Raw genomic sequence first — 109795 nt, 5'->3', positions numbered from 1 at the left:
TCTTTTAACAGGCATGGCACCCAGAGACCAACAGTCCACAAAAGAGAAACAAATGAGCTCATTAAACTGAAACAGTCAAGGTCTTAAAACTAGATTTGGAGTCACTAGTTTTGTGTCTCCTTTTTGTCATTTTGTGTCTTTTTTGGTCTTTGTTTCTTTTTACAACTTTGTTTGACAAAGGACTAGACACATTGATATTCATACAAAAGAAGAAAATATAATAATGAAGATTATTAGGAGGAAAAATTGAAGGATTCTAAACTATTGTTTAATGAAGACAGTTCTTTTGACAGAAACCTTATTATAATACTCCCAAGAATGATTTGACAAGTTGTAATGTTGTAACATCATATCTTGTTTATTTGTTTTATGGAAAATATAGACACCTCTCTGACTCCTCAAGAGGTTTTAAGCTGTGCAAAGCAATTATATCTCCATGTCTGCATCATGGTGTGTGCTGAAACTCATATTACCACAGAATGCACAAAATTAAAACACTTTTCACAAAGTGATTGAACACCCAGATAAACCAAGTGTCGCACATTTATGAATGTGTGAAAATGTCAGACTGAGCAGGAAAAAACACAACTGCAACTTCCCTCATCACAAGGTGAAACCACACAGCAGTTCATATCTGTACCTTTCAAGATCATAAAAGGCGCTTCATTAAATTATGCCCAAAACTGATTATTGATGAAGGAGTGCATTTTGCCACAAAAAGCAGCTTAGCGCAGAACGTACAGTAACAGAATAGATGAGTGTGATCAGTGAACAAAATCATATTTCCTTTGGAGTGTTTCAGTTGATTCTTTTTTACAGCTGAGTACAGTTTCAAATAGCAAACTGTGAGCTTGGAATAACAAGGATCTATCTTGTTTTTAAAATGAGCTGTGAACCTGTGAACAGTATATGTCAGACATGATACGGATGCTCGTAGACACAAACTCGCAACTCCAAGATCACAGAACCTCATAACCCGAAGTCCAATTCAATTTCCCCCTCACCATTTACCCACTGTCTTCAAAAAACAACACATTTAAAAATGATAATAAATCCCTTTACATTATTTTCCATTAGTGCAAGGCATGCAGAATCGAATGACAGTGCAGGGGTGATGTGTGTCAGACAATCAGAGCTCTCTTTTTGTTGGCGAGGAACTCGTGCCAGTTGTACCAGTGAAGCCTGGTGTTCTGGATGCAGGCGCCAGCTTCAGTGCAGGTGTAGCCGGTGGGACAGCAGTGCATCATGTCGCTGCAGCACACCGCCTGCGGAGAGAACAGAGGGAGGGAGGTATGCAACAACTGTCAGCTGCTGGTGGAGGAAGTAATCAAGGGCTTCAGTTGAGTATAAGTTGCAATATGATGATATAAAAATACTCTACTACAAGTAAAAAACTGCCTTTTATTTTTCTTAAGCAGTACTATAAGCACTAAGATGTATTTAAAGTATCAAAAGTACTCATTATGGCTCCTCTCAGAGTGTTAAATCATAGCGTTACACTACTGGACTATTAAATGATGCATTAACATGTAAGCAGCATTTTATTGTTGTAGTTGGTCTACGTGGAGCTAAAAACCTAAATATCACAAAATTTGTGATTCGGTACCTCAATATTAAAGTTCCTACAGTATGTATAGGATTTGAACATATGAACAGCTTAATCAATTTCTCTGCTATTCATTTCCATTGAAGACTGATCATATTATTATATTACTGGTGCCTTAACATAAAAGCAGCATACTAATGATGCAGCTGGTTGAGGCGTTGTTGGGTAGTTCTATAAAACTCTAGAGAAATATATTATTTTAGACGATTTGTATGTAAAAATTCTATCTGCAAAATAAAGTTAGATTTTATCTTGCCTTAGTTTGTATTTATCTTTGTTTTATTAGAGATGTCATGATTCTTTGCTTTTATGAAAAGCACTTTGTGTTTACGGCTGAAACTAACGATCATTTTCATTGCAGATGAATCTGTAGATTATTTTCTTACTTAAGCAACTAATCACATGATCTATAAAACATAAGAAAACTACAAAAAAATGCCCATTGATATGTCCTAGAGAACAAAGTGACATTGTTAAATGTCTTGTTTTGTCTGAACAAAAGTCAAAAATCAAAAATATTAAATGTGATACAAAGCAAGACGAACCAAAAATGTTTGCAATTTCTGCTTTAAAAAGTGACTTATATTGCTTCCTTAAGACTGTCCTCAATAGTATCAGCTCTGCCTGATTGTTTAAGTGCAGCAGGATGGAAGTTATTACTGTAACTCATACATTAGGAGAAGGACAGCAGCCCCATGTAGTGGCGAATGTCTTGCAGCAGGTCTCTCCATCCTTGCAGCTGGTCTGCTCATCACACTTGACGTTGCTGTGCTTTAAGGGCCTGGGCTGGGGCCGGTGCTCAGGCAGATACACCGGTGTAAGTGGGATGGTCTCCAACTGCAGCATGATGACCTTCTGACAGGAGTTAGAGGCGATGTTACAGGTGTAGCCCTCTGGGCAGCAGTGCTCCATATCTGGGCAGCACACAGCCTGCAGACACAGCATGCAGAAGGTGAGCGTAAATTACATCCATTATTTTACATAAGCAAAACCTGACAATGCTAATGTATACTGATAGTGCCTTTTATATTTTCATGTCAAAGTAGCTGCCCTTCTTCCACTAATCTCTCTCTCCACACACACACACACACACACACACACACACACACACACACACACACACACACAGACACACACACTGAGTGCTCACATTTTGCAGTGGGCAGCAGCCCCACTCTCCCGTGAAGAGCCGGCAGCAGGTGGTGTGCTCTGGACACTGAGTCAGACCGTCGCACTTCACAGCGCTGGGATCAGCCTGAACGTTGGTGGTGGCTGGAAGCTTGGTGTACCACGGGATCACCACTTCTCCTTTGACGCAGGAGGTCTGGTGCTCATTGCACTTGTAGTGGGTGGGGCAACAATGGTTCCCATCAGCGCAGCACACCGCCTTGAGAGAAGTGAGAGAGGAAGTGCTACTTTCACATCATAGACCTTGATTTTCAGTTCTTCTTTCATCTGCAGTGAAATGAATAAACTTAAGACATGAGCAACACAATTGCTGCAATAACACATCTCCTCAAGTAAAACTGTAACATTTAGTTAGAGTTTCACTGTCAAACCTTTTATTTACTTTCAGCTTTTTGACTGATGTTAGAAGTTGACTGTTTGTTCTTTAGACTCAACTGTCTATGGTTAGTGCTTATTTGGTGATATTTCTTCATGTCGGAGACAATGAACTCCTGTCTTCATCCTGTAGAAAGGTTGATGGACTGTGATAAAACCAGGGACAACGATGGACATGAGTTCAGGACTTTATCGTTCTATCTTTGACAAAATCTGATACGTTGTATTTTAAAACATAATGGGGTGATGTCAATAAAAGTGAAACAGTAACTGAAAGGTCAGATGATTCCACCGCAGAAAAGGAAGCACATTATCATGCAAAATAAGGATAACATTGATGGCACATGCCATTCTGGTATTTCTAGTAACATCCCCTCCTGCTGAACATTCGAAAGTGTGAGCAGGTTTGTGGTGTGGGAAGGGAACCATTAAAAAGAGCACAGACCTCTTTCAAGGCCAATGTAGGGGTGGGCGATATGGCAAAAATATCACATCACGATTTTTTAAAAATAAAATCACGATTTCGATTTTATCACGATCTTAAATTGGAAAAAGAAAAACAGACAATTTAGACCAAAGAACCTTTCTTAACAGATTTTATTTCAAATAGTCGCAGTTTTGCCTGCATGTGCAAACAACGTAAAGTTTAAGGTAAATAACAACAACATTCTGGTTCGTCGTGTTACCACCCGACGTGCGAACGGTTTCTGTGCAAACTTTGCAAATTACATTTGCTTGCGCTTGATCAGTTGCGGAAAATCCAAACCAATTCCATATAATGGAGGTGGAATTTTTTTTAGCGCTTTAGCTTTTTCGCTCTCCATGTGCTACCGCTACACACACAAACAAGGAGGCGGATAGGAAGGTGCGTCACTGCCCGTAATTCGCTATGATTGGTCGGTCAGGTTGACGACGTCAATACGTCTGGTGCGTCGGTGCATCAGCATAGAACTGCAATTTATAGAATGTGCCCTAGACGATCCCACGATCTCTGCAGTTTGAAAGATCGTCTTCACGTTGTAATCCTTCACGATCTAATATCGTCATATCACCCACCCCTAGGCCAATGTCAAACCACACTTCAAAGAAAAAAATTCAAATTCATAGTAAATGATCCAGATCTGCCTCCAGGGTAATGGGTTCTTCCCTGGCTCATGCCCCATCCCTCCACCAAGTTTGGTGCAAATCAGTTCAGTGCATTTCACGTAATTCTGCTGACAAACAAACAAACTAACAAAGAAACGGACACAGGTGAAAACATAACTTCGTTGGGAGAGGTAATAAATCACATTGGGTTTTTTAGCTGTTGTTTAGACAAAATATGCAGCTGGAAGATGACACCTTTATCTCAGTCACTGCTGATGTGAAAATACTTGGCTCACCTCTGGCAGCGGGCAACAGCCCCACTTTTGAGACGAGACCATGAAGCAGCAGGTGGTGTACTGAGGGCAGCTGGTGTGGGCGTCGCACTGAATCGCGCCCATATTCTCCTCCTCTGTCTTCGGTGCTTGAGTCGCCTCGACCTCCTCAGGCTCCTCCTCAGCCTCCTCCTCCTCCGTTTGCATTGTGGTTGATACCTGACTTTCGGTTGTAGTGGCCACTGTGGTGGGAGCCGGCGTGGTGAATGCAGGAGTCTTCTGTTTCATGGGTGTTGAGCCTGATGGGCTCAGACAGCTGGAGGAGGTCGTGTCACAGGTGGTGCCGTTAGGACAGCAGCTTTCATGGTTGTCACAGCAGACTGCCTTTTATACACAATGACAACACTTTAAGACAACACACTAAGTGACAGTTGGATGTATGAATTTGGAAGAGAAATGCAGACAAAATCAGAGCTAAAGAGAAGGACAATGCTCGGGTGAAAGGTTGTACAGAATAGAAAAGAGGTCAAATATATCATATAACTTATATATAACTTATTTTCATGTGCTACATTATTGTTGTTGTTCTAAATACACAGAGTCTGGAGCAGTGGTTCTCAAACACTGGCCCCTTTCAGAAGTTCACACTCAATCAACTTAGATTCACTCCATATTTTCCCCTGGTTGAGAGCCAGTGGTCTAGTAGGTGTTTCAAGGAGACAATCATTAGAAAAAGTTTTTCACATTTCCAACAGCTGAATAAAGAGCAGAACTGCGCATTTATTTAAATGGAGATTGGCAAGTTATTTTGGGAAATGCACTCTAAAAACTGATGCATTAAAAAGTGGTTACAAATCATAGGTGTGCATGTGTGTTTACCTCAGGTAGAGGACAGCAGGCCCAGAGACCTGCTTTGTTTTTACAGCATGTGTTGCCATCTGGACAGCTGGCGGTGGGGTCACATGCAACATTCCCCACCTGTACGCCTTGTTTTGGGATTGCAGGAACTTTATCAACCCACGGCATGGAGCTTGTGTCATCATCACACGTCTGGGCAGCCAGGTTGCACGTCTTACCTTTTGGGCAGCAGTGTATAAAATCCTCACAGCAGACAGCCTAGGAAGAAGATCAAAGATACAGAAAATCATTAATGCATCCGTAATACCTCTTAGAACAAAGTTTTATACATTTCAGGAGGGAGTTTAAAGAAAAATGACAGATATAATTGCACCTCTGGTAGAGGACAGCAGGCCCAGCCCCCCTCTTCGGTTTTACAGCATGTGGTTCCATCTTCACAGCTGGTGGTGGAGTCACATGGAACATCCTTCGACTGTACGCCCTGTTTGGGGATCGCAGGGACCTTCTCAACCCACGGCATGGAGCTTGTGTCGCCATCACACGTCTGGGCAGCCAGGTTGCACGTCTTACCTTTTGGGCAGCAGTGTATAAAATCCTCACAACAGACAGCCTGGGGATGATATGATCAAACAGACAGAAAACCGTTGATGCAATGATAACATCTCACACATCAAATTTTTATACATTTCAGGAGGGACTTTTTAAGAAAAATGACAGAAGTAATTGCACCTCTGGTAGAGGACAGCAGGCCCAGCCCCCCTCTTCGGTTTTACAGCATGTGGTTCCATCTTCACAGCTGGTGGTGGAGTCACATGGAACATCCCCCACCTGTGCGCCCTGTTTGGGGATGGTGGGCATCTTCTTGACCCAGGGCATGGAGCATGTGTCATCCTCACAGGTCTGGGCAGCCTGGTTACATTTCTTACCTTTTGGGCAGCAGTGTACAAGATCGTCACAACAAACAGCCTGGGGATGAAACCATCAGACAGAGGGAAAATCATGAATGCATCTGTAACACCTTTCACATCAAAGTTTTATACATTTAAATAGGGACTTTTGTTGTACCTCTGGTAGGGGACAGCAAGCCCAGCCACCGTCTTTGGTTTTACAGCATGTGGTTTCATCCAGACAGCCTGCTGTGTCATTGCAGGGGATAACATTACCTGAAAAAAAAAATCCAAACCTGTTTCCTGCTTATCTGTAATTTGCCCTCATGTTCACTCAAAGAAAATGAACAACAAAAGCCTCAGTTGGCTGAAGCTAGCAAGAAATGCAGCAAAAAGTAGCTAGCAAATGTGCATGTAAACAAAGCAGTATTAAAAGGATGAGACTGGTGATTTTCTACATTTTTCTTATTGTCAACAATTCTCATGAAGAGACCAAAACAACAAGGAATGTATCCTCCTAACAAGTGTTGTCTTTGTATGCAAAACCTGAACAGTAGTTCATCTATAAACAGCTCCAAAGACTAACTCTTACAGTCAAGTGTAGTTCCTGTGACGCAGAGCTCACTGCACAGATACTGTGAAGGTGGTCGTCGTTATAAGTCTGCATTTTTTAATTTTTTTTTATGAAGAGACATGTCACCCATTGCAACAGAGTGGCTCACAGGAAAACAATGGAGATATGTGAAACAGTGTAATAAGCTAAATCAGGTTTTGGATACACGGACAATACTTGTCTAGGAAACATTTGTTGTTTTGAGGTTTTCATGTTTTTTTTTTTGACAATAATCAAAATAATAAATAAATCGCCAGAAGCTTTATCCTTTAAAATATTATAAAAACTCGACTTTGTAAACACAATACTTTGTGGGGAAGAAAATGCACTCAATGCACCTCTCAGAACTTAAGGACACACACAATGTGTTCTAGTGGGAAAAACTAAATACAATCTTACATAATAATAATAATAATAATAATAATAATAATAATAATAATAATAATAATCTTACATTAAATGTTAAAACTAAGTCTGTCAGCATTGTAGCATGTTGATAGGAAGAAACGCAATCTGGACAAACTTTTAAAAAGTTGTTTTTGGAAAAGCTCTTGCGTCAGATTATCAAAATATGATACATTACTGAGACAAATACTGAGACTGATGCTAAGCAGTCAGTGGTAATGGTACAATATTACTATCATACAAACTGAATGCTGTAAGAACTGAACTTAATTTTAGCCTTGATAGATCTTCTGCACAATTTTGTCTTTTCAAAGCAGGAAATGCTGTAACTTATAACATTAACATTTAGCTGTGCCAGTAAGCCATGCACTCACTGACACACCTGCATCCCGCCAGTATTAATGTCATTAAACCAAAATATCTGTTGGTGAATTTGTACTTTTGAGGTGGATGAAAACATACGCATCTGGCCTCATTATGTACATTTTTTGATACATCCGTGAAGCTCCTCTACTTTTTGTAAAAGGAGCTGGATAATTTGATGCCTGAAACCTCACCTCCAGCTCCCTTAGTGACAGATGACACAGTTACTTCAGGCTCTGTTGGAGGAACTGTATTCGCTGTGGTGACTTCTGGGGCTTTTTCTGTTACACCATCATTAACTGTCTCTGCAGTCACTGGTTCAGCTTCTGAAAGTGGAAACACGCACAGATGAAGCTGCGTGAACACGCACACACAGATTTAGACAATGAGTAATTAGAATGAGGAAGTAAGTTGGGTTTTTTTTTTTTCACAAACTAATCTGACCTTTCTTGTTCTCCCACTCTGCTCTTATCCTGGCAGGCAGTTTGGCCCACATTGGCATCTCTTTCTTTGTGGATAAGGAAATGCATTTGGAGTGCTCCACATCACATGTGCTCTCTTCAGGGCAGCAGTGCAACTTGTCCTCGCAGCACACGGCCTGTTCAGACAATTAAGACACACATGGAGTATCACCTTCGAACCTTCGATAAGACACCATAAAGTCACGATAACTGGTCATGGCAGCACATGCAAATCCATCATTTGACTTTTTACTCATTCATGATCTCACTCATGCTATGGAGGAACAATAGTATTTTAAAGCTGTCACAATGTGAATGCCCATAAAGGAAAGATTATTTCGCACCTTTGGTATGGGGCAGCATCCCCAATTGCCTTCTGGGTTTTCACAGCAGGTGGTTTGATCTGGACACTCTGACACTCCATCACTGCACAGAACCGTAGTCACAAGCTCTGCAGCAACATAACAGGAACATCCAAAACTTTTAAAATAGTGTACAATAACTTTAGGGACCTGGAGATGAAAGTAACCCCCTTAGAAACACATGGAAACATAAAAAATATGTTGTGCAGAAAGGCTGCTTTAGTTGTGACTCTGGAAACAGTAAGCAGACCTGTCCTAGGACACTGGATGTTTCATAACAGTAATGTGGTGGATACTCTGGTGAAGCACTAGACACAAACACAGAAATGAAAACACAGACATTGACTGACTGGAGATTAATTAAAAAAAAAAGACTATTATAATATTGCTTTCACGGTATTTTGAAATCAGTTCTCAGGAAGCCAGTGCAGCATTTTGAGAACTGAACTGATGTTATCCACTTTTTGGTCTTTCTGGTCTTAGCGAGGACTCTCACATGCTTTATGGCTGTTTTTGTCTAACTTTTGACAATTGTTTCCTGAACTGTGTGTGAGTACAATGAGGGCAACAAAAAACAAGACTCAAATTCAAACCCTGAGCTTCAGCTGTATACGTATATGTTTTAGAGAGAACTGCGAAGACCCCCATCACAGTAGTCGAGCAACTGAAATGGGCAACTTTTTCTAAACCCTGCTCAGATGTCAGTCCTTTTATTCTTGATATATATAGAAGGGTTTCTGAGCCAGCTTCAGCTTCATCACTGATACGTGTACACAGACCGGAGGCAGAAAACGGCCCAAATTGACAGAGAGCTTATGAGAAGATCAACGTGAAAAGTTGAACAAATTGCAAAAGTAAGAGGAGTACCTCAAGAAGGAAACCTGCCTGTTAGCTCAGAGATTAGAATTAGCTATTAGCATCAGTGATCTGGTCAGGGCTCTGGATTTTATGACGGCTGTGGATGGTTTTACACTGAAACTGAAGTAATAGACTCCAGTTTGAAGGTCAGGAAGCTCACACTGTGACTGTGTGTTTATGGCTAGTTAATATATATTGCTGAGGCTCTGTGTTTGACATGGGTTTATAGCTTCAGTTTGGGAATCTGTGACAGCTGATAGAGGAACTTTGGATGGAAAATGTGTCACGTTACTATGCTTATAATTTTTCAACAAGTATTCAGAGTCCGTTTTCACGAACCTGTGTGGCTGATCAGTAATACTGATTAAATCTCGCATCGACAGTTTGTCACAAGTGAAGCTCGCAGTCATCTCTAATATGAGTTTTTGTATTAATATAGCAAATCTGGCATTTGTCCAGTGTCTTCTACATGATGAGGAAAGAGCAGTGTTTTCCTCCATGCTAATGTTACGAATACGTATAATAACAGCAACAAACAGCATGACAACATTAGTTTTGAAAGCCAACATTTTGCTTTTAACTTTAACTCCTGCTGTCGGTTGATTTCTTTCTACCTGTGGATATAACTTGGAGTTATCGTGTAGTATTATCACTGCTAGTAGCTGCTGTTTCTCACAGGACTATGTATCATGTTAGCAGAGCTGACAGGTGTCTGTTAAATGTGGTGTGCGATTAAAAAATGCAAGGATATGACTCACATACAGTTCACCCTATGACAGAAAGTCTCAGACCGCTTTCCAGTCTGTCGAGTAATATGTTGTGGTTGTAAGTAGAAGAGATTCACCTTGTCTGATGCAGGACCGGCTGTCTGCACTGCACTGATGGCTCTCTGGACAGCAGTGTTTGCCATCAGAGCAGGGGACTCCCTGTCAGTGGTCAGGAAATCAAGAACACTTCACTTCACAAATACAATACAAACTGAATAGAATGACTTTTGCACTCCCTCCTGAAATCTGTTTTACTCTATGATTCATTAATGAATAGTTTTAGGACCAGGGAATTTAGAATCAGGGTTTCAACTCCAAAATTGGCAATTAGAAATGTGAAATCTTCCTTAACCTGTCTCTGCGTTGCATTGTTTATTGCTGTTGTAAATCAATCAAGCAGATAACTTTACAACCAAAAGCAGGAAACTGCTGCCTGTTCTTTCAGTGCAAACAGAGCTACAGCTTCTCTGTTAAATTTCACACAATGACAGAAATCATTTCCAACATATGTATTGTCTTCCGTAAAGTAAAACATCTTAGCTAGTAAATCAAAGAGCTTAAGATCGTCTTTGTGACAGGAAGGAACTGCGTTTTTGAAAGGCAAACAATTTTTCATAACATACAGTAAGCACTAATACCACTAATACCACAACCAGTATCACTCTACCCGTGGAGTCCATCATAGACTTGGTTTTGATCTATATTTTCTGTTTTTTCATCTATTTTTTTACTAAACGTTTCTTTTCTGTTTCTCCAGTTTGTCACTTGAAAGACCTTTAGAAATTATTTTGAAAGAACCCCCCCACCCAAATAAAAATTTAATTTATCAACACAACCTTTGCAGTTATTGTCGATTTTTCCCCCAATACTTCTGCTGAAGTATCAACATTATTTCAAAATGTCATACTGATAATTGAACATGCTACAGGTTGCATGTTTTCTGTTGGACAACGTTTGAGTACCTGAGCTAGGGGACAGCAGCCAAACTTTGTCAAGGCCTTCAGACAGGAAAACTCAGGTGGGCACCGTGATTGATCAGGACAGATGTTGTCATCATCCTCCCCCATGTACGCCTTGATCATCCTGAAGGACTGCAGTGGCAGGGTGGGGAAGAGGGACAGCCTTACTGAGGGTATTCACTTTAAATATGTCAAATTGTGACCTAGTGTTTCATCTGTCTGTTATTCTTACTTTGGAGAGTCTAGGTTGAGCAGCAGAAGCTCTTTCCGCCCAGGGGATGGACACAGTAGCGTTCACACAGCTGGATTTGGCTGCATCGCAGATTGTGCCAGCAGGACAGCAATGGGTGTGATCCGAACAGCACTCAGCCTATGGAGACAGCAGTAGTAGAAACACTTTGACTACCAAAGTTCTAAAATTGCTATCGGCTTTTATCTGGCTCATAAAGTAGTAAAACACCCCTGAGGATGAATAGTACCAGTGTACAGCCTTAATTCTTTTAATTTTAGAGTATATAGGAATGGTTATCTCATGTATACATTTAACTATATGATGTACAAAAGGGTCAAAGTATATTACTGAAGCCGAAGTGCTTTGACTATGCTATCTCTTTACAAGGTTAGCTCAACTGTGAGAAAACCAGGGTTTAAAGTTTTCAGGCTGGTGGCTTTAACTGGATTTGGTGCTGTTGCTTTAGCTTTGTAGCTGCCCGTTTGATTTTTAGTTGTGTTTTGTTGTTAATGCATATTTAATATGCTATTTCCTTTGAAATTATACATTTCTATGGCTTTAAAAAAAGTATATATGGCTAAATAAAGGTCAAGAAGTCAAATTGCTGGCCTCAACTAAATTTTGGTTAAATATTGTTACTACATTTTGGCTTTGTAGGACAGTGTCAGTGTAACTTTTTAACTTAGATACTAAATATGGATTAGGTTAAAGAGAACTGTGCAAAAAAATTATGCACAAAGTACACTCATCACTAAAACACATGGCATCTTCACTTGGGAATATTTCTGCTAAATGATTAACAACATAAATGTATTCACGCAATCCAAAAAGTAGTGTTTCTACAAAAGAGGAACTGTTGTGTCTACTCAAATTCAGTGCTTGGCAGAAGTGTCCTGCTCAAATGATATCAGGTGATACAACAATCTCTACCTGATCAAATGGGCAGCACTCATAGCCCTCTGCCGGGTCGTTGCAGCAGGTTTGACCTTCTTCACATCTCCCTCCATCCGGACACTCTTCAGCAGCAACCAGGGCCAGGAGAGCCCAACTGACCACAACCCACTTCTGCATCTGCACACAGGGGGAAACACACACACACACACACACACACACACACACACATACACACACAGTGCATCAATAAAAGGAAAGAGGAAAGTGAAAAATGCGCATGTGGAATCCCCCTCTTCACTCAACATCAGAAATAATGTTTTTGCATTAAATGCTGCAGACACTGGTGTCACAGAGAGTATAATAAGCACGCTCACATCATTGTACATGCCCATATGTCCGTAAAAACCTAATATTGCCTATCTGATGATTAAAACCTCTTTTTTTTATAATTTACTGGAACTGAAACACACTAAAAGAGAATTTCGTTTATTTCCTGAACTCTGTAAGACATTAGAGGTTTGTTCCTTTTTCTTTAATTCGCAATGATTAAGCAAGTCAGACAAGATAGAGGTAGGCTATGGATGAAATGAATCAACTCACTTTCAGTTTCGTTACCTTGTTTACAAGAAACGCGTTTGATTGAAAAAATGAATAAACTGGACATTTTACAAAAGAGGATGACAGTCTACAACGCATTTAAAGATTAAAAAAATTGATCTAAGCAATCTAAAGCGTAAAGTAGTTGTTTAAATGTGAATCACTTTCTTCGCAATTCACTCAAAGAAAGTATAATATCAGATTCTCCAGGCCAAAAGAAGTGTTTTATTTTGCCCTTACCTTGTTAAAAGATTGGAGCGCTGTTGTGCACAGTCAGGTGTTTCACAAGTGTCTCACCACAAAGTAACACAAATGATATAGACATGCACTGTCTTGAACACGCCCCCAAAGAGAGAGAGAAAGAGAGAGAGAAAAGGGAGGTGGTCCACAATTTCCCTAAACACTTCGCAGCGCCTCTCCTGGTCTCATCTACTTAATCCGATATTTTTTTTAAAATATATAAGACTGATAAGGTTTAGTTAAACTTATCCTGTTTGTTCGTAAACTTCGTTGTAAAGGCTGCAGTTCACCGACGGACAAACATGTTTACATGCAACAGCTGCAGTGCACCACAGTGTTGCTGACGCTGAAGTTAGATTCCGATTCGACGTTAAGGGGAAAGTTAAGGGCCACTTAAGCAATTGCATTGCTGTTAAACGGTATTAGGGGTCCTGGTTAAAGCATTCACGCTGTTTAGAATCTACATGTGTACTTATCAACCTGGACTTGATTAACAAGGCGACTCCGGTAACTTTTGACAACAGGGTTTCATATTTGTGAAAACCTGTGAAAATATGAGGGCAGGTTCAGTGCTTTCTCACATCCAGACCACATCAGACCAGGTCTATGTCAAAAACCACTATACTTCTGAAAATCTGGACTAGATTAACAGGAAGAGTGTAAAGACAGTTTAAAACTCAATTTCAAATTTGTGAAACTTATTCTATTTGTGCAACAAAAAAAAAAGTCAGTTTCAGTATTTTTCTTCCTTTCTAGAGCACATCACATCAGGTCTAGATCAAGACCTGATCGCAAAGAAGTCAAAGACTGTTTTTCATTTTTATGAAACCTTTATTCTATACGTGAAAACATGTTTGACCGCATCAGACCAGGTCAAAAACACCCCTCTGGGACCTGTCAGATCTGGAATATATTAACAGTGAGGATGTAAAGACAGTTAAAAACAAAACAAAACAATGTTTCAGGTTTGTGAAACTTATTCTCTCAGCAAAAACACAAAAAGAGAGATTTCACTGTTTTTCTGTTTTCCACTCATACCACATCACACCAGGTCTGTATGAAAAAACCCTAAACTAGGCTACTAGGCTTGTCAATTATGGACTAGATTAATAGAGAGGGTGTCATGACAGTTTAATAGTTTCAGATGTGAAACTTGTAAAAACGTTTATTTTATTTGTAAAAACACACAATTTCCCTTTTTTCCCCCTTCCATCCAGACCACATCAAACCAGTCCTGGTAGGCTTCACAGATCTTCACTTACTGGAGTCTATCAAGGACTGATCCGACAAGTGTAAATATGCTTTGTTGCTTTTTATACCAGACCTGGTTTGATGATGTTATCTGGACAGAGAAAATACAGTAAAAACCGCCATTTTTTATTTTTTATTTTTTTTTATTTCATCAATCAAATAAAAGTTTCACAGATCTGAAAGTTGGTTTTGTCTTAAACTATGATGTCAAACACATTTTCACAATAATGCATGGATGAAAAAAGAATAAGTGGTTCATCATTATTTTCCCATGTCCTTAACTGTCGAATCGGAAACCAACGTCATGGATGCTGACGTTGTACCACTGATCTTCAAAACATACGCACCGGGCTCTCTCGGCCAGTCAGACACGACCATCGCTGGATGTAGTGTTGTACAGATCTATGAAGTCTGTGTGCAGCCTGGGCACATATTGTGACTTGTACCTATAAACAACCCTGACCAGCTCGGTCCAAAAACATGTTTACGGCTTATCTACCCACTATGGAGGAACCGAGCGAGCTGCGTCGCGGCAGAGAGGCTTAACGTTAGCTCCTAAATGTAGCAACGTAATGCTAATTTAGCTGAAATGGGTGAAGACGCCTGCATTTCACGACACTGGCAGCTAAAGTAAAGGTGAGTAACGTTAGTGAGTTCGTGATCTTAAAAAACGCAGTGCCTGAAAAGCTAAGCTAGCTACCCATCTAACTGCACTCATTCTGACAGTTACATGAAAATATGTCTCGACACGTTTGACTCAGTGTAGCTGATAAATGAATTGAATACAACCTTTACTGCTCTTCTCGAGTGTGGGCTAAGATATATTAATTTTGTCTGTCAAACGAAGTTAGCTAGCTAATGGTTGGTTCAGAGTACATGATGTGACAACACTGAATTTCACACAGTGTCCTTTAGGTTGTGGCAGGGCATCTACGGGTATTGAAAACCCTTAAAAAGGGTCTTAGAAGATATATGTCGTTTGTGAAATTCTTGAGTATGTTTTCTTCTGTTCCTTATGAAAAATCAATGTGTAGGCATGTAATTGATTAATCCATATTTTTTGTGCTTCTCATCCAGTTCGTGTGAAATGACTAGAAGTTATTAGAAATTACATACTTCTGGGAAGTGTTTACAAAATATATATATATAAAATAAAAATAGATAACTTTATGCACGTGGTAAGTAGTATTACTCACTAAGTGCATGATGATATTTTTCATACTTTAATGAATCAAGTATTACATTGCATTCAGTTTTTCATAAGTGTTGAGTTTAACTTGGTGAACCCTGTTTTTGAGTTGCAGGATTCAGTGAAACGTTAATCTCATGTAATTTCAAGTTAGTTAATGTGTCCCTTATTTTTTCTCATTAACTTGTGTCCTGTCAGTGTAATGTGGGTGTAAAATATACAGCATGAGATTACATGATGAACCTGCTTACACTGTTGAGTAATTTAGGTGAAGGTGACAGAAAGAGTCCCAAACATCAAACTCTCATTTTAGGACTCTCATTTAACTTGAAAACGTGATTGTTTTGGGCTCTCCTGTAGTAAGTTAGAAGGGCACTTATTTGGCAAAGCAGCTTGTTGGCCAGATCAACCTTGAGGGCCAAGTGCCTATAACTGTCACACTAAAGTGTCATTAACTCTTGAAATAGGATGAGCCAGGAGAAAACTACAGGCAACCACGCAGGTAGGGAAACAGGAAACTTTGAGATGGTTCAAATGCCAAAAATCCTCCACAAAGAACATTTCCTTTAATAATATCCAGCCAAACCATATTGGCTGGCAATGATAGATTTGTTGTTGTTATTGATCTTCCCTGAGGGAATGTCTTGATTTACCATCATTAGTTATTGTTCCATGTCACTACTGGCTGATTAAATCTTTATTTATCTGCTACTACCCACTTTCTCATTCAGGAATGGGTCAGGAGGCGAGACTCTCACTGGCTGTCTGGTGAGATTAGAGACATGCACATCATAGATAAGCTATCATAATGTTTCAACGACCCCATTATAACAACTCCACCTACACTCACCCAGCTCACTTAAATGAGCAACGTCTGCTCTGACTTTTAGGGCTGCAGCTAAATATTATTTTCATTATTTATTAATCTGCATATTATTATCTCCATTCATCTAAACCTATAAAATGGCAAAAATGAATGAATGGCCATCACATTTCCCAGAGCTCCGGGTCACACTTTACATGTCTTGCTGTGTCTGAAAAACAGACCCCAAAGATATGCAGTTTAAAGTGATATATACAAAGAGAAAAACAAAGTCCTAGTACCTTGCTTGAGAATTGACTCAAATGATTAGTTAAGTAATCATAATGGTTGCAGAGTCGTTTTCAGTCTAATTGAGTAATAGTTTAATAATATTTACAGTAATGATCAGTCTGCTCTTTCAGTGTTTTAGCCTTTTTCCTTCTAGTTTGTGTTGTCATGACACTGAGGTGGAAGCAGGTGTCACACACTCAGGGTTCTGACATAACAGGACACTGACCCAGCCACAAACTTTTGGTGTAAGGTTGCCAATCCCGTGGGACACGAACAATCCGTCTTTAGTTGTTTTACATAACAGGGAGACATAGACACCTGGCTGCAGCAAACAGGGCTGACCTGCAGTGTTTAACAGGGTCAGAAAACACCCCAGTGAAGTTTAGTTACAGTACATAGTGTTCTCAGTCTGACGTGGTGTGGTGTTTCTCTTGGTGGGACAGGTGGGCAGGATGGGGGAGCGGGCCGTCAGTGGCCCCGTGGCTACGATCTCTCCAGTGCAGCAGATGCTGGCCTCTGGCACCGGAGCCCTCCTCACATCTATATTTGGTGAGATATGGAAACAAAGTCTTGCTATTTACACTAGCTAATGATTATTTTCTTTTTTCAGTGGATTGATAGTTTATAAAATGCCAGAAAATAATTAGCAATGTCCGTCTCGGCCCACAGTGACATCTTCAAATGTCTCTTTTTGTTTGACCAACAGACCAAACCCCAAAGATATTCAACTTAATCTCATTTAAAAAAGAAAAATGCTTCAAATTAAAAAAAAAAAAAAAATCTTCAAATTTGAGAAGCTGAAACTGCTGTTTTTTTCTATTAAGTTACTTTATTGATTTGAGTGTTTATCAAAATAGTTGCAGATATTTTCAGTTGGTTCACTAATTAATTAATCAACTTATTGTAACAGCTCTAATTTTTACCCACTTCACTTTATTGTTACCAAAGTCTTACGTCATAAACATGTTTGAATCAGTCAGTTTATTTGTTTGCAGTCACACCGTTGGACGTTGTGAAGATCAGGCTGCAGGCTCAGCAAACGCCGTTCCACCAAGGTAGGACGAGGTCTTCAACTGTTGTTGAACATTAGCATTGATACTGAAACACTGACTTTCGTTTTACCAGCTGCTTGTGGATGCCATTTTTATCCTGATGCTTTTCTAACCTCACTACACCTGTCCTTTGTGCTTTTTGTGCTGCCCTCATCTCTGGATTATTGTGCTCTGTCTCTTTCTTTTATCTGTCCTGCCTTTTGGTTTGTTTCACAGCTTTAGCTTGTGAGTCTGCTCCGTGGGGCGGCGTCATCCGCCCTTCCAAGTGTGAGTATCTGACCTGCCGTCGCTGCATGCTAAAACTTAAAAACACACTGTTGTTCAGCACAGCTTCGTGTGCATGGCCACGTGCTCGACTAACAAACATTTCTTGCCAATAAAAACAAACAAACAAACAAAAAAAAGCTTGTTGCCTTTACGTCCACGTAATTGATGAAAGTTGAAATGTGCATGTTTTTGTTTCACTGCTTGGTACTGTGTCTTATTCATTAGTTGATGTGTGGCCTAAAAGCTACAAAAGTAATTACAAAAACTAAACCAAAGCCAATTCATTAATTTTTTAATTAAACTAAAATGAAAAGTCCATATTTTAGAATCAACTACAACAAAAGTCAGTACGACCTTCATTAGTGAGATGTTAATGTTAAAATTTTAATGTTTTGTATGTCCACCTTTATGTCCACTTCATACCAAATTTATTTAGCTTTCATCTGAACAAACAATGTGCTGCCAGCGTTCATCAGGTCTCTTTTTCTTCTTCAGGTTCTTTTGCAAAGTGTAATCTTGCAGTTTTATGAGCAGTGGTTTTCTTCTTGAACACAGTCCATAGAGGTGGAGGTGTAATATCCTTCACACGTATTAATGATGTTGCACAGGGTTGTACTCAGGTTTGTTGTAAACTTTGTATCCTGCTGCTCAAAAATCAACCTTTCTAGAAGATCTTGCTCACCCGTGACACCCTTGCATGATGGATATTATATTTTTGTTTGCTGTGATATTTCCATGGGTTAAAATCTGTAGTAGGAGTTGGTTGTGAAATTATGCTTTTTTTTTTTAGAGTTTCTTTGAAAGTTTTGTCAATAGTCTATATTTAAACCAGCCCTAAATAAACAGGCAGAGTAAGCAGTGACAAGGACAGCCTTGATCTTATCTGAGTGGCTCTGCTGTCATTGCCTCCACGTGTGTCATTAGTCACTCTCGTCTGTTCAGGATTGTTTAGCTCAGTTTAGAAAACATGAAAACCCAATAGGTTCACACTAATCTCACTAATGTGAGATACCTGTTTCATTAATGGGTTTGTTTTTAGATTCTGGACTTTGCTGGGGTCAGGCAGTTGCTGTCTGCTTTTGTTGATGTTTTTAACTCTCCTGGCTGCTCTGTCTCTCACAGGGAAGTGTTTCCTGTATTGTAATGGACTGATGGATCACATCTACGTCTGTCAGAATGGAACCAGCTGCACCAGCTGGTACAAAGCACCAACACATTTCAGCGGCACGCTTGTGAGTTTTAGTGCAGTGGCTGGAACCACTGGCAGCTTTACTTTACATTTTTGTCCCCTTTAAAGTTTATAAGAAGTATTATAAGAAATATTTCTTTGTTTGCTTGTTTGTTTGTTTGTTTGTGCCACAGGATGCTTTTGTGAAAATCAGTCGACATGAAGGACTGAGGTCTTTGTGGAGTGGGCTCCCACCGACACTGTGAGCCTCTAAACTCTGATCAAGAAAATGTTTAAAATACTTGAATTGAATATCAGGTTGTGGTTTTAAAGATAATGTATCTTCAATCCATAACAAACTGATGTGATTGGCCAACTAGGGTTTACTTCTCATATTTATTATTTTAGCAGTTTTTACTTGCTGTGTGATAATCACTAGGATCAATCATCAGCTCTGTAAATATTTTTTGAATGTAAACTTTAGACACATTCATTTTTTAGCGTTAGATGACCCACCACACATTACCCACATTATAGATTAATTAATTATCAATTAATTTGGCAACTATTTTTTCCATTCATCTTTTAGCCTGTGAAAAATGTAAAAAAGAAAATGTGAAGAAATGCCCCTCAGACTTGTGTTATCATGTGCTAGGGAGCAGTTGTTTTTTATGCCATGGAAATGACTCATCAATTAACAAAATGTCTTTAACAAATGATTACAGATAATGTCCCAATAATTTAATGTTACTCATAGACAGAGTGTTGTTAGGCAGCTGCAGTTATGCAAACCTTCATCTTAGCAGTAAACAACACTGAATATCAAGTGGTGAGTTATTTCATGAAAGGCAGTGTATCTAACCGACCTGCAAACTTCTCAGTCTCAGTCTCTAGTGACACATTTACATGTTTTTTGTTTTTATATGAAAATGTTCCACTGATATGGCATACAGTGTTTGAAATGTGTGTGTGTGTGGTGTGTGTGGTGTGTTTGGTGTGTGTGGTGTGTGTGTGTGTGTGTGTGCGCGTGCGCTCAGTGTTATGGCGGTACCTGCCACTGTCATCTACTTCACCTGCTACGACCAGCTGCGAGACTTCCTGAGATACGGTCTGGGTTTTCAGGGCAGCCACGTCCCTCTTGTTGCTGGGGGTCTGGCGAGATGTAAGAGCATGGAAACACAAACATCTACAGTGTAACATGTTAACAGTGTTCAGGCTACCTGCAGTGTTCACTGAAGTACATTTAAGACTTTATTAATGCTGCTTAGAATGTAATTCAATACCTTTTTCATGGTCATACAAACGGTAGAAAACAAACGATAACAATATATATATATTTATATATATATATATATATATATATATATATATTTTTTTTTTTATAACAATAAATAACAACAATTGACGTAATGTAATTAATTAATTAATGTGACCTGGACCCATCTGTGGTTTACAGACCCCCTGACTCCCTTGGGCCCCCCTGTGCCAGAGCCTCAGTATGAAATGAGAGAGCTCAGTTAAAAGACTACAATGACAAAGAGTTGCAAAAAGACTACAAAGACACACAAAATGTTTTTCATTTTCTGTCTTTCAGTCTGGGGGTTCTACAGAAAGGCTGGGGGTCTTTTTACTTGTCGATGCCTCATAAGTCTTTGCTAAAATCAACAATAACTTAGCTTCCTGACCACTGTCTCCTGTCAGCCAAAGATAATAACTAATGTTACTGTCTACAGCAGGAGAGAAAAATATTCAAGACCTTTTGTTGATGAAATTTAAGACTTTTTAAAGCTTCTCAGTCCCTTTTCTTAAAGGAAGTTGAATTCAATGCTTTTTAAGACTTTTCAGGCTGTCTTTTCTTGACTTGAAGCGTGTGTGTTTGTGTGTTGTAGTGGGGGCTGTGACAGTGATCAGTCCTCTGGAGCTGGTCAGGACTAAGATGCAGTCCCGTCGGCTGCCTTACAGCGAGCTGCGAGAATGTATCCGCTCTGCTGTGGCCCAGGACGGCCTGCTCTCTCTGTGGAGGGGCTGGGCACCCACTGTTCTCAGAGACGTTCCCTTCTCTGGTAAGAGCAGCACCACAGAATATAGTACAATATAATATAACGTGGGAATCCTACAGAGCATTGAGTTGAAATATGGGCGTATAAAAATCTCATCTGTGGGTTTATCTTGACTTCATGTTGGTTCCAGTGAAGGTGGAAAAAATGTTTCCAATCCTCCATAGAAACTTGTCAAACCACTCCTGCAGCATATTTCATTGTTTCATCAGAACATGGCTGTAACAGATTTTCAGGATGCAGACAGCACAACATGGAAACAGAGGAGGAATCTTTTTGTCACAGTGCTCGTTACTTGAAAAGTCTAAGATGACTGACTGTAAGCAAAGCAACAAAATGGTAAATGAACCCTCGCTGTTTATGTGTCCTTGCAGCTTTGTACTGGTTCAACTATGAGCTGGTGAAGGCCCAGTTATGTGAACAGTCCCGAGTGCCTCAGGCCAATTTCTCCATCAGCTTTACTGCAGGAGCTGTGTCTGGAGCTGTGAGTACTCAGCATTTATGTTAACACACACCTGCCCTCTGCTGTAATAATTAAACATGTTTTAATTATTGTTTGGTAACACTGACTGTAGCACTGACATGACCAGTAGAAGGTGGGACGTTATAATTGTTAGTCTAGCATCCTGATACGATCATATCAATGACTGGATGTAATCAAAGCGATTTTCTGCTTCAAATCTAGTAAAATAAAATGAAGCCTTGAGAGACGTCGACGCTTTATTTGACACACTGACTACTGTTACCTGTACTTGTGTAAATATATCCGAATCACTTCACGACATTCAAATATTTGATAACACGGACTGACAATAAGTGCATTGTCAGAGGTACGTTCAGAGAGTCAGGCCAGTGTTTGACCCACATTTCAAATTGCCCTGTTTCTTGAGCAATAATTAAGCAAACTCCCTTCCTGATATGAGTGGTTATTCTTCACACATTGACAATATCTAAGATCTTGACGTGTAACCACTGGCTGAACCTGTCCAGGATGTGACTGTTGGTGTTTTTCATGGTGTTTAGATTGCTGCAATCCTGACGCTGCCTTTTGACGTGGTGAAGACTCGGAGACAGATCCAGCTGGGAGAGATGGATACTCTGGGAGGTCTGTGCTTATCCATGGTGATGTGGGCAGCGTGTCAATGTATTTACTTACTTCTTATACAATATGGAATATTCTAACTAGTATCTTATGCCAATTCCTCCTAGTTTCCTTTAAGAGAACCACATCTACATGGCACATAATGAAGGAAATATGGGCTGAGCTGGGCTACAAGGGCCTTTTTGCAGGTAAACACTTATGCCGTCTTAGGTGAAATAAAAATAGTGTGTAAGATTTACTCAGAAGTGAAAACATGTGAATTTTCCCCAGGTTTCATGCCGAGGGTGATCAAAGTGGCTCCAGCTTGTGCTGTTATGATAAGCACATATGAGTTTGGAAAGGCCTTCTTCCAGAAGATGAACCTTGATCGAGAGTGACTGGCATCCTGAGGGCTGTTTGTGTGGCGCTGGGTGTTTCTCAGAAGCACATGCAGACATTATCATCAGGAGACTTTGTCCCAAATGCCTGTTTTCAGCTTGAGGAACAGGCGGGTTTGGATTTGGTTTTGAATGAACAAAAAAAGATGAGGATTCCTGCACATTTCAGGGATGTCACTCCCTGAAAATCTGTTCTCTTGAAATGTTCACAGACTGATAAGACTGAAATATATCTACTATAAGGAGCTTTGACAACAAGCCTGGATAGTGAAGGATACACTGGGGCCACAGACTTCATGCGTTGATGATTCGAGTAATCTTTTTGCATTGTGCAGGAAAGTTGTAAAAGGTTTAATGCTTAATGGGAAAATTCCAACCCTCTTAAAGACTTTAACTGCATCAACACTGTAGTGTGAGGAAAATGTTCTCATACCAATACGTTGCATTGCCTGACAAACTGCATGGTGTGTACATCCCCATTCAATACAGACGCTAGATAATAAGCTGCATTGGCGTTACTGCATCATCCTGCATTCCCGTAGCAGTAAAGCATGACATTTTTGACATTTATCTGCCGAGTAGATGACTGACAAATCTGTTTTGTATGCTGGATAGATTTGACCATTTGTAGCACTTTACATTTGCAACACAACTGTGAAATGAAACCATAAAAAATAATTACAGGTAGGTTTTATGTTGAATGTACTCCTCTTTTCTGTTGTCATAACTGGAGGAAAGCCATAGTATAAGAGACACAGAAAGTCTAATGGCTAGATTGGTGCATGATTTAATTTTTTTCGTTACAAGAGTTAACTACAGGGGCACTCAGAGGACACAGACCTCTGCCATGGCCAATGTCAAACGACATACACCAGAGTTCAGAGAAAATAATTCAAATTCATGGTAAATGATCTGGAATTTAATAGTTTCTTCCCTTCAGTGGAAATCGGTTCAGTACTTTTTGCATAATCCTGCTGACAAATAAACAGACACGGGTGAAAACGTGACCTCCTTGATAGAGTTAATGACTATTTGACTTTTCATCATATGTGAAAACCACTGCAGCCAGCTTCCCAAAAATCCTACAGGTGTCCTTACGTTTTGCCAAGTCTTATTACTTCTACCTGCTGGCTTTGTCATTATGAAATACTTGTTAAGTCCTCATTAGACATAACATCAAAACTTGTTACAACACTGGGACATAAAACAAAATATTGCTGCCTTAACCTAAAAGGTGTAAATGTATGTACTTGTCTTTTCTTTCTCTTTTTTTTTAAAGAATGAAGTGGTAATAAATGTTATGACAACTTGATTTGATGCTATGTGTGATTTATTTTTGAAGGAGTTCTTTGATGGACCACCATTATTTAAAAGAAAAAAACTATACTTTGGAATGGGTATTTATTATAGGACATTAACAATAATGAAAAATAAGAAAAATACACTACAAAAAAATTGACATTTAGTTGCATACATTCATTTAAAGACAATCTTCTGTTTGAGTGGAAAATAAAATCGTACTCTATTTTAAATTGAAACTGAACTGTGACATTGGAAGAACTAAAATGCATATTATTTCCATTAGTCACAAATATAACTAAACTGTACAGTCATCTTTTCACTGCTGCTGTATTAAAAGACATACAATAGATAAGATTTACAGTACCTGAATTATATAGATATTTGGCCATAGACTGTTTGTTTTAAATCAAAGGTAAACACTGAAAAAAGGTTTTAATAACTGTAACTCATTATTACGCTGTAATGTTTTAATTGTAAACAGCGGCATCTAGTGGCTGCTGTGTTTAATACATGTGCAGGGTGAAATTCCGGGGGCGGGTCCTATCTGAGGATAGTCCCGCGATATTTGCTTGGGTATAAATTGGTGGTTTGCCCCTCAGTAGGCCTCTTTGAAATCGGACTGGCGACAAAATGGTGAGTGAACAAATCGAGCAGCAGAAACTCCAGACTTCAATCAGTGTGTTATCTAAGCAATCAGTTACATTTCACTGACGTCAGACACTACGATTGCTTTTATAGACATTTTTTACTTAAGTGTAATGTTTATTTGTATGATATTCAGTCTGAAGCGCAACCTTTAGTGCCACTGACAGACCAAAATGGCTGCTTGATGTTGATTGCTTCTTACACGCTATTTTAAGTTAATTGTCTTGTTAACACCTGTTTTTACAAATGTGGTATATGAGTAAACGTGCTGACTACTTAAAGTCAAAAGTTAAAGCTGAGGGTTTGCGTCGTTAGCTTCAACCTCGACATGCGTGACCATACACGCTGGAGGCGGCTAACCACGCTAACATCGTGGTGAACTCGAGGCCTGCTTGCAGTCTGAATTAACTATAATTCACAAAGAATTGCATTAACTCTTCAAAGAAAAGTCTTATTTTACTCTGCATAAGCATGGTCCAGCTGACAGTGTCTTCCTTCCACAGTCCCACCGTAAGTTTTCGGCTCCGCGCCACGGATCCCTGGGCTTCCTGCCCCGCAAGAGGAGCCGTCGTCACCGCGGTAAGGCCAAGAGCTTCCCCAAGGATGACCCCAGCAAGCCCGTGCACCTGACTGCCTTCCTGGGCTACAAGGCCGGCATGACCCACATCGTCCGCGAGGTCGACAGACCCGGCTCAAGTGAGTAAAGTCAGACTTGAACATTTTAGTTTGAATGATTATAAAATGTAGACATGTTGTGAGCATGAGTGAGAAGACTCCTTTTTCACAGCAGATGTTTTGGTTTGTCAGAAGAACGTGTTTCCATTTCGATTGAGTAAAATGTCTGCTGTGAAAGGTCATCTTTTCAGTATGGTGTTCTGCCTGTGATGAGACACTCGACGGGCGGACAGAATGGGTTTAAACCCCTTGCTGAATGTCGAGCACTGAGCGCAGTCTATACCATAAAATGGTCACTGAGTGCATTAAGCTAGAGTTGAGATTATAGGTGTTAAACTTAATTTCTTTCTTTCCCCCTTCAGAGGTGAACAAGAAGGAAGTGGTTGAGGCCGTGACCATTGTGGAGACACCTCCCATGATTGTTGTTGGAGTTGTGGGCTACGTCAACACTCCCCGCGGCCTGCGTTCCTTCAAGACCATCTTCGCCGAGCACGTCAGTGACGAGTGCAAGCGTCGGTTCTACAAGAACTGGTGAGCATTACACAAAACGATAGACTAAACCATAGTGTATCGAGTATTTGAAGCAGATGTTAGTTGCCCAGTGGAAATAAAATGAGTCCTATGTTTTCACTGAGTGAGTCTAACATTACGGTGGCCCCCTGTGGCAGCTCCGCTCAGGTGCCATGTGCCCTGATGAGCTCCGGGCTCCTCTGGCCAGTGGAAAGTGCTTCTTAGAAACTGCGCCATGAGCCGAAATCTTCATTAGCTGATAGAGCCCACCCACATGGAGGGAAGGGCGAGCAGCTATGCACTGTGTTCTTCCGCTGGCCCTCCGGGGTTATGAAGGACCTGTGCCAACCTATGTGTCCTCTCTCCTGCTGCCACGCTGCATGCGCTCAGGTACAAGTCCAAGAAGAAGGCTTTCACCAAATACTGCAAGAAATGGCAGGATGAGGAGGGCAAGAAGCAGCTGGAGAAGGACTTTGCCGCCATGAAGAAGTACTGCCAGGTCGTCCGCATCATTGCCCACACACAGGTTAGTATGTTTGATTTACGGTGAGGTCTTGATTTAGTTTCTTATTTGCTTGTCTGTCGGTGATGAGACCACGGAACTTGCGTCAGGCATGGCGCCCGACACGTATGAGGATATCTTCCATGCTGCCTTCCTTCTGAGACTACACAGCTATCATTATTCCACGTTTTAAAGTCTTTATATGTTTTGTATTGACTTATTTTCTGTTTCTGTGCAGATGCGTCTGCTGCCCGTGAGGCAGAAGAAGTCTCACCTCATGGAGGTGCAGCTGAACGGAGGCACCATCTCCGATAAGGTGGACTGGGCCCGTGAGAAGCTGGAGCAGGCCGTTCCCGTCAACACCGTCTTCACTCAGGACGAGATGATCGATGTCATTGGTGTAACCAAGGGTCACGGATACAAGGGTAAGAGCAGTTGCAGTTTAGGCCTGTTGGAATTCAATCTTACTACATTTAAGCCATTTTTTTTTTTTTTTTTTTTTTTTTTTAAATGGCGTATTAGGAGTTAATTACCTGGAGCCTTTCCTCAAAGCAGCACACGTTATATGTATAAATCAGAACTTTATCTTGACTCTTACCAATGTGTTGTCTCCTAGGTGTCACCAGCCGTTGGCACACAAAGAAGCTTCCTCGCAAGACCCATCGTGGTCTGCGTAAGGTGGCCTGTATCGGTGCCTGGCATCCTGCCCGTGTGGCCTTCTCTGTGGCCCGTGCCGGTCAGAAGGGCTACCACCATCGTACAGAGATCAACAAGAAGATCTACAAAATCGGCCAGGGCTACCACACCAAGGATGGAAAGGTGGTGAAGAACAACGCCTCCACTGAGTACGATCTGTCCAACAAGAGCATCAACCCCCTGGTAAGTGATGTTCATGCGCCCTGTAAATGAGTCTATTGGATGCCCTCCTGTCTTGACACAGATGTAACTCAATGATTTTTTTATTTTTATTTTTTTTTTCTTAAAAGGGTGGATTTGTCCACTACGGAGAGGTGACCAATGACTTCGTCATGGTGAAGGGCTGTGTTGTGGGAACCAAGAAGAGGGTGCTGACTCTGCGCAAGGTGAGGGCGAAGTTCAACGCCTTTTGTTATGTTAGTTTTTGAATTTGTAGGAATTGCTCTGTCAAACTGATCTAGTACAGCATGGGATAATGTCAGTGTAGGTGTTAACCATATCTGAAGAACCGGCTGGGAATATTCTACATTTTTCCAGGAAGATCATATTATTTTACACACGTAGACTTGAATATCTAATCGTTCTCACTTAAATGTTTACTTTGTGTTCCTTCAGTCTCTGCTGGTGCAGACCAGCCGTCGTGCCTTGGAGAAGATTGACCTCAAGTTCATCGACACCACTTCCAAGTTTGGGCATGGCCGCTTCCAGACTGTGGAGGAGAAGAAGGCGTTTATGGTAAGACTTTGTACTAATAGTTTTGTATCTGATCTGAAAATTGGAATGCAACTTGTACATCGGTTAAAGTCACAGAAACTTTGTCGCTTACTAACGGTTACTGTTGCCCCGCACTGTTCGTAACCTGGTTCAGTCTTCAGTGTGAATTTGGGTTCCATTCCAGTGCCATAGTGAACTCCAGTGAGGCAGGGGAGCAGTGCCTGTTTGTGCTGGCTCCCTGTTCACTCTCTGGGAACACTGGCTGCCCTGAGCCAACACAGACTGCAGGTCGCAGCCTGTTAAGTATTGACATAACTGACTTGTCTTATTTCTGTTTTCCACAGGGACCACTCAAGAAGGACCGCATTGCCAAGGAAGAGACCGCCTAAAGTCCCTGTCGACAAACGCTGTCTCTGCTGCATTTACTGTCACCATCACTATTGTTCTGCAGTTATTTAATAAAAAAAAAATAAAACAAATGTGTTTGTGCTGAGAATTTTGGCTGTTAATGCAGAGATGGGAGGAAAGCTGGTTAGTTGCTGTTAAACCTGTAGTTTGACTTGAGTCGGCATTGTTGAAGATGCAGATGACGGCTTGGTCAATAGTTTATTCAGCACAGGTTAGTAATTGGTAAATTACAGAAGGCATTTGAGGCACATTTCAAATGTCATGAAATGCACAAGATACTTTATTGTGCTACCTACTGTGCTTATGTTATAAACAAAAGCCACAATACTAGTGAGGTTTTTAATATACAGGTGGGGTAGAAGCCAGATCCTTTTAAAAACAATGTAAAAGTTCTGCATGATACAGTTCAAAGTACCAAGTTCTCAATGCAGCAAAAAGACCTCTGAATCTGAGGCTAAAATTAAGATATAACAGATCAGTTTAAGAAAATATTCCTGACTAAGGGCATAAGTGTGGCCTTCAGTTTTTTAGTTTTTTGGCTCAACAGCTGTCAGTTGAGTTTATTGACAAGAACAAGCAGGTGCCTGAGCCATGATATTTTTTTTGCATGAAGAGACATTACAATTTTTTCTTTTATTTAACCAAGAAAAATCAGTTTTACTTTTCAAGAGGATGGCACTCATTATTGCAACAAATTGAGTAGAGATTGCTGTCACACACTATAAAGGGTGAGCACACTTCAGCAGAAATGTGAGGATGAAATGAGAGTAAAGGCAAAATCCTGTTATGGAGCAGAAACGGACAGTTATCAAAACAGTCTGAAATAAAGTATAAATGCATTTGCAAGCTCAAATCAGTAACTTACCAGTTTTAATTTTCCATACATCCGATGATTTCTGCTCTTAACTTTATATGGTGTTTTGTAAAACTAGTTCGACCTATAACAGCGTGTCCTTGTATATAAGCTTGTCACATGTTTGTCTGAAGTAAAGTATCTAAAGTTGAGCTCGGCTGTAGCAGAGTAAACAGTACATTCCCTCTGAGATGTAGTGGAGTGTGAAATGAAAATACTCAACAGCAGTACTATTACCTCAGATACCCGGTGTGAGTGTAGATATATACATTCCAGCACGGAGCTTGTTGAACGTGATTGGCCTCCGAGCCCGGCCTCCTGTCTCGCAGCTGAAAAGGTCGGCGTCAGCTATGATGAGAGCAGCCACCTATGCAGAACTGATGGACAGCCGCTCAGTTTAGCTAACATTGCATGTTTCAACAGGCTACATGTGTCCTTGAGCTGTAAGGCCTGTATTCGGCTGACATCAGAACTCCAGCAGTCACAGCACAGTAATTAAGCCCCAACATCATCCATTCTGACTCATCACTGCCAAAACTAAAACCTCCACTTCAGCAGGTAATGAGGAAGACCCTGAGAGGGCTCTACAGGCCATTTAGATGTCCCGCAGAACGCCTCTCCGAGACATCTCTGCATAATATTCAGCACTCTTAGCAGAAATGTGGATTTCCTGTAAGGATTTTCAAGGTCCCTCCTACCTCCTATTAACCTGCAGTCCAGGGAGTTGAAGGACAATTGTTCTCTGTAGAGCCACACTTCAACAATTTGACATTTTCTCTACCAAAGCAGTTCTACAGCGAAGAGAAAATATCCTCTAAAGGACACTTACGGTAAACTGAGCCTTAAAAAAGAAAGGCCTGCTGTACACCGAGGCAGCGGGAGGAGGAGGAGGAGGCAGGGTGAAGCCTCGTGTCACTGTGGCGTGATTTCATTTTTTGGTCAGTTTGCTGTCATTTGTCGTCATTTTGCATCACTTTGTGTTTATTTTGCAACATTTTGTGGTTTTGTTTCTCCTGTCTTTTTGCATCGTGTCATCTTTTTTTGTGTCAGTTTGTGATTGTTTTACATCATCTTGTGGTCATTTTGCATCAGTTTTATCCAGTTTTTGTCTCTTTGTGGTTGTTTTGTGTCTTTTGTGATCATGTTTACACCACTCTATGGTCATTTTCTTTGTCTCTTTGGTTGTTTTGTGTCTTTTGTGATCATATTGCGGTTGTTTTACACCACTGTGGTCATTTTTGCATCAATTTATTCAGTTTTTTTGTCTCTTTGTGGTTGTTTTATGTTTGTGGTCATTTTGTGGTCGGTTTTGTCTCACTTTGTGGTGGTCTGGTGTCTCTTGTGTCAGTGTGGAAAGTAGAAGCGTGGGGTGGAGGAAGCAGGGTGAAGCCCTGTGTCACTGTGGCCAGAGGACAGTCATGGAGATGGCCCTGCTGTTACGTAATAACCTCCAGAGGCTCTGACCCCTGCCCCGCTGCAGCACAAGCAGAGCTGCAGTTCAAAGCTCCCACAGAGCTCTGTTTTACATAATGCCCCCTGCCTGCTAAATGTGACAGTTAACGGTCCAAAATTATGCCATTAATTGCTCCCTCTGTCCCATTCAGGTGAGGTTGGGTGTCCCAGCAGGTGCTCTCTTTATGACCCGGTGCATCTGCTCAAACAGCATCTCTGTGCACTTTTCATAAAGGCCTGTCCACATCATTCCACCCTATTAGTTTAGTCCTCCATCATCTCAAATGAGCTCCTCACAGCCAGGGACAAATGAAGCAGGGGCGGGTTCAGAAACCCTCGACTGAGGGCTCAGATTTAAAGAGAGGGGGCACGATGCTAAAATAAGAAGAAATGTGTTAAGACTCAGACTTAAAACGTTGATTCTTGGCAATAATAAACTGCACATTATTAATCGTTACATTATTTATTCAGTGTAATAAATCAGCCCCAAATAATCAACTTTAAATATTCTAATGTGAAAGAGAGAGACACACAATTTTGCATCATTTTCATGGTCAGTTTGGGTCTTTGAGTTGTTTTGCATCATTTTTTCACATTTCTTTGTGGTTGTTTTGCATCACTGTGATCATTTCACATCATTTTATGGTTGTTTTATGCGTCTTAAGTTGTGTCATTTTGTGGTTTTGTGTCTCTTTTTAGTTGCTTTGCATGACTTTGTGCTTCTCTTTGTGGCCATTTTGCATCTCTGATCTTTTTGTGTCTCTTTGTTGATTTGTTTGATTGACTTTCCAACCAGAAATGTTTAACAGTCACTTAATACAGAGGTTTGGTCGGAGGGCCCCTGGTCCTGCACCCAGTCATCCATCCATGATGCTAACAAGCCAACTACCTACCAACTACCTCTGGCCCCGCCCCTGATCGGTTCAGTCCTCCATCATCTAAAATGAGCTCCTCAGGGCCAGGGACGAAAGAGGCCAGTGCTGTTTATGACTCGACTTTATATGACTGCGTGTGTGTGTGTGTGTGTGTGTGTGTGTGCGCGTGTGCGTGCGTGCTGTCATGCAATGGAACCTCCAGTCCTGAGGTAGCAGCTGTTGCTAGTGGGACAGCAGCCAGGTAACCAGGGTGCATGCTGGGACAGCAGAAAGGAGGGCCAAGCATTTGATTTATGTGAGAGTGTGCGTGCAGTTGCTTGTACATGTAAGTAGGTGTGTGCATCTGTGTGTTGGTGTGTGTCCTGGCATCGTTGTTGGCCGGCTGGCACGGACTCAGCGGCAGGCTGTCTTGCAGAGCGAGGGAAGTGGCTGGGTGGTGCTGCGGCGTGGCGTCTGACAGGAGGACAGACTGTGGGGGGGGGGGGCGACCACACACTTAGGACCATTATTAACAGGACGGAGGCCACAGGCTGCTGCTGCTCCTGCAGTGACTATCTGACTGCTCGACCACTGTTAGGACCTGTTATTCTGCCTGGACTGGGTGGAATTTAAATCTGAGATGATCACATTCTGTTAATCAGTCGCTCATTTAAAGTTCCCACCATCTCCTTCCTCTGAGCAAAAGGCTCCTACATGAGCGCTAAAAAGAGATTTCTGTGTTTGTGTTTTTGTCTTTGCTTTTGTCACTGATTTGACAAAGGTCCCCGGCACCAATCAGGATTTAGCAACATCTGAATGTTAATTGATTAACTGATTTATCCAAAATACAATCAGCAGATTCAGTGACGAACCTGTGATGAAAATAATGACTATGTGGAGCCCCAGTGGAGGTCTTTTATTTTTACAAGGTGATATCAAATGCACCGCAGGTTGCTGCAGGGTGGAGGAGCTGTGGAGGACGCTTGATTTATATATTTTCTATGCTAGGTGGATGAATGGCTTTAACGTCAGGGCCTGTTTTGCGGCTTGTGTTATTGATCACAACTCTTTTGGCTGGATTCCCAACAAGAGGGTTTGGAAGAGTGTTTATATTTCACGCTTTTTATAATGAGAACTGAGCAGGAGTCAAGATGTAAACAGGTGAAAATCATATTTTTTTTAATCCTCCTGTCAGACATCAAATGGGGTAGATGCAGTTTTGGGGTATTTCTGCGTGACTCATATGTCATATACACTACTAACGAAAGCTATATGGTCTCACAGACGAGTCAGTAGTCCTCCCGAGTCCGTCTCTGTGTAGAGGACAGTGAATCTGAGCGTTTCTCTTGGGCCTGCCAGACTGCAGCTCCTGCACCCCTGCACTGTGGCATCAGTATTCCAGGCCCGTTTATGGACACAGCGTTCCCTGAGCTGACGGAGGCAACAGCCCTGCACCCGGTCTCCCATCACGCCACCAGAGGGCAGAGCACGGCGCTCCATTCGCTTCACGCATCCCAGAGCACTTTGTGTGCTGTAGCCCACTTTGGTTCCTCCTCTTTATCTCTCTTTTTTTGAAAACTGCCCTCTATTCAGAGCTGGATTTAAAAGCTTCAGATGATTTGTAAACCAGCAGCGACACAGCTCGGACTGCTCTTAGGTCCATATGTTATTTTATGCAGGAAATGATGAAGTTTCACACTGCTTGTATCAGCAGTGGGGGTGATGTGAACGTGTCATTTCAGACTATGTTTGCTCCAATGATTTTTTCTTTTTTTCTTTTTCAGTTGGTTGACCGTGCTTATAGCTCTGTGTTGCCACTCAACTCTGCATGACCCAAAAAATAACCCGGGGTGAGCGCAGTCAGCAACTGTTCTCTGGTCAGCATAAACAACAGGCCTCAACTCTCTCAGACACACACACACACACACACACACACACACACACACACACACACATATATAGGCTTGCACATGCAGATTCAGTGTTTGCATGCACAGGAGCAAGATAAACATTCCTCTGCACAGAAATCCTCGCACACATTTCAGGTTGCATTTTGTTTCCACAGCAGTAATCCTCAGAGAATGAACGTCGAACGCTGCAGCTTCTTCTCAGTGACTTAAAAGTTTTGCTTTGGAGGCTTCGGGTGACGTGCCCCCACACAGCTCCCATGGGTGCTCACTTTTCTGTCCCAGAACGTTGTCCAGTAAAGTCAGAGAAAGGTCATTAGTCGGTTTGATGTGAGGTTATGTAACCTCACAGCCTGCCAGAGACACAAAGCCAGGCTCAGGCAGAGAGAGAGAGAGAGAGAGAGAGAGTCTGTGTGTTTCCTCTTAATATTCCCAGCCAGGAGGGGACAGTGTGTTCCTCAGGCCTCATCTCCTCACCCTGCCATCCACCCTGATACCTCACCCCCAACAACTTTCACCACCACCACAACCACCAGGCTGCCACCCCCCCCCCCCCCCCCCCCCCCCCCCCCCACCCCCCTGGCCCCCCCCCCCCCCCCCCATACACACACACACACACACACACACACAGAGCTTCTTCTGTATTGAACAGCACTGCAGACACACTGATCACGACAGCAGGAGCGAGAGAGAGAGGGAGGTAGAGAAGGCACCAGGTGATGAAGTTTGACTTTTCTCAACATCAAAATGCAGACGTCACAGCTGACTTTAACTTACTTGGAGAACAAATTTAAGAATGTCAGTTACCCCCAATGTCCTGTTTGTGGAGATGCAAGGACTCAAAGTTAGCATGATTTCATTATAAATTGTTTCATGTCATGTTTCATGTGTGGTCTCGCACAGTCAAACATTATGATAAATCATCCATTTTCAAAATCCTCCTCTGTGTCTGAAGCACTGACCCTTGGATGAAGAGATGGTGCAGAGCGCCGTGGGACAGTGTGTGGATGAATTTTGGATCAATATCACAATTAAATAAAACAAGTAAAGGATGATTCTGGTTTATTAAACCATCATTTCTATCAGTTAGGAGAAAAAATAGTTTATCCTTGTTATTTGGATGTAAACCTGAGAGAGAGAGGTAATGCAAGTTTATAGGTTGAACCAGAAAGAAACATTAATGATGGACAGTTTGGGTTTCTCCTCCAGGTAAGTTTGACCCAGCCAGAAGTGTTTAAAGCAGCTATAATCAATATTTTTACTTTCAGTCTTTCAGTTCATTGTTTCGGTTCACTCCCACTGCTCTCGTTGCTTCATTTTCGGTCAGATGAAGCAGCTGTTTCCAGAGAACAAGCTCTTAAAAGTGACTGTACACTCAGCAGCAAACACAAGATAGGCACAGTCAGAGACCAGCTGGTGAACATGGCCAGATATTTCCCTCAGGAGTTGGTAGAGACCAAAAACAGAACTAAAAGAGAGTGAATTTTGCAAATTATTTATCAGCATGACTGCAAATAAATGCTAATTTTGCAATGTTGTGTTAGTGGTAATGTGCAACTGTTTCCTGACTATATCAACTCATATCAACAGTTTGTTTGCACTGCTTCAGGGGACAAAAAAAATCAGTTTTAAAACCTATTAAATCCTATGAAAACTTGTGTGAAATGCCTTATCGCTTTTCTTTTTTAGCAAAGTCGCTGCGTTCCCAGATCCTCGCAGCAGTTAAGTCACGGTAGGTGAGTAAAATGTTATTATAATTGATAGAAACAGCAGCCAAACGGGTCGAAATAAGATCCAAGTTAATCACTTATGCTTTAAGGGGACATCTGTATATTTTCAAAAACATTCAAAACACAAATGACATGGATTGTCAAGACTGAGAAGTGAAGGAAGGGAGAACTGGGTGCAGCGAGGGACGCACAAACACATCCAAACATGTAATCTCTATTTCTTTTTGCCCTATTTCCAATAAATTACTCTTTGTGCCCTCCAGCAAACAGAGCATGGAAATCTGGCCTCTGAGCATCATGGGGCCCCGCTCTGGCTGCACGACGCTGTAGCTGTGGGTGGAGCTATCATTAGCATTAGCTCTGGAGCTCTTGCCCTGACCCTCCCTGACATCTCTGTGCAGTGTCCAACTCTGTTATCCTGCCAAAAAAAAAAAAAAAAAATCTAGCATTGACTCTTCAAGGGCATGTCTCGCCTCCCCTCGGTTCCAGCTCCTCTGTGTGAGGAGCCAGAGGAAGAGGGGGAGGAGGAGGAGGCGGAGGAAGTGGAGGGTAAGTTTCTTCATCCTACACCTGCACAGTGAATCAACCTGTCAGGAGCTGGATGTAACATAACACAGATTAATGTCACTTGCAAGAAACACCTTTTAGTCTAGAGACTGTTGTATAGTGTTTTGTTTTTTCACCATTTCACAGTTGTCACTCTAAACCACGTGGGCTTCAAACTAAGATGCCAGTAAAACGAACAGTTTTATATCACCATATGTACTGTAGGCACAGGAGATCTGTCAGGCTTTAGATTATCAGAGCTGCGTCGTCCGCAGGGTGATAAGAGCAATATTTGGTCTCGAGAGAGTTTAGTTCAGAGTTTAAAGGGTGTTTTCTGTGTTCACCTTTCCAAAACAAAAAAAAAAAACACAAGAATAAAAGTGTAAGGAACAATGTGTTTATCTGCTCTAATGTGAGCTGCAAATTTTAGCATTAGCTGCTTTATTTCCAAAGGTAAGGGGCATGTCACTTATTATCATGTGGAGTTACAGGTGGGCTTTATTTGGCTTCATTTGGTCCTTACATACTTTTTTCTTCAAAAAGTGTATTTGAGAATACAGATATTACAAGTATAAATCTAACGACTTGTTCTGTTTTTCTATAATAAGCTTTTCCAAGGGATTAATTAGAACAACATTACAAACGATGCTGCTCCTATCAGCTGGCTACAAGGCCATGTAGCTTTAGCCTCACTCTTTTAGTATCATATCATGTATGTGGCCATCACACACATATTTAAGATGCTTTTATAGGCAAAATCAATCAGCTGAAAACACCAGAGGGTCAGATATAGAGATTGGGTTTTCAAGCAACATTAGCTAACGTCAGCATCAACATCTCAGACGACAAAAAACACAATCATTGAGGCCAGAATTGATGAACTGCTTTTGTTTAGACCAACTGTCTCAAAATGAAATCTGCCACTGTTCTCGCTGTAAACTGCAGTAACACTTTAGATTACAGTGTTAGTATTAATAAGTAATAATTAAATAAAAATAAATAAGTAATCAGTGTTTAAAAACCCAGAATGTGTTTTATTGATACCAATATATACTAAATAATTAGGCTGTAATTTTCAGGCTGTAATCTAAACTTCATTATGTGCTGTGTGAGACCGGAAAGCTTGATAACCCTTAGAGCTGATTAGAGGAATTTCTAAGTGACTATGTTTCAGTCTGACTGTATGAGTTCTCCAGGGGAGGTCAGTCACTTCAAAACAAAATCAACAGTTTAATCTCATGAATGGGTATTAGTGGGAAAATATTTTATGAACAAGTGAATTCAAAAGCTGTGCAGGGGCCTGGGAGTGCCTAATCTTAAATATTAGACTTTGATTTAAAAGGTTGACAACTCAGCCTCTCCCCACATTAGAAATAAGGGCTGAACTTGTCCTCACCCTCCCAGTCTGTGATACCACGGATGATGTATTGTTCCACAGACGTTTACGGCCCTCCGTCTGCCCGCTGCCGGGCAGGTCCAACTCGCAGCGAAAGACGTGACAAGACAGCATGTTGAAAAAGTTATGAGAGGAGACAGAGAGACAAAATGGGAAGGATACGCCTAGGAGGAGACGAGGAGAGAGACGGACAGAAAAACGTATTCATTCCTAAAACATATTAAAAATGTGACATTCAGACAGCTGCGCTGGGGCCAGGTGCTGCTTTATGAGAAAGCCAGTATCACTAAGCCTCCTCCACACCCACACATACACACACACACACACATACACACACACACACACACACACACACATACACACACACACACACACACACACACACAAACACACACACACACACACACACACACACACACACACACACACACACACACACACACACACACACACACACACACACACACACACACACACACACACACACACAAACGCACACATACACACACACATTTTCTCTTTAATGTAATACAGGCTTGTAAAATGACTGCTGCTTATGAATTCTGAATAAAGATGGCTATACATAAAAAAAAGGCCCTATTCATTTAGACTGCTACGTTGACATATTTTCCCCTCAAATTCATGGAGAGCGGCTTGTGTCAGAGAGCTCAGATAATGGCAAATCAGGATCTCAGCACTTTTCTAATAGAAACTTTTTTTTTTTTCCTCTCCCCCCTTATTTGATGAATCCGCTGGCCTCTAAACTTGTCCAGAGCTCGGGGAACAAGTTTAGCGAAGCACATGCTGTGCATACTATCATGCAGAACTCTATTTATACAGTGAATCCATTTATTTTATTTTTATTATTTATTCTTGGAAGACCTCTCTTTGTACTGCGCTCCCCTTCAACCACACATACATAAAACACGCCACCGTCCTGAGGAATGGACCCCCTCTTTGTCTCACAAATAGATTTGCTTTGTATATCTGCTTCAACACCGTATACGAGCAGCTTCTTTACACACACATATACACAGTCGCAGGAGCATGTTAGGCCCTGGAAGCAATGCTTTTAGGGCAGTGGTGTAGAAAGGTGTTGGATGTTGTTTAAACCTGCAGTAGACTGAAGCTGGCGGTGTTATTGCAAACCTGTGTTTCTTTCTCAGGAATACTTCGTCCTAGAAAGATGCTCAGACTGCCTGTGCTTTACAAGCTGCCTTCTGCGAGGCTTTTTAGCTCAAAGAGGGAGAGAAAATGTGTTTACTGGTGTATAAAGAGCTGTAGCTGTACAGCAGAAGCCCAAAGTACCATGCAGTGTGCTCTGAGGTCTGATAAATTGTCGGTTTGAGCTGCTTTCTATTAAGAAGCAAGGCAGATATTCTCTTTCTGTACGCGCAGTAAACTTGGTCTCGTGTCTGTGTAACTGGCAAGAGCATGATGTGTGTGTTTTCTGGGCTTTATTAATCCACTTACAAGCACACACTCATGTAGACACTGGGGTTCTGATACAGGCATTCAAGAGCCAGCGCTGATATTTTTGGATTGCGGCTCCCAGTGGTCGATTACAGCGTGTTATCACCATTTTACAACAGCAGGCAGAGGCTGTGGTTTTAGCAGAGCACACAGGGTTTATATATCTGACAACTCAGCTTTTAGTTTTTATGGTTGTGTGAAGGCTGAGGCCAATATATAATATTCTGTGTCGATATTCAAGAGTCTGAAAATGTTTTCAAGCCTAAAATTGTTTTCTTTCAGGTCCGTTCGTCTTTGTGGTTCTCACTAAGATAGAAGTACAAAAACACACACACGAGCACACATTCATGCTGCAACACTTGTGAGGACACTTACTGGCGAAATGACTTCCCCACCCGTGACCTTAAAGGCGAGGATGTGCTTCAAAACACTAGTTAGTTTGATGCACACCCTGTACGCTCGAAAACGCCTGCGACACGTGTTGTCCAACCACTTTGGAGGGCAAAATTGTTATGACCGCACTCGGGGTTAAAAGATGGCCGTCACAGAGACGTGAGACAAACTGGATAATTAAAATATGTGGAGACACTTTCATTCTCTCCTGGAACTGTTCATAGTCTTTGTACTTGCAAAAAGTGACAGAAGTAATTGTGAAAATTAAAAAAAAAAAAAAGAGAGAGCTAGAGAGAGAGAAGTTCAAACCCTGCCTACTTTAACATCTGTACACAGCCATGTGTTCAGGAAAGTTACGTGTGTGTGTGTGTGTGTGTGTGTGTGTGTGTGTGTGTGTGTGTGTGTGTGTTTGTGTGTCTACAGCTAATTCCATCCTTAATCCTAAAAACCATATTTTAACTTTCAAATGTGTTCTCACTCTTAAAATCTGGAAGTTCAAAAAACTTGATCCTCACACAGACGGAAGTAGTGCTCGCTAAATTCTCCTCCTCAAAAATGAGCTTGTTGTTTATTGGTGTTGTTCCTGATGCTTAACGAGCTTCAGTCTTAACCCTAAATAAAACTGTTAGGATGGTCAACAGGATAAGAACGAAATACATAATTACACACACTGAAGTTTTGAGGGTCAAAGTTCATTCCTGACTTTGGAGACAGAAGTTTCACATAACTCTCCTAACTCAATGTCAAGTTACTGGCTTTTTGCTGAACTATCAACCACGTCTCATGGTCTTCATCTGGTAGTTTGTCACGGAGTTGGCTGACATGTGATCACGTGATCTAACTGTAGAACTAAAAGCAAACAGCAGAAAGCTCTGAAAACAGTGAGTAAGTGAAAACTGAGTTCAGATTATTTTGTCAAAATAATGAATATTATTTTTATTATAAATCATTTTTTCTGACTCTGAGATTTGCTCTTTTTTATGAAATACTGGATTAGCTCATCTCTCTCGGGCCTCTGAGAAACCCTGAAATGAAAAAAAAAAAAAATCTGTGTTTTAGTTGAACTGCTGTAAACAGAAGCCAAAGAGGTTGGGGACTACTGCTCTGTTCCACAGCTCACCATGAGGCAAATAGTTTACTTTCAAGTCCATTTTTTTTTGCATTGCAGATACGATGATGTGACAGACAGACAAGTGTTAGTACTGAAAACTGTTAAACAAAAAGGTGTTACAGGATAAAGTGTGTGTTAGAGACACGCAGTGAAACATGGTGATTTGTTCCCCCTAGGGTTCGTATTTTATTCATCAGGACTTGATGCATCCAAGTATAGGATCATTCGGTTTTGGCACCTTTAAAGATTTCATTTTCAAATTGAACAACACATTAAAAATCAAAAGAAACAAAGAAATGACTAAGGCTGTGTGAGTTTTAAAAATAAAATACATACATACATATATTTATATATTTATAAAGAAATCAACCAAACCATTTAAAAAAGCAGTTTTGTTCAATGTAGATTGTTTGGTTTGTCTCACAAAAGCAATAAGATAAAATGAACTAAATAAATAAAAAAGAAAACATAAGAAAAATACACATGAAAACATTAATACTTTAAACTTTAGCGTCTTTGCTTTTTTTCCCCTTATAATTATTAACCTTTAAAACTTAAGTTTCTCAAGAGCAGATTTGCTGTAATTTTATAGCATGCATTTAATTTCTGAAATTGTGAGTCACTTAGCTTCTCTTGTACTATTTCATATTTAACTTGTTTTTATTTTTGTGTTTGGCGTCCTCTTCTTTTCCTTCCCCTCTGCTCCTTCCTTTTTTATTTTGTAGAAGTCGTGTTTGGAGTCTTTGCTTTGTGAACTTTGACCCCTTTTGTTGGCTCTTTCTGTTAAGGGGTTCAACTCTCCCGTTACGACCCCCCCAAAAAAGAAAGCGAACAGGGACTGAGAAAAAGACGAGAAGGTTCTGTTAAAAGAATAGATATTATTCTACTGCTGACTGTCTGTATCTGCCTCTGGCGGCATCAGTCGCTGTGCACTGCTGCTACCTAAAGGACCTTTGCTTGTTCTCGACCTTCAAATGAACAGATACTAAAAGAGTCTTTTTCTCATGTTACCAACAGCACTTGGTTTAGTTAACTTGTTTTTTTTTTTTCTTTTTTGCTTCGGTAAAGTCTGTAACTCTTGATTATTAACGTAATAATTTATTTATAAAAGTAATACATATATATATAGTACCTTTGTTAGAGATTACAGATTGGGCTAATTCTTACTGAATCCCAAGCTGTAACAATTCACAGTTTTAATGCAAAAAATGAACAAATGAGTCAGTAAATAAAAGAGGTGTATGTCCGAGCGGTGGGCTGGCTGAGGGGGAGCCTGACCTGTTGCTCCAACCAAACTGTGGGGCAAAACTGTCAAACCAAAGGGCAATGAAATCATGAAATCAATTCTTTATCTCATAAATGCCCACTCCCTCCCACCCTCCCTTTCAGTGCCCCGAACCTCACAAACCTCGTAATGACAGACCTCACTCTCTCGGTACAACCTGACCCATTCTCACTCTTCTGCCATTCAATCCAGGAACACAGCAGACTTGTTGAAACTCTCTCAACAATGGTAATGGAAAAGTCATGCAGCTGAACAAAAAGAACAAATGTCTATAAACATGGAAATCCATCTTCACCAGGGGCGTACCGCACCCACAGGGGTTCCCGTGTCTCCTGGTCTCCGCTCTCCACCGGACCAGCCTGGCCTGTGTCGACTCCCTCATACCGGCGTGGTGCGGCGGTTCGCTGTGTTGGTGTGGCTCGAGTCTTTCAGGTCCTTCTGGATGCAGTTGTGGACTTGCAGGAAGTTGTGGTCCCTCTCAGAGTTGTAGGTGGCGGTGGGCGTGCCGGAGGACTTGAGGGTGTCCCGGGGCAGCGTGTACATGGAGATCTCTGTGGATGGCAGCGCGCTGAAGCCCTTGAGGCCCACCGGCGAGGCGTCACGGGAGTGTGATGGGTCTGTGGAGCGGGAGGAGGAGCGCGAGCGGCGTCTGTAGCGGTAGCGGTAGCTGGGGATCCGCGTTATGGCCGAGCCTTGGAGGTAGTCGGCTGCGCGCGCCCCTATTCGGAGCTGTCGATGACGGTCGATGAACATGTGCACGGCCAAGACGCCCACCATCTCAGCCATGATGAAGGAGAGGGCACCGAAGTAGAAGGACCAGCCGTACGAGTAGCTGTTCTTCTTCGAGTCGCTTTTTGAAGGGTCCCCTGCGTTGGCTGATATGTACACGATGATCCCGATGATGTTGCTCAGGCCTAAGAGGTTGTGAGATGCAGGATGGGCGCCATACAACGGGAGAGGGGTGGGTTACGGGTAATGAGTTCATGGAGAAACGGGCAAAGAGAGGAAAACGACAAAAATTGCATCATTCAGGATGAGCTCATAGAGTTATTCTTGGTGCATGGTTAACTTAATATGCAGTATCATGCCAAATATGTTTAGAGCGCTGATTCATGCACTGTACACAGTGTACTAATCCTGTCCATGCCGGAGTGACTGATATTAGACTCCTAATCTTTGCCCTTGCAGCAAGAAACAGGGCGGCTCCAGGTCTTGATGCAGATCATTTGGGACAGAGTACAAGATAATCCACATTGGAGCTGTGTTCTGCATTAGAGCCCATCATATATCCACATACCTATACTTTGACTTGTTAGTTTAGTCACACACGGAGAAATGTTTGACATGGTATATCTGGGAAGATGGATCGTAGGGAAAGTGTGTCAGGGACACCATATTTTTAGAGATGAGTCCCAATGGGTGGCTTTTAGCCTAGCAACAGGACTGAGAGAAAGGAAAGGAAGACAAAAGAAGAAGGGACTTGTATCTGCAGTACAACCAACAGCCTGAGACAAAACGGTGCGTACACGGCCTTTTGATTTCATGCTGTGGTGCAATGTTAATTACAACAGAAGTGTGTAATGACAGCTATTTATAGAAATAGTTTTACATTTTGGGACATACGTTTTGTGCAGGGGAATAAGATGATAAGATCGATACCACTCCCATATCTGTAGAGTAAATATGATTAGCCTGATTAGCCTAGCTTAGCATAAAACTTGGAAGCTAGCCTCAACCACCCCTTCTAAATTTACGTTTTTGAATGTATAAAATAAACAATATAAAGTTTGTAAATTAGTTTGGTTCAGAGGTGCTGATAGGTGGGCAGGTTTTTTTTTTTTAACTTTTACAGATGTTTTCCTCAGTTGCCAAATGTTGTGCTAAGCTAAGCTAAGCAACTGCTTGCTGTAAATACATGAGATCATTGAATGATCATATTTCGCAGAAATGTCAAACTATTCCTTTAAAGGAAAAAGCCACCATACAACTACATTTTTAAAAGTCTGGATTATAAAGTTGCTAAATTCACTGTTAATAAAGTCATTAGATAATTAAACTTTCAAACCACGTCCAGTCTTACTCTGGGAAATATTGTTGATACTAGGACTCCAGAGATGTCCCTAAACAGAGCTTAACACTGCTAAAGTTAGTGTTCAAATCTACAAGCAGAAACACAAAAAGGCATCCATGAGCTTGTCTCTGGGTAAAAGGAATAAACAGTAAAATTCCCTAAAAACCAAACTATGTATTGGATTATTCCTGCCAAAAACTGGTCAAACATGAGGGTAAGGCTGCAGAAGAGCTTGAAAACATGAAACCTAAAATTCATCTAAAAGTACTGCTGAAATTTTTTATTTTGGCAGTGACTTTTTTAAGCTACTCTTCATGAACCACTGAAAGGCTTTTATTGTGAAACAGCTGCAGGAGGCACTCATGGAGTGTAGTGGCAGTAGTTCCAATAAAAACTGCTCTAATTCAAATACACAATTACAAAACAAAGTTTGTGCCCATTGAATGGACGCCTGCCCCTTTGTATTATTTTGACGGGGTCTGACTCACCTGCAGACACAAAGAAGATCCCTGCGCTGAGGATGATGTTGTGGCGTGACTTGTAGAACTCACTGGCAGCTATACACAGGCCTCCCATGAAGAGCAGGATGACGCTGAGGATGGGGAAGATGCTCGAGGCTCGCACCGCACCTGGAAATCAGCGGAGGACAGCAGTGAAGAGAAAAAGGGGTTTGGGGGGGAGGGTTGGGGATTGGGGTGTGATTTGGTGTTCACACAGAGAGGAGGACAGCCAAGGGGGCAACAAAGAAAGAGGGGGAAATGGCAGGGATGAAAGGAGTGATGAGTAGAAATCAGAGGGAGCGAGAAACAAAGAGAGAAAAGCACATTAGAATCCATTTCAGCATCTGCTCCTTGTGTGTGAGCACATCCTAATCAACACCCCATCAGGCCTGTGAAAGACTCCATCAACACTGTCTAGTGAGTGTGTATCCCCACAGTGAGCCTGTTATCCAACCTTATGTAATCACACCGCTTGACTCTCCCTCTGCCCCCCCCCCTCTCTCAGCACACTGCTCCGCAGACCACAGAGCGAACTGGCTGCTTTATGTAGCATCATGTGAATGGCAGTCAACAAAAGTGCTACGGGGCTCTGGCATGTATATGAGCCGGGCCGCAGTGCAGAGGGACGCCCTTGAAACGAAAACAGCGTCCTTGCAGCTAATTACGAAGAAGCAAAAACTGTAAACTGGAAAACTGGAATTTTTGAGGTCAAGCCAGGGTCAAAAACAGGAGCTGTGCTGCACCCTGAGGTGTCGGGTGAAATTAGACTCACAGAGTCTTGGAGAACAGACAGTTGCTGTTTGCAGGGGAAACAATGAGGAAGTGTCCCACCTCCTGCCTCCTGTTTAACATGCACGCTTAAACTTTCATCATGCTGGTAAAATTTTCACCACTTCACCTCATCTCCCCACGTGCCTGCCGACTCAGCACTTTTCCCAGTTTCTCCCCCAAAGTGCTGACGCCGGGCCGGGTGGCTCTGTGCTGAACTGGGCCACCTGCACCTCCACGGGGACCCGCCGGGGCTCCTGGCGGCCCATCTGCCTGCCTACCTGCTGCCATTCATCGCGCCCTGCTCCCTGTCAGGAATTCGCTTATCCTCAGCTCCCCCCCAGCCTCCACCCCCCAGCACCCTCAGTCGTCAGTGGGTAAGCCACCCTGAGCCCACAGGTGGGCTGATAGGTTGAAGTGAACAGCTGCAGTGTAGGAGAGCGCTGAGCGGTGGTCATGGCTGTGGCTGGACGCTCATCAATCACTTGTGCTCTCAACAGTAACTAAAGGAAAGAACACGGTGCTGAGGCTCCTTCATATGTGCTGTTACTGCAAAGATCCGTTATTTGCCAAATAATGTGCCAAACGTTTTCAGAGTGCCAGACCCAGCTCTGATGAAACAAGCTGTTTAAGCTTCATTAACAAAACACTGGCATTATTCATGACCCACCACACCAGTGCTTCCCAATCCTTTTGCTCTCTCCTACCTTAAAATGAAGTCATGACTACTCGGATCACCTGGTCAGATATTAAACTCATCAATGAGTTTTAGGCTCATTAAACCACCATAAATAGTTTTTTCTTTCTCAGGTTTTTAGACCCCTGAAGATGTCAAACTATCCAGTCCTTCATTATATGAATATAAAAAGGAAAAATAGGTGAAAGAGAAATGAGAAAAAAAAGTAAACACAATATCTATGTTATATATGAAATCGCACAAACAAGAAAGACACAAAGAAATAAATTGATTCCATCCTAATGACCCCATGGCCGTTTCCTCTGGCAAGAAACCTTTATGACTTTACATTTTTGGCCCCAACCCTGATGAAGTGTGTAGAGAAAAGTCATCAAATGTTCCAATGTCAAATGTTCCTATTCAAATGAAATATGATGTGGTTGTAATCCATTCTGTAAATGAGCTAGTGTATGATTTTTGTCTATAAAACCTTTAAACTTGACTCAGCCAATCAAAACAGAAGTGATCTGTTTTATGATAATAGGATTGAAAATGACTGAAGCTGTTGAGCCGGAGTTTAAGACCGCCGCGCATCACTAGCTAGCACCTTTATGAATGTGCTTTTGACCCGACACTGTAATGTCTCTGCTCCCCGTCCCACCTGTATCCATCATGTCATCACTCAACATCATGATGTGCTTATCGCTTTCTTTAACCTTGCCTGAAACAGCCTGGCCACTGGCCTCCAATCTGTGTGATGGAGAAGACTTAAATGCTGTTATTCACCACCTTCCATTTTTCTTCCATCTGTCTGTCTCTGTCTGCTGCACACGGTCATCTCACCGTCTTTGTCACCCGGCAAACGTCCCCTGTCTCATCTTGTCTTTCTCTCTCCTTCCATCTCTCTCTCACTTAATTCTCACTCAGTCAAAGCACAAGACAATTTGAAAGATAAAGTGTCGTCTCGCCCTCCCCCCTCGTCTTTCTCTGTTTCTACTCCCCCCTCTCCCACTTGTCTCCTTGCTTGACCAGGGGGGGATTGTGGGGTTTAGGGTTACCGGTGAGGTGGGTTGATTAAATATTAAGTTGTCCTGAGAGTTGACCCTGCTCCTGTGTCCTGCTCTAAATGCATCATTCTTCCTAAATCCGCCCCCCTGCTCTGCCTCCACCCCTCTACCCCGTTAACCCTGAAGGTATTGACATGGTCGTTCACAGCACATTACCTGGGAGAGGGCACCGGGGCTCTTTTTCATCCATCAGCTTCATTTGCAGAGACAAAAGAAGGATAGAGGGCCAGCCAAATTTATTGATTGTTGACAGTGGGGCTGTTTAATAGTGTGGGATCTCAAGGTGACACTAAAGTTGGAGAAACCTCAGAGAGGCTCGGCTGCAGACAAGTGTAGAGAGAAAAGGGGAACATGTCCCTGCATCTAGATTTTAGCAAACAAACTGTATGGCTTTAAACTGAGGTGACTTTGCCTTTCTGTTTCACCATCCTGATGTGCATCGTTTCATTCACAAATCTGATCTCATTGTGTTCATCACACAAAAAATATCAGTGTGAACATCCTAAAGCTGTTACTGCAAGTCTGTAAAATGTAAACAGCCTCATGCTCTGCAGCCTCCTTCATGTAAAATACTCGCGGCTGTGATTAACATTGCAGTGCTGGAGACTGTCTCATATACAAGCAAATGTTTGAATCGAATACACACACACACACACACACACATATAGATATACATACATATGTACACACACACACACACACACATACACACACACATACACACATACATATATAAACATATATATACAAACACACATATATACATGTATATATATATATATATATATATATATATAGATATATACATATATGTATGTATATGTATTTTTTTTCTTTTCCGTAGCTTGCGAATTTTTAGAGGTACGGACATCTGATGATCTTTAAGGATATGATGCATTTCTGCAGATGTACCCAACAGTACAAAAAGAAGTTAAAATATTCAACATTAAACATCAGCAGTAAAATCCAACACACACATTAATGCACCAATAACATTAATCCAAAAACATAATATTTAATAGTAAAACCACAGTAAAATACTTTATAAAAATGCTTTACTTCAAGTAAAATTGCTGATAATACTGCTTAAGAAACTTTTCGAAACGTCTGCAGAAACACTTGATAGTTTTTTGTAAAAGGTAGTAATGTTTTAAAAAAGAGTAAAATATTTGCTCTTTATTACAACTATATCAACAGTATTAGTAAGTAACAGTAAGACCTCTATGGCAGCTAGTCGTGTCTCAGATTTGAAAGCTTCAGAGAAATCTTGAAAGCAATGACAGGGTTTGTGATGTTGGAGCTTTCCAGGATCCTAAAGGATCCAACTCATTTGCATGGCTTCGAAGGATCGGCTGGCCTGCAGTGCTTCTCCAGTCCTATGCATTCTCTGTATTAACATCCATGTTTAGCAGCGCGCTGAAAAGTGCAGTGACCTTCACAGTGACCTCCCAGCATGCACTGTGCCTTCCCTGGGATCAGGCAGCAGTTTGCTGCGCCAACATGCCCCTGGGTTTGGCTGACCATGCTGTACCTCGGAAGAAAAGGCTGAAGTCCCTGCAGATTTTTCATGCCAGGATGCACTCTGTTCTCCTGCATAATACTGAGTGTGCCAGTGGTCACATAGCGTACGTATGAAGCTGTGTCTCCGAGCAGCTTGTTGCCTGCAGTGAGGGCCGATGATGGGGGCTGCTGGAGGAAGATGGGGCATTAACTATTTCCCAAGGTGGTGAAGCTGCTTCTTTCTGAGAAGTCACCTATTTAAAGTCCTTCCTCACCACATTCTGGAGGTTTCACATCTTCACGTTCCATCTTTTAAGGATCGGCTGAGCCCCTGTCAGAGTTTTGAATCCTGCCTGGAGGGATGTTTAAACACGGCCCCCGGGGGCGAGGCAGGCAGAGAGACTGACAGGCTGACAGATAGACAGGTCTGCTGTGGATGGGTTAGTGCAGAATAAAGGGCAGGTCCATGATACACCATGTTTAGTAGTGCTGCACAGGGCCAGACAAATATATTGATTTGTTGATATATTGAGCTCATGTTGACCTTCGATTAAACTTTAGCTCTTGGCTAACAATGTCAGCCACCTCTCACATAGTGATGGTTTCTTACTGAACAGAGATGTGCACAAAGCTGCAATGAAATGTGATTTTTCTGTTCATTCATTATTCCAGCAGATATGATAGATAATGCCAATTAAAGACTTCAAACACTTAATTTAGTCTTGAAGAGAGGGATAATTTGTTTACATTTGGTAGAGGACTGAATCACAATTGTAGTGTTATCAGTATTATCTCAAACTGAAGAAAAGAAAACTGTGATGATATTTGACAAATGCTGATAATCTTAACCAGGGGGACTGCATTTTGGCATCCTAGAACAAAATTACAAAACCTAAATCATTAGCATGAAGTATATAAAATTAGACACAGTCAATGTGAATAATGTAAATAAATAAATTATAGTGGGTCACATTTGCACCCATTTTTGGCATACTATAGCTTTTGCCACCATGGTGGACAAAGCATTTAGATCCTTTAAGTAAAATCAACAACAATGTGCTCAATTGCAAGTAAGAGTCCTACATTCAAAACCTTATTGAAAGTAAAAAGTATTAGGGGCAAAATGTACTAAAAGTATCAAACGTTAAAGTAGTCATTCTGCAGAAAATGGCCCCAGCAACTGATATTATATATATATTATTAGATTATTACTGATGCATCATGAATACATAGTATTTTACATTTGGTTAATATGAATAAATAAATCAAGGATTATTAGGCGTATTTATTTACTTAAAGTTGGGACTGACAAATTCAAAACCTTTATTTGTGGTCCAACTCTAGTTTCTCTGCATGTGATTGTTTGTGCACGTTTGGTTGCAGACTGAATTGCTGCTGTCATCACATCATCATCTTCTCAAACCAACTGTGATACTCATTAACTGCGCATCTGTTACAACTTCACAGTGCATCAAGGAGGCCCGGTGAATGGAGATTATCTCAGCCAGGGTGACATTATTCTGACAGAGGGCTGTTGGGATGGCTACAGTCCTGAGAGAGCGAGCCGCGGTGACTCTCCTGTGTGGTAAAACGCTGTCAATCTCCGGCTGCTGGAAAACAGCGACCCCGTCCAAATGAAAGCTATGACCTCCGCGCTAATAGCCAATGACAGCGGCGACCTCGGTGGCGTCTTGTGTTTCTGAAGCTCTCGACTCGGCCCACATGAAAGGATGCTCTCAGGAGCCCTGTGATTAGCCCTGAGGTCGCCGTTTTGATTTGGGTCGAGGTCACGATCACAGAGAGTGGCGAATCTTCTGTTTCCTCCCAAGTGACACCCACATTAATGTGACACCCAGTTAAGGACAGTTTCTGGTGCTGAGCACCCATTGTACCTCTCCTCACTGCTACCCATCTCTGTACTCCCTCTAACATGTTACATCATTTTTTCTGGTAATGAATTTTGAATTAAATTACAGCTGCTGTAAATAATTTTGATTATGACTGACTGTTTGCTATACCCCTCCACGAATACTAACAGCTAAGCAAACATCACTGGGCACGGCAGCCTTAGATTTCTGTTAGTGTTAAGTTTGCCAAATGTATCGATAATTCCTCATCTTCAAATGCTTTTCTATTGTAAAAATGAAAATACAAACACGAAGTATAAATCTAACCACTGCGTTGCTTCTCCGAGGATGTACGCACAGTATGTATGGGAACACACAACCCATTCAAGGGTCACACTAAAATTTGAATTACATTGCATGTTAAAAATCCTTATCAGGGTTCTTGTTTTAAAACAAGTCAACTGGAAACATTAAAAAGTCAACCAGAGACTTTTTCAGCATTAGCTAAAGATAGCTGCCTACAGCTGATAAGACTTATTAGCAAAAGTTGTACTTTCAGGTGGCAAAATTCACAGTCATTGGCTAGAAAATAGAAGCCTATTCTTGTTGAATATGCTAGAACAGAACGATTCACAGACAATAACTAAGGGGTGGGGGATACAAAATGGTCAGACTTTTCTGAATTTACATTAAATTTTCACCAACAGAATCATGTTTGTCCACAATTTCATCCTAACTGAAGTCCCAGTGAGATATATGTATAGTATAAATCACTGCAAGTTGCACCAAAACAATGTTAGCCCTATTCAAATGAAACAAAAATGATGCTTTTCTCAACTCTGATTTCTATTTATTCTGGTTGCTGGTTGTTTGCCTCATGATGATTGGCACTTTTCTATTTACCACCACTATCACTGGTTGTTTTCCTGTCAGTAGCCGAAATGAGAATTGGCACATAAGTTTACTTACTCCAGATGGAGGAAATCTCATCTACTTTGTTTTTATTGAGCAAGAACTCTGAACATTGTCTCTATTTGGTTTGGTCTGATCCTTCGTATACACATGTTGGAAGAAGCAAAGTGAAGAATAATGAGCCACACATTCATTTTCCCAGTGATTGAGTTACACTGGCTGCATTTAGCCCTTTCTCCAGGTCTGCACAGTATGAGGGCATGTACCCAAAGGCAGCGCCGCACTCTGCCCGTCCTGTTGGTGGCTGCACCAGGACGGGAGTTGTAGTAATGGGTGATGGAGGCCGGTTAGCCCCGCCTGGCCCTACCGTCCTGCCAGCATGCGTGCCAACCTGCTCACAGACACACAGGCTGAAAGCAGATACTGTGTGTACTGTATTGATTGGCACGGCTGCAGCTCAGGCTGGTGTCCGAGCGCTGGCACTCTTCAGTGCTGGCTGACAAACAACTTAATGAGACTATCATCCATGCAGGCCCACGGTTGCTGGGTTTCTATAGCAGCTAGTCCTCCTCATCACTGCGGTGGCTTCATTCATGCAACCAAATGGTAAATAACCTGAATTTTTAGAGGCATCTGAGCAGCTCTGTGTCAGATCTGAGGATGCAGCTGATCAGCTTCATACTCTGCAACTGAAACTCACACTGACTGGCAGTTGCTTTAATTTAGTTAGCTTTATAGAGTATCAGAAAACAAACGCATGAAGGAGACAATCCACTAAACTCTAATCTACGACATCTACCTTTCAATTCATATTCATCTTGAAGTATGGACTCACATCAAATGCAGAATCTTTATAGAGATATTGCTTTTTTTAAATTTCATTGCTTACTGTAGCTACATTTCTGGGCACAAAATTATATGAAATGTACATGTAACTAATTATGTGTCTTCTGCATCAGTGATAATTTAGTTGTGTCTCATTAAAGAGAATGGTATTTAGTATTTGATATTTTGTAATTAATTTATCATTTTGTAAAGATCTGTTTTTACTTCGACATTACAGAGCCTTTTCCTGTACTTGTACTATAGTCACCAGTTAACTTTAAGATAAAGATTTTACTTAATAACATATAATATTCTAAAACACCATTCATTTTTAAAGATTAAACCAACCTTTTTAGTTTATGGCTCATTACAAAATAAAACAAATTGTGGCCCTTTGTGCTCCCTTAAAAAATATGTGATAAACCATCGTTTATCAGAACTTTTATTTTTTCTAACATTTTTAAACTAGCTCCACCTCGAGCAGCTACAACAGTAACATGCTGCTTACGCACGGAAGAATGGAGATGCATAAATTACTAAATCATGCCCTTGAATACCAGACTATAAAATTTTCCATTGCAAATTATGCATTCAAAAATTAGTGTAAAGTATAGAAGCATGCAAATAAAATGTACTAATAGTGCCAGTGTCATATTACTATATTATTGGATCATTACTGTTGGTTTATTAATATAGAAGTGGCACTAAATGGTACAGTAAGTCAAGGTAGAGCTAATTTGAACTATTTTATATACAGTTGGGTTCTTTATAAGGCATCATAGTTTACAAACCGGTCATTGTGTTTGAAAATTTTAATCTGAAAAATAACTAACTAGTGGCCTAACGAGCTCTCTGATAGTGAAAAGAACAATATCTCCCTCTGAAACGTGGTGGAGTAAAAGTATAAAGCAGCTTAAAATGGAAATACTTGAGTGAAGTACAAATACCTTAAAGTCATATCTGAGTAAATGTACTTAGTTACTTTTCACTAGTGCTGTTAGAATACAAGAATCGTGGGGTGTACCCATTTTTTGGCAAATTGTATCTTGTGCCCCATCTCTCTAAACACAACTGACATCTGTTAAACTGCATACAAATAACATGGTACATGTGTACAAACAGTACACCCACTGACACTCCACACACGTGCTGTACATGTGAACATACATGTGAACTAACATGCACATCGTCCTCTTTACAAAGGCATCTCTTTGCACCTTCTATCCGTTCTCTCTTTCTCTCTCTCTTTCATTGACAGGGTTGAGAGGAAATTAGCATTGGCTCTTAATCAGCCTCCCCCAGCCCTGAATGTGCTGATGTGCAGGACAGGGTCATGCTAATCAGGTGCCTCAGCTCCCAGGCACATTGATTTAATACTACAAACGCTTATTAATCCCCTCTACACTGCCTCCTCCTCCTCTTCTTCCTCAATACTGAGCCCTTGCACCGTCCTCGTCCTGACCAAGAGGCTTGTTGCCCCCATCAACCCCGGCATCAAACATCCACAAACATCTTTGAAACAGAAAAGTGGTGGTGTTGGCCACAGACTGTTAAAATACACAGTGTGAAACAATGTGTATCAAGACTGGAAATTAGCTTTGGTGGCTAAAATCAAAATTTGCAACAATGCTTGCGCAGCTCGCAGCCTGTATCTAAGAGCTTATGTGCCTCGATAATACATCTTGCAGGCAGAATGCAATGTGACTTGAATGGATTAGTTAATAAAGGCAGATTTCACTCACTGGCATTTATAAATGAGCACAAGAGTAAAAGCTGAGAGGTTCAGATGTGACATTTAAGACACCTCTGGGAACTTAATTAGTTATTTTGTGTCCCATTGCTTGTGTTTGTACTAGTTGTGTTATCTAGGTTGTTTCCTTTTTGGCAATTTCAATCTATTTTTTTTCCTCCCTCATCTTCATCTTCATGATAATGTTGGGATTCGTTCTTTAAACAAGAATAAATGATTTCAGCTGCACAATTATTCAGTGCTGAGAGTAAAGCTGAAATGATGAGATGAATAATTGATTAGTCATTTGACAGATTTTGGGGAATCCATTAAACATTAAAGTAATTTTTTTAAGCAAAAGCATAAGAAAATTAAGTAGTTGTGACTTCTGTGTGAATATTTGCTGGTTTTCTTAGTCCTGTGTTACAGTATTTTGAATACTTGGATTGTTGGATGGACAAAACAAGCGATTTGAAGACATCACATCGGTCCCTGGTGAACTGGGTATGCTTCACTATTTTCACATTTTATAGACTAAACAATTAACGGAGAGCAGAAATGACAGATTAATTAATAATGTAAATAACTGTTACTTGAGCCCTAGTTGAGAATGAGAGAGCAAATATCTAATATATCTGCAAAAGCTTGTGGCTGTTAATCTGTAAAATGACAACTGTTTTAAACTAAAACAGTTTCAGCCTCCTGGAGAAATTCATTTCTACGCAGGTTCATACATTTCTGATCGGGTCTATCCACTAAGTATTTCCAGCACTAAGTTCAGGTCCCTTTAAATATAAAAAAAGTCCCACTCAGAACCTTCCCAGCAGAAATGTATTAACGTGTAATCTGTAATTGTCTGTACTGGCTGCAAAGAGGTCTGCAGGATGCCCTCAAACAAACAAAACTAATATGCTCCAAACTTTCTAATCACACATTTTAAATCTCTTGATTTAACACACACACACACACACACACACACACACACACACACACACACACACACACTTCCTGCAGAACACAGTCACAAACATCAGAATGATGTAAATCAGGGTTTCTGCAGGCTTCACAAAGTTAAATTTTTGACTGTTTATTACTACATAGAATCCCATAGCACTTTAACACTGTATCCATGAGTATATAACAATAATCACCTCTGCCACGTTACATTTGTTTGTTAATTTGTCAGCAAGATAACCCGAGAAGTACCGAACCAATTTGCACCAAACTTGCTGGAGAAGAACCTTTTAAATTTTAGTGCTGATCTGGGTAAAGGGGAGGATCCGTCACTTTCTTTAGCACTGTAAGAATTTTTGAGATTTTCATCAATTTCTCAAGAGATAATTTTTGGATGTTGATGTAAAAAATCAGATATACTCATGGTGCTGACATCGATGTACAATATGGTGCAGATCCAGAAAATAATCTGTATTTGACATACATGTGTACGACACGGCTGTATGCCCTCTACTGAGTTAAATTCTAGTACCCAATGATATCATTCAATTAACATGACCTGGACCTGGATAAGCAGCAGAAAATGGATGTACGGATTAATCAATGCAAAATGATTCATTCATTGAAGATTATTTAAGTTTATGCTACAGGTGTTATGGTGTTGACTGCTCCCAAAAAATAATCCTCCTGCAGCACAATCCACTGTCACAACAATCCCATTTCTGTGGGTAACGTCTCCCAACAGTTAATAATCTGACACAAAATCATTTTAGAAATAACACTGCTCCTACAGCAGGCAAGAGAAATTATTTATGACTTTTTTTTTTTAATTAAATTGAGCTTTTTCTGACTTCTCAAGACCAGTAGATACACTAGTGAATGTGTAGGTGTACATGGATTATCTCTGCACATACAAACCCAGTAGTCCACTGAATACTGCTCTGTCATTTTAACATCACACACACACACACACACACACACACTCGGGTCAGTGGAACACTGTAAAAGAACTCCCTCACACTGAAATCACTTCACATGACAGGCCCGCTCAGACAATTAAAGTTCCCTCCACACAACACATTTCAATTACTGTAATTACCCTCCACTCCACTGCTGATGTCCCCACAGATCACGCTGGAACGTCTGCATGACAGCACTCGCTGCCAGAGCTTAGCATGGCCAACATCACACATCAGAGGGGAAGTAAACGCCACACTGAACTGCTTTAACAAAACTACACTGACGTGAGTTATTAAGATAAAAGGATGACGTGATTATGAAACAAACAGGATCATGTTGCTCAACAATGACCGTAAATATCTATTTTTCACATGAAATCGGTATGTCCTCTTGGAATATAGTCCATTAAATTGCACTAATGGAGGTGCGATATGGACCAAAAGTTATTTGTGATGATGTCTAGAGCATGATATTGTGCAATTTAATGTCTATATTATTATCACCTCACATAGTATTAAGTCAGTTATCCTAGTGAATCAATTTTTATCTGTGATTTACAAAACAAAACTGGATAATTTTCAAATAGTTAATAATTAATAATAAATAATTTTCTCAAACTTTAAAGACTATTAAAACTAAAACCAAACATTTTTTTGATTATTGTCCAGCCCTGGAGAGAAGTGTTTGTTTGCAAAGGATTTTTTTTTCCTTTTACATAATTTATAATTAATGTTTCCTGCAAATAATCATTTGAAAAGTAAACACATGAATCTTTAGTTTAAATTCGAAGGGAAAAGGGGGCGTTTTGAGCAATGCTCTTAAAAACTAATTTTTTTCAGCTCTGCCTCAGTGCAATGTGCAGTAGTAGGTGGTAGAGCCCCTAATAATTTAATGAGTTAGTCTTTTTTGCTGGTTTTACTTTGCATTTCACAATCTGTCATTGTGGCGAATTATTTTGTTCATCCAGCTTACACAATCTCCAGCCTGTCCAGGACATCTAGTCCTCAGTTTTCCTAACAGGAAGAGGAACCAATGGGGTGTTTGAGCCACGAGCGTGAGACTGATGGTTGCTTCAGTTCCACCGTCAGCAGCAGCTTCTGGTACTTTCATCGGTCACAGGCCCATCATGGATTCAGCTCGACTGTGCACCGCAAGTCTTGTTTTCTGACCTTTATTAACTTCCACATTAGTCAGCATAGTGATTTATATAATAAGAAGCAACGTGTGTTAAGTATTTGTTGTTGTGAGGCAGTGTATCTATCCTGTAGAGCCCACCAGGTTTTGGGAGATAGATGAACCTGCTGCTGCTGCTGCTGCAGTGTTTATAGACCCATGTTGTGTCCCACCCTTGGAGAAGAGTTGCTTGCAGAAGGAACAATCCATTTTCTTGATATCTGGTATATTGATAAAAGTTTGTATCCTGATGTTAGTTTTGTTTATGTTGGCTGTTTCATTTTAAACATTTTGTTTCTGTTCTGAAACAGATTAAACCATAGTGAGTGATGTTCAGGACACTCAGGAACACGGCACTCCTGCATGTCCCTGCTGTGCACATCCACTTGTGGAGGGAGTAGCACTGCAACAAGGAGTGGCTGGAACCAGGTACAACATACCATGTACAGCATGTGGCTGGTCCAGTGCAGTTTACATCCATGTCTGTCCAGACATACATTATCTCAAGGGTTAAGTCAAGACCTTACAATATAATAGAAAAACCCAACATTTCCCACAGTGAGCAAGCACTTGGCAGCAGTGTAGAGGAAAAACTGTTGATGGTTGACTGTTATAGTGAAAATAATAGTAACACCCAGAGGTGTGATGGTAGCAGCCCCAATTAATATACATATTTATAGAGTGAAGTCTTTTAAGGAATTTAATAAAAGTGTATTTGCAGAACATTACAATGTCACAGTGAAGTTGACCTTTGACCCTTTGGATATAAAAATGTCATCACATCATCATTTTATCCTATTAGACATTTGTGTGAAATTTTGTCAGAAGTAGCGTATGAATTCGTATGAGTTACAGCCAATAATGTGTTTTGTGAGGTCACAGTGACCTTTGACCCTTGGCCATCAAACTCTAATCAGTTCCAAGTCCGAGTGAATGTTTGTGCCAAATCTGAAGAAATTCCCTCATGACCTTCCTGAGATATTGCGTTCGCTAGAAAGGGACGGATGGATGGACAAGCCAAAAACATAACGCCTTCGGCCACAGCTGTCACCGGCGCGGACCCATAAAAAATTGAGTTGAAATTGTACAAATTTTTTCTAAACATCTTCTACAGTGAATGAAAACACAAAATATTTTTCTATAAAATGTGTGAATGTGAGGCTTTACTTCACAGTCTGTGACCTAGAATTATGCTCACAAAGCACATTTCCATGATGAATCTCATACAGAATTCATCACTGGGCCATACATTGCGTACACCAGTTGTTTCATCTTTATGTTGTAGCAGCTGGAGGTCATTTAGCTTTTGATTGCATGTAGATCAGCGTTCCCTCTGGCTTGCAACAATAAAACTGTTCCTATTCTGCTATGTATTGCATAAAAAGCCCACAAACTGTCAAACCTGACTCCTTACTGCTTTATGTTTGGAGATAAAAAGGACACAAGTATATAATTTGCCGTTTTCTCTCGCAGCAGTGGGAATTTTCAGGCTGTTAAGGCTCACAACTTATGAATAAATGTGAGTATGTAAAACTGAAGTGAGAGGGTGCAGCTGTCTTTTGATGATGCCCCAGTGACAGCCGAACACTGCTGCTCGTCCTGTATTTTCTAATCTCGCTTTAATATGAGGACACACTCTCTCACCTCTGTGTTTTACAAGCTGTGCTGCCTCTATATTCGCCGTTAATAAGATATAAAGTTAGAGTGCTATCACTCACTCGGTCAACCAGGACAAAAATGATTGGCTTTTAATTTATTGGGCCATGTCTGTGTGCTGTGTGTGTTTTTTATCAGTCGATGGATTCCTTATTTGTTACCTTGGATACTGCGAGAAGTACAGGATGCTCAATGTCACTGCGACCAACTGCTAAACCAAACACTGGGGCACAAGATGGATTTTAACGTCATCACCAAGATTTAAAACATGGTCTACCTTCCTGATAACCTCATCTCAGCCCATGTGATCACGTAAAAGCTCTATGGTGAAGCCCTTCCTCTCTCTCCACACACACACACACACACACACTCACACACACACACACACACACACACACACACACACACACACACACACTATTGTATATAAACTGGTACTAGAGACTATGCACTGGTTGACAAGCCGGGTTGATGCCACCCCCTGCTCTGCCCTACAAGCCCCTGCGTGTCCTGCCCCAGACCCATTGATTTTATCTGTCAACGCCAAAGCCAGTTCAGGCTGGCGTCCAGTCTGCCGCAACGCCCGAGGGTGACACAGGCTGTGACAGGCCTGCCCTTCTGTCATCAATGTCAGTGAATAATCTCAGATCAACGCATGCAAACACCAGAGGCGGGGAGTAACACTGGCTTGGGGCAAAAACACAAAATATTCATATGAAAGTTAATTGAGGGGGTAAAAGTGGCCAAATAGGAATATTTCATTTTTGCACCATAATTCTGATACATTCACATGCTGGAAACTACTTGCCTGTGAGTCCCATTAAATTAATGGTAGGAGACCAATGCTGTTCTCTAATTCTATACTACTGAATTAGGGTTACATCATGAGTTAAATGTACTTGAAGGCAATAAGGCAGAGCAACTCAAAGTTTTTAGCTCTGTTTTTGGTCTCCACCAGCTCCTGAGGGAAATGTCCGTCTCTTTAGCTGCTAAATGCTCCATTATGTTCACCAGCTGGGCTTTCACTGTATCTGTCTGCTGTTTGCTGCCGAGCAGGTAGAGTATAAAGGGTTTTCACAGCTTTTTTGCTGAAAACAAACAGCACTATGACAGCAGTGAGAGTGGACCAAAACATAAAAGTCGTGGGCAGGGAGAGGCTAAAATGGGGAACTGCAGAGTCATGTGACGATTCTCTGTGCGTTCATCACAAGAGCAACCCTATTCACATACCAGTTGTCATGTGATCCATTGTTTAGATCAAAAATATTGATTATAGCTGTTTTAAATTACTAATGGCATTGTGAAATAGCAAACAGACTGACAGTGACGCTGAGCACCAATTTCTTGAACATTTACCACCAAAACAGTGTAAGTATCAGCATTAGAATATAGACTTTGCTTTATAGTTATAGCCTGTAGTATGAAACTGGGACACACTGCATGATTGGGGGATTCCAGTGGGTTGCTGGGTGGGAAAAACAAAGCAGTTGTTGATGTGAAAACAAGCAAATATGGGATGTAGCTTGAAGCAGTAGACGATGTTGTGCCCTGGAGTAAGAGAAAATGCCAAACCCACACGGGCCTTAATGAAAACCATAAAAATATTAAATGATTAAATGAATCAGCAGTGGAATGATGTCCTTGTTGGGAATAGAAGACAGAAAGTGGCATCATTGTACTCTGTACTCTGCTGATTACTTTCTTGATTGAACAATTAATTGTGTGGTGTATGATATGTCAGAAAATAGCAACAAATTACTCATTATACAATTTCCTAAAGTACAAAGTGAATTATCAGATTTCTTATTCTGACTGACACATAAAACACAGACAAGCAGCAAAATCTCATATTAGAGAACCAGTGGAACCAATGAATGACCTGAACGATCAATCGATTGTCAAAACAGTTGATTATTTTTCAGTGGATTAGTTCATCAATGAATTTGTCAATCCACAGAAAATGAATCAGCAACGATTTAAATAATCAATTCTGTTAATTTTCAAAGCAAAAAATGCCAAAAATTCTCTTCCAGCTTCTCAAATGTGAGAATTTGTGCCTTTTCTGTTTTTTTTCACCGTAAATATTTGGGTTTGTCAGAATAAAACATCACCTGACATTCAATAAACCTAATGATAAATTAAGAAAATAATAGGAAGATTAATCTATTGATAAAATAATCAGTAGCTGAAGGCTTAGACTAATCGATTAACTGACTAATTATTTCAACCCTATAATGTATTATTTGATAGTTTGAAAAAATTGGAACCGTAGAAGAAGTAAAATACTCCCTGTAACCCACAGGAGATTTTCCTACACCAGCAGCATCCATATGAATCAGACACACACTTCTCTGCTCCTCACTGATCTTCCTCTCTCTACATTACACTGATTTTATGTCTTTCAGTTTAGTATTAGTAGCTTGCATAACTGGGCGTCTTCTTCCCCTCTTTCTTCTCTCTCAGCTGCTTAGCGCCCAGTAGAGCAGTGGATGATGGGAGCTCCGACACGGCATGATCTAAAAACCCACTGGCGCTTTAGTGTGCCTCAGCTGGCTTATATAACCCCGTGTGGATGTGCAAACTGCATTGCTATTGGGAGAGCTGAGGACTCACGGAACAGACACACACACACAGAGGCTACTGATATGTGGTGTGTTTATATGGGTTTGTGTGTGTGTGTGTGTGTGTGCCTGTGCGTGTGCGCATGAGGACAGCAGAGCAGTGTGTGAGTGTTTGTGTGATGAAGCGGGGGTGCATGTTTAGGAGAATATAGTCAGATTTGTCTGTTTTCTGCTCAGCAACCACAGCACCAAATATCTCCCTCCTTTTCCCTACGCTGTCTGGTGACGTCACCGGTGTGTCCCCTTGATTTTGGACCGGCAAGCTCCCCACGTGATGTCACTTCCGCTGGGCCTTCACCTGAAATGACATCACTTCTGTTGCATAACTATCCCCCCTCTTCCTCGCCTGCATATGAGAGCAGAGGAAGCTTTTCTCCGTCTCTGGCCACCCAGAGGCGCCGTGAAACTCCTCATTATGGAAATACCAGGTGTGTGTCCATGAAATGGGAATGGGCAGGTTTAAAAATACATCACCAGGGTTTAATACAGAGACACTCACCAAGATGCTGTGTCCCCTATGACCTCTCCATGCACCCAGAAAAATCACTCTCACATGTTCAAACAGCGTCATGCTCTGAATCATCACGACCCTCTTTGTAGACAGAGACGTGACAATAGGTACTGTGCAACTCCTGACATGAAATATTACGGGTGTGAGGGTGAAGAGAGAGAAAGAGAGACAGCGATCGAGAGAGGCCTGACCTATATAAGAAGGAGGCTGAAATATTTATGGATGTGAGTGTCCTAATTGGCAAGCCACTGGGAGCACTGCGGCCTTCTCCTCCAATCACAGCCTGGGAAGAGGTTAACACACACTCACACACTCGCGCAGATGAGCGTCGGTGGTCCGAGGGCCAGAGCGTGGCCCCTGTCCCGTGCCCCTGTCATCCCCAGCCTGAGAGACGCCTCGTTATAAGACTGATCAGCCCTCGCTGAGGTGCCGGCATTGTTAGAATCATTACCAGAGCTGTTATCATAAGCGTTCTCCGTGGCACATACGGACGGGAACAACCGCTCAGAGCGCTAAGTCAAACACAACCTAATTGGCTGGGCTTAATCTCCAGCACTGGCACGCACTGCTCGGCTCTCCGAGAGGCCTCAATTACCGTCCCCGCTGATGGAGACAAGGAGACGGACACTTTCTGACTTCTAGTTTCAAACCAGTGCAGAGTGTGGGGGGGTGGGGGGTGTAACCACATTCCAGGGGCTCAAAACAGGGACTTGGGACATTGGTGTGTTTATGTGTTATGACAGTTACTCAATGCATATTACTTGCTGAGAAAAGTTGAGCCGTTCTGGGGCTTGGAACAATATTATTTTACTGATTAGTCGACAACAAAAGTAGTAGTAGTTACTTATTATATTAATTACTTATTAAATCCACTGTATTACTCAGCCCTTAAAGGATAGGTTCATAGTTTTTTAAGTCAGTCTTAAAACAACAGTCAGATGCCTCTAAGAACACTGAAACATTTATTTCTTTTCTTTTGTCCATTAAAAGATCCCTGCCTGATCAGCCTTTCAGTTGAAGCGAGTTTATCTGAAGCTAATATAAGGCTTCAGCACTCTGAGTAAGTCAAAGTAGAATTAAATAATATGTCTTTTAGTGTAAAATCTCATCATTGTGTTTCCCTGTTCCCCTGCCATGGATTGGAGTGGATGGAAGTAAAAAACAATGTAATTTTGGTGGATACTCACTTGATTTGTCTGACTCACATAAACTTTTTATCATCAGAGGAATGATTACAGCTAGAATAACTGTCGCATTGTTGGGCACCTTATTATTGTTTTAAGACAGACCTGAAAACCATCCTTTAAACACCTCACATGTCACATATGGTGTATTTAAAACACGTAGAAATAGAAAAAGAGACATTATGGTCCCTCCAGATGTCCACACACTCCAACTCTTAACAAACCAGGAATTCCCCAACTTACATTGAAGCAGCAGCTAACATCAGCATGTCAGCTAAGAACCCTCCAGCTAACTCCTGGCTAACCCCCAACACACACACACACACACACACACACACACACACACACACACAGTTGAAATATCAGAGCAGTATTGTGATTATAGCTGTGACGTAATGACTGACTTTCAGTCCCTCACACTAGGCTGCTTGTTACTGAACTGTAATGTGTTACTGCCCAGCACTGATTATAATGAAAAGTACCATTTGTATACTATATTTCCATAGTATATAGACTGTCAACAGGTACTGAATTCAAGCAGAAGTAATATTACTGTTCTACATGTGTCCATGGAAACTTTTCAGTATGGACATGATCCACAAACCAATATTTTTTCCAATGCAATGATCCAAAAAAGTTTCTTATCAAAGCTGTTTGAACAGATTGCCACAAGAGAAAAGATGTCCAAAGCAAAAAAGAAAATCCCACTAACTGGACCACAACAACAGAACTATAAGCTACATTTTAATTCTTGTCCCTCTTGTCCCCACGGACAGATTATGAGACAGTGGGCCCCTGGGCACAGACATTTAAAAAGCCCCCAACCCTCTGACAGAGCGAGAGCCACATATTCAAAGACACATGTTGTTTTGTTTATCTTTGTTGTCATCTTGCGTCTCTTTGTGGTGGTTTGCAGTTGCTTGACTTCCCAAAATGACATTAACTGTTCACTTCAAACCCCCGGACCATTTGGGCCCCTGTGCCTCTGTCCACCGGGCCTGTCCCGTCCCAGCCATGCCTCCAAATTAAAACTAAAGTGAAAAAATAAAAGTATATTCACTGATGACTCAAAATGTGCAAGTATGTGAAATAAAGATAATATTTGCAGTTATTCCCACCCCATGCCTGAGTACCATTATTTATATCCTGTATATTTCTGTGTTACTGTTTATTGCACAACAGTGGAGCAGAGCTGTAACCATAGAAACATTTTTAGCTTGCATCTGTTGCTACACTGTCACAGTGACCATAGAAACGGCTGTCTCCAGAATCAATTGGCTACACTATCCCACCAACAAAAATGAGGATTACCATTCATTGACCACTGATGAAAAGTCTGTGACCAAAACATATAAAATATTTGAAAATTGAGTGACAACATCTGTTTTTAGCACAAGATGTTGCTGTTTAACCAGGTGACTCGATGACTGTGGAGTGATACAAACAGGAGTCTAACTCACAAACAACAGGTCTAACACATTAACTGGCCAGTTAGAGGAGAGTATTGAGCTAACCATACTAACACTACATCATGAGCTCCAAGTCATTGTTGTGATTTTTAGGATTAGCAGGCAAATCAGTTCGACAAGCATCTCTGTCTTGCTTGCACAAAGGAAAAGAGAGCAGAAATCAATGGGCTGTGTTTACAGGGTACACAGCCGACTGTAACACTGCACGTTATGTTACACACAGCCAAGCAGTAAAAACAGACGAGCTGCTTGGCAGGGCTCAGCCTGGCCAGCCTCGTGCTAAAAGCAGACAGAGACAGCAGTGACACACGGGCCAAGAGCAGTTACTGGCACCGCGCTCCAGTCTGAGACGGAGCAAAAAGTGGGACACATTTCAAAAATATTCTGAGTAAATGTCAAGAGAACATGCGAAGGAAGGATTGGTGTGATTTTTCTTTGTGGTCACTTCTAAGTTGAAAAAAAAAAAAAGACCATCACAATCTAACGTGCACACATATTTTTCAATGTGCACTAGATACTCACGTAAGAAGTACTCAGATGGGTCCGCTTCATAATCTGTTTCCTCAGGAAAGTGGTCTATCTGTTTACACATCCCTTTGAAGTTTCCTGTTGGGAAAAACAGAGAAAGAGTTCAGTAGAGTTCATACAAGAAGAAACCAACCAGGCAAACTGCTGATCTGCAAACCTTTATTTTTTAGAGCTGACATGATTAGTTGATTAATCAGTTACTGCCTCTGTATGAATTGATTAACACAACAGACACAAAACAATGAAAATGACATGCAAAATGAGCACAAAAAGGCACAAAAACCCAGAGACGTAGTCGTCAATGGTTCCAGTTCCTCATTTTTCTGGTTTTGTTTGTCTTTTTTTAAATAAAAAGACAAAACAAAGACAAGTGTTTTTGGCTTTTGGACTTTTCGGACAAAACAAGTAATTTCAAGATGTCATTTTTTTGAAAAAATAATTAGTAGATTAATCAGTAATATAAAAAATATGTTTGATGCAGCTCTATATCTTTTAATAACTCACAAAACATATAAGACAGTTTGCAGTTTCATTCATTCTCAGCACAGATATCATTGGACCCTTTTCACTGGTCGTGGCTCTCACACAGACCAGAAGATGCTCTTCAGAAAGCGGACCCGAGCACCAGGCCTCTCCGGCAGCAGGTGGCGGCTTGTAAACAAGAGCAGTGCAGCTGGTGCGACCTGGAGCCGCTCCAACTGCTGTGCACAGGGAACCTCATCTCTTAATGCTTGTTCATTTGGCTGACACCTCGCTGTCCAGCTACTCTGTCCATCCAGGAAGCAGCAAGACGGCTTCCCTCCCACTTCCTCCTGTCTGCTCTCTTCTATCTGCAGCCCCTCAAAGGAGTTTTGGCATTGATGAGGTCACTCAAGGTCGCGTGGCGGGGGAGGCGCCCATAAGGCAGCCATTAAGGCGACCTGCTGCTGCAGTGAGCAGGCAGATGCCTGGGCGTTTGATTGGACCAGATTAGCGTTTCATTAACTTCTTCATCTCCTCTCCCTCCAGTGTCCCTCTAATTAGGTGAACAGGTGTTGGTTACCATGGTGCCAGGTGTTGCCTAGGAGGTCTTGGCAGCAAGGCATGATGGGCACAGCGGGGTGCGGTTATTAGTTTGTGAACGGCCCACATGCAGTGGAGAGAGAGGGACCCCCCGGTGATGACCACTCAGACATTAGAGACAGTGTCACCTCAAAAAAAAAAGAGCCATCAAAGCGTCCTCGGCCTGCTCTCCCACATGCGTACAGTGTTTGTGTTGGAGCTACCTGCCGGCTGGCAACCGCCGCCGTCTGTTAAGAGATTCAGCTCAGGATGGATGGATTTAGATCGGAGAATGTTTGTTTTGATCATCACTGGTCGAGTTTCCGTCCAAATGCAACACAAATTTGAACAGAATTAGTAAAAGTAGTAGTAAAAGAAAATGACAATTTAAGTGAGTGTCCATCCACTACTATTGAAAATTATTGGTTGGTTCATTTAAATAAACAGGTAGTGGCACCAATAATAAAGCCATTAAACCATTGCATAAGAAGGGGGCGCAACAAGATGATGCAAATCAAAAGACGCCAGTTAAAGCTCAAAAAAACAAAAATGATTTCTGTTCCATCACTTACCACAGATCTGACTTTTTTAGTTTTTTCTGTGAAAGCTTGAGTATTGTTTCATGTCCAGTATGTCATTGATTTATTCATGAAGTCTCTTTCTATTGCACTTATATTAATACATAATAATAGTTTATATTAATACAGCAACTTTTCCACCTGAGCCAAGTGTAAAAACAAATGTTTTTTATCTGTATATTGAAAATGTGCATAAAAACAGTTGCATTGAAACAGACGTCACGGGCTTCAATGCAGGAAACGATTCAGTGCAACTGTGGGACCTGAAAAACCCACTAATCCTCGGTGGAGAAAATCCAGTGCACCACTGCTCTCTCCCGCTGTCTCAGCTCTGGCCCATAATCAAAAAACACTTATCAATTTTCCTCAACAGGTTCTGTGGCAATTAGGACTAGAGACAGAGGGGGAGATAAAGAGAGAGAGAAGCAGGGAGAAAGAAAATGTAATGGGAACGGGAAGGGGAGATAAATATAGGAAGGGCAGGGAACAGAGAGGTTTTGAAGGACAGAGAGGGAAGATGGAGTGGGAGGTGGAATACATCAAGTTTGAGTGTCACAGTTTAGGCCTCAGTAATTGCTGAGCCATGAAAAAGCCCTCCAGAGTTTAACGGACCTGCACGGTTTTGAACTTGATGCTCTGATATATGACATGAAGTTCCTATTTCGGTGGAAGGCTGGAGATTAGGATTGAGTTTATTCCAATCAGCTGGAAGGTGATCTCTACAGGTAATCCTCAGAAGCTGTGCTGCAGAAGCTTCAGCATCGAGCTGTAGCACCTCAGCTTTTAGAAGTGAGCTGGTGCATACTGTAGGTGTAACCCCGCCGCCTCCTGCAACTACTCCCTCAGGCTGATGCTGGAAATAACAATATGCTCCTCTTCAACTTGCCCGCTCAAATAAGCTTTAAATAAGTTGCATTTCTACAAGAGGAGAAAAGGGGGGGGGGGGCACACACTCGTGCCTCCTCTCATCAGAAAGATGACTTGTGTTTACATACGACTACATTGCACGCTCCCAGTGGAGCTGTCTGAGCAAACTAGCAGCAGCAGCAGCAGCAACCCACAGAGCACCATGTGTGTGTCTTAACAACGTTATCAAGTGGGTGTAAGATTTGGTTTTGCAGCTGGCCGTCCCATCCGCAGTTGTGCGATTTGTAATAGCAGCTGTGGAGAGTGGCCTATTGGGGGAACCACTTCAATTAGCCTGCTGAAAGATTTATGTGACACTTAACCGCTCCAAACGGTCCTTTTCTTGTAAGACATGTAAACTCAGCAGGCTGGTAAATGGTTTGTAATGGCATTTTCATTTCAGAGACCTCCCCACGTGAGTGTGAACGCAGGGCCGGCGCGTAGAGAGACCTGTTTGGCCATTAAGAACTTTGGCAGGGGGACCGCCGTTGGATGGAGAGGTGTTACCAGAGGCTCAGGTGTGTAGCGGGTCAGAACACTTATCGCTCAAAGAGAAACACCTGTATTCACTGAGCAGCACTTGCACTTACAGCACAGTACGCTGGATTACTAAAGAGCTCTGTGTTTAAAGCCACAAGAAAAACTGGGTCTTGATTTTGCTGTTTTACATTTATCTGACTGGAACAGGATGAACGAGCGAGAGATAAGGCACAGAGAGACTTTTAAAATAGTTTTTAAGATCGCAAATGTTTTGTTAAATATTAATAAATTACAGCCACTAAACTTAGGATGCAGGATTTTTAGGGGTGAACACTGAAACACAAGACTCATGCAGTGTCTCAAAACCATGCTTCATACTGATTCTAAGCAGTTCACACTAGAAAAGTGACAAAATGAAGTATGCTCAAAGCAGACTCCGTGCCTACTAAATACTGCTGATTTTTGAGTTTGCTGTTGATGAGCACTGTTCTCGCTCAGGAGGAGGAGCTGCTCACACCTGAAAAAATGTAAATAAAGTGTGGGTGGCTCCAAAAAATGGTGGAAAACAATAAATAGGTATTATATCTAAGAAAAACCTCATGATGTCTCCTTGAAGTTTAATTAGCAGTAGATTTCCAAAGTTGCAGTTTGACTAACTGCAGGACTGTGATGATTAGTATGCAGAATTATGCTGCATTCAATTAAAATTAAAACCACGGATTTCTTTAGGTTTGATAATTCTTGGAAACGTGGGATAATGTAAGTGCTCAACTCAAATAAATATATAACAGATCTTGTCGTTTTTAGACATTTTAATGCAGGAAAGTGACATATTATACCTTTTATCAGACAACTTTGCTGGCACTTCACAAAAATCCTACTTTCCCTGTCGTAATTACAACTTGGATGTTGACAAGAATGATATTTACAAGTGGGAAACTGGTAACTGCGGTAACTGATATGATGTGAAAGTGGATTTGTTTGTGGTTTTGCAACACTGACCACCACTGGCTACCCATGGTCACCCAAATCAAATCCAAGTCAGTACTGCTTGCCTACAGAGTGACTTCTGGATCTGCACCCATCTACTTGATACCAATCACACAGGCTTATGCTCTGTCTCGGCCACTGGCATTGCCATCCCTACACACAAGACAATCTCAGTCCAGACTGTTCTTGTCTGTGGATCCCTGATGGTGGAACAAGCAACTGAATGCTCTTGAAGACTCAATTCTTCCCGAGAGCACCTCCTCTCCTAACACCTCTAACACCCTGACATGCCTAACTAGCACTTACTATGCACTTTCAGTGCATCTCTTTACCTGATCTCCTTGCACTTTACCTGATTGAACATATTTAGTTCTTAGTGCTTACTTCAAGTTCCCCAACTGCACTGAAGCTAAAGTAAGTAAGTTGCTTTGGATAAAAGCGCCTGCCAAACCAGTCCATGTAAATATACTTGAGCGAGAACTACGATGTAGCTCAGTAGGAAGGAAACCCAGTGAGATTTTGATATTAAAATACAAGATGTCAAAGGTTTTGTACATTTTTGGCATTAAATTCTCTAAAGACAAACATTATGACGTGAAGAATTAACTAACAAGGTGAAAAAATGTTTTCCCGACATTGAGGGCAGTGAGTCAATCTTATTTGTGTAACTTTTAATCACTGTTACGGTCTCAAAGGGCTTCAGATAATTTAACACAACAAATGAAAAATGAAACCCTCCGAACTTCAAACCCTTGTTGAGAACAAGGTTTGGGATCATGTTGCAATCGAGATGGTAACCTGATTTCTGGATAGCCTGCTCTGCCTGACTGAGCAGTATGAAGCAAGAGGGGATCATTTGTGGAGCTGCTGTCATTAAAAGAAGGAGTGGGTTATCTGAGATGTCCTGCTGGGATTGACCCATCGCCACACCCCCATGGACCCCTCTGCTGGGGTCTGGTGATGTGTATATATGTGTGTGTTTTAGGTTAGTTTGAGGGGGGCTTGTCCAGACTTACTCAATCAGCCCAGTCACTGCTGGCCACTGTGCCCCCCTATAGTGGGAATGAGCTATGGGCTGACCCCCTGCCCCTGCGTCCCCTCCTGTCCTCTGCAGCCACAAAACACTTCATTACCACAGAGCCTGGAGAGACAGAGAAGCACTCAAGAGTGGAGTGCAGCGGAGAAGAGGGGGGTTGTTGTGGCAAAGAGAAGCGGGGTGGGTGGATGGGTGGGGGGGTGGATGGATGTCGATTTATAGTCACCCACCACGGCATGACTCTGGGTCTAGTCCTGAGGGAACAGGGTTTATTCGGTCAGCGTCGAGCCCATTTTCAGGCCTCGTTGGCACAAACACATAACCATGAGGAGAAGCTATTCCTGGGCCGGTGACGTCACTGCGTTGCTCTTTATTCATGTTTTTTGAAAAGAAGCTTTCCCCAGGCTGATGTTCACATATAGGTGCAGGGTTTTGGACTGATGCCAGCTGAGGCAGAGCTCTGCTTAATGTGGAAACGTTCCAAGGTTTATGTGTCGACTGGTTAAAAGAGGTCTATGATGCAGCTGAGAAGGTTTTTCTAATACTATTGATACCACGAGCACGGCCCCTGGCTCCTGGTTATTGGACAGGAACAGGAAAAGAAAACCCCTCATTTTCTCTTTTGCCATCTTTCTCCGAGTGAGAAGCCTGCTGCTAAGGACTTTCTGCAAGTTTTAAGGCAACTACAAGTCATTTCTCCCGCCTTGACTCTCAATTAATCTTCATTCTCTGCCCCACCCCCACATCTCAGCTGTCTCAGTACCTGAATGATTGACGGGACCACATTACAAAATCAGGAACAACAAGATCGGATGCACATAATATTTTAGCCTAATTTCTTTGCCTTTATCAATTTGTAGGGCTGTCTCTTTCTAAGATGATTGATGTCATCGTTCACCCCAATGGACTATCAGTGTAAAACCACACAAGGCACAACAATGGCACTGAGCTTTGGGGGGAGTTCAGGTACTGTCAAGATGAGGGCAGCGGAGCAGCCCATCCTGAGCTTCAAAACTGCTCTTCAGAAACCTAAGGGTGATGTCACAGAAGCCACGTCCATCATTATTTACAGTTTATGGTACTGCCACAGTCACATGGAACTCCTCATGCTACCCATATAATCATTAAATATTCAGGGTGCATGAACAACACTGTATTCACATTTGCTATCCTCAGATTCATATCTGCAGGTAAGAATACAGCAGAACTGGACAAATCCTTCCCAGATGCCCGAGGAGTGAGACATCCGGGTCGGGCCTGCCCACACACACGAAACCCTCCAACAGTGATCAAACACAATCACAGCTGCCACAGTGCAGCAGACAGAGACAAAGGTTTGATGAGACACAAACATGGAGGAGGTGCATGATGGGATGGCGAGGGTAGAGTGAGGAGGGGGTGGGGGGGGGGGGGGGGGGGGGGGGTGGGGTGGGGGTCAGGAGGACTCTTGACTGAGTAGGAGGTGCAGTTTAAAAGAGAAGAGAGTCAGAGAGAAAGAGAGAGAGATTCAAGCCTGATTCTGATTCGTCAGTGGGCGGCATTCTCAAAAACTTTCCAGGCAGCCACCAAGTGCGTCAGCATCCAGAACACCCCCCCACCCCCACCCTCCCAATCCACATTCTCCTCCTCCCACCTCCATCAGTCCCTACGGCAGCCGTTGCCATGTGGACATCAGGACCATTCGCTTCGGTTGCCATGGTTATAGCTAACTGGTGGTGGGGGGGATCACATGGACAGAGCTGGTGAGGTGTCATTAACCCCTGGACACACAGAAGCTTCAGTGACACAGCATGCAACATTAGTCAGCTGCTGTTACAGAACCAGCACAGCAGCCTGCAAGCTAGCGTTAGCCCCACACAGCAACCTGCAGATGCAGTCAGGTATGCTCCTGTCCTTTCGGGTCGAACACATAAGTGGGATTACACCACCGAACAGCCATTGGAAAGAGATATATTGCATACATGGGTCATTTAACCGCACAAATGAACACAAATGGTCTCCTCTGGTCTGGTGTTACAGTGTTGCAGCATTCTCATGCGCATGCATGCATGTATAGGTATGTGCTTATAAATCCCCTGTGGATGAAAAGGTAATGGGTTCACGCATGTTACACGGTGACATCTTCTCTCTCCTAACGAACAGCCGCCCTAGCAGCAGTGACAAGAGCCCTAATCGCCTTATTCATCTTCATAATCACACCTTATTCATCCTTATAATCACTATATTCATCTTGGTAATGACCCCGTTAAGGCAGGGAGGCCCATGTGCACCGTCTCTCCCATCATCACACACACACACACACACACACACACACACACACACACACACACACACACACACACAACACAGATGTAGTGGGGCATCTCAGGCTGTGAAAACAGGCTTTTTTCATGTCAACGCTGGAGCAGGGCTGTTGTGTGAAGACTTAAAGACACAGTAAAATGACAGCTGGAGCATCTTTAGCTTAAGTAATGTGACATGTTTCAAAGTGAAATGGAATATGTGGACAGGGTGTAATTTTCGGAGGCATTTGATCAAATCAAGATTTGAAAATGGACGTGACTTCGGTCTGTAGAACCACGGTTTGCCTCCACCCACACCTCCCTCACCCATGCTGTTGAATCAGAAAGTGGAGGAAGAGGCAGAACTTAATATAGTGCAGTCACTTCAACCACAATCATTCACTTTTAGAAGTTTTTTGCCATTTGACATCCAAACACCCACATCAACCCCATGATGGTCCTGCTTTCACGCCCAAGGTAAATCAGTTTCTGTAACTCACAGCAAAAAAAGTATATTCCTGAGGTTTACTTTCCTTATTCTGAGACAAATCGGCTCCATTACAGAAGAAGTTATGACAAATCTGAATGATTTTAACAAAATTAAACAATGTTTTCTTTGTGAGTACAGAAAAAACTACAGTTCCCATGAATCTTCAGGTGAGTACTGTTATTGTTGTAACTTGGTCTCGTCTATAAATAATAATATAAAAACAATATAATATAATATTGTTGAATATACAACAATATTAGACCTTATCTAAACATACCACATGACGTACTGTTGAGAATTTTAGTTACAAATGTCCGAGGGACAGAATAGAACAGAGTAGAGTTCTGGTTTTACTTTGGCTCTCCACATCATGTCATCTGATTTCTCTGACTCACACTTGATTGGATATCATTTACACATATGACCTCAAGTGCAGGATGAATCATCTGAAATATTTTAATGTTTTACAGTAAGAGCAAGGGAGGGGGCTTTGGATATATAAATAATGGTACCACTTAACTTCAGGTCCCGCATTTATCATTTATAAGCAATATATAAACATTTAATGGTTTGTAATGTAGTTGTAAGCAGATACACGAGTGTGTAATACTTGTCAACAGTGAACACCCATGGGTGGAAGCTGCTGTATAAACAGATAATGAGAGATAATATAGTAAAACACAGTTGTAATATTATACGTATTCATGGGAAACATATCTGACTAATGCTATACATTAATATACAACTACACTGTAGTTTGTTATGAGTCATGTATTAAAGGTTTGTGGGAGAAGATTGATCAGATTTGATTGACAGTGATATAATAATAAAAGCACTTTGTCAAATCCTGATTCAAAAATGATTAAATACTGATCGGTGCATGGAAATATGCAACTTTTCTATAATGCCCCTTTCAAATGAGTAAATAGAGCACAGAGATAAATAGAAAAATAGGAATATCTCATGTGAAATAACCAAAACTGAAAATGGTGTTTTCATGTAGGAGCCTCTGGGTGCTATCATCGATTTTCAGGGCTGTTACGAATTTTTATTTCAGTTGTTTGCATTGGAGATGTGGTCACAAAAGGTAACTAGGGAGCAAGAAGACTATTAGCAGGTCTGCTAATAAAGAGGCATCGTTCAGGCCTTGGAGAAGTTGGCAGGTATGTAACACAGCAGCTGTAGCTGTAGGTGATGTGGGAGGCAGACTATCGTAGGCAGCGAGGTGCTGTCAGGTTTCAGCTCGTTGGAGGATGACTGACAGATGTTAGACTGTCATTTGACCTCCCACGGCTCTGCTCTGAGCGCTTGCCCAACAAAGCCGCTCCTCTCTGCCCTGAACGGTGGGATGTCCGCCGTTTTTGACGTGAAACACCACATCTGTCTGTGAGCTGAGGGCCATCGCCACCGTCTGTGGCAGCACCGTGCGGGTCTGTTTACCCCTGAGACTATGTTTTGATGGAAAAGAAATAGCAAGGTAAGAGATCGCCTGTGATAACACTTCCAAAGGAGCAGCGAACTCTTTTTCGCTCCATTCTGTCCACATCCTACTGGGAACAGGACAGTACAACCAGAGCTTTGTAAGGAGGATGGAAACTAGGATTTTAATCTGTTTCATGTGTCTTTTAATAAAATGCTCCAGCTCCAAAGTGATACTGGGTCTAAAGCTCCACAGGAAAACTGTCTAAAAAAATCAATATTAGCTCCATGTCTTCCATTGTTTTCTGTGCCATAACTGACCTGCGCTCATCTGGCAAAGTTTGTCCTGGTATGTGAAGTGGTGTAACCTTTTCAACAATGAAAAACAAAACACAGTGTAAACACATTCAGAAACTAGATCCAAGTTGCTACAGGCGCTCACAAGTTGATTTTAAGGGTTACAGGTTGTTAAGTTTCCGCAGTGAAAGAGAGATAAATGTTAGTTTCCCTCTAGTTAGCTTCCCTTTTTTTTCTTTTTTTTTTTTTTTTTTACAAAAGGCCTCCTCTCTCTGCTGTTTAATCTTAGGAGGTCTGATGAGTGGGAGGGATTTCTCCTGCCTGTGGTCCATCTGTGTGTCTCAGCTCAGATGTGTGGACACACTGGGACATGCGAGGTCGCGGAGCAGGGTAGGAACCGCGATGGAGGGTAGGATGAGATTTCACAGATCCAGGAACGGGGAACCAGTGAGTCACCGGTGTCAGAGCGCGAGTGCGTCACAGCCTTCTGGGCTGACGGGGTGAGAGCTGTCCAGTTCTCAGAAGAGTCCCTCAGCAGCAGCCGCAGCAGCAGCACCCACAGGGAGAGGCATTCCCAGAACGCAGGCCAAGTAAACACCTCGCGCTAATAACAGCAATTGCAAAAGCAACACCTCACCTACGCCAATAACGATCATGTAATCAGCTCCACGGGGGGACACTGGTTTGCATCTATTTGCGATCCCTGAGTCTTTTGAAACATACACAGCCTCGTTTAAACACAGTTGTTAGAGATGTGCTTAGACACAAGAGGATTTCGGGGATTTCACTGATGAACTCACAAGTGAAATCACCTTGTTTAGTGTTTATCTGGTTATTCCATCCCTAAAGTTAAGATTTCATCCTCCACAGTGACACAGTCATTAGAAAAATGCAAATACAGTAAAATTGATACAGTTGTGCTGTGGGTAAGGTAAAATGAGTCAAAGAGGAATCGATTCCAGTTCAAATCTTGACTGAGAAAACTGGTCGACTGACAGTTTGTGAATAAGTGTTGTAAATTCCTCTCCCCGTGGAGAATCCAAAAACAGAGGCAAACTACTACATGTAAATTTGGTTTGTCGAAAGCACTGCAGCCCAGTATCATTCAGCGCTTCTGCCAACCCAACAAGCTAGTGTAAAAATTATGAAAATTCAGTGTTAGAATAAAAATTAGGATGCTGAGGCAGAGTCTGAAGTCGTCTACACTGACTCATCCACGGGGTGATGTCAACCAAAAATCACCAATTATAATGGGACCACAGCGAGACCTCACTAATGCCTTGGTTTGTTGTCCAGTTATGTCGTCAAAGCTGGTGAACATCGTCGCTTTGCTATAAGACCTGACAGAGTGTTGTGTACCATGACAAAACGTGAACATACAAATATGGAAGTGCTTTCTTTCAAAATAAACATGTCTCCTGCCTAAGCTTCTTCCAAAGTAAGGCACCTTTAGACTGCGCAACGACAACTGTACAAGTTTACTGTGTGTCACAATGTACCAAATGGGTCTAACAAAATCTGTGCGAGACAACACTCTGAGGCGCGATGCTGGGGGAACTGTAGATACATCATTGAAATAGGAAAAAATCAACTCCGTCTCCTGGAAATTATGTTCATATATTTTCCCATGTTGTGGTGTCAGTGCAGTTGAGGGCTGAATTATGTGATATATGTGGATTATGATATTAATGAATGAATGAAATGCTGCATTTAATAACAACAGCGGAGTCGGTTTGACCAACAAAAGCTGGTTAAGGTTATAATGAAAGACGGTGGGTTTGGTTAAATGTAAATAAACGGTGTCTGAAGTCATTGTGACGTTTTCTGTATTAAATCAGACCGCAATCTTTCCCTAACCTTAACCAGGTGCTGTGAGAGTCTGAACATAACCATAAAGCAGTTTAACAACAGTGGATATTGTACTGCAAGACATTTTGGTGGAAAACATATACATATGTTGTCTGTGATCATTTTACAGATATGTTCAGTATATAAACATATGCAAATTGTAAATTAACAAAATCTGCTCATTGTGTTAATAGAGAACTCAATTCCATTGCGATTATATTTCCTTCAAAACATATTTGCTGCTGCAAATTAGTTGTAAATAAAAGAGGCAGGGTTGAAAAAGTATATAAGAGTAGAGGCATGTCATCAGCTCATGTTTTGAAAATGCAGAAAAAGAAACAAGCTTCAACCACAGGGCTGATATTTACATGCACAGAAACACCTCAAAAGACTTTATTCAAAAACAGCACTTACGAATTGTCACTTCAGCCAATGTATTCTGCATAATTTCATATTCTGATCGGTTGGTTTGTAGTCGTTGGTTGCAGCAGTAGTCACATTGTGAGAACTTACACAACATTTTTGACTCTGACAGGAGCTGTCTTTGGACCCCTAAGCTCTAGTTCAGCCGTCAGTGGACGCGGCTTCCACAGGGATTTGTGGCCATTTAGGTCACTAACTAAAGATTTCAACACATTTTTCTCATCATTGTCACAGTTTATACCTCAGAAAACTGCAAAGTGTAAAAGAGCCTTTAGGAGCCAGAGAAAGACAAAGAGAAAGCACAGTCAATAGCAACTTGGGGTGTTTGTGGAAAAAAAGGGAAAAAGAGGGAAAGCTGAAGTAATGGTTTGTAAAGTATCTATTCGACTGGGCAGGAGGCAGAGCTATACTAACCATCAGGTGTTCTTGCCACGCCACTGTAGGATCTAAAGCGTCCTCTCTGCAGGACTGAGCTGAGTCCTGCCTGCAGCACAGTGCCGCACTCCAACAAACCTCCACCTAATCCCTCAGACCTCAATTAATGGACTGGCATGAAGTTAAATGCTTCGTCCACAGCAACATGCTAACAGCTTGAGATACACCACTTACTTACAAAAGGAAAAACGTATCTTCTACATCTACATCTACACAATGCTTAAATATTTGTAGGAGGTGGTTTCATGAAAAAAATAAATATGAAGAAATTATACATCTATGTTTTCAGGGGCAATTAATATAATTTATTAGATTGGAGACAACGGAGAAATGACAAGAAATGAGAGGAGAGACATCGGGAATTACATGTAACTAGATCCGAAACAGCTAGTTGATTAATCCATTGATCTGCACCTATTCTAGTAATTGATTGATTTTTTCAAGTAATTTTGAAACATAAATTACACATTTTCTCTGACTCCAGCTTCTCAAATGTGATGATTTGCTGCTTTTCTCTTGACAAGAGACAAGATATTGACAAAGACAAGATGTTTGAAGTCACAGACAGACACTGTTTTGACTTTCCATAGAATGAACAATTAATTGATTAGTCAGGAATATAAACACTAGATTAATACATAATGAAAATTAGTGTTAGTTACAGCCATAGCTGCAGATTAGTCAAATCTTTGATTAGTCTGTTAATGATTTTATCTATAAACTGTCAAATAGTGGAAACCGACCCCAATCATGTCCCAAAGCCAGAGTTTTAAAATTCTGTTTGCTTGTTTTGTTTGATTAACTGGTTAAAATCCAAAGATCTTCAATTTAACACGACAGACGTCTTAGAAAGCCAGAAAATATTCACATCTGACAAGACCTCACCTTTGAGTTTTGGGTATTTTTGCCTAAAAAATGAAATGTTCATCAAAATAAGATTCATTTTCTCTCTTCACAACAAAGGTCTCCAGTTGGATGCAAACCCCATTAGACAGTTGTCTAATCCATGTTTACAAGCTGATGACAGATCTAGATACACACCACAGCTTTCTCTTTGGAGCACTGTTCTTGTGCACATTTTCAGCAGTTGTGTCAACCACCTTACGAAATTCAGTTCAAACCCGAGTATCCGACTTGTTTGTCTGCTGCAGTCTGAGTTTGGTTGTTCTGTTGCTCAAACTCTATTTTAAACAATGGAGCCTCAGCCCCAACAAATTAGATCTGGAGATGGGAGTTTGTTTTCTGTGAGGTGGAACAGTGAGAGCACATAAGGACTCTGACTACAGGACATGTTATAAATAAATAAATGTTTACATGCATCCTCGGTTCAGGATGTGGCATGCAAGGAAAAACTCTCAGAAGGTTGTGTATTTCAAGTTCAGGCCCAGATCGTCTCTCTGAACAATCCCTTCATCCTCCTCACTAACAAAACAGCAATCGATTTCTTTCCTTGTCCATTTCAAACTTCAGCTCTTTGCCTTTTATCACTTGCAGCTAATCAGATAGCTTTCAACTTGTTGTCAAACTTAGCGCTACATAGAAATAAGGGTGATGTAACGCTCCTTATGTGTGTTAAGCTCTCACCCTGTGTTAGCAGTGAAGCTCACAGCTGTGCTTAGCATCTGAGCAGGAGAACAAAGCGTCCTTTAAACTTTCTCACCTCGGGTTTATATCCACAGCCTGGAAAACATCACACTCGCTTCAGCTCACTTTAATAAACTGGAAGCAGCACTGAGGTATCTGCGCCGCAGATTGTTCACCTCTCTGCGCTGGTGATGATGAAGTTGTAGCTGATGCTCATTCGCCGTGATGAAACCCTAAATGATTTGACCCCACTGCCGGCCTTTTCCTTATGATTTACATCTCACGCCCTGGAAGTGAGCTCACGGTATGAGCGCAAAATCTGCACAGTGAGCACAGTGAGACAGTGGCTGGGCGTCATAAATTCCCTCTTAAAACAGTTTCCCATTGATCTTATCAACGTGCCGCACTCTTTATTTAAATCAACTGGATCCCCAACTACCATTAATAACAGCAGGAACACTTGAGGACAGATCTAGGGTGGGGTGGGGGTGGGGAGGTTACTTTTACAGGCGACTATAAAAGATCACAAATCAAAGGCAGTCGATGCAGCTGTTTCACTAGATTATAACGATTACTGTATGAGCCACACACTGAGACAGAGACAGAGGAGGATTGATAGAGAGAGTTGCAAGAATGTAGGGTAAATGTTATTTATCTGTAATTGTCGTTATTATTGTTATTTAATTTATTGGCTTTTCCCCCATGTTGTATGTGCTTGCTCTGGCAATTGTTTTACAACTTTCCTCCCAATTAATCTCATCAAAATGTAGTGGATAGACACAGATATATGTAGACTGATGGAGAGGAGAGAATTGTGCATTAAACGATTTATTTTAGAGGAATCTTTTTAAACAGGCTGTTTGTTAAAATGCAAAAAAAACATTACAACTATATTATTAGCAGCCAAGCCACCAATTATTTTCCCACTTACTCCATTAATTAATCCATTTCGTCAATTCATTATCAGAAAGTTGTGAAAAATGTACAAGGTGATATTTTCAAATTGCTTGTGTTGCCACACTATCAGTCAGAAACCTAAAGATCATGAATTTACTATGATATAAGACAGGAAATTGGCATATTCTTACAATTAAAAGGTTGGTGTTTTTTTTGTTGCATTTTTTTAATTAAAAAACAGCATTGAAATAGTTGCTGCCTAATTTTCTGTCAGTCAGCTAAACAATTAAACAACCAATTGTTTAATTTCAACAGTTAATTATTAAGAAATTGCAAACCAAGCAGTAGTAATGGTGTCATCTAATTCTTCTGCCTTTATATATATAAACATAAAACAGAGTCACGAGTTAACATTTGCCAACTAAAAACTGGTGCAGTTATCATAATTTAACTTATAAACTCCAGGTTTTGATACATTAAAATACCCATGATACTGAAACACTTGAACACACTGAAGGTGTCTCTGCTACCATGTCAATGACTCTTGTTTACACTGACTCAAGCTAAATTGTGATCCAGTGTTTGAGTGAGACACTGAACCATCAACCTGTTCAGCCAGTGTAAGTCACTTTGAGTAAGCTGTCAATTAAAATGTAAATGTAAATGAAGAAAGAGAAGAACAGTCAAAGGGGGACAAAACACAAGGAGAACAGAGCATGCTGGGTAACGCGGTCAAATAATATGTCCCCATTGCTGCTTACATCTTACACATCAGTGTAAATACAAACAAACACAGTGAGCTCAGAACAATAAAAATCATTTATAAAGCCACTCACAATGTAATTATCACATTAAATCACATCCCTAAATTCTAGTACTAATATTAAAAACAAGACTAAGAGTGTACAGCCATGCTAGCAGCCCTGTGAGGCTGCACTGGCAGAGCTAACAAAGACAATACTAACAAACTGATACCACAGAATCAGGTGATATGTACATATGTGTGTGTAAGTTCCTGTTCCGTCCGTCTACAGTATATGATCATGTCGCAGGCTTGTCTAATCTCTTGACTGTGAGTGTGGTTTTGAAATGATCAGGACTACAGTGCCGGCTGACTCACTTGTGTGTTTGCAGGGCGTTGGGGGTCCTGATCGCCCTCCCTGCCTGTTAAATGCACTTCAGCACTGCTTTCAGGAACACACACGCACACACGCACGCGCGCGCGCGCACACACACACACACACACACACACACACACACACACACACACACACACACACACACACTTTCTCTCTCTGTCCAAAAATGTGTGTATCCAGCCACCCGCCTACTCTTCCCCTCACCATCTCACATCACACTGGCATGAAAACCACCATATGCACACCAGTGTTCTCTTTAGCTGAACAAAATTTAGAAAGAAAATCTATCTCTCTCCTTTCTTTTTGTGACTTGTAGCATTTTGTTTCTACATGAGCATCCAACACTCACAGTAAAATTACAAAGGAAGAAAACAAAACAGAAAAAAAACAAACACATCCACAGTGAACGAAGGGGTGCCTAGAAAAGCTGGTTTTCCAGTCCATAAAGTCTGTGCTTCCAGACATTGGATCCCCTACAGTTTGCAGCGGCGGTGGCCCTGGTGCTCCAGTCTACACTGGAACACTTGGACACTAATAGAACATATGCACACATGCTCTTTCTGGATTACAGCTCTGGCTTCAACACCATCCAGCCAATGAAGCTGATTGTGAAGCTGGCAGACCTGGGAGTGCCAACACCCACCTCTAACTGGATTTCCTTGCAGACAGACCGCAGGTGGTGAGGACGGGAAATAGTCTCTGCTGAGCTCACAATCAGCACAGAGCTGCTGCCTCAGCCCGAAGCTCTACGCCGTGTACATTTATGACTGTGTTTCCACGCAGGAAAACAATCTCATAATTAAATATGCAGATGACACAACCATCCTTGGCCTCATCAAAGGTGGGGATGAGTCAGCGTACAGAGAGCTGGGAACAAAATCGATGTGCAGAGGACAACGACCTTGTACTTAACATAGACAAAATCAACAAAACCTCTGCAGCCTCTCACCATCATAAGGACTGAGGTGGATTCTGGGCCTTAACATGACGAAAACCTGAGCTGGGCCAAAAACACCGTTGCCACAGTGAAGAAAGCACAGCAGCGGCGTCACTTTTTCAGGCTGTTTAAGAGGGCCGGATTCATCAGCCCCTCACCCAGGCCCACAGAGGCCTATACTGTGAGCATTCTCACCAGCGGCAAACACCACTCAGGCTGAGAGGAAATCTCCTCAACGAGTCATCAAGACCGCAGAGAGAATCATCGGCTCTCACCTCCCCTCCATGGACACACTCTACACACACACACACACACACACACACACCCAGCTCACTCTGTGTTCAGGTGGAACAACTGAAGATATAGCCTGAGACACCGCAGGCCAGAGAGCATCACCACTGACACAACAGGTTGTTTTCAAGCCACCGTCAGACTGGCTGGAAGGAAGCCTTCACACCATGGACACTTAACACCTCACAAAAACTCCTACAGCTTACAGACTGTGTTTCTGTATTCAACTACCTCACCCCTGCTCTCACTCTCCTCACTTACCTTTATCTCAGTCTCCCCAGTCCTTTATTTATGTCTACTTTACTATTTCTTTATAATTAAACTCCACATGTATATAAAGTGTGTATTTTTACAAGTTTACTTTGAGAGAATCTGAAAAGTAGATGAAAGGTAAATCTGATATCAGACTTCAAGATAAAGACGACTTTTCTACAAGTTCCAAACAAAGGAGCACAATGTCACCAAATATAGGAACTGTTCCTCACTTCAACATAAACAACTTTTTTAAAATATATCATCTTATTAAAAAGATTCATCTTTTCAGCCAAAAGTAGTGAAGAAATCAGACATTTTTTCCGCAACATTCTCTGGTTCAGCTTCTCAGATGTGAGGATTTGCTCCTTTTGTTTGCAGCATAGTAATAAACTGAATATTCTGGGGGGTTTGGACAGAAGTGGAAGATGTCTTCTGAATGGTACCAAATGGTATCAAAATGTACCTACAGTATCAACAGTGTTTTTCAGAAATATATTCTTTGTGGCTGATGTATTATTCTATCTGACATTATTGTTAATACTAAGGTATTCATGCAGAAGCTGCATTATACTCATATTTGAAGAGTGACAAGGGCTCCACCTGCTTTTTCTCTAAAGGGTTGCCAAAAAGTTTGTGGACCACTGGCTTGATCTTGGCTCAAGGCATTTTATAAACTTATCATATCCATTACCTTAAAATGACAGTATGAGGGGCGCCTGGGTGGCTCACCTGGTAGAGCACATACCGCATAGGCTTAGTTTTAACTGCAACGGCCCGGGTTCATGTCCGACCCGTGGCCCTTCGCTGCATGTCATCCCCTCTCTCTCCCCCTGACTCCTGTCTCTCTCTCACTGTGTTATCAGAACAATGGCAAAAAAATACAGTATGAGTAAATGCAATTGATAAATTTCCAAAACAAGACATCTGAGAACATCACCTGAAGTTGTGAGTGACATCATCGGCAGCATGCGTGTAGCCCGAGAGGTGAAACCCAGGGCAAACGTGCTCACTGCTTGTTAAGTTTGTTGCTTGGAGCGTATGGTAATAAGTCAAGGCGACTCAGTCACGCACATCAACATTTCTGTTAACTTTTCATCTCTCTTGTCTGGACTATAGTGGCTGGACTCCCCAGTGGTATGCCCTTGGGCTCTGGATGTGAATTTCAGCTCAATGTTTGAACTGTAAACATACACAGCAGTGGTAACAGTGCAGTGGTATAATGTAGCAGTGCTCAGGAACATTCCCACTGTACATAATGCTCAGCCAGACTTCTGCCAACAGTGGCACAAACAGTGTATCGAGTTATACCTACACAGCATCCAGAGCCAAGTCACTCCACCTGATAGGACTATCACCACTCTACATTATGATGGTTTGCGGTTGCTGTTTATATTGCCATCATAGTTGGATAACACAGGTCTCAAAGTACATGAAAGAATAAAATTAAAAAATAAAAAAGTCACATTCAGCAGCAAGAAAGGGTCAGAAAGATCCTCCCTGCTGCAGGAACGACATGTTTAGAGGAGATGAAGGGCTGGAAATGTTCTGCAGCCCATTTGAGCACCAATTCATCCATCCATCCTGAATATTAGAGCCATAATCATACTCTCAGAGGGGGAGTGAGAGATACTTTTTACAGTTGGCTACATTTATAGTGATATGACTCACTCCATGTTCATATGTCAGTCTTTCTTTGCAGTGAAAACAGGATGTTTTGTATTCCATCTCTCGCTAATAACACATGGAACGATAAGTCATCATGATCCGGAAAAGGCTCAGTTACACCACGTCCTCGGAAAGAGATCCAGTCGCTCGCTGCCAACTCCTCGAGAGATGGAGAGATAAATCGTAACAGTGTGATCAACGGTCTTCTGCAAGATCAAGATTGAGCTCGCTGTCCGTTTATAGGCTCAGGGGTGGAAGAAGTACACAAATCTGTTGGTCGAGTTGGGGACACAGTGAATGCCTGGAACAAAACACTGGCCCAATGAGCATCTCTCAATACAGTGAGTGTTCCCTTAGCAGTAGACAAATTCAGTCATATCATTATCAACTGCAGTGCCAAAGCTGGTGATCACACATCACTTGACTGTCTGATACATCTTGCACAATACAAATATGCTCCAGTTTCAGTGTTCAGTTTGCATCGTATGTCCACATTAGTTCGACTGCACTTATGAAGCGTTTTTCTACTCTTATCAACCACTCGAAGAGCTTTACAATACAAGCCACATTCACCCATTCCTTAATCAATTCATACTGCACGCGATGACACAATTGGGGCAATTTGGGGTTCAGTATCTTGCCCAAGGACACCTTGACATTTGAACCGTGGACCTTATGATTAATGGAAAACCCGTTCTACCTCCTGAGCCACTGCCACCCAGGCTAGCTGTTCTCTGGGAAACTGTAACAGGCATTTTTCCACTTTTTTTTGTTTTACATTTTATTGACTAAATAATCAACTATTTAAACAAATGAACAAATGAAAATAATTGCTGCAGTCCTATTTAGTACTGTTTTATTGAGGATGTGGATGATTTGGTGTCTATAAATTTGGACACCTAAATTTCCTCAAAACATTACTTGAGGTCAAAATCTCCCACTAATGGTAACTTTCCATCTTTCAGGCTGGATATCCTGAAGCACAATACTCGAGTAGGTTACTAAGTTATTCATCTCGGTCGGATTCGCTCATAATGAGGAACCTGTGACGTTTTCCTCGTGTCTCTGCGTTCTTTGCTTCAGCCTGGTCCCTGACGTCCCTCTCCTCCCAGCATACGATCGTAATCTCAACCCCCTCGTTCTCCTCTCATTTGTACAACGTCCTCATCTCCTTTTCTGTTTTTTCTCTTCTCAAAAGTGTCTGGTAAAAGATCACTCCCACCACCACCACCACTGTGCCTGTATGGACTGTGTGTGTGTTTGAGAGAGGCCTTTCCTCAGGCAAACAAAGTACTTGTCGTTTTGAGTGGAGTGAGAACAGGCAGATGGGGAACACACTCCCTTTTTTAATGTGAGCTTAAGGTCTAGCTTCGGAAATTTTCAGCCCACTTTCTGTACACTTGAATCTTGTGAGGTGTTTCCTTTTTTTCCCTTTGTTTTTATTTTTAGCATTTCAAACCACTGCCTTACAGTTTTATTATCAGTAGAATTTCCAGCAGCAAACAGGCAAGACCAACCCTTAACTCAAACAACCTCAAAATATCAAACAAATATGCAATAAACCTGTGGTTCCCAGGCTTCTTTTGTCAAATGAGGCCCCACAGCTCTTCCCAGTCCTTTATTTATGTGTGTGTGTATATATATATAGACACGTCTCGTGTCTGCCGTATAGCGTTGTTTTGGAGAGGAGACCTCTGTGGATAAATCGGCTCCTGGTAAAAACCTCCTGAACAACTGAGACTGAAGGAATCCAAACCGGGAGAAGCTGATGGCAACAGTGATGAAGACAACACCCGTGATCCCACGCTACTTCATGACATTGTTTTTATTGAGATACCCCTTGTGGTGGAGTTACACACTGTGCGTTGCGCTCTTAAATGTTTATCCATTAGTTTTACCTCACTATTTTACCAATTATCCATTTTATTCTGAGCAGATTCAGTGATTACAGCAATGTGAGGCCTGTGTGAGACATGTATCTGCTTGTGTCTGAGGCATTCAGCTCCGCCTAAAGCACTTCATACCTTTCTGTCAAAAAAGGATTTAAACAGAGTTTTCACTCAATTTAAATAATTCCATCAGTGTCCTCCTGCTCCTGAAAACTGCAGACCTCAGCAACACTCGAACAGTTTGGTAGATAAGGTTATTGAGCAGAGATAACAAAGTCTTTGCAGAAAGAACAAATGCAGCGAGCGGCGGAGAAGCCAAACTCAGAGCAGCAATTTCCAATAAAGGTGAAGTGAGGTAAATGCAGTTACGTTCGGGTAGTGATGAATATGACGGCAGAGTTCGGGCAACTGGTGAGGGAGGTGGTGGGGGTGGGGGTGGGGGGGTGGGGGTAATAACCCTTGGACTAATGCTGGTTTACTGTAAACACAATTTCTCATGCCCACATTACAAATCTTGTGCCGTCTTGGATACGATTGGATATCTCTCAAGTGGAAACATTACTCAGTTCAGTTTACAAATTCACATGATTCCTATGGCTTTGGACAGGGTGATCAATATTTGTGATCATGAACCCCTCTCTCTCTCTCTCTCTCTCTCTCTCTCTCTCTCTCTCTCTCTCTCTCTGAGCCAAAGAGTCTGATCATCAAAACGTGCAGCCCGGAGCTGCTCCATCGACAGCGCACTGACTTTGTGGACTCATCCAAAGGATATTTGAGCTTTTCCACCAAAGCCGAGCTCCATTTTAAAAGCACCGATAATAGTTAGGAATCAGAAAATGCATGCTCACAGTGTCAAAGTCACCTTTCCCATCTCTGCCAATTACAGTAAGTTCTCTGAGGTGCAATACTGTAGCTCAGCCCGACATCACACATCAGCAGGAGAGACAAATTCCAGCACTGCGAGACAGCTGCTTCATGCCCAGGTTTACAAATTGAATTGTCTGAGGCAGTATAATATATCTGAACACTAAAATGCAGAGTTATTCACTTTTATTTTATGAAGTCTCAACCCTCATTTTAAAATATACCTAATGCTGTGTCGTAAAATGGAAGCTGGTTTGGAAAAACAAAAATGAATAGTGACTGCTGAGCGTCAGGCACCGTGCTTGAGAGGTTCTTATAAAACAGGTTGTGATAGAAAACTCCAAACGATCCCAAATGTCTTAAATCTGTTTTGTACAGAGGACACTGAACATATATACTCCACACCAGGCCTGATCAGTTTCATCTCAACATGTGTGAGCTACACGATCATAGAGACTTTAGCAACAGAGATCGCATATTCAAGAAATACATCAAGATTTAGAAAGATTTTCCTACTGGTCAACTCACAAAACAAAATGATCTGAGTCCTTGATGTGACTGGATGTGGTGGTCTGTGCTAACACTACCGCATACGCAGGATGACTATTGGTGTGAAAGACTACACAGCTACACATCACTGTGTAACAGACGAATACTTGGGTGCTCAACTAAATAACAATAAATAAATAATAATAAATGAACCCAACTCGATCAACTTCATTCAGTCAATAATTTTAGACTTTTGGAGATGTATGAATCTACGGACAAAATAAAAACAAGTGACACATTTTTACAGCTGAGTTTTTCACACAGCACGGATGCTAGTCATTTACAATCACTCAGCGTACAGACCCACATCACAACCCAAATTATGTTTCCAAAAGTAAACTTTCTCAGCCGTAGCTCTCCTGCAGTTGTTGTCCCTTTGCCCCCAAAACCCCAGTTCACAGCTTTGTTGCTTTAGTTTCAACACACCTACTGCAATGTTTCAGCACTCTGTCCTTATAGTCAGTGTGTGTGTGTGTGTGTGTGTGTGTGTGTGTGTGTGTGTGTGTGTGTGTGTGTTTGTGTGTGGTCCCGAAATCCCCAAATTCTTAACTGCTCGACCAATCGCTCTTAATACCTTTCTGTAGCTCTCCAAAAGCCCCCCCTCTCAGCCCCCCCCCCCTTGGACTGCCCAGGGCAGAATGATTAATTTGTGACTATTGATTTCTCCTCCTGAGCTCAAAGTATGTGAGGGAGGGAGCGAGAGAGAAAGAGAGAGAGGGAGGAAGAAGGTGAGGTAGCGTGAGAGAGGGTCATAGAAGCAAAGGGGTGAGGGCGGAGATACTTGGAGAGAGGAGAAAGGAGAAAGAGAGAGGTGTGGGGTGGGGGGGGGGTACATCCAGTATTCAGTGTAGTGCTTCTCTGCAGTTCTTTTTTTCTAATCTTTAATGTAGGAAAAAAAAAAAAGCCAATGGTTGCAGTCTGGATGCGTCAAACCACCTCCCCTCAGTCTCTCTCTCCCCTTCTCTCTCTCTCTCTCTGTGGCGATTGGCAATTCACTGAGTGTCCACATGTCATCTCTTGCCCTGCTGCAGCGGCGAGCAGCGTGGCATGCTGGGAGGAGGAAGGGAGGGAAAAAAAGGGGGAGTTTAAGGGAAGGCAGCAAGGGTGGGCAGGCAAGATGGCTAGATGGATGGAGGCATGTATTCATCAATTTCCCTGTTTCATTACATCTATGTAAATGTTGCTGGGTATGTGTCTGTATGTGTGTGTGTGTGTGTGTGTGTGTCTGTGTGTGAGTGTGTGTGTGCTCAACAGCCATCCCCCTCCCTCACCTCCCACCCCTCCATCCTCCCACTCCCCTCACAGTCTGATATAAGACAAACGTCGTCTTGCACACAGTTTTCTCCCTTCCAATTCTTCACTGCCTCTTTTGAGTCCTCCTCCTGTGTCTTTCACTTAAATCCCCATGCAGCTGCAGTGGCCAAGGAAATTTAATGTTATGTCCTCTGGAAAAAAAAAAAAAAAAAAAAAGGGGGGGGGGGGGGTTAAAGGAGATGACAGGCCATGTGATCGGCACTTAATTCTATTGGATAATCATTTTAATTAAGCCTCTATGTGGTTAGCGTTTGCAGTGACGAGCCTGTCTCTGCGTACTACAAACACATCTTGAACAGATGACGTTTCGAGACGAGTATGACCTACATTTCCATTTGAGGATCAAACACACACACACACACACACACACACACACAGACACACACACACACACACACACACACACAGTGCTTTGTGTGACTACATATAGTTAATGAGAGAAATGAAACTATACAGTGACCAGCAAATTTTTGTCAAGTGACCTTTCAAGGGCACATATACAGCAGCGGTGACGGTTGATGAAATTGAGTCTTCCAAGAAGAAAGCTGATAAACAAAGACAACACCCAGTTGTCACCAATTACACTGTAGGCAACTATGTTAGTACTAGATAATGACCAGTTGTTCTTTTGCTTTGAACTATTTGTGCTGAAAAAATCTATCGAAAAGCTCAATAAAACAGGATCTTCTGACAGGCCCAGTGTTTTATCAAACCTTCACTGTACGATGACGAGTGGAAAAGCATGCACACACACACACACACACACACACACACACACACACACACACACACACACACACACACACACACACAGTGATGCTGCTAGTCTTTGTGTGTCAAAGTAAATACAGTGTGCTCTGGACAGAAAAAGTAAGTGAATTATGGAAATAAAAAAAATACTGTGGCAAGTAAAACTTGGATGTGGAAATTTAGTGTCTGTTGATCTTTAACTCGGGATCAATGAGTCTGGTTAACGGCACATGTTTTGACAGGTGTAACTGTATTTCATTTAGGTGAGCCACTTCCAAGGTGCTTGTATTGTGCTGACACGGCTTATGTGGCCACTGAGATGGTACAGTTAGTGCACCTCTGTCTGTTGCTTGAAAATAACCACTGAGGCTGCAGAGCCCAAGCACACAGTTGACACGTGCTTCAGTAAAACTCCATGTTTGTTGTTGTCCATGTTTCAAACCAAAATCTTCATTCTTTAAAAGTAAAGAATGAATAAATAAAAAGCAAACATGGTAGCAAAATTCAATAAACAAGATAAGCTCTATGAGCACAGTAAGCCCAGTCGAAGACCACTGTGTTCTCCAGGCTGAACTAAATTAGATAAGAAGCAAAGACAACCTATCAGAGGCCAGGGCAGCCTGCTGTGATGAAACTATAGAGCAAACTAAATAAAGCAAAAATAAACCAATATTTTTCCATTGTATAAATGTCTATAAGAGGTACTGAGCTGTCATTAAAAGGCCTTACACACCTATGGTTCACCCACATGGGTGTTTTTTAGACAGACATGTATACTGTACATGTCAGTTTCACCTGTTAGAGATGGGAGAGTCCCAACTCTGTCACTATTTTATGTAGTTTGGTGATTCCATCATAGCCCTGTCCGATGTAACCTAAAGCAGAGGTCGAGTCAGCCCGAGTAAGTGAAAACACTTATGTGGGTGTAATTAGTTGGATCTGCTATAACTGAACTGAAAGTCTGTTAAAAAGCCTGACAACTTAAGTTTACATTCCTAGTTCAAGTTTGAAAAAGAAATCGTTTGTCCTTTTGGGAAATACACTTATTCACCTTCTTGCCAATATTTTAGATGAGAGGATTATGTCTTTATGGTAAATATTAAGCTACAGCCAGCAACTGATTAGTTTAGCTTAGCATAAAGAATGGAAACAGGGGGAAACAGCTAGCCTAGCTCTGTCCGAGTAACAAAATCCACCATAGTTGCGTCTCTCTTGTTTAATCCGTACAAAAACTGAAGTGTAAGTGTAACTCCACGTAAAACCTCAACTCATTTTTGTACCTGTTTAGACAAACATCTGAAGTATTCAAAAAGTTCAAGCCTATTTATTTACTGGAGGTTATTTTTTCTGAAACTTCAGAATGCCTGTATTTAATTTATCACCAATTTTGAAAGATTTCAAATTACACCCAACCAATTTCTGCTTTTCATTTAATTTCATTCATTCTCAATGTCCACACGCCCGCAACATGTACGCTGCATTTCACAGTCTGAGTTCGTTTCACAAAATTGGATGAAACTCTGCTGCTAATTCTCACCATTTTATTGTCTGAAGTTGAATTAAATTGGCATGGTGCCATCAAGGGCAAAAAAATGATTAAATTTTGTTCAGTGATCGATGCAGACATGTGGTTTGGGAAGGGAACTTCTGTGGGCTGTTATATTCTGCTTATTTCTAGGCACGCTGCCCTCAATACTACAGCGTTGTGTTCTGACTTTGTGGCCGAGCTGCCCCGGAGCGAGTGGTATGAAGAACACTGTGGGTAAATAAAAGATTCATTTTCACAACTTGTTCATGCAGTCATCCTAAAGACCGGCACAGTGCAGGCCCTCACCGTGGTGATGTAATGGAGTGACACATTGAATACACATAAACACACACAAACACACGCATACACGCACGCACGCACGCACACACGCACACGCACGCACACGCACGCAAACACATAATACGAGGATGATTGCAAACACAACTGTAAGGCTTGGGAAAATGTCACAGCAGCACCCGTGTCACACTCACTCACATCCACACTGCTGAGAAGAAAGAAAAAAAACATGCATGTGCAGTTCACATCTTCATGACATCTGCACTCATTTCCAGGTGAAAATGTGTTTGTTGTATATGTGTGTGTGTGTGTGTGTGTGTGTGTGTGTGTGACTTTTCCTCACTTGGAGCTGCCTGTGTGCATGCTGCTATGATCATGAGAGACTCCCTGTCCTGGAAAGCGATCTGAGAGAGCAAAGGGAAGCCATGCTGCTCCTCATTAAAAATTCATCCTGTTCCTTACTGCTCTCAGAAATACAGAGACATGAAGGTGAGCGGTCACATACATGTCTGCGCACACACACACACACACACACACACACACACACACACACACACACACACACACACACACACACACACACACACACACACACACAAACACACAGAGAGGGGGAGGAGAAAAGCAGCATGCTCGACTGGAAATTACATCATCCCCCTCAGTGGACTTAGCAACACCTTATCCTCTTCTACATCAGGATATAACAATGATAACAGCGGCGACTTCATTTTGACAAATTCCCTGATTCGCTCTGATCTGCAGATTAGCGCTGCATTGTCTTTTTATCCCGGCAAAAATCAGCAGCATCGTCAGCAGGTTCGGCCCATGCTTTGTTTCAAGCTTTCGAGTCACAGTACGTACCGCTACAGACATGAATAATCGAGTGTCAGCCTTTCCCAGACACCAGGTTTACATCATTTCCTGTAGGAAGCCTATTAAATCATCATCCTTCAGTTTAAGCACCCAACTCACTCTATCAAGCTGCTCCAGTGAGACATGTGAGTGATAGAACAAACAGCGTCTAAATCAATTAAAGTGAGGTCACATTCAGCATTTGCTCAGATTAAAATGAATTTTTAAGAGCGCTCGGTTGAACATCTTCTCAACATAAACCAAAATAAACTAAAGCGAAATGTCAGACTGCTCTCACTACACGACTAACCTCATCTATGAACTCACCACTGCGACACAACAACCTTTTGCCTCTTTCCCCTTCTTTAACTCATGCGTCCTGGATTAAATCGTTTCTTTCGGCAGCCTCATTTGACAGATACAGTCTCATTACAACTGTTTGTTTTCCCAACAGCACCATTTGCTGTGACAGTGGGGTCTGCCAGCCCTGTCGACTGCAGTAAATACTCACTCTGGAGTGCAGTAAACATGGCCATCTGAGCAGCGTCACACTGACAGGCAGCTCTGGTGTCCTCAGAGACAGACAGGCAGCCACAAAGGCCAGTTTGGTGCCTTCAGGGCTGGCCTATCAACGTGGTCACCAAAAGACGCGCCATACGTTTACTGTTTAGAAGTGGGTCATTTAAAACTAAAATAACTATATGTATTTAAAAAGAATTTATAACGCATTTCCTTTCGTTAAAGTATTCTAAACTTTGGTGATAGTGTTTTGTTGCAGGATGTGCTGTTTTATGACGGGACGTAAAACCTCAATTAAAAAAATTTAAATATTTATGGAAAAAATGGTTCAAATGTATGTCAAGCGTTTCCAGTGCTGTATCGTTTCCTCACTGATATTGCTATTTGGATTCATAAGCTGGTGAGATGAGTTCTCAAATTTTTAGCCAGGTACTAGCGTCATAGCTCTGTTCGATGTTGATTGGCCCACCTCATTGGTCCAGACTGAAACTACTGGATGGATCACCATGAACTTTGGTCCAGATTTTCATCTGCCCCATATGTCTCACTTTGGGGATTTAGCCCCATCATCATCAGGTCAAAACTGTAATTTGTCCACGACTTTGATTTATCATCAAATAACTTCAAAAGTAATGACATCAAATTACCACAAATGAATACATATGCAGTATTGTTTCAGCACAGGAGATCTGGTTGCACAGGATTTAATTGGACCTTGGAGGTGGCAGGAGGCATTTTCAGAGGGTGATATGTGGGGGTGGGGTGGGGGGGTGTCAGTGGTGGCCCACAGCAGATTTTTACCCAGGAGCCCTTTTACAGGTAAATCCAGCCATGACATATATATTTAAATAAACAAAACATGGAATGTATGGTGCAAACGATATATTGTTCAACCATTCATTAAACTGACTTATTACGTGGTACATAATCAGCATCTTATTTGCATTTCATCACGTTTATCTGTTTACTTTCTAATACTTGAAGCATTTGAAACTATGGTGACTGGTGTCGTCTTGTAGCTAGAAACAATAAGTGTTGGATGGATGTGGGGGGGAAATTAAATCAGATCTACCATCTGGTAAATCCCAGTATTTTACAGTGAAAATGGGGTAAAAGAAAAAAAATGACGAGGCCCTGTTTACGAGATACAAAGACTCTTGAGTGCTGCATCTTTTCCATATTGAAAACTGTTTGTACAAGCAAGAAAATTATCTTCATTGTTGATTAATTGTTTAAATCAGCTCTCAAGCTAAAATGGCAAATATTAAATGGCTCTGACTTGGCCTTACAGTATGGTAAATTAAATATTTTGGGGATTTTGACTATTCGTAACAGCATGGTCATTTTCCACAGTTAATGATCTTTTATACCAAGGGAGCTAAGGATGGAGGACACAAGTAGGAGGCACAACACAAACACAACTTGTTACTGTCTCTGTCCTGTAGTGCAAACTCCTAAACTGTAAATAAATAAATAAACAAATAAATAAAAATCAATCTCATTGGATCAGCTGTTTGTCTGAAATTACAGCGCTGTCTGGTTTCTTTGCCTTGTTGCACAGAAAACAAATCAATCACATTGAATGTCAAATGCCAAAGACACATGATATCTAAACACGCCATGAGGCTTTGTATATGCATTTCAAAAACAGATACACCCCTATACTGTCCTGAGCCATCTGGAGCAGATCACCTTCGTCCTCTCAGCCTGGCTGTGTAACATCACTGTTGAAGTACATCATGCTATCTGTTTCCTTCCTCCTTGCCCTCTGTGTTTGCCCTGTGCTCGCTGCTCCATCTGTCATACTCAGACTCTGCCCTGCTGGCGTTACCTCCAGCCGTCCTCCTCTGTCCTCCACCCAGCCCTGGGCGGTGACCCACAGTCCAGCTACAGGGACCTCCAGCCCTCCGCCCCCCAGGCCTGAGACTCTCAGTCTGGAGAGGATTTTGGCCTCCTCGATGTAAAGAGCTGTCAGCAGCTCTCCCACTAGGTGCTAAGAGGTGGGAACATCTCTCTCGGCTCTCTTCAGCTGTGTTTGTTTGTTTATTAGGTTTTCCATTAACTACAGCATCACAAGAGCTATTCTTCCTGAGGTACACATAAAAAGTATTATCATGGCGATAAAAATCAACACTAACGCATAACAAGTCACTATGACATGACATTAGAAGAACTTCTAACCACTATAATAATCTTAGCATCGAGTTAGCTCACACTAAAATGAAAATTAAAGGATCAGTTTGGCTGAATCACACGTGTCACACTTCTAGTCTCGTTAGTCATGCCGACTGTTTTGGTTTTACAGGCTGAAGTTTTAACAAGAGCTGTTAATGTTACTGTTACCTGGAACAGTTATTTTCTCTATCGATTAATGTACTGATAACTTTCTCAATTTGTTCGATTAATCATTTGATTTAGTTTCCAAAGCCCAAGATGACATCATCATAGAAGACGAAGAACACCAAAAAATATTCACATTTGAGAAGCTGGAACCAGCGAGCTTTTGGCATTTTGTCTTAAAAAACCACTGATCATTTCAGTTCCAGTTCTGACATATCTACTTTTGCTGCCTCTCCAAAACAATGGAGTAGGACTGGTGGATATGATTGAAACCAATACCACAATAGAAATATTTTTTCAATTTCAGCATATATCATGATATGTGAAACACATGCAGAATCACATAAAAATGCCAATTTAATTATTTTTCAATTAAATTAATTTACAAGGGGCTGTTTTCCATTGTGCATCATATCAGAGACAACTCCTCATGTATCATGTAGTATGGCCTATGATTCCACTGAAAACAATGATACTGAATTATCACCCTTGAGTGCATCAGAGGGTGATGCTCAAAGGGTTAAAAAGTGATATCTGAAAAACTCAGCAGCATCTGTGTCTTTATAGAAACATCCTTTACTGAACAGTTCCCAGTGGGTCTGTTTCTTTGGCAGAAAAAAAGTCCAACTGTGGAAGAAATACACTCAGTATCCACTTTATCAGGTGTAAGTGTACAATCTAATGTGATCCAATACAACTGTTCTGCCATAAAGTCCACTTTTATGATGCCAATAATCAGTTTTTGTTGACAATGTCATAGAAGTATTAATTAAATTATACGATTTAGTATTGAGGTCATGGTTAGTGACCATAATGTCTTATAATGGATGCATTATATTCAGAGGTGTTGCTAAAATTCTGCCGCCCTCATAGCGAGGACAAAAAATTAGAAACACATCTCAATGTGGTCCAGTACATCACTGCTTTGTAAAGAGAGACATCTGTTGTATTGGACTGCATTACATTGTACAGCTGTACCTAATAGAGTGACCACTGGGTGTAGTCCCAGCTGGAGGGAAGTTTGAAAATACATTTTTGTTATCATTGGGTGAATTGACCCTTTAAACAAGACGACCACTAGAGGACACACAGATGAGCTCTGAGATAATGGATCAGGTTGTAAGTAAAAATCCATTCCACAGTCATTACTGTAACTATTTTCATTGTTATTAGCATTAGTATCATTATACGCAGGCAGTCGTATGTTCAGCTGGGGCAAAGGCACCAAAAAGACTCTGACTCTGGCCCGTCCCCTCCCCCAGCCCTGAGATGATGCAGTGTGTTTGGGCTGCGTTCTGACACAAAGCAAATACGGTGTAATAGATTGCAAATGAACTGCACCACGGACACCACCAATTAATCAAAAGGCAGATTGCCGTACTTTTTCTGTGCTATTGCAGGGAAAAAAAGGAGTGAATCGCACCTCCTTAAAATGAATGGATTGTATCTGCAGTTAATTATCATTTACTACAGGGTCTCTTTGGGATGTTTCCACAGCTTAAGGATACAGCCGGTGAAGTGGAACAGAGAGGAGCTCTGCTGCGATGGAGTCAGAGATTGGCCTGCTGGTAATTACACTTTCATTGTAAGAGGATCAATTCTATGTAATCAGAGCGCAGTCTCACTGAAAATCGAGTGGTTATTCAAGCCTCTTTAACGTGGAAACTTTACATTTTCAAGTGGACAACATTTGTTTGATAAACAATAGTTGGGAACAAATACAAGGTCATGATTGTGGAGTCTGTTTGGGCTGGATAGCAACATACGTTTTCACGACCTCTGCTCTTGACCTCTGACCTCTGAGCACTGCAGTGGTTTGAAAAGCTAAGTCAACCTTTATCTGGTATATACCTGTAACACCTATAGAGCTGCATCTAATGCTGATTTTCAATCTGCCCGTTGTGTTCTTGATTAATCAATTAATCATTTTGTCTATAAGATGTCTGAAATTAGAGAAAAGTTTTTCTTACATACCATGGTTGGGTGGAATTTACTCATGCAGACCTACACATCAGAAAGTTATAACAAATGCAAAAAGTACTTTAAGAGTTAGAATCTCAGCAAGAAAAATGAATAAGTGTATTTCTGAACTTTTGAACGATTCATTGACGTATGAAACAGCTTGCAGATATGAAAAATGGCTTTGAGGCATTTGTAGCTTGCTACTTAAATGTTCATAGAAACTTGTCCGAGCACTCTGCAGCATTAGTCGTGTCTTCTCAGTCTGTCTTCATCATTTTTATGTTCAAAACGATCATAGTTTCTGCCAAAACATACATAGCTTGAATTTGTACATGTGTTTTAATGGCACTTCCTGCGCCACAATCCGGGTTCAAATGGAAGTATGTTGAGTTACAGGAGCAAGACAACATGAAAATGCTCGTACGAGCAGGCAGTGAGCAATCATTGCCTATAGTATCATGCTGTGGTGAGTTGTGGTGCCACACAGTATGCTTACACAAAGACTAGTCCAGGGTATGTTTTGTATTGATTTGTTCTCTGGTCATGTAGGATAAAGATAGACCCCACCCAACAGGACCAACTGCAGCTAAAAATAACACGTGTAAATCAAGGCTAGAGCCACAAACACACACACATACATGCAGTCCTGCTGGCTGTGATGATGACGATGTGTCGGGGGTCAGAGGGGATAATTATTATGTAATAACTGAGACACTGCTCCTCTTTGACGCATGTCCCATCTTTAAAGCTTGTTCTTTTATTTTATTTTTCTAATTTATAGCCAAGGCTCTTACTCTCTGGATTATGGGGGGGGGGGGTCCTTCATGCAGAGCGGATGACAGCATTTATGGGAGAGTGCCACCAAAGTTTACAGCCCCTCTCTCATCGATCAAAGCCATCTGAGCCATTAATCATACGCTAAACCAATTACCGTGCCATCACACCCCTCTACTGTCCATCTCATCTCGAGGCTCCGTCAGGACGGCCGAATGCTGCCACCAAGACATGACTATTAATATACAAGGGGGGGAATCATGATAGTGTCTCTCCAAGTGTATTCTTTAAATCGCCATTGTCCTCTCAAGTTTGATATAATTCATGATGTAATGTTCGTCTGATTTGAAGGGACCAGATCCTGCTGCTCAGTCTGAGAATGAGAACGTTCAATATGTCCTGTGCTAATACTGACGATTAAAGCTTTGGGGTGTTTCCTCGTTCAGCAGTCTGGCTTTTTCTGGCCGTGGAAGGAACTGGTGATGCAATACCACCACAATACTTTTCGGAAAAATTGTTAAAAAAAACTTAAGTAATGTGAATGTAATTTCTTCTGATCAGAACAATCAGAACATGAGGGTGGACGACGTATATTCTTATTATTTGCAAGCCCATCTTTCTCTGTACCTGCCTGTTTACAGTGTTGTTAGACCTCATGCTGCGTTTTTTATGCTGCAAATACAAATTGTATTGTCAAGGTTTCTGTTTCTGTAAAAAGAACAGACTGGGGGGTTTAGAGAGATAAGTTGTTAAAGGTATACTCAGGGTATTCAATATTGCACATCCATAAAGTAGGGGGACTTGCACAAAACAAATAAAAAAATATGGTCACAATTGAAGCAACAAAGGCCGTAATAATGTAACTTTTAGATCCTAGTATGTTTAAAAAAAACACTATATCCTACATTTCCCAAAAATTCTAAGTTCGGTTTGAGCCGAATCCTGTGGCCCCTCACTAATAAGAAAACACTTGAACATCCTGGAGCCTCTCTCTCATTTTCTAAACAATCTTGAGGACGGGGTTATCTGAATAATCTATTGAAATTGTCACAGGGCAAAACCAACTGTGAGTAGAGTGTGAGCTTCACATTGCGGCTGGTCGATTGATCCGAACAGTGTCAGCATGAAAGTCACAGGTTCTGGCCGTGCAGAGAGGCTGATTACAATGTGTAGCATGAGTGAAAACAACATACAAGATTAATAAAAATGCACAATGTTTGCCCAGTTGAATATGCTTTACTATAGCAGCATTGCTATCAAACCTACGTAACAGACCTGAGGCTGTACTCAAACACAATCAATAAACTCTACACTGATATCCTGGTAGCGGAGCGTGTTTGCTGTAACTGAAGCATTATAACAAATGGCAGCCTCAACAGTAACACAACCCAAGGCCACAGTCCAGCACTGTTCTTAGACTGTCGTTGGCCTCAGCCTAATCCGGTAATGTCTCGCCTATAATTTGGCCTTTGTGGGCAATAGAGAGGGCAAGGTGGCGACCAATAAAACTGTTGCATTCGGCAGTGACTGTCTGCAGTCTCAGCGGAGCTCCAATGAAAGGCGGGCGAGGGCAAAATGAATCCCATCCATCGCCGGCTGCAGGGCAGAGTGACAGTGCAGTGCAATAGAGCTCAGTCACTTTACACAGGCTGTTATCAGATGAAGGGCGAGGCAGCCCAGAGTGATACCATGCTGACGGAGGAGAGAAGGCTCAGTTTCAGCTTCAACAAGTGGCCCCGAATACACTTTCCATCCACGCTACTCTCAACTTGTGTCAAACTGTAATCTGGCCCATGCAGCTGGATGTACAGTGGATCGGTGTCATAATACAGTGTAATGCCACTTTAGAGCTGGGACATTAGCCTGGGTGGGCATACTCCAGCTGGGTAATCCTTATCTGATTGGACTATGAGACTAATCCCGCTCTTCTCTGCCGCTCTGCTCTGCTATCTGCTTTTATCTCATCCTGCCTCTCCGCTACGGAGAGAAAACACTCACAAACATCACTATTCACACATGTTTAAGTACACACAATCACATACGTACACACACACACACACACACAACATACTCCCACATGTGTTTTCAGTTGCATGAATGTACACTACATTGATACTCCCACGTGCTTATACATTAAAACATGAGGCAGGATGCGTGAACTGTGATCTGCAGTGATTGACAAGAGCTGTGGGAGGCCACACTGAAGTGGTAGCCATTTTAGTTTAAAAAAAAAAAAAAAGTACATGTTTCTAAATAATCTCTGTTGGGTGTTAGAACGCACTAAAACGAAAGACTTGCCAAGGCTACAACACAAAATCAAATTGGAAACCACAGTGTAACGGAGACGGAAGTCAACAAGTGTTTTGTTTGACTTGGAATAGGAAAAAATTCTTCATCTATTATTGATGATTTTTCTTAAGGTCATAATTACCACTGGGTGCGTCAAAATCCCTGATTATATTTGGGGTTTTACTGAAACATAAATCTCTCTAAACATTGTCCTCTTGCTGAGAGAAGCTCTGAGTTGTTAAAAATGCAAATATGTTCATCCATGTTGCCTCTGCTGTCATGCAAGCATAGAAAAAAGCTTTATGCTCAGAACGTTGAGGAATTTGTTTTTTGCCCTAAGTTTTATCTCTCAGGCTGCGTAAAGGCAATCCTTGAGCATCTAATTGTTCGGTGCTTAATGTGGCTTATTCAACCTCATCACTCATCTTGCTTTCTTTAATCATTTAATTTATATAACTATATAAGAAAGGAAAGTACTCTTCACACAGGAAAAGACTACAATTAATGTAACATGGGCAAATGAGCGGGAGCTGTACGGTGACTAGTTTGATCATAAAATCGTCAATTAAACTATTCTAGCGCTGAAACGATCGATCACTCAACAGAAAATAATGTTATTTATTATCATTTTTCAGGGACAATGCACATTGTGTTATTGTTGTTGAGACAAAACAAGCTATTTGAAGACTTAATGACTCTGGCTTTAGGAAGCTTCACAATTTTCAGATATTTATAGACAAAATGAGTGACAGGAAAAGTAAACAGCAGATTAATAATGAAACTAATCATAACATGCAGTCCTAAATTTTTCCACAGCCGATATCATGTGCACTGGGGAGAAGCAGTAAATTACACTGCGCATACTGTAGTTTCGGTCGTTGTGATTTGCAAGGGACAGGAACAAGCAAAGAAGAACCTTAACGGACAGGTAATAAAAGACAAAACATCAGACACCATGGTGGCTGTCCTTCATCACTAGGTCCACCATTTCTCTCCCACGCATCCTCCCTGACTCTGAGTCTCTCGTCCTATAACCACGGTGGAGCCTGAGGGCGGCGCTGTAATGAAGATGAATGCCTCAGATTAGCAGCAAACGCAGCGCGGTACACCTGGCTGAGAGCGCACAGACGTGGGTGGGGGCTGGGGCACAGCAGCGGCTTTTACAGATGTCCCAGGTAGGACGGAGGAGCGGCGGCCTCAGGGGGCCCAATTCATCAGCAACACACACGTTTTCTGTGTGCAATGTTCATGTCTCATCACTGCACCCACTCTGTCTGTAGCCACATCTGTGTTTGCGGTGCCACACTCACTGAACTTTTAATACAGTTTCAAGACTTTAAGGCTGAATTGCGCATTTCCTCAATAGCAGCAGAGGAAAAATCGGTGCAGACTTTCCTTCTGAGGAATGAAATAGTCAGAGCTGCTGTCTGGTCTTTCTAACCATCCACTGTATCCATCCCTGGCTGTCGCTAGCGTGGAGGCATAAAAGAAAGCAGCAGATTGGAGCTGGAACCAGTAAATTTACAGATTTAATCAACTAATTCCTGCAGCTTTATTGTGATGCTTGAGATGACACAACTGGTAACTGGACAGTAATGTGCTCAATATTTGTTCCTGTTAAAATTGTCTCCTCATGAGCTCCAATAGAAATCATCTGATGTTATTAGAACCAGTCAGATCTCAGGACAAATGATCCCTCCTCAGAGAGTTTATCATAGAGGCAGAGTATCCCAAACTGCGCCATTTGACCTTTCAATGCATATTTATAACCACTGCACTTGCTGGCATTTGGCTGTTGATAATAAAAGTAATATTAGGGATTACACAAAATGCAGAGTTTTGTGCATATTAATGCTATCTTTGCAAATGAACGTACTCTAGAACAATCAGCTTTTACCTGAAGTGCTTCTTTAAACAGCTGTAAGATTTGACAAATGACTGAGAGTTGAAACAAATAGTCCATTAATCAATGAGTGCGTCGTCTGCAATTATCTTGATAATGAAATACTAGTTCAAATCATTTTAGGTAAAAATGCCAAAAAAAAAAAGACTGGTTTCTACTTGCTAATTTTCTTTGTCCTCTATGACATTAAACTAAATATTGTGTTTTGGACAGTTGTCTGGACAAAACAAGACAATTACATATGTTGACTCAGGCTTTGGGAAATTTTTATTTTTTAACATTTTATTCACCAAATGATATAAATAATAATAATAATAATAATAATAATAATAAATTAATCAAGAACCTAGTCTGCAGATTAAATGATAATGAGAATTAGAATTACCACCCAGTCTTATGCCTCCGTCCACCAGTCAAGCTTCAGGAAATATGGTCACAACTTCCCCTTCTGTTCCTGAGTTAGTGTTGAATAATGGCCAGTGTTTTTGCAGAACATTATGATGTCACAATGAAATTGACCTTTGACCGTTTGGAAATAAAAATGTCATCACTTCATCATTTTATCCTGTTAGATATTTGTGCTAAATTGTGTCATAATTAATGAATTAATTCTTGAGTTATGGTCAAAAACGTATTTTGTGAAGTCACAGTGACCTTGACCTTTGACCACCAATTCTATTCAGTTTATCCTTCAGTCCAGGTGAACCTTTGTGTCAAATTTGAAGAAAGAAAGTGTGCCTGAGATATTGTGCTAATGAGGATGGTACGGATGGACGGACAGACAGACGGACAATTTGAAAATGTCACCAGCGTGGAGGTACAATAATCTTTAGAAAATAGTCTGTTTACCTTGTATATGGACTGATAAATGCACCATGTTATTTTTCTAACTCTCTCTAACATTGCCATATTTGTATTTTTAGATTATTTTTGTGTTTGTCAGTGAATCGTTTGTGTTGTTTACAAACGCACTTGACTAAAACTGCACTTTGAGGAAGGAATACAGTATTTTGAAGTGAAACTTGGACGGCAGCAACTATAATTTACAAGAAAATAATAATGTTAATAATGTTAAAAATAAAAATAATAATAATAGTTTCAGAATCGCGCAGAAGAATCAGATATAAGACGCCACTGGCAACTCCAAATATTCATAGCACATCAGAGCTCTGAACATAAGTCACAAAGGATCCCAAACCTTGCAAAAGTTTCTTTAAGCAAGATATTGTGTTATTTATTTAAATAATCATCAGATTAATCAATAATGAAAATAATTGATAGTTGCAGCCCTAATAGGTAAACTGCAGACACACAACCCCTTCCTGTTCCATGAGTGAGATTATTGTGAGTGAAGTAGAGGTTGAGGTGTTGAAGCACCCAGTGTGAGTATTCCTGTTTTGCTTTTTCACAGGTTCTCCTCTCCTGTAGCTGCTTATACAAACACAAACCGTCACCCACCTGTGTCCACTCTGCGAGCAGGATGTGTGGGCATTCGCTGCCAAACACACAGTCTGTGTTCTGTGCTGCGAAACGGACGGAGCGACTATTCCAACCATTTGCAGCCTCAGCCGCTGCCTGATCACCAGTAAGGCTTCATTTAAGCAGAACTGGGGGAAAGATGAATACTAGTCATCTTGGCACTTTGAATTAATTGAGCTGAGCTGCAAACTGGAGCCTAATTAACATCTGAAATGTTAAACTTGATATCACTCCTCCTTACTCTATGCTGAAACAAGGCTGGGTTTGCAGCAAGCAGCCTGCTTATCGCTGCCTCTCCCCAGCTGCATCCGCTCTGCACTTTTCCATTTTTTCAATTTCCCCCCTGATTTTTGGTCTAAAATGTGCAAACTACCTATAATTAAATGTACTTGCTTTTTAAGACCCAATTTCCTGAGCAGGAAGCCATTTAAATTAGAATTTAAATGAATCTGACCCTGGTAAGTAAATGCTGTGGCCCCCTTTTTCCACTCCCTTGCCTCTTCTGGACTGGGGATCATTCATGAATCACAAACGACATATCTGGGTTTATTTCCTGCCATTTTGATCCTGCATTCAAAGGAAGAGGCTCATTGTTCGATACAAAAGCAATACGTGCGCGCGCATACACACACACACACACAGACACACAGTAAGCCAAGAGTGTGATGTTTTGATCTCATCTTGACTCTGTGCTGTTTTGTTTGCCAATTAAATAATGGCCTAGCAGGGGTAAAGGCCACTCACTGCCACCATTACACTCCAGCTGTGATTAATCCTAGGTGCATTAATGTAATTATTGTAGGGACGGTTTATACACCAGAGCACTGTGTCAGCATTCAGTGTTATCTCTTTTTACCTATCCAGGGAAGGTTGACTGAGCTCTTTTCAAACACACTCACATCTGGAGTAACCAGTTTTCTGCTGCTGACACCTGAGCAGCTTCTCAGGAACAGCTGAGGTGTAAACGCTGTGATCAGAGGTAAAGCTAAAAAAAAATGGCGTATTTGAAATTCAGTATTAACACTTAAATTAAACCCTTTTTCCTACAACTCACTCCCACTTTTTCTCTCATTTAACAATTCGGTAAATGACCTGCATTTATGTAGCGCTTTGATCCAAAGCATATTAGTTAGCCTCTCATTCTACCAAGGCACTGGCACTGCTGGAAAGCAACTAAGTGCTGTACAATTTTGAAGTACTTGTTCTTACCATCAGTATTTCTGTTTGATTTTACTTTATACGTCTACATTTCAGAGAGAAAACTTGTAATTTTCCACTAAATTTATTTGCCAAATGCAGTTATAAATTAATTTTCAGATTAAGGTTATTTGCCATTAAATGTATTGATTTTTTTTAAATAGTCATCACAGTGAAGTTGACCTTTGACCGGTAAGAAAACAGCAGTAAGAAAACCTTCAGTTTTGCAGGGGTAGCCACTATTACAGCATGGTGTAAAACACAAAAGACATCTTAAGAAAATTAAAATAAGTAACATATACTGTGCAGAAGTGAGAGACCCAGTCCTCAATAAAATGAAAAGAAAAGTCACAGTCACAGAGTTTTTGGCTATGCTTGAAATCACTCCCATCAGTCTCTACATACACAGATCCAAAAAAGATCCCAGGAAGAGGTCCCATCTTTTGAACTATCTTTGGATCTACAGTACTGACCATAGAGCCACGGGATGCAGGCTCCTCCATTGCATTTACCTTGTCTTTATCTGTTTTCCAATGCTTCAAAAATAATTCTGCAGGCTATAATCACACAGACCACAGTAACTGAAAATGTATACCATGTGTGCATCTACATGTCAGGGGGTTTGCTAAATCAAACCAACAACCCAGGACTTTCATAACTTTGACATTACTGTGCATTTCCTTACACAATGTAGGAATTCTGCACTTCCACCACAAATGATCCTTCATCAGTTTCATTCTGTGGAGTCGTATTTCAAACCAAAATCTGTCAAATTATCCAATATTTTACAGAAATTTAAAAAAAAAAATCCTCCAAGCAGACACTTTAACATGGACAGGAGGAGTCAGGGATCAAACCACCAACTTTGCTATTAACGGACAACCTGCTGTGCCTGCTGAGTCACAGCCGCTCCCTAAATCGAGCCAGACATCAGTGTTTAAACACAAAGCGGTGTTCAAGAACTTTGCCTGAATATGTCAAAGAACTGATCAAAGAATCGGTAAACAAGACTCAGAATCTGACCAAGTACTCAGAGCCAACTCTTGGCATTGGACAGATATCGACAAGGACACAATGCAGTAATCAGAAAGTATTGAGGTTTGATACCAAGTCCCACTCAAAGGTAGAGACTGTCCTACTAACAAAACATCAGGTTTTGCCACAAGAGACAACAGTTCGTTTCCTGTTTCTTACTGATAGTTAATGTAGAACAAAAGTCCTGTGACCTTAACCAAGTAATTATTTAAGCACACACCATCAACTTTCCCCAACCATGTAGTTTTTGAGTCTAAACCTAATCAAACCTTAAACCTTGTAAACCATGCAAGATTCAGTCATGAAACTTAGTTGAAATCAAAATAAAGGTCAAATTCAAAGATGGGTGTGGTCTGACACATGAATACTGATTACTCAGGTAACAACATAGTAATGACCACTGAGTACTCACATAATAGAAATAACTACTAAGTTTTCATGGGTCAAAAAGTCAACATGTTGATGGCATTGCAGCTGGTGTGATCCCAAGGCAAAATGGTCTGTAGTTGTAAAAATATGGATTATAGCTACCTTAAATTGGACTTGTTACTTCAAACCAGTTATTAAACTTTGAACAGAAGGTGCACAGAGTCTGGCTGCCTATCACAGGAGCCAGAGGAGCATGAAGTCAGACACTGTGGCCTTTCAGGATCTCACAGCTAAGAAGATGAGCAGATTTGTAACGCTCTGCGCCCTCACAAGGTTACAGTGCCTCACTCCAAGTCAGCACCCAATGCCTCCGCTGGGGCATGACAGGAAACACGCCGCCTTCGTCTGACAGGGCAGACTCTGGAGATTGTCTCAAAACCTGCATGCACTCAGGACGTGAGTGCGTATTGAGCACAGACAGGTCAAAGGTTACATGACAAGCAGCCTTGCCATCATCAAGTTTGTCTAGCAGGTCAGAGAGAAATGGCTGCATCTCTGCTGCCATGACTTCACTTTGGGGTCTTCATTAAAATGAATATCCCTTCCAACCTGCTGGCACAGTGTCACATCCTCTGTAAAGGGAAGATCTCCTGTAGTTTTCATTAATTAGGGTTAGACCAGAGTATTGGTTTGCAAGTATATCAGGCTGATATATGATGAACGTCCCACCCTAACTACAGCTTGTGAATGTTATTATTTCATTATTTAAACTTTAATGTCTGACTAGAGAAACTGATGTGAGAGTGGTGTGAAACCCGCTTCACCTTGCCTGCAGGAGCTCAACTCCCAAACACATTTAAAAGGAGAGTTTTAGTCTAAATGATCTATATCTAAGTTTTTCTTCTGCTTTGTGACCCTTTATAATGAAAGTGTCTACCAGCATGTGCCATTTCAACTAAAAAGTGTCTTTTCTTTGTCAGATTGATTGAATAGAAGACATTGAAAAGTTAAGCCAGCATTTTACAAGAAAAAAAGCAGTTAGAGAAAAGATGGAACAGAATTTTGATTTTTCTTCTCTTCTATTCCTTTAATAATCTTGTGACCCTTCAGATTTATCTTGCAACCCCTTGAGGGGGCATCCCAAAACAGAAACCTGCTTCAGTAGAGAAATGTTGGAGCAATAAACATGAATTTCTGTGGCAGAATTAGGATTTTTCATCTTCTGTCCTTAATGCAGAAGAAATAAAGTAAAAGTAATAATCTGGCGACACCTCAGATTTATCTTGCAACCCCTTGAGTGCCATGCCAAAACAGAAAACCATGTGTTTCTGGAAATTTAGGAGTGTAAATGCAGTCAGCTTGGCTCAGCTCCTGTCAGTATGGTAGCAGTACGGCCTTTAAAACACCAATTCCTGTCTTATTCTGTTGTGCTTTTCATGTGTGGAAACAAAAGCATTAAGGAACACCCTTAAATTCTAGTGGCATGGCAGATGAAAGTGCAGAAGGGCTTGAAATTCAGCAATAAAATGTGAGTTGTGGTCTGCCAGAAAGACAGCTCCACAAACCACAGATGACCCCATGCTGGGAAATTTTGTTGAGCACCAGAGCAGCATAGAGACAGTCCGACTTTCATCTTACCTTCCAAGCAGCATGTCCTCCACAGGCCCGAGTGGGTCATCACCTCCTCGTTCTTCTTGCTGGTCTCGTTCTCGCTCATGGACTTGGTCTTGCAGACGCCGCGCGAGTACAGCCAGTAGTCCGTGCCGACCGCGATGGTCATGAGGCTGAAGGCCGCGAAGGCTCCCACCGTGGTCAGCAGCATCTGGACTCCGCGGTCGAACAGACCCATGTTTCCGCATTCCATGAAAGGGGGACCCCCTTTCCTCTTGATGTACAGGAAGTAAATATTTGAAAATTTTCGGGACCAAACCAAACCGAAAAAACGGGATATACTCGAGCGGAAGGAGAGGGAAGAAGGAGGCGGAGGATGCGGTAGGAACCTTATGGTTGCGTTTGGGTGAGGACCAAAACAAGAGAAAAACTGAGGATGGTAAGGAGGGTTTTTTGGTGGGGGGAGAGAGGAAGAGGCAGTGATGTCTCTCCTCTCTGTTTGTTCTTACTTTTACACCCAAAAGAGATGAAAAATCAGGTTATGCAGAGGACGGCAGCACCTCAGCAGGCCTGTAGCTGCAGATGTAGCCACAGTACAGCCACTCACAGCAAATAAAAGCTACAAATGTGAATAATAACACTGAGCTATAAAGGATTAATTATGTCCTAAAGCCTATGGTGGCAGAGCTGAGCCTAAAAATGGAAGTCAGATAAACCAAACTGAGGTTTATTCTCCACAGACCTGCAAAAAAAAAAAAAAAACAACCTGTTTTTTGACTTGTAAAGGTTACAGCTAGAGCTGAATTAACATGAGCTCAAATGGAGCAAAGAGATGGTTGGGGGGCAGGGGGCGGTGTTAGATTAATGGCAGGCTTACAGTACAACAGTTCAATATGTCTGTTACAATGAGTTACAGTTACTTTAGTCAGAGGCTATAACATTACTAGTAAGAAATCTGAATTAGCTATAGCTATATCCAAAGCTATCCTAAAGACTATTGTTATTAATATCAATATTCTATAGGGTTTTGTTAGTCAAAAGGGAAAAAAGCAAGGAGATAATAATAATAAACTGGGGAGGGAAACGAAGGACAGCAGGGAAATCTATCATATTAGTGTGAACAGAAGAGAGTAAACAAATGGACGGATTCAAGTCCTGACGAGAGGCAATAAAAGCAATTCTCGGTGTTTTATAACGACCTATTGTGAGGGTAAAGGAAATATTACGCTGGCTTCTCACAAATCAACCCGATGGCATGAGGAAATCAAGGCTCAACGAATAGATTAATTAATTAGCAGGCTTTTAAAAAAGCACACACAGGAACAAGAAACAGATAGAAACCGATAAAAACCTAAAAAAAAAATGAAATTAACCGCTTAGATTTTCCTTTTTCCTAAAATTTTGATCCCCAGTTTCCATATGTAGCCCTATAGCTCTGGGTAGGTTTCCGCCGAAAATGGGGGTCTGCGGTCAGAGGAGGTTCGGTCGTCGACGATCCGGAGAGAGCGGGGAGCATCCAGCAAGGCAAGCCGACCATCACTCGACATAGAGCCGGCAGGAGGAGGACGAGGAGTCGGTGTGGGCGCCGCCGCAGCCGAGGATGCTTCTTCTTTCGTGGATGGAGGAGGAGGATGCTGCTGCTGTTGCTGCTGCTGCTGCTGCTTGAATATCCAAATTCACCGTGGCAGTATCACACCCAGGACGGTCCCGTTTGTTTAGCCCTTGCGCCATGTAATAGGAAGAAAAATAATTTCTGATGAATGTTGCAATCCTCCTGTTTTCCCCTCCTCCTCCTCCTCCTCTTCTTCTGCTGCTTCTTTCTCTCCTTGCGCTCTCAGCTGCAGGTTCGGCCGCTTTGCAGGAAGGAAAAAAAGATATTACACAATCAGGACTTGCACAGATCCACAGACAGACAGAGCTGGTATTGTCACGATGTCAGTGTCAGCGGCGGTTTGCATTCAAGACATTCAGGTAAGCCGCTCTCCCCCCTATTTTCGGATAATGTCAGTGTAAAGAAGCTGCTCTTAATTCTGCAGGCAAGTTTTTCTTCTTCTTACCGGCGACGTTTTAAAAGGCCCACAGTGTGTGTGTGTGCGTGTGTGTGTGTGTGTATGTGTGTGTGTGTGCGCTCCGCGCTGCAGCAATGGAGGCTCGTTGCTGGAAAGATATTAAAGATTTTTTAATTCCGTTTCTGTGAGTGGAGGGGGCGGAAGGAGGGGGTGTTTGGATGGTGGACTCTCTCTCTCCCTCTCTGTCTCACTCGCTCTTCATAGATGGAGGATTACTGAATTGCATTTGTGCACACAGGCAGAGATTTATGCATTTATGGCTTATTATTGTCCGATCCAATTGTTGCAGCAGTCTCTCAGGCATGTCACCGCCACTCTTCCCTGAAGTAATCTCACTAAATGTCCGACCTGCGGCTTCACCTCTCCTGCTCTTGTCATCATAACTGCGAATTTTTTAGGCTGCATCTTACAGCTTTAAAGGCAGATCTGGTGCCATGCTCCGATTAGATGCATGAATGACACTTAGCAACGGGGATGAGGGCTGCACAGACTCTAGTTCAAACACTAGACTGGTTTTGGTCATGTTGTGGGTTTGAGTTTAGAACTGTGTTGAGTTCATCATGTTAAAAAAAACAAATAAAAAAAACACATAAAACCAAAAAACAGACTCCCTTGTAATTAGTGTGTGTGTGTGTGTGTGTGTGTGTGTGTGTGTGTGTGTGTGTGTGTGTGTGTGTGTGTGTGTGTGTGTGGGGGGTGCTGAAAGGACAGCTCCCTCCAGTTCGGCTCTACCTGTGTGGAGTTTGTCGCCCCCTGCTGTCCAAACGTCTTTATCACAATTAATACAGTTTCAAAACCCAAAGACCTTTTACCTTTTTGCCCTTTCTTTTAATTACCTTTTCAACAGTGTTGGAAGAAGTAATCAGATCTTTTACTTGAAGGACAGGTTCATAATTTTTCAAGTCTAAAACAACGGTCAGGTGCCCATATGAAAATTTAACAGGTTTTTCCTGCTGTGATCAGTCCACCCGTTCATACGGGACATTAAGAGATCCCATCGTAACATGCTTTCAATGTAAGTGAAGGGGGGCAAAATCCACAGTCCACATGAATTGCCAAATTACTTTCCAAAGTTTATCTGCGGCTTCAGCAGTAAAGCCTTTACCTTCCCAAAGTTAATAGTTTTTTTCTTTAGTAGAAAATTCCCTCTTTTTGTTTCTATCCCTCCATACAGCCAAGCACGTACAGTAGACCTATATACTGTCTGGGGAATCGCAAGGAAGGAAATTT

At 41.5% G+C, this 109795-nt stretch overlaps 4 protein-coding genes across 5 annotated transcripts; 2 read left to right on the top strand and 2 right to left on the bottom strand.

The window, feature by feature from the left end:
- Nucleotides 1-334: 334 nt before the first annotated feature.
- Nucleotides 335-13127, bottom strand: LOC111217573 (granulins-like). Its single transcript, XM_022739507.1, has 16 exons — nt 13024-13127; nt 12223-12363; nt 11293-11430; nt 11064-11192; nt 10179-10260; nt 8459-8565; nt 8098-8251; nt 7848-7979; nt 6451-6548; nt 6115-6351; nt 5759-5995; nt 5407-5643; nt 4552-4911; nt 2757-2993; nt 2279-2536; nt 335-1265 (listed from the first exon to the last, which is right to left on the bottom strand). Exons 2-16 carry the CDS (start codon nt 12361-12363, stop codon nt 1122-1124), a joined length of 2691 nt encoding a protein of 896 aa, XP_022595228.1. The 5' UTR covers nt 13024-13127; the 3' UTR covers nt 335-1121.
- Nucleotides 13128-14722: 1595 nt separating this feature from the next.
- LOC111217759 (solute carrier family 25 member 39-like) lies at nt 14723-23891 on the top strand. 2 transcript variants are annotated; one of them, XM_022739745.1, is made up of 12 exons: nt 14723-14910; nt 17000-17105; nt 17552-17611; nt 17825-17875; nt 18998-19107; nt 19238-19305; nt 20081-20205; nt 20933-21106; nt 21475-21584; nt 22124-22205; nt 22310-22390; nt 22473-23891. In XM_022739745.1, the coding sequence occupies exons 2-12, from the start codon at nt 17009-17011 to the stop codon at nt 22577-22579; spliced, it is 1065 nt and encodes a 354-aa protein (XP_022595466.1). In that variant the 5' UTR covers nt 14723-14910; nt 17000-17008; the 3' UTR covers nt 22580-23891. The 2 variants fall into 2 exon arrangements, with proteins under 2 accessions (XP_022595466.1, XP_022595467.1); XM_022739746.1 differs by lacking the exon at nt 17825-17875.
- Nucleotides 23892-24474: 583 nt separating this feature from the next.
- Nucleotides 24475-28093, top strand: LOC111217524 (60S ribosomal protein L3). The gene is made up of 9 exons (XM_022739437.1): nt 24475-24514; nt 25030-25222; nt 25564-25732; nt 26102-26237; nt 26452-26638; nt 26830-27092; nt 27200-27295; nt 27525-27644; nt 27968-28093. Exons 1-9 carry the CDS (start codon nt 24512-24514, stop codon nt 28010-28012), a joined length of 1212 nt encoding a protein of 403 aa, XP_022595158.1. The 5' UTR covers nt 24475-24511; the 3' UTR covers nt 28013-28093.
- A 13051-nt stretch (nt 28094-41144) lies between these two features.
- LOC111217600 (voltage-dependent calcium channel gamma-2 subunit) lies at nt 41145-106994 on the bottom strand. Its single transcript, XM_022739546.1, has 4 exons — nt 106524-106994; nt 63977-64060; nt 43591-43731; nt 41145-41945 (listed from the first exon to the last, which is right to left on the bottom strand). The coding sequence occupies exons 1-4, from the start codon at nt 106747-106749 to the stop codon at nt 41410-41412; spliced, it is 987 nt and encodes a 328-aa protein (XP_022595267.1). The 5' UTR covers nt 106750-106994; the 3' UTR covers nt 41145-41409.
- Between the last annotated feature and the right edge of the window lie 2801 nt (nt 106995-109795).

Source organism: Seriola dumerili, unplaced genomic scaffold, assembly GCF_002260705.1.
Source record: "Seriola dumerili isolate Sdu_G_001 unplaced genomic scaffold, Sdu_1.0 BDQW01000044.1, whole genome shotgun sequence".
NCBI classification, from domain to species: Eukaryota; Metazoa; Chordata; class Actinopteri; order Carangiformes; family Carangidae; genus Seriola; species Seriola dumerili.
The sequence above is the reverse complement of the archived record's forward strand: the minus strand, read 5'-3'. Positions and strand labels throughout refer to the sequence as shown.

Coding starts and splice junctions, on each gene's coding strand:
- LOC111217524 (XM_022739437.1), top strand. Junction 26,639..26,829: donor CAAGGGTCACGGATACAAGG/GTAAGAGCAGTT, acceptor GTTGTCTCCTAG/GTGTCACCAGCCGTTGGCAC. Junction 27,093..27,199: donor ACAAGAGCATCAACCCCCTG/GTAAGTGATGTT, acceptor TTTTCTTAAAAG/GGTGGATTTGTCCACTACGG.
- LOC111217600 (XM_022739546.1), bottom strand. CDS start 106,749: ATGGAATGCGGAAACATGGGTCTGTTCGACCGCGGAGTCCAGATGCTG. Junction 64,061..106,523: donor GAGGACATGCTGCTTGGAAG/GTAAGATGAAAG, acceptor TTTTCCCAACAG/GAAACTTCAAAGGGATGTGT. Junction 41,946..43,590: donor GATCTTCTTTGTGTCTGCAG/GTGAGTCAGACC, acceptor ACAACCTCTTAG/GCCTGAGCAACATCATCGGG.
- LOC111217759 (XM_022739745.1), top strand. CDS start 17,009: ATGGGGGAGCGGGCCGTCAGTGGCCCCGTGGCTACGATCTCTCCAGTG. Junction 17,876..18,997: donor CGTCATCCGCCCTTCCAAGT/GTGAGTATCTGA, acceptor TGTCTCTCACAG/GGAAGTGTTTCCTGTATTGT. Junction 19,108..19,237: donor CACATTTCAGCGGCACGCTT/GTGAGTTTTAGT, acceptor TTTGTGCCACAG/GATGCTTTTGTGAAAATCAG.
- LOC111217573 (XM_022739507.1), bottom strand. CDS start 12,363: ATGCAGAAGTGGGTTGTGGTCAGTTGGGCTCTCCTGGCCCTGGTTGCT. Junction 11,431..12,222: donor AGTGCTGCCCATTTGATCAG/GTAGAGATTGTT, acceptor CTGTCTCCATAG/GCTGAGTGCTGTTCGGATCA. Junction 7,980..8,097: donor AGAGTGGGAGAACAAGAAAG/GTCAGATTAGTT, acceptor TTCCACTTTCAG/AAGCTGAACCAGTGACTGCA.